The sequence below is a fragment of the Rhipicephalus microplus genome, chromosome X (assembly GCF_043290135.1).
Source record: "Rhipicephalus microplus isolate Deutch F79 chromosome X, USDA_Rmic, whole genome shotgun sequence".
Classification (NCBI taxonomy): domain Eukaryota; kingdom Metazoa; phylum Arthropoda; class Arachnida; order Ixodida; family Ixodidae; genus Rhipicephalus; species Rhipicephalus microplus.
In genome coordinates this window covers 448630506-448774684 of record NC_134710.1, presented here as the reverse complement: position 1 = coordinate 448774684, position 144179 = coordinate 448630506, and the positions used below count along the sequence as shown (strand labels likewise).

Here is a 144179-nt window from a genome sequence, read left to right as displayed (position 1 = left end):
TTGAAAGAGCCTACAAAACAGCCAGAAAAAACAATCGGAAGTCCGGCAGCAGAACTGTGGAGTGTAGGTTTGAAGAGTAAGTTTTCAGTGCTTATTATATCTTCCTTCTGAGTGCGTAATTCTGTCCATAACCAACTTCTATTTCATGCGTAGAAAAAGAAAACAAAAAACGTGCACAGTGGCACGCACTTAAGTGCTTTTTCTTTTCACTCAAACCAGCTCATTGAAGCAGCCTTCTCCCTTACTGAATTTTTTTTTTCTGCAGAACACATATGCCCTACAGTAAACCCCAATGTGCCCCCAAAAAGTTATCATGCAAAACAATCTACATGCTACAAAAAAGCTGTTAGGAGTTTCAAAAATGTTTTTGAAAACCCCAATTTTTTGTTTTTAAAGTGGCAGGGCTTGTGCAAAATAAATTTAGTTAGCAATCATGCATCTCTTTCTCGCATTTCTCTGCACTACATGCAACCAGTCGCCCAAAGTCACATTACGCTAAAGCATTAAGAAAGTCTGAGTCTCTAGCAAGTCTGGAGCTTCAGCTATTTGTCATCCTTGTTATGGGAACTGTAGACAGGCGATTGCACCACTGTAGGGTGCACTTATGGCTCCTACAAGTCGTGTGGTCCGGCCATAATTTGTTTGTATTCCATTATGCACTAGTAGCACTACTTTGTTAGCACACGTCAGCCCAGAGATCCTGTGTTGCACTATTTGCCGGTTATGAATGCAATAATAAACCAAACTGGCTGATTTCCCATTGTCTTTCTCCTGCCTTAACATGAAAGATAATTGAAAGAGAATGATGTTGAAGCTAAAGTTTAAGAGGGCTTGTCTTTCCTCTTGTGATAACTTTGGCTCAAGCGACATTTCCTGTTTAACAGATCACATCATTGCAAGCCTCTATCTTCTCTAAACTTCTTTATAGTGCGAGTGAAAGTGGTGATGGAAGGCACGTTGCCATGTACATACTAATGCTTTGATGCCAATTGCATTCAATTTTCAGAGAGATGGCAGACATGGATAAGCAACACCATGTCAGCCCAATCGTGACTTATACACAGGGGTGCAAAATGGTCCGAGAGGACAAGGAAACGCAAGTTTGGTCATCAAAGAGAGGTAAAAGCACCACTACTATACAATATATTTTTTCACAGAGAACCAGAGGCTCGAGTGCAAGCTGCAGCCCCAGTCAACCAGGAGTCTAGTGCTGAGGAAACATCATCATCATCATCATCATCAGCCTGACTACGTCCACTGCAGGACAAAGGCCTCTCCCATGTTCCGCCAGTTAACCCGGTCCTGTGCTTGCTGCTGCCAATTTATACCTGCAAACTTCTTAATCTCATCTGCCCACCTAACCTTCTGTCTCCCCCTAACCCGCTTCCCTTCTCTGGGAATCCAGTCAGTTACCCTTAATGACCAGCGGTTATCCTGTCTACGCGATACATGCCCTGCCCATGTCCATTTCTTCATCTTGATTTCAGCTATGATATCCTTAACCCCCGTTTGTTCCCTAATCCACTCTGCTCTCTTCTTGTCTCTTAAGGTTACACCTACCATTTTTCTTTCCATTGCTCGCTGCGTCGTCCTCAATTTAAGCTGAACCCTCTTTGTAAGTCTCCAGGTTTCTGCTCCGTAACTAAGTACCTGCAAGATACAGCTGTTATATACCTTCCTCTTGAGGGATAGTGGCAATCTACCTGTCATAATTTGAGAGTGCTTGCCGAATGTGCTCCACCCCATTCTTATTCTTCTAGTTACTTCAATCTCGTGGTTCGGCTCTGCGGTTATTACCTGCCCTAAGTAGACATAGTCTTTTACAACTTCAAGTGCACTATTACCCATCTCGAAGTGCAGCTCCTTGCCGAGGTTGTTGTACATTACTTTCGTTTTCTGCAGATTAATTTTAAGACCCACCTTTCTGCTCTCCTTGTCTAACTCCGTAATCATGAGTTGCAATTCGTCCCCCGAGTTACTCAGCAATGCAATGTCATCGGCGAAGCGCAGGTTACTAAGGTATTCTCCATTGACTCTTATCCCTAACTGCTCCCATTCTAGGAAACAGCAGAAGTGCAAAAGCGTAAGGCGAAAGATCCGCCTCTGGTGAAGCTGCTGCAGGAGCTTGAAGAGATTGAAAAAAACAGGGCTGCTCGACACACAGAAAAATTGGCCCTGCTGGAACGTTTTGTGATAGCGTATGAAGCAAAAGAATAAACTTCTTGTTCTCATGAAGTCGTTTTATGGCATTGGTACAAATCACATAGGAAGGTGAAAATCGGAGGAGCAAAGCGTGTGAAACACACGATTTCAAGTCTTGATGGCAATGTTCTTGCGTAGCAATTCACACAAGTATGCAAAACATTTAAAAGTCTCCTCATCACTGTGTGTCGGCAATGTTCTTGCAAAGTAGTTCACACAAGCATGTAAAACACTGAACCTGAAGTCTCAGCACTGCGTTTCGGCAATGTTTTTGCGTCGGCGTTTACACATCTCTCTAACAGCTGCAGTGCTTGTGATGGCTCCATCGTTGTCATTTCCAATGTCATCTTCCCTCGGTAAATCCTCGAAGTTGCTCAATGTGTCGCGACTTCTGCTACATAGGTTGTGTAGCACACATGCTGCTGTGACAATGAGGCAACACTGATCAATGGTGTCTGCATCCACAAGATATAACCGCCTGAAGCGCTGCTTCAAAATGCCAAAGGCATGTTGTATAGCTACGCGTTCAAACGGGGCCCTGTTGTTCTTGTATGGAGGCATTAGCCATGAAAGGAGCAGGTACGCTGCGTCCCCTAGTAAATAATCGCCGGCGCACTTAGATTCTGCAGTGCCGTAGAAGGGGCTCTCAGCACACGTGCGTCGTGTACGCTGCCAGGGTAACCAACAAAAATGTCAGTGAAACGGCTGTTTGCATCGCAGATTCCTTGAAGAATGATTTAAGGAAATTTTTTTCTATCGTAGTAGGATGCTGGTGATTCCTTCTGGTGCGGAATCTCTATGTGGCAACCATCAATACACCCAATAGTGTTCCTCGTACCTTTACGTTGCTCCTAGCAGCAAAGCCTGCTTTGATATTCGCCCGCTCTTGATCGCTGGGCCAAGCAATCACTTCATCACTGATGCTAAAGAGAAAGTCAAGAACCCGTTTCAAGCACAAAGACACGGATGACTCGGAGACATCAAAGGTATCGGCGATTCTATACATACTATTCTGCGTGCCCAAGTAGCTGAGAGAAATCAGGCAAGTTTTCTCCGCTGGGATTTGGGGGCGTCCTCCCCGCGGCCTAGGAAAAAAGGGCGACGACTTGAAGCGCCCCACGAGTATTTCGAACGACTCTCTTGACAGCCGAAACAGGCGCTTGAATTCGTAGTCAAAATAACGGGCCACAACTTCCTCGTGGTATCTAGGTGTGCGGTTACGATCGCTGCGGACCAATTGGGCACCAATTTGACACAACACTGCGCCGAGTTCCTCATCTTCACTGTCAGATTCAACCAATTCCATGGCGATGTGGAGTTCCTCCATGTTAACAAATCACGTGCGAATCCTCGGACACACAACTGACAACCGCTTGCCGGTGCGTGCTAAGCCTCACTAGCCCCGTACTGCCCGTACCGTAGCAGACGAAAGGCTTGCACTGCACCTCAACATTCGATTGACATTTTAGGGGTGGCGCTGCTGATGCATTGCATTTGCCCCCCGAAACGGGTGCCGAGAAACCTGCGACACTGCTGCACCAGGTGTCGGCACCGGCTGCACCTTTTTGTATACGGTTCTGTGCACTTTTCCTGAATCGAATAGACATGTAACATGCATCCGTAATACAACCACGGCCGACGTAAGGCTAGAGTAGCCGCCCTTCTCAAAACGGCTGCAGCAATGCCCGATTCAGTAGCTTTCGTGGACGCCGCTCAATACGTTAATTTCAAGCACTTCGTAGCAGCCATTACATCGCTACAAGGTGAACACCTCACTTCTATAACACTCCCCAACACGGATGCAAACCACGCGGAACAGGTAGCTATGGCATTAGCTTTGGCGACCACGGATCGCACAACAGTCTACACAGACTCCAAAGCCGCAGCTAAAGCCTTTTGCGCCGGCACGGTTTGTAAAGAGGCAGCCCGCGTGCTCTCGCGTGCAACGTTACCTGATACTAAAGACTTGATCTGGTTCTCCAGTTACAGGGGCCATGATGCTCACCCTCTCATTCCTGACGCCAATGAGCTAGCTCACTCCCGGACGCGAGACCTTACTCGCCACGCCAGGAGTGAGGGCGGCGCATGGCCCAAGGGTGAGCCATTGCAGCGGGACGTACAAGGAAATTTGTCAGCACTCCCGCCTTGAGCGCAGAAAGTTTCCTCTACCCCATCCTTATCTAACGAGACCGCAAACTCACTTTACGTCTGTTACAAACAGGTGCTTACCCTTCACCTATCTCTTATCCACGTTTTATTAGTGACATTACACCGGGCTGCCTTCGATGTGGGTTCCCCAGATGCAATTTGCAACATATCCTGTGGCAATGCCCCATGCTGCATGCGGCTGCAGGGTCTCCAGCCACAGAGGAACAGTGGACCGCTCTCCTCACGAGTCCGAAAGAGGAAGATCAACTTCGGGCTGTCCAGAGAGCCCACGACGTGGCCGTCGAGTTCCACCTCCCGGTCCCATCGTGGCCGCGGCCCGCAGACGAGTCCCCTTAGGGGGACTTTTCTTCTCAGGACAAAATAAAGTTCACTTCAGTCAGTCAGTCATCCTCTATTGTACATGTATGTAAGCGCAGAAGAAATCAGTAATAAAGGTAAAAACCACTCTCACGTGTAAATTCACATATAAACCCAATAAATTGGCTGGGGGTAGCCATCGTAGTAGCTCAGTTGTAGAGCATCGAACGCGGTATACGAAGGTCACCGGTTCGGTTCCTGCTCACAGTAAGTTATCTTGTCACCCACTTTTCTTTCTTCCCATTTACAATACAATTGGGTTTAATAACTTCCTCTATACATTCCTTGGCATCATTGCCTTTTATATCTCTCTCTCTCGCTATATATATATATCAAAGGGTATGACCCGTGGAACGAGAACATGTGAGCTTGTGCATTTACCGACGGGATCAGTACCCAATCATCAACCACCTTTGTAAATAACCATGCTTAAAACTTACCATAACAGTATTGTGGTGAATGTTCTGGGTAATGTGACCAAGACGACGAAGCCACTACCGCTAGGTCCACGCCGAAGCCAACGCAACATTCAGCTGCCTTCAACCCTACTGGAGATCCTGATGTCCAGCAACCGCGACCGACACTCATCCTCTACTCTTCTGTCGTGGACAAGCAGCGGCTCGTGGCGCCACAAGTAGTTGTTTTTTTTTAAAGAAAACCAGGTGAGTACCCCGGAGAACGTTCTTCACTGTTCAAACGGCAAGCTATTTATATCTACCACTTACCGCTGCTGTCTTTTCGGCATTACCAGTAATATGGCACAATGAGTGCTTGTCGCCACATGGCGCAGCGGCGTCCCCTCTAATCTTCCTACGCGTACTTTGCCCGGCTTAGAGAAAGGAAGCGACGCTCCCTCGCACACCCTTATCTCAGGGAGGCGAGGAGGGGACAATCGTACGCATTGGCTGGCTTCGGGATTTACATGGAACGATTCTGTTGTAGTTACCGGGCGCAGAAAGGTCACTGCAATCATTGCAGTCTCCGTTCGCGAAAAGCGCGCGCTTTTCAAACTCAGCGAAGTAACAACTGAGACGCTTATTCACGTGCAACCGTGCCTGTGAGTACGGTTTATGCGTAACTTCTGTGCGAGAAACGCGGGGCACATTTCGATCTGCTTCCTATTCTGCGCGTGACCTTTAAAATTGTTGCTATCGTGTTCATTGCTTTGCCTTTGTGGCAAAGCTGTGAATTTTATGTGAAGGCCCACTACGATTCCTGCGCAATGACAGTCTTTGAATTTCTTTTCGAGTACGACAAGTCTTTCTTTTTAATTGTTTCCGGGGAACCTAGTTTTCAACGAAGCCTTTTTTTAAATAAATCACATGTTAGTTACGAGGACTAAATAGGTCACATGGTATGTGAAAAAGTAGTACAGTTCATACTTGGTGATAATCTGTTCAAAAACTACCTTAAAAACTGTTCCAGTGTTTGGTGTATCTTTAGCCACTTAAAATATGCACTGGTACTCCACGCTGATGAAAAATTGTATTTTCAAAATGCCAGGACGACATTAAATGCCGCTAACTGCTTCAAAGCAAGGTTCTTCTGCTCCAAATTTGAAATTTTGCTGTTCCAAAAATTACTCTCAATTTAGGCTTGGCCGTCTCACCCATCATTTCACTAGCTTTCATTTATAGCACAGCACTCGTGCAAGCATGCTAAACTGTACATACACTAATCAAAAACAACCCGATCCGGCTTGAAGCAGACAAGCTGTTAATATATCAAGACATCCAGTTAAGGGCTTCCCATCGTAAAATCAGAAGATGCCTTACTTCTTCATTCACCCATCCCTTCCCTCAGTGACTCGCAGCTGGTTTTTTCGTGAACTACTGTGGATGGTGAGCAGAGTCGCACACCCGCACACAGCCTTTTCCTCGTGTCGTCGCGCATCGCATCTGTTCCCGATTGTATGTACCAGTCATTCAGGGAGAAAAGCACTTTCGCTGGGCTCGCTTCAAACTGTCTTGCCCTGGGATACGACCACGCACGAGGTAAGCGGTTGGTTGCATGTGCAAACGGAATAACTTCGAGTGCAAGACCACCTAGGACCTCTCGTTCTTCCTTTATTTATTATCGACCGAACTCTCGGATCATGGCTTATGTGCAGGGCACGCTATGCGCAGCGTTTGTCCGCAACAACGGCGGCACACGAATCGTACCTCGTCACCTACGCAAGCAGTGCACAAAAACAGGAGACCGAGATCCCTTAAATGCACAGAAAATTCGAGGTATTGTGTGAGCACCTCAATTGTTAAACGATGCAAATGCACATCGTTTTGACTTTCCAATGCAGGTCACAAGTCTGAAAAAGGCAATACAATCTAAGACATTTAGTTCTTCATTTGTTACCGACCAGACATTCAGATCAAGGTTTATGAGCGGTGCGTTCTTCACAGCGTGTGTCCGCGACAGCGGCGGCGCAGGACTCATCCGTTGTCACCTACGGAAGCCGTGCACCAAAAGAGGAGACCTGGATTTCAAAAGTGAAAATAAATGCGAGGTATTTTATGCAGCACTTCAGAATCTTCAACAAAGGTAATGCTTTGTTTTGACTTTTTGATACAGGTGATAATTCCGAACAAGACAATACCACCTAAGACCTGTAGTACTTCAATTATTCCCGGCCTCACTCATATCATGGCTTGTCAGCAGTGCACGCTATGCGCAGCGTATGTCCGCGACAGCGGTGGCGCAAACTTATCTCTCGAGGCCTGTGCAAGCCATGCATCATGTCAGGAGACCGGGACTCGTAAAGTGAATTCAAATGAGAACTGTTGTGTGCAGATCTCACAATATTCAACGAAGCTAATGCTTATCATTTGGACTTTCTAAAGCAGGTCACAAGCCCAAACATGATAAGACAGTCACTATTTGTGGCGTTTTACTTTGAAATAATGGTGCGTATGTGTGTGTATATATATATATATATATATATATATATATATATAATATTGTAACAGGGTTTATTTGCAGAGTAGAACGCAAAGCAGTCAGCAGCATACGGCCAAGCGCAGCAAGCACGAGCTTATGCTGATGGCAATGCCCCTGAGGCGCCGAGAAATGCCGCTGAAGCCCCTCTTCTTCACTACAATCACCTTCCCCAGAAAAAGGCGCCATGCTGGCGGATTAGGGAGAAAAAACGACTAATGGGTCATAGTATGGCTTGAGGCGGGCGTCGTGGACAGTGTCGCGGCCGCAGTAGCGTATGTATGTGGATGGGATAATGGGCTCCACGATATATGGCGCAATTATGTAAAAGTTCCAAATCCGGACAAAGGCGGTCTCTTCCATTGAGTCGCACGCGATTGGCCCATACAAGCTGTGACGAATGCTGTGACGTTATGAGTGACGTGGACTGGAATGTCAAGTGACTTTTGTTTTTCGGTTTTCGGAGAAAGGCGAAGGAATGGTCGGAGAGACCGTCCAAAAGCAACCGGATGGATTGAAACGGCTGCAAGGTGGCCTGGATTGGATTGAAATGGAAAAATTGCGCGACTTTTCGGCACCGGGGCACTTAAACAACATGGCGTTTCCCACTGACATGGTACTTCGCCTTGCCTGTGCGGTAGCTTCAACCGAGCAGAGGCGACAACGCGAGGTAAAAGATGCATTTGAAGAGTTCAGCGAAGAAGAGTTCCGGCAATGTTTTCGTCTGTCCAAACGAACAGTGCGTAGCTTGTGCGACGAACTTGACCCTATCATCGGATGCCAGCGAGCCAGTGGCCTTTCCACAGAGAGAAAGGTGTTGTGCGCGCTGCGATTTTTCGCCACCGGTAGCTTCCAGCTGAGCATTGGTCGCGAGGAACACATCGGCATGTCTCAGCCGGCGGTGAGCAACACCATCCACGAGGTGACGGAGGCGATCATTACCGTGGCTGCTAGAAAAAGGGTGATGGACTTCCCACTGACCACAGCTGCCAAGGATGAGGCGAAGGCGGAGTTTGCACGACGTGGTTGCATCCCAGGCGTGCTGGCGTGTGTCGACGGCACGTTGGTCGCCATTCGCAAGCCAGAAGGATACAGCCTGGCCGACACGGCGAGTTTCATGTCCAGAAAGGGCTATTATGCCCTGAACGTCATGATCGTAAGTACCGTTCGGATCCTTTCTTACTCGCCCATCGGAGTAGCTGTTCAGTTTTGACGTCGGAGCTGGGAAAAGTACCAATTCAAAGAATAAGGGAGAACATGCGGATAAACGAGTGCGTGCTAGTTGGTGGCTCTCATGGCCTCGGTTATCATAAGTGGCAAGTGTTTGTGTAAGTGAGCCAGTTGTCGTATTTTTTGTCCTCGTTTTGGCATGCATGCGCAATGAAGTTGAGCATTTTGAAGGTAATCAGAATATGGGCTGTAGTCGTAGCAGAATTATACACACGATAGAGAAGTATTTCAAACACGAAAGTACTTATAACCACAATTGCATAGGCTAGCTGTGGTATGTACGAGTGTTCTTTCCCAGTAGCATGGCGTAGGTTTTCATTTATCGATCATTCAGTGGAAGTCCTAGCCATGTGTACTGGGGAATGGTCATTGCCCCCTTCCCTCCTCAGTTGCTACACCCTGTCCCTGTGTTCCCCTCTAGGTGAAACTGCATGTACCAATGACTGTACTAGTATGCATTGTTTCCGGCTTATGTGTAGAAAGAAGGGGTTTGTTTGGAGCATAGATGCAGTACTATTTTGTATCACTCATTACAGGTGTGCAACGCACGGCTGCGCATCCTTGTCGTGGACCCACGATTCCCAGGTTCGTGCCACGACTCCTGGGTTTGGGAACACAACCCTTTGCGTTCACGCCTAGCTGCACAGCTGCAGCCTGGCGAATATCTGCTTGGTAAGTATTAATGTGAACTAACTGGGGTAGAGCACTCAGCCGCCATTTTTCTATTGCAGGAGACGCAGGGTATCCCCTCGAGCCATGGCTCCTCGTTCCAGTTCCTGGCAGTCACCCCGGCAACACCTCCGAAGGCCGATTCAACAAGGAGCACGCATCCATGCGCAATGTTGTGGAAAGATGTATCGGAGTGTTGAAGAGCAAGTTCCGCTGCTTGCAGCACTTTCGAACGATGCTCTACAACCCCGATCGAGCAGGGCGAATTATTTATGCCTGCGCTGCTCTCCACAACATTGCATTGGACGCGGGGGACTGGACCTTGGATGAGTATGTTGGGGACATGCCACCAGTTGAGGATGACGATGGGGAGCCAGGAGAGAGCTATGTGCTCACACCCCGCAACGTGCTGCTCAGAGGACAGCAGCAGCGCAGCGCTGTCGTGGGCCTTTTTTGAAGTGCACAGGAATGCGGTAAGCTGTCATATCACACACATAACTTATTCATACTAATTCCAGTGCACCCAGGCAAGACAGGGCCGTGTTTGCCACAACACAAAGTACTTACTCGTGCTTCAACATTATGCATGGTGGCAATAGAAAAATGCTGCATTTTTTTTTAAATGTCACAAGAATTAGGCAACGGAAACACCCTTTTCTATATCAGTGATCACAGTCACAACAGACTAGATTGGATCAAGCGCATATGAGGGGCACCCTGTGCTGACTGTTGCCATCAAAAGATTGTGGGAACAATGCAGCAACGTCACACAACTTCTTTCACGAAAACGCATAAAAATTGCAGTTACATTAGAAACATGTTGCAAGAACGCATGATACGTATGTCCGTCTCTTCTCATAGTCATTGACTGCAAGCATTCAATTGTACACATTTAGGCTTGCCGAGCACAATGCCGTGCCGGCTTTTTGTTCATTGTCCTCAACATTGTATAAATATTTAAATAATATTTCATTTGATTTAAATTCCCGACTACAGTTATACTGCAATGCTACAAAATACGTAAATCAAAGCAGCAAATAACATGTGGGTTCTTTTGATGACACACGGCATGAATATTTGGCTCAGCAATCTTGCTGCTCCCAAAGTATACCACGTTAAAATTAATTCCTGCAATGAGTAATTTACAATGAAAACAGTCGCTGGCATGTTACTGTGATGATGACCCTTTTCATTAGTGAAACTGTGCGACATACCCACTTGCTAGTTTAGTGATCTCAAAAAAGACTTGGTTGTAGTTGTACCTTAGCCTCATTGCGCTGAAATGACAATATCACAGTGTAAGCAATTTTCGGCAGGTAAACATGCTTCATAAAGAATGCAGCGAGCTGCGAAACAGTGTGAGGCTAAAAAATATCACAGTCCAACACTATGTGGTGATGCTGCATAAAAAGCGCAGTGAGCTAGAAAACAGTGAGGCAACACAAATATCACAGTGCTAAAAACATTCACAAAAAATGTCAACTATACGCTCTTGGTCTTTGTGTGGATGACTAGACACCTTTAAGATGGTGGGGGGAGGGGGGAGACGCTGCCTCACGAGTAGGTCGAACATAAATTGAGAAACGCATATATCGAACATCAAAATAGATGAAAGACACGTGAAGAAAAAAACGCTGTACTCCTTGTACAAAGTAAATGCTAACTTAAAGGTAGTATAAACCAATAATGCATGATAAACATTTAAAACATTAAAAACATGATGTAAAACTTAAAATAAACGCATATATCGAATATCAAAATAGATGAAAGACATGTGAAGAAAAAAATGCTGTACTCCTTGTACAAAGTAAATGCTAACTTAAAGGTAGTAATATGTATTAAATGTAAAAAAAACAACGTATGAAATGGTACGCTGACTGCAACACATAAACATATAAAAACTAATAAACCAATAATGCATGATAAACATTTAAAACATTAAAAACATGATGCAAAACTTAAAATAAACGCATATATCGAACATCAAAATAGATAACTATGTATCTCTTTCCCGCAGAGGGCCCTCAGCTATGGCCCGCTCCAAGGATAGGACCGCCTGCAGGATGCTCTCCTGTGCTACGGCCGCCCGCTCCTGTGCTGCTGCCATACGCCGCGCCAGAGAAGTTATGTGCAAGGCTGACTTTCTGATCCCCCGCACCTCCTGCAGTGAATCATCATGGTGGAAATGTTTGCATGAGCTGCTGAAGAACTCTCGACCATCTCGTGGCTCGAAGCTGCTGCTGTGGAGAATTGCAACGTGAACAACAATTTCCCCTCAGTTGAAAATTCATTGGCCTGGTGACATCCTTTGAAAGTGTGAAGCTTCGTGTACAAGCTATGCCCTCTTCGTTTGGATCAACAAACAATTGCTGGAACTACTCTTCATTCATCTCCTCAAATGCATCTCTTACCATCAAACAGCCCTTTTCAGGGCTAACCAACCTTTTGCCCGGCAGTTTATCATTGCAGATGTCAGATACCGTGCCCTCAATACAATGCATGTTTCTTATTTACAGCCCAAGTTGGTTTCAGTCATCATAACAGAGCATCAAAAATGTTCACACCCTTTACGTAAAATTTAAACAAACGGTCTACTCACATCAAGCAACTTCTCAGTCAGCTCGAGGCTCTGGTCGCACTGGGAAGACACCCGCAACAAGGTGTCGGTGCGCCGTGGCCTCTGTCGACGGCGAGGCCGCACAGGAGGCTGAGGCACTGCAAACATGCAGCATTATCGTCACCGCATGCTGTGGTAGGCTTTAAGTCTATGGCCATGTTGTGGATAATTGGGCAATTCGAATAACATACTAGAGGTTATTTTCTCAAAACACTTTGATAATCAATAACTTACCCGGTGCAGCGGGGCCGCTTTCCAGGTAACTTGGGGGGGCTTCTGTGGAGTAAAGAATAAAAGTTCACGAACTGGGCGCACATACGTCCTATAATCAATAAAACACTAAGTTCTCAGATGCTTACGTGTGGCTGTGTCACTGTCACCTGCTGCAGCCGCTTCAGTGGCTTCCACCTCGACCTCCATTGCAGGAGCGGGAACATCCGCCTGCTGGAAAGTGTCGTGGGCATAATCTTTCAGAAAAAGGGCATTCGTTACCCTGGCTATTTTACAACCTTACCTACTAAACATCTGCGGAAACGTTCTGCAGCTATTCAGTGGTCATTGATATCACGTATTACCATTTTAGTGCATGCACTTGCCCGCAGGCATTTCGTGTCTGTTTGATAAATAAATACGCCTTTTACTGCAAGGGCTGCAAAGCGAGATTTCAGTTGACAAACCTACCTGCTTTTGAATTCTTTTTCCTGCACTATCTTACTGTTCAACAAGGTTCCCCTAAAGGCACCCCTTACAAAATGGACAAACTCTGTCATGGCACCGCTCAGGAACCCGTGATACTGCGGCGGCAGAGTGCTTACCTGTTGATATTCGAGGGAACCGAAGACGCCACCGAAGCGTGCCAACCCAGTGAGTTGCAACACGCGACCACGGAAGCCTGGCAGACGACCCCCTCCAGTGCCCCTGGAAATATACACCAATGTCAAAGAACAAATCGCCCGCACATTCAACGGTCACTCACGTTTGTGCCTCTTTGATGGCGGCGGCGTCACGGCGGGCCTCGTGCACCTGCCTGCGCCACCAAGCCAGCCAGTCATCCACGCTTTTCTGCGCAGGGCCTTCAAGGTTCAGCGCGTCGCTGAGCTCTTGCCACAGCCGCCGCCGGTCGGCGACCGTGACGCCATGCTGCAGCTCAATGGCTTTCGCCGCGAGCTGCGGATGTTCGCTCATAAAGGCGAGCACCAGCGCGCGCTGACCCTCGGAAACGCGGATGAGCCGCTGCTGCTGGTGGCTAACGATGCCGTTGCCCTCCGCCATGACTGCGCTCGACTGAGCCAACGGCTTCGAAAGTTGCGCCGTTTAGTAGTGGAGTTTTGAAAACAGTAACTGCTTGAAACAAAGTTGTTCCTAGCGCCACCACAAATCGTCCCGCTAAATTTAGCGTTGTTTAGAACAATAACAGAAAAAATACGTTTGGATTGTATCGTATTCCTTATTAAACAATTGAAAACTAGTGCCAACACATTTTAATAGTGTGCAATAATAGTCAAACACTTCTGAACATGTTACAAACACTTTTCACTTTGCTATACGGCCCCCAAGTCAACGTCAAAATGATGACGCAAGCCTCCATTTCCCTCATTGGCTGTTCACTTCCTCTCGTCCTCGCGACCGCTGCGGACCGCCCATTTTTTGACGTCACCGACAGACCGCCTCCGTCCGGATTTGGAATTTTTACATAATTGCGCCACTAGTTGACTAGTGACGTTTGCTTCACAACGTGGTATGGCCCGAGGTATTTGGGAAGAAGTTTTGCGGAGCGGCCAGGTGCGGTAACAGGTGCCCGAAGCCATACCAATGAATCCGGTGGAAAGTTTCGAGCCAAACGGTCCCCAGGCTGGCGGGATTGCAACTGCCACTGGTCCTCGGTAGAAATAGAGCGGGCAAGCTGGCGGCATTCTTCAGCATGTGGGGAAGCTTAGGACAGAGTCGTACTTTCGGACTCATCGGGTTTATATGGAAGAATAGTGTCTACTCTATTGGAAGGTTCTTGTCCGTATAGAAGAAAGTACGGCGAAAACCCAGTAGTAGCTTGTACGGCAGTATTATACGCGTAGGTGACGAACGGGAAAACTTGGTCCCAATTCGAATAATCAGAGGTAACGTACACCGATAGCATATTGCCAAGAGTACGGTTCAAGCGCTCCGCCATGCCATTCGTTTGAGGGTGGTACGCTGTACTTGTGTGGTGCACGATTCGGCATTCGTTGAGTAATGCCTTCAAGGCGTCAGAAAAGGCACGGTCTCTGTCCTTTAAGAGCTCGTGAGGGGCACCATAACGCAGAACGAAACGTTGCAAAAGAAACGTTCCAACGTCACGGGCTGTGGCAGTCGGTAGCGCCGCTGTTTCGGCATAGTGTTCAGATGGTCTATCGCAACAATAATCCAGCGATTACCAGCTAGATTTGATGGTAGGGGGAACATGTTGAGAACCTGTCGTCTTACTGAAACTTCGTAGAAAAATAGCTATATGTATTAAATAGTGCCCCGTGAATGAACATTCAATTAGCACAACTGACTGGTAGTGTGTGTTAAGGGTCCCGTGCCACGTCTAATTTTAAAAAGCAGTCTGTTACGTTCAATACGTTGCAATAAGTTTGATAAGCATTGAGTGAGAAAATGTCTCTTTTGGAGAAACACACGAACAAGCCGGTAATTTCAATTGAAGAATAAGCGTGCATCGAAGGCAGAATATACCGGTTTGTTTGCCTTTGTTGCAAAGTGTCCCGATGAAGGACATTTCGTGTTGTCTAGCAGACCGAAGAAGACATGGAGGAGAAAATCAGGCACAAAAGGGTCAAAATCCCCCAATAAGCCTATCTGACGTTGATGAGTCTCATGACATCTCACACAAAAAGAAAGTTTTGAGGCAGGTAGGTAGTTGTGGTTTCTGTAAGCAACTCACATACAATTTTATTTTGCCATATGCTGCGAAATATGTGCATGCATGCATATTACTTTTTGCTGGAGTAAAAAAAATGCAGGAGCCAGATGGCGTCAAAAAAAAAAAAACGACAGCTCGATGATGTTCTGCGCCAGCACGCACTCCATGCCCTGCAATGCAGTTCTGCCGTGTCAAGTAGAACATCACATTTAAAGGTGAGTCGTAATACTGTGTTTTTAGGTTAAAGGGACTGACAACCTATTTTTCTATTGACCCCCCTTTTTTTTCGGAGGAACAGAAAGCTCACCCCTCATAATGCTTTTAGCTGCAGCAGTTGATCCGAAGAGTGCGCTTCTTTTTTGCGAACAACTTTCGACCTGAAAAGCCACCATAAATGTAGGAAGGCATTCTACAGCAACACTGTGAAGTGATAGGGATACCAGCAGCCCCCTCGGCAAACTCTTTATTTAAGCTCAAGCTTCTGCTTTCACAGGAGTGGGTAAAACTGTGGTTAACCGCTTTCCTATTGACATTTTCAAGTGTCGATATAGGAAGCAGGTAGCATAACTTTTCTAAACGCTCGTTATTACGGGAGGTCCCTGGTGGTGGTGCTTCATTTGGCCAAGGGATTTAGGCACGTACGTCCCGGGGTCCCGGCACGACCCCCACTGCGCAATGCGTTCACGAGTCCACATAGTTTGAGGTCCCTGAACCACATTGCGAGCCATGCACTTATAACCTCAGCGATGGATCCTTGTTTAATGAGAAAAACCAGGTTCCTTTCAGAGTACACAGGCCTGTCTTCTCAATAACGACATTATTTCGGTTCGTGTTTGAACTGGTTGTCTGCACGTGACAGTTCTGACAGTAACAAAACCTTCTAGGATCGTGTAACAGATAGCTGCAAGAGGCAGCCGCAGACTAGCCAAAAGGTCTCACTCACCGTTTCCTAGTCTTCTAAGGCAATAATATCAATATATTCTTTTCTTACTTCTTGTTCTTTCAGATTTTTACATCTAGTATAGATCCTCTGTTTCACAAGCTTATTTTTCATAGCTACTGGCATTGCACTGCTTTCCCCCCCCCCCCCACCCAAAAGGAAGACATTCGACACGCCAACCACATCCGACTCGGAGGACAATTTAGTTCCAGAAAGCAAAGTTATTGAGGCAAGGAAAGAAGCTAAATTTTGGAAAGTGCAGTATCACCTTCAATTCGAGCACAATGCTACACTGAAAAAAGAAATAGCATATTTGCAAGATGCCGTGAAAGCCCAATTAGCTTCATGTGAAATATGTTTTTACTGGATTTTCTTTCTGCATGCTGTGTGTCACCTGTTTGAACTTAAGGGGGGAGGCTACCCTGGAGACCGAACTTTTTTAATTTTTAAGATATCTGGATGAAACTTTTAGAGGTTGTTCACTACAATAAAACTAGCACAACTGCTAAGTTTCACGAAGCTGTGTTTCTTAGTTCCAGAGTTATTGAGGTTTAACTGGGTGTTTCACATGGGTGCCTGAGGAAGAGTCGTGAGAAATCCCAGGACATAGCAAAAGGCTGAAATTCATTGTGGTCGTTCCTTGATAGCTATCCCAGGGCGCTACAAAGCCGTTTTTTTTTAATTCCCCACCCCCCCAAAAAAATTTTCACGCATCTTTGAATTTGATGTAACCAGTAATGACCAGATTCATCAAAAATTGTTTGTTTATTATAAATTAACAGCACCAATTTTCAAAAAAAGGAGCTTGTTACGCCCTTGCAAAGTCATTCAGGAACAGAATAAAAAAAACGGCACACAAATCTGATGAACGGTTTTCGAGTTCTTGCTTTCCTCAGCACCACAACTAGCAAAAAAATCCGTTCTGAGAAAACAGGCCGAGAAAGTTCAAAACACGTGTTTTCTTCAAAAAGCTCCAGCACAGTAGCTAGAAGTGTCCTGGCGCACTCTTTTCTTCTTTTGCCTGGCCTCCATCTTCTCTTGGTGTCTTTTAGAATTCTTTTTTAGGCGTAAAGCGTCTTTTTCACGAGCTCGCTGGATGGCCAGATGACCTGGTTGAAGTCCAATGGAGTCCGATATCACTTGGGTTGCTTTGCAGCAGCCGGCATTATAGCGCAGCACTGCTTCATGCAGTGCTGTTTCTACCGCGATCAAGGATGAGTGTTGTTCCTTCGGCATCAGCGACCACAGAATGAAGTGGAATGATTCTGATGCATTTTGCGTCTTCGCTCTCAGGCAGCGCTGAAGAAGCGACTTTTGTGACAGTCTTTCGTAGATGGGCAGCATAGCTGCAGCGACATAGTCCGGTAGGCTGTGTTTATGTTTTGGCTGTGGCTCACGCTTTGCCTCTGCAGCTCTATGGCGGCACCACGATTGAGCCCCCTCTGGGAAAAGTTCATGGTGAGGGTCCTGGTCAGTCGATGTGATGTGGTGATATGTTGCCATCACTGCACGCTGCATGGCTGTTAGGTCAGTTGAATTGTTTCTCAGGGCCCAACCATAATATCCTGTCAGCTTTTTCAATGAGGGCTTTAGTCAGCTTCCCCTTCCCACTCAGTGGCTTATCACTTTTCTGCACAATGTTTCGAAGAGCACTTCCAATCCTTTTCTAAACATGGTTCAGACATTCCTCTTTTACAATTGGCACTAGCCCGTACACATTCTCTTCTGTGAGGGCAGCGAAGGTACGGCTGTCTCCGTCGAACACAAGAGTGGTGTATCGCAGGCCATGCTTGGATAGAGACCGCCCAAAGAGAGTCAAGCCTGGCTCCACTTCCATGCTTCCCGATTTTGCGTCTGTGTTTTTCTGGCAAATGTGGTGCTTCTGCCAGCTTTCGTATGCTGCATCTCCAGGTTTGGGCCCTGTTTGGCATCCAAGGCAGTGGTTTGAAAGAACTACAGCATCCAAGATGAGACCTGTAAAGAAGTCAATTACCGATCCCACTCCGATGTGTGATGTGTGACCCCGCTTATGCCATGTGCCATCGTACACTACGGTGATGTCCTTGCAGAAGCTGGGGTCTATTTCTTTATGTTTTGATCACTGCTGTGGCAGAATCAGCATCAAACTTCTCCAAAGCGGTGGCCTCTGGCTTCCTGAACGTCTCTTTCAAGTGCTTTTGAAACGTCTTGTGGTGAAGACCTCTGTAAGAGACGTTCATGGCAGCCCAAAAGTCATTAGGAGCTGTTTGCCCCTTGCCTATTTGCTTTATAGCCATTATGGCGCGGACATTTACATCGAAGGCCTGCGTGTCCTTTTTGCGGGGTGATGTCCATAATTTATCGACGGTGCCACAAGAGGCGCACACGACTTCAAGTTTTGTTGCAAGTCCAAGCTTGGTGCTCTCTCAGACAGTCATAGCACCTTTCAAACATTCTTTGCACACTGTGCGGCTGAGCACGACGTTAAAGATGTTCATTTGAACGAGCGAAAAATATTCGCCCTCACTTGTCACTGCAAGTGCAAGAGCCGGCTGCATCAGTTGAAATTTCTTCTGCGTCGCCGGCGTAGACTCGAGTTCAGCGCGAACGGCGTCACGACGTTTCGCATTCGCATCGATTTCTTCCTTTGTTAGGAAACGCGTCCGCAGATGAAGCGACGGTCCACTCACGCTCGATGGCGGCGCCGATTCAGACGAAGTGCTGGGTCCGGCGATATCAGAAGCACTCGGTGTCACGCTTGATGGCGCCGATTTAGACGAAGTGCTGGGTCCGGCGATATCAGAAGCACTCGGTGTTACACTGGATGGCATCGAATCGGAGCACGTGTCGAGCCCGGCGATCTCGGAAACACTCGGTGCATTTGCGGCTCCAACCACACTCGATGTGTCGGATTCTCGACTGGCGACAGCCGACAACACAGTTGCGTCGCTGCAAGGGTCTACGCAGTCGGCACCTGCAGCAGAATAGCGGAATTTCGATGATCGTACAAGCCGAATAGCACGCCTCCGCGCACCGGACTTCCGCACTGACTTCGGCTTCGTTGCGGGCATCGCCCGCAACAACAAAGACGAAAGGCACAGAACTAGTGCAAAAAGAAAAAAACCGAGAGAAAATGATCGAAAAGATAGCACAAGGCAAAGAGCGGCTCATAAGCTGATGTCTGTCGAGGCGGACGGAGCAGACAGCAACAACGAAGCGAGCGCGCTGGACGCGCCATCGAGAGGAGCGACCGCCCCCGCTGCTGCACAGCAGCCAATAGCGGGCACACTTTCTCCCGCGAGATATGAATGCGCTGCTCTAGCCAATCAGCGCTCCGCATCGCGGAAAAACGCCAATAGCGTCTCAACTGTGCTGCCGACGCCATTTTGCAAGGCGGCGAACGAGAGAAAGAATTCACGGTCAAAACAACACCAAGATGGCGCGGGACAACCGCATGGTCCGGGAAAGGCACGCGCGCAAAGTTTGGTTTCATTTCGGGATTTGTGCCTGTTTTGGATGCCGCGGCGGCCTCGAAAATAGAATTTTTTTTGCACTTTGCGGTTGAATTAGGTGCTGATAAATACAGAATAGGTAGTTTATGAGACATACAACCAAAAATGTGGTTTTTCAAAAACCGACTTTGTCGCGATTTTTCGGTTTTCAAGGGCCGCGTCCCCCTTAAGCAATAATATATGCACTTGTCTTTACTCAGTTAAGGACATTCTAGTAGAGATGCCAAGGATCAGAGGTAATCATTAGGCATTTTAACAAACGAATATGATGAAACATATTATGTATTTCTTTTGTGAGCCCTATACATAGTACAAGTGCTAGCATCTAGAAAAGGCTGATGTTTTTTATTTATATCATCAACAAAATTTTTGTCAGAATCATTAAACATGTCATATTCATGTGGCACCCTTACAATGCCTTTCAGGGCACTGTTGGAAATCATTTGGAGTTCATTGCAGGAACACCTTGAACTTACTGAACTGGTGCACATTAGCATAACATCTCAATGGCATATTTTGGCTGGGGGAGAACTCTTTGCCACTAATTGTGGTTTGCAGCTGTTTGGTGTGCTGTGAAGTATAGCTTTATGTTTTGCTTTTAGATGGACACTGGCGTGACAGGGGATTCAAGGGAGCTGCAGAGAGGCATGACCACAAATGTCAGTAGCATTGGGGGTGTGTGTGGTAAAAATATGGCATCTTATATTACACCTCGCAGTTGAGAGTAAAGGTTCTACAGCACATTATTTTGCAAACATGCTCAAGCAAACTATGTGTTAATGTAGGTTGGTTCATTGTTTACAACTTCTATTGCAATAAATTGGTGTTTGTAATGTTTAGGAGACATTTGTTGTTCCATAATAGATACCTTGTGCTTACTATTTGCACACAGACATCAAAGCACTTCATCATCAATGTCAGTTCATTTCATGACTGCTGCTGGTTGGGCCCCGCCGTGGTGGTCTAGTGGCTAAGGTACTCACTCGGCTGCTGACCCGCAATTCAGGGGATTAAATCCTGGCTGCGGCGGCTGCAATTCCCATGGAGCCAGAAATGTTGTGGGCCTGTGTGCTCAGATTTGGATGCATGTTAAAGAACCCCCGGTGGCGAAATTTCCAGAACCCTCCACTACAGCGTCTCTCATAATCATATGGTGGTTTCGGGGCGTTGAACCCCACATATCAATCAATTACTACTGGTTGAGACCGTCTAATTGAGTCCCAATTTACTAATTTTGCAAGTTAAGTTCACTTTGTGCTTGCAAAGTGCTTAGTTTTTAACATCTAGGATGCCACTATACTTGATTGCCTTTGCCAATATTTATATTTTCTGGTATTTTGCCAGCCCCACTCAATTTGTTATGCTTAATGGCAGCAAAACTATAATTTTCTCTTGTTTTCTGGCCCTTTCTAGTCTTCTGAACTCAATTTTACAGTTATAATTTGCTGCTCTATGACAGCCTGCATAACCATTTGGTTCTTTGTTTCAGTTCTCAACCTTTTTCATGATCCTCCAGGCTTTAGCTCAATGTTTTATTAGTTGTAACATGCAGTGTTGTACACATTTTGCTGCAGAGAGAGTAGCTCCGGTTTCCGAAGCCACAACTTCCTCTAGGCTAAACCTGGATGCAGCTGAAATGCAAAGAAATTGTTCACAAGGTATGAACCTGTGCTTTGAACTAATTATCACGAGATATTAACCCAGGAACCCCATGAATTGTGGTATAGAGGGGGTGTCTGAAGCGCCTGCAGAGAACCACTCATTGGTAGAAGCTATTGCTAGCGAAATGCCTCAAGACCACGGTAGTTTTCATTTGCAGTTTATTTATGGATATTTTTTAAATCAAGCCTTTTCTCAGCAGCGGATGGCATGCATGACAGCACGCACAACAATATGACAGCATTCGCCGCAACTCCAGAGGGCCGTGTAAGTAGCATACTTATATGTATATTGAGCCGAGAAAGGGCTAGTTGGTGAAACATTAAAACTGTCTTTACACAAAACTGCAAAGAGTACTGACAAAGCTAAAAGACACACGAAACACCATCAGAAACTAGCAACAGTTTAATGCAGTGATAAATAAGAAATATATATTCCATATTTGTGTTGGTGCTAGTTTTTGTCCAGCACTTGTAGTTTTGCACAAGGAAAGTTATCATCTCAATATAACTATTCAAAAGTGCTTTGTCTTTTGTTTAGTTTCACCTCTGCAAGGAGATAATGATTATTGCTGAGCAGGCCACCGAGATATTCAACAAGAAGGCGACAATTGTGCGAGACTGTGCGCAAGCCATTTGGAAACAGGACGCTCCAGCCTGCAGGACTGTCAGTGGTCGTTCTGTGCCCAAGAAAGAGACAAGCAGCTTACCCCAGAAAACGTGCAAGTTGTGAACAGTGAGCATATTTGTTTTGTTAAAAAACTGTGCATCTTTTTTTTTATCTATAGCCTTCTCTTTTTTGAAGAATGCTTGGCCTATTGGGGCAATTCCAAAAAAGATGATGTCACAGCGGCTACACATAGGCTCCAGCGCATACTAAGCAAAAAGATTCAAGATGTCAAAAAGAAGCTGAAGCAGGGGAAAGCATAATGTCAAAGACGTATAATAAGGTGTACTTCCAGAGCCTCGCCTCCTTTTTGCATTAGGAAAGGCACTTTTTCCATGGTTTATTTGTGGGGTTTAACGTCCCAAAACCACCATATGATTATGAGAGACGCCGTAGTCGAAGGCTCCGGAAATTTCGACCACCTGGGGTTCTTTAACGTGCGCCCAAATCTGAGCACACGGGCCTACAACATTTCCGCCTCCATCGGAAATGCAGCCGCCGCAGCCAGGAATCGAACCCGCGACCTGCGGACTTTTTCCATGGAAACATCACGCTTCTTACTATATGAAAATGCTCCCAATGTCTTACCCAAAACAGCTCCCATTTCCTGCTGGTATGTCCTTTGTTTCTGGCTGGAATAACTTGTTTCTAGCTAGAACAACTTTCATTACTGGAAAGAATTATTTCAATTTCCGGCTAGAATCATTTCCATTTTCAGCTAGAACGACGTTCATTTCTGGCTAGAATAATTTCCAGTTCCGGCTAGGATTGTTTCTATTTTTTGCTCGAATGAGTTTCATTTCCAGACAGAACGGCTTACATTTCAGCCAGGTAAATTCTGGCCGGAATCGATTTCTTGTCTCATAAATCAGCCGGGACTGGAAATTTTTCCAGCAGGGGGGCATGTCGCCTGATGGTGACACGTCCTTGCAATGGAGCACACCTTGGAATCATTGTAGTTTCTGTTGCTGTTAATCCTCCTGATATATATATGTAGCATGCCACTAGAGAGCTCGTGCAATTATTGCACGTCTGTTGAATTTAGCTCCCTGACGCTATCACATGATTGCTGAGAGATGGTAAGGCGGGAGGCGACCGCCTCTTGCATAGCCGACTGCACACTGCGGTATGTGATAGCGCATTTTGAAAGTACTAGGGCTAGCTGCTGCGCATACAGAGCATGTTGACATACAACCACGGGGCACCCCACTGGATTCAACTCTGCCATAAGCTGGTTCATTTCTAAAGATATTTTGTTCAGTATTAGCGCAACAGCTAGTCGACCAGCTTGTCGCACCGACGCTGATACAGCCGATTAGCAGCTGTGAAAACAGCCGGTGCGGTAGCCGGCCCTTGCCCTCGCACTCGGGTTCAAGGACATTTAGTTGTCACCAGAGGCACTGCCATCACTGACGGTAAGTGGGATAGGCGACATGGTTTATTCCCCTCTTTCGCTTCCTCGCCTCACCCGAAGGGAACTGCAGGACATTTATAAATTCATTCATTAAGAATTAGCTCTGCATGCTTGAGTACAAATGGCCCCTAATTGAGTACTAGGGACATAAGATGATCTGAAGCTCTGATACCACATTACGCACCAGTGTGGTAACCTTCATACTGACCGCAGTCTAGACCACTGTGGGTTCGGACTTATTAAGACACACCACGGCGTCCATCATGGCATGCTCATATATAGCGCAGTACAGAGGAGTCAAATGCCAAGTGGGAATAATATACACAGTGTCCAATGTAACGCACAAACAGTCCATTTGCCTTTGACGGCACCCCAAGAAGAAAGCCCAACATCTGTGTGTCCGCACGTGCGCGATACCCAAATGGGAAGTTGCCAGCCCTTACAAGCTGCTAATGGCGAGCTGCGAAATTCCGCTTGAGAAAAGGGTCACTTGGCCTTCTATTCTACAAACTCTCGTAATGACCCAACAGTTTGTTGTGAGAACTAGGGCAAGTCTCTATCCGTGTGGGACTTCACCAGGTGCACTTAGTGTGGCCCGGCCACACAGGAGAATCATGTACCGCTTTCAGGCCTGAGGGAGCTAACACAAAAGTAAACACTATCGCTGAGGTTTCCAAGCCCTCCAGGCAGGCTATGTTCCAGTGACTACACCTGCTCACCATGTGGCACCCGGGGAAAATCAGAGACAGCCGTCTCAACACAAGGCTGTTTTGGTCAGGCCTAATATGCCGCCTCCGTGGAAGACTTCCTGAAGAACTTTATCAAAGTCTAGAAGGTCCTCGCATGACCTGTCATCAGTGGGCCGACGCTTCACTGGCACGAGCTCAATAGTCAATGAGCTTTTGTTGATTACCACACTTGTTATACTACTCTTCATATGTTTGAAATGCAGATGCTTCAAAATATAGACATACCTGTCAAGTTTAAGGTTTCTGAATCTGGGAGATTTCCGCAACGGGGGTGGATGGGTGCTCCTTTGTGGCCGATTTACCCAGTTTTCAGGGAGCTTTTTTGAGTGCATGTCTGTCCACAGTAGCGCTTATGCACATGCAACCCAATGTGTTTTTTCGCCCGAAGCACTGTGAACTTCACGCAGCCTTTCATCCCGACTTGCTGCCCCCGATGAATTCCACAGTTGCCAGTTTCTAGCTCTCGTAGCCGTTCTCCTGGCCAACGTGGAGGGCGACATTTTGCACCAAGCCGCTAAGCTCAACAAAGAGGAGTGCCGTTGAAGGCGAGCCCAATGAACCCGGCAATCCGCTCCTTTTCACCCACCATATTGGTGGTCCCAAATTACAGGTACCTTCTGTCTGTGAGGAGGAAAAATTCCAGCAACTAATGTCTCATGTTCGGACAAGTATCGCGAAGTACAAGAATGTCACGAACCGAACCATCACGTACTGGCATAGACGAGGCTCCAAAAGATGCTCCAGTATTCACCTTTTCATAAACGCCTCTCTGGGTGCCGCCATAGCTCTCCTTGGGCTGTGCGAATTGGCGCGTCCCCTCGAAAATGCACTGACAAGTCTGCGTCTTTAGCCTTTGTGCTCCTGCGCACAGCCCATCATTGTGGTGTTTTTTTCCTTCCTGTGAAAAGGTGTATATGATATTGTCGCTAGTTGAAAATAACAGGATACAGGACGACAGTGCGATCAGGAAAAACGAGGTCTGTATAAAGAAAACAAAAGTGCAGCCGCTTCAAGGTCGTCTTCCTCGCAGGAACCGTGGGTGCTGTATACACTCATCACTTCGTCGTCCTCTGTCTTCTTGCCCGGCCTTTAGCCATGACAATATCAAGGAAACATTGCCACATGCAATATTCTCATTGAGAGCACATAGGCTCTTTCGAAGTTGTACAACACGCATATCACGATCCACTGTCGGTACTGTGGCTGTCAATCACTTTCAAGAGACAACAGCCATATGTCTGTGGACGCTATTCCTTCAAGTGCCCTAGAGAAGACATTGCAACAGAAGGTGACAAAGGCACTGTTGAAGTTCCTACGTGAAACGGACTTGAACAAACACTGTAACAGCCATGTCACACACCACTAAAGACAAGACTGTACTATGACTCAGTGTGCACGCGTGTGCTGCCTAATAAGCTGTGTTTATTTCTCATCCCTCCGTCCTCTCTATCTCATCTCCCCCATCCCCCTCCAATGCACAGGGTTGCAAACCGGCTGCCTATAGGCTGGTTAACCTCCCTGCCGTTCTTTTCCTCCTATTTTCCTTCCTTCAAGAAACAACATTGCCTTCACTGGAACCGAAATAAAGTGTCCAAGGTGTGTTTCAATCGTGATCCGATTGCAATTCTCATGTATCCAGCAAATAGACCTTTTGGCGAAGACCACACGGTCGACAAATATGATGCAGGCTACTTTGCTGTCTTAATTAACAAGATGGGAGCTCATCTAATTTCTTGGATAGCTCGGATATTGCTAGAAGAGTGATCTAAGACTTCTCCAGACACTTCGTTTTTTTAGACTTTAACGCCTTACAATTGTTCATTTTAGCTTGCTTTTGTGGACGTGATGTGGCACCTCGTCGCGTAGAAGCCTTCTAGACCTGCACCATTTCTCTAACATCAGCTCAATGCAGTCTTCTAAGGTGTCTGCGTAGACTAGTCCATCATGCTGTCTTAAATTGAAACAAAGCCAAATCACGATCTCGGTGTGTCAGCCCGTTCTCTGAACCTACACACCTGCGAGTCCTCTGAGGCTCTATACGCCTTACAGCTAACCTGGCTTCTACAATCTTGCCGAAAATTAAAACAGATTTCGCCTAAAAGTTGATTACAATTTTACTGAAGACGCTTGGTAGTGTATACACACACTGTGCAACAGGAAACCACAATAACCTCAAGAAAAAGCGAATTGCTACGCACAAGAGCAAAGATGTTGACGTCTACTGCAAAATGCCAATTCAAAAACCCCCATGCGTCAACAATGCACGACACCTAGAGCCATGTATTTGAGCTTAACTCCTGCTTTCCATGTGAGAAATTCAAGATGAAGGTAAAAAACACCTCCTTCCAGTAAAGGGAACTATGAGTGGCATGAGAAGCAGTGCATGGATAGACTTAAATCACGTTCATGCTGGGCATGTCGCCTGATGGTGACGTGTCCTTACAAGTGGAGCACACCATGGAATCAATGTAGTTTTTGTTACTGTTAATCCCACTGACATCTAACTGTAGCATTCAACGCGAGAGCACGAGTGTTTATCGGACGTCTGCATTATCTAGCTCTCGAACGCTATCACATCACGTGATTGCTGAGAGAGTGTAAGGGGGAGAGGCGACAGCCTCTTGCATAGCCAACTGCGCACTGCGAAATGTGCTAATACTAGTTGCTGCGCATGCACAGTAAGGTAGCATACGATCACGGGGCAACCCACCGGACTGAACATCACCATAAGCTGCTTTGTTTCTAAAAATATTTTGTTTAGAATTAGCCCAAAGCTAGTTGACCAGTTCGTCACACCGATGCGGATACTGCCGTTCAACAGCAGTAAAAGCAGCTGTCACAGCAGCCCGCCTTCGCCCTCGCACTCGGGTTCAAGGACGTCTAGCTGTCACCAGAGGCACCGCCATCATCGACAATAGGTGGGAGCGGACACATGATTTAATCCCCTCTTCCCCTCGCCTCGCCTGAAAAAAACTGCCGGACTTTTATAAATGCATTCATTAGGAGTTAGCTCTGCATGCTTGAGTACAAATGGCCCCAAATTGGGTCCCAGGGACATAGGAAGCTGTTGAACCCCTGATACCACAATACGTATGCACCAGTGTGGTAACCTTCATATTGATCGCAGTCTAGGCCACTGTGGGTTCAGACTTAGCAAGACACTGCGCGGCATCCACCATGGAATGCTTACATATAGCGCAACGCTGAGGAGTCGAACGCCATGCGGGAATATACACAGTGTCCAATTTAATAACACACAAACACTCCCTTTGCCTTTGACGGCACCCCAAGAAGAAAGCACAACAAAAGTTTCTTGCTTGTGCGCACGTGCACAATACACAAATTGGGATGTTGCAAGCCCTTCAAAGCTGCTAATGGCGAGCTGCGATATGCCGTTTAAGAAAGGGGTCACTCGCACTGCTATTCTACGCACTCTCACAATGACCATAAAAGTTTGTTGTGAGAATGTAGACCATGTACTGCGACCATGTAGAAAAATAAACTTGGCCAAGGGTGACGTTGCCACACACAAAACGCGAAAAGGAAGCGATATTTCAAACAATAAACCACCTCACTGTGTCAGGCATGTCTCATTCATAATTCAGCAAGTACCGATGAGAACAGTGGGCCACGTACTGCTTTTTGGTAGTTGTTACTGCCGTACACGAAAACGACGCACCGCCACCTCTCGCATCAAGAGCCGTAGACGCTGCTGTTCTCGTCTAGGGTTTCTAGACTGCCTTCACTGAGGCACAACCGCACAGTGCCAAATGAAAACAACAAAGGTGCAGTGCCAACCATTGTCGGACAAGTGGTCGCGAGCTTCGAGAACGAACCCTTCAAAATACATGAATTTCTTCAGTACTTTGTGATGAGTGGTGGCCATGACAAAACTTGGCGTAAGGACGCTTGTGGAGGACCAGAAAGGATAGGAATGAACTCCCTGTCGATGTGGACCCTTGCTGTCCCTACTGGCCTCCTCAAGGATGTGAAGTGTATCGTACTATCCTGAAAAAAGTTATTGGGTTTCAAGTTGTTTACTTGTCTTCTATGCTATGGCCACTGGTAAAAATGTAGCAACACTTGAGGAGCGCAAAATAAGATATAGTTACTCGCGACCATGGCTACCAATGCTCATTGTAGGCTTCTCACAAACTTCGTGCAACAGCTGCACATACATGCACATTCGGAAGTACAGCCGGCTTCCAACAACGCAATCATACGAGTGGTGATGCAAATGACAGGAGACACTGGCATTCCCATCTATTCCCACAACCACCTTGGAAAAGCACGTAATTTCTGCCAAACTTTTTCCTCTGCAGCTCGCATTGCAAAGGCCTCTCGTAGCTTAATTTCCTCCATGATAATGCACTGCGGCGTCAGAATTGTTTTCTGCGATCGAATGTACGTTTTCAAGGCACATCTTGTCTATTGTTCCGTAAACGCTTTGATGACATCGCAACACTGAGTGAATCTTCAAAAAATAAAGACAGCAAGCCTATCATGCAGTCTTTGGGTGAGAACTTCACAGTATCTGTCTTTTTCAAAGCGAATGCCGTCTTACTGGGCGAGCAAAACGTACGAGTTTCGTCGTTCTGTTTCACGAGGCTTTCATCACCGCAGGCCTGTCTGCTTGATTGTCATGTCGTGCGACAGTAAACACAGCACGACCAATATTTGTGATTATCATTTCATTTCATTTCATTTCATTTATTTACTCTCAAGGCCGAAGCATTACAGAGAGGAGCGGGTATACATCGTACAGAAAATCAGGAAATACAGCAAATCAAAATTATATGCGCACAATGGCGATCTGAAAACCATAAAAGAAAAGAAAGACTGCGTGATGTGAAGAAGAGGCAGGGTGGTTGTAACAACAATGTTCAACATGGTTGCGTCTTTGAATGACACGCGCACACAAAAAACTAACAACAGAAAACACAGCGTGACTTAAGTGGCGAATTTACGCGAAATGGTTAGAGAGGGCATTTTTAAACAGAGTGAGGTCAGTGATAGCAGCGATAGGGGCGGGAAGGTGGTTCCACTCATTTGCAGTTTTCGGGATGAATGATTGAAAATATAAATTCGTGGTAAGTGAAGCCAATCTTCACTTACCCACTCTCTCACTGCGGCGTAAAATATCTCGCCTCTGCCTGTTCCATAACATCTTTCATTGTATTCCGTCTTTTAGCAACACTCTTTTCCAGCCCCCATCGTACGTTTCCTCACGCAACGATCATCAGTTTAAAGTGGGCGTTCCTAGCGCCCGCACGAATTTATATTTTCAATCATTCATCCCGAAAACTGCAAATGAGTGGAACCACCTTCTCGCCCCTATCGCTGCTATCAGTGCCGTGTACTTCTTATCAGCTGAGAAGTGATGCACACGCTGGGCCTAGTCGCTTCGCTAACTCGTGGTCAGCCATCTACATTTTGAAGAGGAAAAACTGTTTTTCCAAGGCAAAAGAGGGGAAAGTACCTTCGTTCAATGATGAACATTTGGGACATCACTTTCTCCTTTAAAGGAGCGAGGGTCATTCCATTTAAGAGTGTGGGGAGTCTTTTCTAACTATATACCCGCTCACTCTGCGTAGATCAGCCTGGAACTGTCGGTTCGGCGAGGACAAGTTTGCACTTGATGAAATGATCTATGCATAATTGATTTTCGGTGTCGCTAATGGGTTGTTTGACGTCTCTTCGAAGAAACGTTGCTGACATTCAAAGCCACATGCAAGCTCACAGTCACAGCCAAAACTACGACTGAAAAGGAGGAAGGTATACAGGCAACCCATCATTCGATGAATGAGCAGAAATAATCTTTACAAAGACGGCACGCAAGGTATTAGGGAAGACTCTGAACAAAGTTAAGGTGAACGCGCCGCAAGTAAATTTCGGTGGTTTGAACGACGCTACTTTCAAATGCTTGGAAATAACCGGGTGCAGTGTTGCCGTTTCAACACCACTATGATTTAGCTGCTCACAGGAAGGGAACAAATGTGAAAGCCTGTGGAGGCACTCAGGCCCAAGAACGAGGTCTGTTGGATCAGACTCCTGTCGATGCGACAGTGGAAAAGAATCAATTCTTTTGTATTAGCCGAGCAACCAAAAGCATCCGAAAATCGTCGATGTCGAGATTGCCGGTGAGCAGGTCCCTAAAGAAGTAGATTCGGGTGCAGTGCCGTTAAATCATCAGCCAGAAAGAGTTTGAAGAACAACCAATAGCAAAGAAGGTACAAGAATGAAACAATCAGCATGTCACTTAGACTAAGTAGTGTTTCTAAGTTTAAGGAAAACTATGGTTCAATTAGAACTAGAGGGCTGTAAAGGGCTCGAGGTCGATGGCAGGAACGGCGGGCTTCATTAAGGTAGCTCGCTTCCCGCCATCGTCCGCATAGCCCATTGTCGCCAGTGAGGGGACGCGTTGAGAGAGGTGGAACGAAGATGTATTTACATTGTTGAAGAAAGATAGCAACTATATATTTATTTATTGATACCCTCAGGGCTTACAAGAAGCATTATAGAGGGGAGGGGCTAAGGTACATCGATACATGCAAAAACAAATATCTACAGTACAATAAAATATAAAGGAAAAAATGATTTTATAACGGAAGAAAAATATAAGAGTGCAGATAAACAAGCAAAAATAGTTACAAATAAAAGTATATTTATACATCTGATATGACGCAACATAATAAAGCAGTGATAAACAGAGGATGGCAGTTGACAATATAACACAGAAATTTGAGTTATGTACTTATGTTCATAAATAAACACAAAAGTAGTGATGCAGGAAGAGGAACGAAAACATACCGGATTATTAGAATGACAAGAAAATGCATACAAAGTAACAAAGGAAAAGACAATTAAATATTAACTAAGAACAAAACAATAAAAAATACATGTAAAAAGTAAGTGGCAATCAAACAATAAATCGCAACTGCAGTGGGGGAGCAGCTTGGTAAAGGCCTTATAACGCATTCGTTAGTGCTTCACGGAAACGACCTGTTTCTCAGATAGTGACAAGTGACGCAGGCAGGCGATTCCACTTGTGACATGTTTTCGGCAAGAATGAATATGAGTAGGAGGCTGTGCGCTGTGAAGGTACATGAACTTTGTAAGAATGATCGACAGGTGAGGAGATATAAGATGCTGGTGTAATGTATCGTGACTTGAGCTCATGGTTATGATAGTAGATCTTGTGAAAGAGGTAAAGACGAGCTAACTTCCTACCAGAAGAAAGGAAAGGAAGGCCAAGTGTTAGTTTCATATTAGTGACCCTAGCAGATTTATGGCAATTGTGAAAGATGAAATGGGCTGCTCGATTTTTCCCATTTTCAATTAGGTTTTTCAGACTAGGATGGCCAGAGTTCCATATTGAGCATGCATATTCAAGGTTACATCTAACATAGGTGATGTAAAGTTGCTGTTTTAGTTTCGGTGGAATTAAAGAAAAATTTCATTGAAGATAACCAAGCATGCAATTAGCTTTCGACATTATGTGTTCAATGTGTTTTTTCCAACAAAGATTGTTAGTCTTATGCACACCAAGGTATTTGTAGCACAGTACTTCATCAAGGGGACTTTTGTTAAGTGAGTAAGTAAGGCAGGCCAACTGATTTCGTGAAATTCTCATTGTTTTGCATTTAGACGTGTTAAGTTCCATTAGCCAGAGCTTACACCGTGTTGAAGTGTTATTTAGATCATGTTGGAGTGTTAACGTATCGTTAGAGCTTTGGCCACTAGTCGAGTATTCACACATTGCTGCCCTGTGTACAGCTGATTTTGCAGGGTTTGCTCCACCACAACTAATACGACTTCCTCATTTGAACGCTGTTGTAACTGCCACTGTTAGCTCTGAAACAAGTTATACTCTACTGCTACTAATCGCCTGCCAAATAGGGGGCACACCAATCTAAGATTGGTTTTATTTATGTCATTTTTTTATTTTATGATTCATGGTGAAAACAGTGATGAACGAGCGGAAAAGGGTTCACAATGTATACACAAATCAAAATTACTCGCAGACACTAAATGCAACTATGAATCATGCAACCTGTTTATCAAAGTAACCTACAAGACCAAGTATGAGAGAGAAACTAACATACCTCGTGACATCCATGGATCAGTTCACCTACCTGCACGGGCTCACTGTTCAATGAACACGATCAAAGCTGTGATTGAAGATAGCATTGCATAGATTTGACCGACGAAGAAGTCTTCAAATGCTGGAAGGAGGAAAAGGTCACACATATTATGTGTCAAAAGTCAACAACACAACAAGAAAGATTTATCTGCGTCGAATGAAATGCGAATAGCAGAGCACGTGGCCGAAGACACAGCTTAAACTCTAAGCCACTAAAAGAGTGACGAAAATGCGGCTGATCTCTGTTTCTAGCAATTGATAAAACATGAAAGTAAAACCTGTCTTCACAGATGTAGTTGAGTGTTTACTGTACATTTTTAGGGGCGAAGCTCCTTAGGGCGTGGGCTGTGCGTCCCCTGTAGCCTGTATGTAGCCACCTCTAGTTTAGTTCTTGCAGTGTTCACTAGATGGCGGTACCGTCCCCTGTATGTAGCCACCTCTAGTTTAGTTCTTGCAGTGTTCACTAGATGGCGGTACCGTCTCCTGTATGTAGTTCAGTTCAGGCTGTCAAGGTGGATGGACGTGTTTTTTGAGCGCTCCGGATCGACTGCACAGATAAGTGTTTTTGCATGTTTCCAGCTTGCCTCTGTATGTAGCGTTATGAGAACGTAAGGCGCTAGCGTAAAGCTTGATTAGGTCTAGTACGGTGTACGTTTTTTTTTTAGTATTCTGTACTGTGTCTTTTTTTGCTCCAGCCACCACGTGGCTGAGGCCTGCGCGTAGACCGACCACGTGCATGCGCAGGTGCTGTGAAGTGTAGCGTATTTATGTATTATTGTGGTTGTTTTTGGCGTAGACCAGTGTATTTTAGTACAGTTTTCTAACACGTGGGCATCGGTAAACTGAGCTAGCCATGGTCAAAAAGACCGTAAAGTGTTCAGAGTGCGGGGTAGGGTGGAAGATGGAAATTAGTGCGGAAGAGAAAGCAGAAGATGACGCCAAGTGTAGACAGTGCGAGTTCGAGGAGAAAATGAAAAATATGATGGCGGTCCAGAGTGGGCTCATGGAGAAAATCGCAGAGCTGGAGAAAGCATTGGCGAAGGAGCGAGAGAAAACGTCAGCCATGGAGGAAAGGCTCCGGGCAGCCGAGAAGGGCCTATCGAAGGTCGTGAAGGGGAACGAAGACGCAGGGGACGGCGGAAGCATTATGGCGACGACCCCCCGTGCGGGAGAGATGAGGGAAACAGGCATGACAAAGGCAGATACATTGGCCACAGGGCCCAGCTACCGGGAAGTAGTTTTGAGGGAGGGAGGGAGCAAACCAGCAGCCGTGACTCACGCTAGTCACCTAGTCAGCAGCCAGGTGCAGGTTTCAGAAGGAATGTCTGAACAGGTCATCATCGCCGGTGACTCAAATTTAGTCCGATGCGCAGCGGCAATCAAAGAAAGGGTGAAAGGCAACAAGAGAGTTGCGATAGGGACGTTCCCAGGACAAACGCTGGGGACAGTAATGAGTCAAACGGGTGAACAACTCGCAGCTAAAGCTAACAATCGTAACCTCGTTGTAATTGCGGGAGGGTTAAATGACGTCCTGAAAAAAGAATCGTCAGGACTAGCGACGACCTTGGCGAAAGGGGTGGATGACATGCGCACCGTGTCCCCCCAGGTGCAAATTGTAGTATGCACAGTACCGGAAGTACCAGTACGCAACGTCAACCTGCAAAGAGCGGTTGTCGACGCAAACAAAGAGATATGGCGAATTAGTCGAGAGAAGGGTTTCGGGGTAGTGGATTTAAACAGGGAAGTGCACAGGTGGGGTGGATTCCAAAGAGACAAGATTCATTTCGATAAGAGGCTTGGACACGAGGTGGGCTGGCGACTGGCAGGACGCGCAGTAGCTTTTTTGGGGGGTTCACGGGCCCTTCGGAGTCCGGGGTAGCTCGTAACAGGGAAAACAACCAGGAGGATGCTTTGACAGGTAGAATTGCGAAAAACCAGAAAAAAGGTAAAAGAAAAAGGAAAAAGGCGCGTGTTGCAATTAGTTACATAAACATGCAGGGTGGCAGAAAGAAGGCAAAATGGTTAGAGATTGAGGAGCAGTTAAACAAAGAACAGATAGGCGTGTATGCGGTTACAGAAACACACCTTAGAGACTTGGAAGAGCCACCACATATTAAAAATTATGTTTGGGAAGGGTGTAACAGGACCATATCGGAAAGGAAAGGTGGGGGTGTAGGAATGCTAATTCACCGCGGAGCCAAATGGGTTAGAGTGAAACAGACGTAATCAGAGCACCTCTGGGTTCTGGGCACAGTAGGTGGAAAGGAAACGTGGCTAGGGGTAGCCTACTTGTGGACGGGGAATAACTGCAGAGAAAAGAATCAGGAGATAGTGGATTGCATGAGTGCGGATATTAAGGAATTTGGTAATGGGGCCGAAATCATCCTTCTAGGGGACATGAATGCCCACATACATGACCTTGACGGATATTCAGACACCAATGGGAAGTTATTACTAGATCTTTGCGAGCAACATAGTCTGGAGATAGTTAACACGGGGCCTAAATGTGACGGCCAGATCACATGGGAAGTCGGAAACAAGCAATCAAGTATTGATTATTGTCTCATGACTGAAGGAATTTACCACAAACTGACAGAAATGAGGATAGACGAGGAAGGCATTAACAGCTTGGGTAGTGATCATAAACGAATAACATTACAAATGGGATACGAAACTAAAAATATGAGCATGGAATCAAAGTCTGGCAGCTCGTATTTAAATGACAAACAAATAATAAATATAGCCGCAAGAGTCGAGGAAGAAGTAGGCGAAATACCAGGCAAGGACTGGGAGTATAGTGAGCTGTTACATCTAATGACGAAGGAGATAGGGAAAGAGAAGAAAACTGTTTGCTGGAAAGGAAAAAGGAAGCCAAAAAGTTGGTGGAACAAGGAAATCCGGGAGGCAATCGAGAAGCGACGCGAAGCATCACGGGAGCATAGAAAGGCAAAAAAAGAGAAGCGGCCGCAGGACGAAGTCAAAAAAATATGGGAAATATATTTGGAGAAAAAATCCCTTGTACAGAAATTGGTAGAGGCAAAAATTAAAGGTGAAAGTGAACGCTGGATGACAGAGATACACGAAAAAAAGGAGGCCGCGCCTAGGATTTTTTGGAGCCACATAAAGGCGCTAGGTAGGAAGTCTGTCACAACGCAACAACATATTCTAGATGAAGGAGGAAATCAATTGGAAGGCTACGAAGCGCTAGGTTACATCCAAAAGGTAACAGCCGATTCGTTTCAAAAGAGCGTCCAGGGGATCTCCCCGGTGAGTAAAAGTGTGGCAAAGAAAGCAACAGAGGAAGAGCTAGTACTTGATAATTTCAACTGGAAAAAGGCCGAAGGAAAAATTCCAAAGCGCGCTGCCGCGGGTTTAGATGGGATTCCCGTTAGCCTCATTAACGAACTAGGACATAACACTAAAGAAGCATTGTTAAAAGCAGTAGAAAAAAGCTTAAAGGACGGACAAATACCGGACAGTTGGCGACAAAGTAGAATAAACTTAATCTATAAAGGCAAGGGAGAAAAGGACAAGATTCGCTCGTATAGACCACTAACCATTACATCGGTACTATACAGGTTGGCGATGCAAGCAGTAAAAATGAAAATAGAAACATGGGCTGAACATAACGATATTTTGGGAGAACTTCAGAACGGATTTCGAGTCGACAGGCGGTTAGACGATAACCTGTTTGTTCTCACTCAGTGTATAGAAATATCTAAAATAGAGAATAGGCCCTTGTACGTGGCTTTTCTAGACATCACTGGGGCATACGACAACGTTATTCAGGAAATTTTGTGGGATATATTGAAAGGAATGGGCATGGGCGACGACTGTATACAGCTTTTGAGGGAGATATACCGAGAAAATACAGTTTACATAGAGTGGGAAGGAATGCGTAGCAAAGAGAACGTTGAGGTTAGCAGGGGTCTGAGACAGGGATGTCCTTTGTCCCCACTGTTATTCATGCTGTACATGGTGAGTATGGAAAAAGCGCTAGAAGGTAGCAACATTGGTTTTAATCTGTCACACAAACAGGGCGGCATGATGATTGAGCAGAAGCTTCCAGGTTTATTTCATGCGGACGATATCGTCTTATTTGCGGACAGTCGAGATGATATACAGCAGCTGGCGAATATATGCGGAAGGGAAGGTGAAGCTCTTGGACTAGGATTCAGTGTAACGAAGTGTGGATTGATGGTATTCAATGATCCCTGTGATCAGACGGTGTCCATACAAGGCCAAGAAATACCGAGGGTAAGTGAATACAAGTACCTTGGAGTATGGGTAAATGAGAGTGATAGATACATGGAGGTACAGGAAAAAGCCTCGGCAGCAAAAGGAAAGAGGAATGCGGCAATAATGAAGCACAGAGCGTTGTGGGGATACAATAGGTATGAGGTGCTTCGAGGTCTGTGGAAGGGTGTAATGGTTCCAGGGCTTACTTTTGGGAACTCAGTGGTGTGCATGAGGGCAGAGGTGCAATCGGGAATGGATGTAAATCAAAGGACTGTGGGACGCCTCGCGTTGGGTGCTCACGGTAAGACGACAAACGAGGCTGTAAAGGGCGATATGGGGTGGGCAGGTTTTGAGGCGAGGGAAGCGCAGAGCAAAATAAGGTTCGAAGAAAGGCTAAGAAATATGAAGGAGAGTAGATGGGCAGAGAAGGTGTTCCGTTATTTGTATAGGAAGAGCGTGGACACACAGTGGAGAAAAAGAACTAGAAGACTCACTAGTAAATATACGGCTGGTATTGTGAGCCATGTGTCAACAAAGAGCGTTAAGGGAAAAGTCAGGAAGGCGGAGAGGATTTACTGGATGGCAGCTATGGAGAAAAAACCGGCTCTGAGTAACTACCGAAAGGGCAAAAATGAAATAAGGAGGGAGGCATTTTACGATAATTCAAGGGGAAGCGCTTTACTGTTTGAAGCGAGATCGGGTTGCCTTAGAACGCGTAGTTATAAAGCAAGATTCAGTAAAGAAGAAGAACAATGCACATGCTGCGGGAAAGATAAAGAAACGGCGGAGCATGTTCTGATTGAATGTGGAGATATCCTCCCAGGTGTACGTTTGGGCACGAGCCTACAGGAAGCCTTGGGTTTTAGGGACAACAATGGAAAGCTGAACACACCCGCGATTGAAATAAGTAAGAGAAGGTTAGAGTATTGGTGGCAGAAAATTAGAGAGAAAGGACAAAAATAAATATTGGAAAAATAAAATATGGACAGTGTGCCGTAAATGGCAGAGAACTTAAGCTGAAAATTGACCTTTTTTTCCATCAAGATAGAATTTATCGAAGTAGAGGCATTAGGCCAACATAAAAAAAAAGAAAAAAAGGTGTGTTCTTTTTTTTTTCTTTTGTCGAGCCTGGTGGCATACTTGTCACCACCCCGTTATAAAGGGGACGCTCATAGCATCCATCCATCCATGTAGCCACCTCTAGTTTAGTTCTTGCAGTGTTCACTAGATGGCGGTACCGTCTCCTGTATGTAGCCACCTCTCGTTTAGTTCTTGTAGTGTTTACTAGATGGTGGTACTTGTAGCTGATGATGAAAGGATGCAAGATGTTATAAACTAGAAAGCGGTACTAGAAAGACGCGAGATCTTATAAAATAGGAATGATGTCACATATGGCGCGTGTCATTAGTTGAAGGCAATCGTTCGATTTAGTGCGGCGACGTACGCTAGGGGGAGCGATGTAATAAAATCGAGTGGGCAAAATGTACAGAGGATTCATGGTTTACCAGGTTTACCTCCGGAGCTTCGCCCACTCATCATCATTCACTTCGTGGATATGGCGGAATTTTTTTTCACCACAAGGTCAAATAAATTAATGCTACAGCAACAAATTGGATGACGAAGGTATGTGACTGGTGCAAACATGATAATCATGACATGCGTGTCATGTGAGAGCATGACTACATGTCTAAGTCAAGGCGGCAATACATTTTGACGTGACGCGGTGCGCGTGCTCGCCTCATTCATTTCGTCGCGTCACGCTTGCGTTGTTACGCCAGGCGCTGGTCCTGCCATATACTCGCAGGCGCACTGCGTTGCTTTGACGCATGCACGTTTCAGCGCGCCCGCTTCCCCTCCATAATGAAAAGAGGGAGACGCAGTGTTGTCTTGGTAACACATCGGCACTAAATGCCGCATGTCGCATTTCATACCAGTTACCATCAGGCGGCGCCGAGGCACGCTGGTCGCGCCTGGCGTCAGACTATACAGTACTCGCTTTTTGCTAACGTAGCGTCGCTGAGCCCAGTGTGCTCGAGCGTCAACGCTACATAAGAGTATATTGGGCCCTTCATGATGCGCTTGCCAGCGTTTTGCTAGCTCCACATATTCCAAATTCTGTGTTACGTGACGTCAATGGTTGACGAAGATATATGACTGGCGGAAACATGATAATCCTGACACGCGTGTCATGCAGGGACATGTCAACATACTATGCTCATAGCGTGCTCATGGCATAGCTCATACCATGCTCATAGCATAGTGTGCCGGTTTGCTAGCTCCACATATAATAAATTTGGTACAAAGCGACATGAACAGATGACGAAGGTAAACGACACATTCAAACATGATAATCATGACACGGAAGTCATGTACGACATCATTTACTTGCACCTCGTAAGGTTGTGCTGATTTTAAAGACATATCAACATTTCTCATTAGTGCATGCTTCGCATATCATCGATTCCCACTGTACGTGGGATCTGCCAATTTTTATTGTAATGAAATGAATCATGTAGCATAACCTCTCCCGTGTGCCCATTTTATCGGTAAGAACCCGAGTGAATAAACATCCAGGCACACCTTAGAAAGGGAATACAAAAAAAAAAGAATGTTCAATAGCAAATGCCCAGTAAAACCAGAACCGAAATATGATGAGACGGAGAGCAGCCAGCATAAGGCCTTATATGTAGTGAGCGAGTCCAGAATGGAAGCACCGGGTCACTGCTGCATGCTGTGGTTATCTCTGCAGAAAGCAGTGTCGGAATCCTGCCACGTATCCGACTCGGACACGATTTTTACTCCTTCGCACTTGTCCACACACCGGCACTTCGGCAAGAAAAACCTGCTTCCGCCGTAATGGTTATCTCTCTGTCAAGCCGACTACTGAGAGAAAAAAAAGGGGGGGGGGTTGACTTTGCAAACAAAAAAATGTCCATTCTCTTTTGTTGGGAGCTCGGCTGAACCTCTGACCACGGTTGCCGTGCATCCTACCCCCCTTTCACCAGCGTGTCGTTTGTGTCTGTGGGAATGTGGTTTGAGGAAGGCGTTCGCCGAATCTTCATTGTGCGGACGACAACGGCAGAAGAACATGCTGTCTCCGCAGTCCGCCTACCTTGAGACGAACCCTTGCTCGCGTTCAACGAGATCACAAAAAACGTCTGTCTATCAAATGGGTATTCTCCTCCTACATCCTGGCTTGAGTAGGGCGCCGAGTAGTCACCATTGCACTATTACAAGCCCATGCGTATAGTAAGATTGGATGTGATATGAATCCCTAAGTATTGTATGAGGCTACTTGATCTCAAGAGAAAATATTTAAGTAGTATAACCGAGAAGAGTTGGGTGACCTAAATATATGCTTAACTTTAAATAAGTTAATATTTAGTTCCATTAGCCACAAGCTGCACCACTTAGATATTTTATTTAAATCGGAGTGTAGGCAATTACAATAGTCGATTGAAGTAACTGCTGTAAAAGTATCACAATCATCAGCAAAAAGGTGGATATTAGAAGCTACTTGAGAGGGTAGGTCAACAATATTAGAAACAACAGAAGACCAATTACCAACTTTTGGGGCACTCCTGAGATAATATGGCACATTTATGAACTGTAGCCGTAAGCAGTAACGTAATGTAAGTGATTAGCAAGACAGTATACGACCTATTTTAATAAGTTATAGTCAAGATTTAAGTTCAGTAACTTGTGGATGAGAAGTTTATGACACATTTTATCAAATGCTTTTGCAAGATCCAAAACAAATGCAGTCAGGGGATGATGAACGATCAAGAATTAGATCAGTGAAAGGTACAGGTTGAGTCTCACATGATTATGATTTCCTAAAGCCATGTTGTGAAGGCAAAAAGAAGATGTTATTTTCAAGAAAATTGAGGGTGCTTTTGATTACGAAGTATTACATAATAGTTAGAAGCACGTGCTGGTAAAAGAATCGGGCCGATGGTTGGTCATTAAGCTTTTGTTACCTGATTTGAGAATTAGAACTGCCTCCCTTATACCTTCCACTGATAAGGTAAAGTACCTGTGTGAAGTGATAGTCTCAATAAAAGTAGCTGTCTTCTGTAGTAAAAAATGCACATGCAAAATACAACGCAGCTCGTTTCACAAAAAATTCTTTTGTAAAACTGTATTATTATATATTTACACAATGTGCCTAACAAATAAAAAGATTGTTAGACATTCATTGTGCACACATTTGAAATAAATGAGGGAAAAATCAAACATGAAAGCCGCCAAAAAAATGTGCGCAACCTGTATACATATCTCGAAACAAACATAAAAGAAATATGGCATGCACAAATTTACAAATTATACCTAAAAACAGATGCAAATGCCAAGATCATAACAGAAGTAAGGAACATATGCTCAAGCACAGTAATCAGTAATAAATTCACTTTGTATACATTCAAACAAAGGATAAAAAACAAAGTATTCACATGTACTTTCATTTCTTGTCCTTATCGACCCTCGACAACAATTTTCTCTTTATGAGATGGAGCCCATCACCGACCAAACGTTACCATTGCAGTAACTTCTTCCAGTTCTTTCAAGCATAAAACCATAGGAATGCTCAATTTGGGTGTCTTATTGGTGTCAGAACTCACTTCAGCTGCAAAAATCGTACAAACCCTGGCATAGGCAGTGCTGGGGTGAGGAGTTGCTTGTGTACACACACACATGCAAAGAGATGCACCAGCATGCATAAGGAACGGCAAAGCCTCCACTCAAAAAAAGTTTCTGGCTACACTGCTGGCACAGCGAACAGATAAAAAAGAAACCAATAAATAAATATGAACCATTTTGAACTAAATGCTTAAGGCAGCTACAATATGATGAAAGCTCCATGAACATTACTTGTGTTTACAGAAGCCTAGGCTATGTTACAGAAATATATTATAAAAGCTTTCAAGAACTTGAGAAAACAATTGGACACCACGTACATTCGTTAGAAAACCGGACTACTTTTTTTTCAAAAGAAGACACTAAGCTATGATCCCCCATGTGTAGTCACTGGTCAAGTGATTATCCCAGGAGATAGCAGCATTCCTAGTCACTGGTTCGTTCGCAAGTTTTGCGCTGCTGTCCTATTCTTGTGCCTACAGTAAATGGGTTGAAAGTCGCCATGTGAACAGAACAACATCGACAGCTGCCATCGATTTCCTATGCTTGTTGTTCGAAACTTTTGGATTACCCCACAAAGTTGTTTCAAATAACGGAATCGCATTCCTGTCAGCCAAAATACAGAAATCCTACGAGTGACAACTGCATCACAGTGGTTAAATCTGCACCGAACCACCCAGCCACAAACGGACAGGCTAAACGCTACGTGGTAGAGCTAAAACGTGCTCTTGCAAGATACTCTGCGGGTTCATTACAACGGCGCATTGCACTTTTTTTTTTTGTCAACCAACTCACAATGGGCCAGACAGGCTAGGTATCGGCGAATCTCATGTTTCCTTGCGAGCCGCGAACACATATCTCAGCCATTCTGCGAGAACCACCTTGAAAGATTACACCAGAATAGGAAGGTGCCTCACGTTGCCGGTAGCTCCACAAAAAACCAGTGGTCGCCCCGGCAAGTTTCCCAGAACGCCCGAATGAACGGCGGCCATCGTAAAAAAAAAGTTTCAGCCGGAGTTTTGGTTTGTTGAAGTTAAAGCCCCTCCATCCCGTCTTCTACCGGAAAACGCATGGAGAGGTTTTAGACCGGGCATTGCCGCTTCCAGGGATGCAGGGATGCACACCCTGTCCTCCACATTTACCCCCCCCCCCCCCCGATACTGGACGCCAAGCGCCTGGAGACTCACGGACTATCAAGGCAATCAGTGCGCCAGCGCACTGGTTGCCTGTCCTTTGTGCTCCTCGCCCCTTTTATGGCCCACAGTGGACTCGAAAGCCAGCGCTTGGACCATTTTGACCGTGCTGCGCGCAAATGCCTTTCTTGAAAGTATTAAACTCAGTTTCCTGTTACGTACGCTTGGTATTATGGCTACCGTGGACATAACACAATGCAATTAGGGTTCTTTGTTCCTAACAAATTCAACCTCCCCGCCTTTCAGCATTATATCTCTCTCTTGTAACTTACTTTCGTTAATATTTTTTATTTCTATCATTGAATTGGAGAGTTGCGCAATAAAAAAAAGGAAGTAGATTTATTTATTTACAGATTTGTTATTTATTTTAGAGAAAAAGTGCCAGTCTAGTGCCGGACATTAGGCAGCGGTGTGTGGCGCAGTGGACGCAACATTGTGTAGGAGGTACAGCAGTAGAGATAGTGTTGAACGAAAGCGCAATGATTCAAAACGCAAAACAAAAAATAGAAGCGACATAAAACATGGTCCACAATCCCAAGAATGGCCATAATACACTAAACAAAACAAAAAACTATAAGAACAATGTCCACTAGGTAATTTCGTTTGGGTAAAAAGTAAAAAGAAGTCAAATATTAACCGTAGCATAAAAAAAGTCGGCAATATTAAGAAGCGAGACATTGGAGAATCGAAGCATTTAAGAATCGTGCAGAAGCCAGGCATTGAACCTCAAGCGAGGCATTAAACCTCAAGCAATCAGTCTGATCAAGATGGGTATTAAAATGAAGCGCACTGTAACATATATGAAGGTGTAGTTATGAGCCATGTGAAACAGCTAAAGCTCGAAGAAACTAGTTGAGATCGACTCTCAAGGATCTCTGGTGGCATATTGTTCCGCTCTCTGCTTGTTCGAAAAAAAAAAGGTACCTGTATATAGGGGCTCAGTCACGGCGTATTGTTCCGCTCTCTGCTTGTTCGAAGAAAAAAAGGTACCTGTATATAGGGGCTCAGTCACTCTTTCAAGATTGGAGGCACGCGTTTCGTGGTGCAAAACTGGTTCAATATAAATAATTTTTTTGTATTGCCAGCTTATTATTATATATGCAATAGAACAGCGTCGTTATTTCGCGATAACGTCTCCATTGCAACGTTTCTAGTTTAGCACCTTCAAGAAGAACTGACGGAGATGTGTTACTTTTAGGTATTGAATATGAATTTTATAGCTTTGCGCTGTATTGATTTAAGTTTATCTGTGTTAGCTTACGTGTGCGGGTCCCAGACAGCCACAGCCGATGAATATCCTAGTATTGGCATTATGTACGTTTCACATGCAGTCATTTAGGTTTGCCGAATGCCATAGCGAGTGCCCGTCTTAAAAAGAGACGCGAGTCGAAAAATCGCGTTTTTAGCGAAATTTCTTGTATTTCTGATTTTTACTGCATTGTAATCTTCAAACATTCTTCTTTCATCTGTGAAAATTTCAGAATTAAATTCGAACCGCAAAATGCAAAAAAATGTGTATGAAGGCATCGCAGTGGCTCAAAATTTCGTGAATTTGCGCCGTTATTAGCCATCTTTGACTGCGCGCTGCTCCCCGTCGCAGTGCCGCCCGCCATCTCGATCGGTTGGGAAAGTTGCGTCCGGCCTTCTTACAGCTCCGACGACCGCCAGTTTCGTACGTGGGCAAAAAAAATAAAAAACGAGGCCTTTTTATCACGTGGTTTAAGCAGTTTGAAACGCGCGGCACCCTAAGCCGCATCGCCATTGGCTACCGAGTCATTGTCAGCTGTGTTGGTGGCGGCCATCGGCATTTGGTCCGTCTGCTTTTCTGCGCGTCTACGCATATTTCCGCGATGACAAGCCCGAAAAAGTGCAACGTGAGACCGCAGAAGTTTCGAACGAAGCACAAGTTCAAGGGAAGGCGGCGTAAAGCGCCCCGAACGACGAACGAGAACGTTCGTCACTGTCGTTCGGGCGGCATGAACGAGAACGGCGGCATGGACGAGTGCGCGAGCGAAGTGGCTGCGATGAAGGGATTGACGCTGCGCTTTCTTTCGTCAGTGCTTCGCAAAAGAAGCCCGGCTTCTTCGAAAAAGACGAAAGACAGCGCGATGAGGTTTGTGCGACACACTCTTGCTGACGGCACTTGTGGCAGGTGCGGCATGTTCTGCTTGCGGTATTCAAAAACTTGCCGTTTGGGAGCCGGCAGAAAAGCGCAAGGAACTTTCGTCGCTCCTCGAACTTCATTGCGAAAACAGCGAATGCTCAGCGACTGTTCTTTCGTGCTCCTATACGTCACTGCGTGTTACGGCGGACGGCAGCAGCCGAGTGAGCCAACGGTACGACAGTGGGAGCTTCCGAGATAGTTTCGCTGTAAATGTGAAGGCGGTGGTGGCTGCACGCGCTGTCGGCATTGGGCATGAACAATTGTCGAGATTTTGCTCCATTATTGGACTCCCAAAGCCAATGCACCACCGAGGATTTTTTTTCGATAGCAAAGAAGGTGCACACCACTGCCATGGCAGCTGCGAGTGAAAACTTGCACCCATCCAGAGAGTTGACGAAAGAAGTAGCAGGCGAAACTGATGTGGCTGTTAGGTTCGACGGCACTTGGCAGAAGAGGGGCCACAAAAGCCACAACGGGATTGGCGCAGTTATCTCCTTAGATACTGGCCTCTGCTTGACTTCGAGGTCATATCAAATTACTGCCTGACATGCAGTAGGCACAAGGATATGGGCCCAGACGAGGAAGTGTGGCAGGCATTCCATGGCCCAGTCTGTGAAAAAAATGCAGACTGTTCCTCCCATGCCATGAAAATGGAGGCTGCAATGCGCATTTGGCAGAGAACATTGACTTATGACACCCCACTGCATTTCATGACATTCTTGAGTGACGGTGACAGCAAAGCATATAGTGCAGTTGCAGAGTCAAAAGTCTATGGTGCTGTCAATATAGAAAAAGAAGACTGCACTAATCATGTGGCCAAGAGACTTGGCACTGCGCTACGGAAGCTGCATGTGCCATTACCACGAGGGCAGAAAATGAAAGAGCCAGCCATTCAGAAGCTCCAAACGTACTATCAGATTGCCGTAACAAGCAACAGGGGGAGTGTACGGGATATGTACACTCCAGTATGGGCTTCATACTTCCACTCATGCTCTATTGACAATGCTGGCAGCGACAAGTTTTGCCCTGCAGGAACAGAGTCGTGGTGCAAACATCAACGCGCTGAAGCACTTGGTGAACCTGCACCACGCCACACACCTCTCCTGACAAAAGCACAGGGATTGGCTGTTTTGCCCATTTATAAGCGGCTAACGGATGAGAATCTCCTTGCTCGATGCATCAAAAGAAAAACCCAGAACGCATCGAAATCCCTGAACAGCAAAATTTGGCTCTTTGCCCCAAGACTAAGTTTGTCTCCCGAACGGTTGTCGAGACTGCCGCAGCTATGGCAATCCTGTGGTTCAACAAGGGTCATGCTACTTTCGAGCACATCCTGGAAGAGCTCAACATACTGCCATCTAGAGATCTAGTTACTTTCAGTGATTCCCGCGATGCGAGGCGCATCAAGAAAATGTCCGAGCGTCTGACAGCAGAAGCAAGGGCCCACCGTCGTCGTGGAGTGAAAAGGGCACGGCTAGAAGAGAGTGCTCGCAAGGACCGTGAGGGCACAACTTATGCTGCAGGACAGTTCTAGTAACTTGCAGTGCTTTTCAAAGTTCTGTTGAACATTATGGCCAAAGATTATGCATTTCTAACAACTCTGTGATAAAAAAAAAGTTTCAAACTTTCAAATGAGTTTTTCTTCTTTTGCAGTTTTGTGTGATCTGTGCTTCTTATACAAGCTAGTTCGTATACTTATAATTGTCATACTTCTATGAAATTTTGCACATAGCATGATGAAGGCCCATAGAGTGCAAGTATCTATTCAGATTGTCAGTGCTGCTTGATTATGTTTTTCAAAAATTACATAACACTGAAAGCCCTTGGCAACTAGAGCCATAGTAAATTCTCTATTTTATTATTGTATTTCACCTTTTTACACACAAAATTTATATAGTTTTTCGCACTCTACAGTTCCAAAGGATCATAGTCAGCTATATCTGCATGCTTTATCTCAAATTTTTATAGGTCAGAATTGTTGCATTACAATGGCCATAATTTTGCAGTATCTGATCTGCAGAAAAAAAACCAAGCAATCTACATGAAAATAAATGACATATTTGAAAAAAGGAGAAAAAACTCTATTAGCATGCCAATTTGTATTAAATTCAGACTCTTATTAAAGAAAATCGTTTTTCGAGTAGCATCTCCCCTTAAAGTAGCTTTGTATATTCAAAGCCATTTTCTCAGTATAACAAACACGTTGGTTTCATCATAATTTAGATGTGATAACAAGACCAAGGTGCGTATACTGCGAGACAAAGAACAAGAATTGATTGCCTAGGTTGTATTGGAATTTTAGTGGATCTTTTTTGCAGGTCATGGTTATCGCCAGAGTTTTTCTCACTTTAAATGTCATCTGTCATTTTGTGCACCAATCTTGAATCTTCAAACAGTTATTTAAAAGAACCTGGTCGCTAGATGCGTTAACTACTATAAAGCGTGCAGGCATTTGCAAAAAACTTTAGATTTGCTGCAATATCACGGGTGGCACTATTCATATAAACCGAAAAGAGGCCCAAGGACGGATCCCTGAGGTCTGCCGGATTTAAGCGGCGCAGACGCCGAGTTGATACCACCATTCGTAATACCGCGCCCAGTGAATATTACTCGCGCTTTCAAAGCCTAAACTAAGATGCATTCGTTAATTAGCACTAATTAACTAATTATAGATAGCTAAAACTACTATGCAACCTGTAAAACTCGAGAATGTGCTGTAAATTGAGGGGTCTATGTCGTACATACACTGGATGTTCAGCAACGTGCATTTCATCCTTTTTAACAATACCCTATTGATGTGCTATACTACAGATATTTACCTCAACAAACCCTAAATATCGTTTCGCGGGGTCATAAGTGCCTTCCACAGGAATCCTCTCTTTTCACGCGCACTCTATTTCAATTTTTACGTGGCACCACACAGTAGACCATCCCAACGCTAGATGGACCTACGAGGGCTGGATGGCTGTCGCACCCTGAACAAAACTGGCCCGGGAACTTTTTTTTAGCATGTGAATCAAAGACGCTCTATACCATCATGAACTAGACATATGTCAGCACCTAAATCCCAGAAAGCAATTGGATATCTTCAAGCACGTCTTCAGGGCAGCGATTCAAATGCGGTAAAACAGCCGATATTTCTGAGAGCGCCCATAGGCACTGTGCATTATCGTTTAATAAGCTAGGGAACTCGCACTATTGCAACTACGATACTGTAACTCCAGCAAAAAAAAGTTTCATGCAGTAGCTACTTGAAACCGTGAGAGCAATGAGGAAATCAGAAAGAGAGAGGAGTTATTATCGTTTTCTTCTCCGGTCCAATACAGTGAGGCGGAGCCCCGCCCCCACCGTGCGGGAAAGCGTGCCTCCTGCTCGTGAGCCAGAATCCTGGGGACAACGAAGGGCCAATACAATGTGTAGCACATTTCCTTGCATAATGCAGCTAAGTCACCAACACTATACTTATTGGAAAACAGAGATCAAGTCTTCCTGCAGTCGTAGCAGCAGCTGTTTTTTGTGAGTGCAGCAAGCTGGACAGGAGATCCAAAAGTCTTTCATTACTCACTGATGAACACTGTGAACATTGCTTAGAGAGCTGATTTAGGTAGGTTCTTGCATGACTTTAGAGCTTTATGTGAAAAGCACCTCTACTTTTTGATAACTTGCATTGAAAGGCTCTACAGTGACAGATGCCCACCACAGATTTAGTTTAGATGGTTGTCATTTGCATAGCTGCATAGAAACAACTTTTGGCAGAGATAGTGTCGAAAGTCACATCTTTAAATAAGTAGTCAATTGGACATGTGGTTTGCTGCAGATGGGTGCCACACAGTATTTAAGTGCACACAAATTCAATACGGTTTGGTAATGGAAATTGCTCCACCTTCTCCTCATGATGACAACTTGCAGCGGACGATGTGCTACGTTGTCATTTCAACCAATCTTCTCACTTAAGCTAGCCAAGGGGACGCAATGAATGTGCAGGCTGCTTGTGGTTATCACTGACAGGATTTTCCACCATCAGAACACATCAAAAGCTGTACTCACAAGTTAATATAGATAAAAACAAAGAGTACCTATTCAATACGCAAGACAGAAACACTTGTATCCTTTATATTCCTTAAGCACAGCCAGCAGAAACCCTAACCAAAGGAAAGAAACTCTTGTACATGGTCAGAAAAAGGAGCACATTATAATCTTTCCTGGCATCACAATCATTCCTGCCCTCCCTACTATAAAGGCAGCAGATGTGGTGATAACATGCGAGGCAAATTCGATGCAAGTTAGGCTACATAATTATTCGGACATATATAGCAATTCAATGAAAGCTCATGTTTGAACTTACCAAGTGCAATGATAGTAGGGGTGCATGGCAGTTCAGGGAGTTTTTCTGTGATGCTAGTTCCTGGAAAATAAACAGGAATACACTTGACCAATGTTAGGAGCATGTTTCCTCAAAAACGCATATCAACATTTTGGACATTCTACTTGAGCAGATATAAAAGTGAAGCTGCTTATGCCCGTCTTATATATTTGATCCTGCTGTGAAACTACTGGCATTATGAACAGGTAAATGTACCACAAAATCAGCGCAAATCCCACTACTCGCTGCTACGTCTCATGTCATAGATCTGAGGTGTAGTCGTGCGCTGATGTACCTGTGGGCTCATACCGTAGCATTGAGCCTGTAGTAGCCCTGATGGGTGAGAGGATGAGTACAGAAAAAGAGAAAGAAATATACATATATAGAACAAAAAAATTCTACTAAGAAAAATCTTTGCAGGGCGGGATGTTAACCTGTGTACTCTTAATCCAAAGCAAGCACGCTAGCAGAGCACAGCATAGCTTTGTATCATATTGCGTAGCAAAAGTATGGAAGGATACCGAGCTTGAGGAGCAAAATGAGGGAAGGAGAGAGTAAAAGTGAGCGTATAAAAAAATGACAGAGAAATAATGATAAATGCAAAAAAAGACAGGAAATATCAAGAAAACAGTGAAAATAGAGTGAGAACAAAAACTGAGCATGCAAGCTATGCCTAGGACTAGGCATCGCATGCAACCTCTGCTCTATGGTGCACAGCCTGGCTGCACCACCATCGAGGCCAGAGAGTGAAGAGGCATCCTAAAAAAGTGCGTACTCTTGAGAGAAGTCGCAGATCTTGACGCTTGGCATCAGACAACAGAGAGTACAAGTATGGCCTGCTTATGCTTCCATGTGCCAAGCTTCGCACGACTGAGCGCGAAAATTGAAATATTATTTTCCTTTATGACGTTTTTGAATCATATCTGTACTAAATGTGTAATTTTGCATGCAAATCTCGAAGTCGTAATTGATTTTTTTTGTGTGTGTGTAACAAGTAGCTTTCATACGCTTAAAAATTCATACATTCTGTGCGGACTGCATGAAAAGTTACCTCCTGCTAAAAAAATGGATATTAAAAAAGACAACAGCACATTAAAATAATATGTATCATCAGATTACAATGTTGCAAGAATCAATGTTCTAGGCCAACCTGAGCTAAAGTATATGTACAGAAGGCATTATTGTTTATTATTGTTTAAATAAGTAATAAAACAACGTGCGTAAAGATTTTGTGGGCTTTCTGACCTTAAAGAAAGCTCTTTTAGTTCCGAAGTAATATGACACCATCAGAAAATAGGAATTCACGAACTGATACAGCAACATAAAAAAAAAATTTCTTGAACATAAACTTTTCTTAACGCTTCTTTTTGTCTAGCAGCAGCCATAACACTTGTAAACAGGATGTGCTCTATGCCTTATGAAAGTTCAAGACAGCACTTAAAACCTCTAAGTGAAATGCAACTCATTTCAAAGACTTGAAACAAATGGCTTTCATCTTCTTTGAAATGTGCGCAGAGAACGGGCAGCAAAGTTTCTTCCACTGCATTCGTGTTGCCTTTTTGTATCTTCTTGCATGATCACCAGCTAATACACAATATTTTTTTGGGACCGTCTTCAAGTACTGAATAAGCGGTGGTGTGTACGCTGACACTTTTTCATCAAATATTGTCTGAAACATCACATGTACTGATGAATGATAGTGCATCTTTGAATCACAGAGTCCTGAATTAACTTCACTGGGTAACAAATGTTTCGGCGGTAATGAATGCACAGAACACTTCTAATATATGGTGAAACTAAGGAAGTGCGGAAACTCGCATTGAGAAGACAATTACCAAATATACCTAAAATATAAAGAAATATCTATTACTGGCAGGTAGAAATAAGGGAAAGTGCTAATGTTCGTAAAATTCTTTCTTGCTAGCAGTTGTTCATAACCTTGAGGAATGTCTCACTTTTATTTCCTAGTGTTCCATAAGAATCACTTGGCTTATGCTTAAAAAATGCTAGATTAAACATTGGAGTTTGCTGTTTGTTGCTAGTCCATTCAGATTTGTGCTACTGTCTCCAAGTAAAGTCCTTAGCTATGATGGCAGACAGGACACCCTTAGTATCTGACCAGCATAAACTTAACTCAACTGTGATATGTTACTCCGGAAAACCTTTAGAAATTATTTTTCTATAGAATGATTCTGTAGAAATTAATGTCCAATTTTAATTAACTGTGTATAGTTTCGCACACGAAAAAAGTAATAGGAACATTTTGCACCTTCCTCTAATATAATAAATAGCTCATGCAGTATCAAGCATTTAAACAAGCCTTAAAGAGATTAGAAAACTAGGAAAGAGTGCAAAGAAACAAAGAAAGTACAAGGATGATAAAGAATAAAGGGCACATGCTCTGCAACAATGGTTTAAACAGGGCTAAGTTTTCAAGTCATATAGTTGGATATATCTTTAGAAATCTGGCATTTACGACTCAAAAGGAGATGCGCAAAAGCCTGCACCAATGGGCGCATGTTCCAGACTGAAGTCAAGAGCCAGATGGCATGTGACCAATCTTTTGAAAGCGTGGCTGATTGCAGTAGCGGGACTGTTTCTTTAGCAGAAAAGGCAATCAGCTGCCACGCTTTGATCATTTGGGAGAGCCCTCCCTGGACTCCCAGACTTCTTAAGTCGTATCTTACTATAGTCAAAAAGGTTCATACCAGGTTACATAGATGATTTCTGAAGCCTAGATTGGAGGGTTGTAGAAGTGATATAGACCTTAAAGAGTACAAGCTTAAGATGGTGCAGGCCTTCACTGATTTGTCATTTCAAGAGAAAGCAAGAGGTAGAAAAATCGTACAAAAACATTGAACAAGAAGTTTAAAACGCATAAATTAGTGGTCATTGACAGAGAAAAGATGTCAGTGAATGGGAGAAAACTTTAGTGACCAACACTGGGATGAGTCATGGCGGCCTGTTAATATGACTTGCAGGTGAAAAAAGTGTAGTTTTTTATATTACTGTAAGAACTGAAAGTTGAAAAGTAAGACCAAGTCAGCTGGCAAGAAATTAATTTGATGGCAATTCATGAGGCAACCACAACAGAATAATAGCGCGAGGCTCATTAGAATGTTAGCAATTAGGCCTATATTCCGTGACGGTCGGAAGTCAAAGAGGGAAAGCAAAGATAAATAACTTTTGGACATAAGAGCAATATTATAAGTAATGAAACACTTTGCACCTTGACGTCCTTGGCGAGGAGCTTATTCCCATGCTTATAAAAGAATGGCTTGTGAATGAGCATTGGCCATTCTTCCTTCACAGGGGAAACATGGAAAGGAGGATCGGCATTTATGAAACTCCTCTGTTCGGGATAAGTTTCTTCCATGTACATTGTACGAAGTTCCGTGTTCACATCTTTAAGGCTTTTCTGCCCCTCTCGTTTTACAAAAATTATTCTTTTCATCAATGCCCTCTGGTGGTTCCATGTTCCTCACAGGCTACCAATTAACGCATCCATACGACCACTTAACCAGCTTCTTCGACCTCCGCTCATCTAATGAGGTAGTTGCTTTTCTCCGAGTCATGTTTTCAACTCCCATTTCTAACTGCTGAAACAATCAGTCATACCCTCTTCCTAGCAGATCCCCACTATGCCCTCTCGTTTTACAAAAATTATTCTTTTCATCAATGCCCTCTGGTGGTTCCATGTTCCTCACAGGCTACCAATTAACGCATCCATACGACCACTTAACCAGCTTCTTCGACCTCCGCTCATCTAATGAGGTAGTTGCTTTTCTCTGAGTCATGTTTTCAACTCCCATTTCTAACTGCTGAAACAATCAGTCATACCCTCTTCCTAGCAGATCCCCACTATGGCCACGATCTTCAAGGGCATAAGGAAAAGCCTGCACTACTATCATGGCTGCCTCTCGAATGAAGTCTCGTGTGGGCCTGGAGCATATTCTGGTCATTTTCTCAACTACACACCACACCAATTCTTTTCTTTCTCTTCAGGAAAGTGGCCTCTGGGCTTTAAGAGCATTTCGAACATGCTCTGGCAAGCTTTCAAAGTGAAATGAAAATCCCGTAATTTGTTACCTTTCACTGAAACCCGTTGAACTAATGCCCCCCTGTGAAGTGCCTGAAAAATAGAAAGAAAAAGCAGCCTATCAGGGATAAAATTAGACACAATGACTGATTTCATGTTAAAGGGGTAGTGACACTACAATTATAAATTAGTTTTTATAGGTCAACTGATACCCAAGACCAAAAAACACTAAAAAAAACAATAGTAAGCATAGGTGCACCTTGGAAAGTTAATTACTGTGCATTTTTAAAGGCTAGTATCAGCTCCCACTGTACCCTGACATCATGCCACAGTATGAGCTCTTTGCCGCGTACTTGCACAAAATATTGGTAACATTTCCTCTTATTTACATTGGTGATGTACAAGGATTCATTTTGAATGTTTTAGTGACAGCCAAGTGACCATTTTGAATGCTTTGGTGCTTGACGTCATCAAAACTAGCCAATCTGGCGAATGACATCACCAGAATTGATGCCATAGCCTGACGTCATGATAGCGTCAATGCCAGTAAGTGGGCCATGTGAAATAGTCGTTAGTGTCAACATAAATTTGTCATCGACATTTACCAAGTTACAAAATTGCTCAGAGCTGACTCGGCATTTAGGAGATTTGTATGATAGTGTAAACTCGGCTTCGAAAATTCGTGTAAATACCCTTTCAATTGGGAACATGAGAGAACATAATGGCAGCTACTTATGCTCAAAAGAGAAATGACATTCAGAAGTTCTTATACAGATAAACATATCTCTCAGGAGTCAGGCTGACCCTTGAGGACTTTTTTGTACAATAAAGTAGAGGCATGTGATAGTCAATGAAGAGAGCACACGCTAGGCTCCTTTTTTTTGTTTGAATGTTACCACACATATGGTGTGCTATTTTATGTAGCATGCTAATAAAAGGCTGTGACTCAAAGTGTGACATGGATATGCAAAATTTAGCCTGCACATTAAGACTTGACTTAGCCAGTGACATTTTTTAAAGTATGGCAGGAAATGAACCGGTCATAAAAATGAGAAGACATTTCGACCTCGCAGCGCTAGAGGGCTTGTTCTGTATGAAAGATATGTTCTAAGTGTCATTAGTTATACGGGCTCAATGAGGTGGCTGAAAATCATGTGCATATTGGGTGACGATTGCCTGGGTAGCAGTTCAGTGTTTTTTTTTTCCAGAACATGCAGAAGCTTGAGATTAAGGCCGTTTTCTTGTCTTGGCGCAATCCCAGACAATGCCATGGACTGTCGATACTGCATGTTCGAACAGCGTGCTTTTTACAACAAGTTTGATGCCCAAGCACAATTTTGACGTAAAAAAAAAACAAGCACATCACAACAAAGGCAATGCAGAACACACAGCCATTATGTACCATGGCATTGACTAGAAAAGCACAAAAATATTTCAAAAAAGAATGTCAAGGCCTAATCTGAAAGTACTGCCATATTCACGCATTGGTAAACACAATCGCAACTCACGCAACCAATCAATGGTGTAAACTCGTTGCTTATGTCACATCATCAAAACCACTATAGCCAATGCTACTTGACACATTTCATTAAGTGAAGGAGGCCCCTATAGCAGGGTCTCAAACGTTTATATTTCTGCTGTTGGTCGCTCCTTGCTATTTCCTGCCATGAATTTTCCCAACTCAATGGATGCCTGCCAGACCTTGGACAAAATTAACTAAAGAGGAAATTTGAAATTTGTCCCTTAAAGAAAAAAAAAAGCTCCAGAATAAGGGTAACAACACTGGCTTCTTTTGAGTGCAAAAGCAATGAACTAAAAATTCAGAGCATTCTTTTTTGAAATCTTGTAAAAAAATCAATATATTCCAAGTCTCAAAAACCTCTGATAAAACAAACAACAATGGAGGGCATCAAGCTTTTGGAGCCCCTTCAGCCACAATCACCACCCTGTCATTAAGGGGGAGCTCATTCATGATTTCTTGAAAGGTTTCGTCCTCAAGCTCCGTCCAATCCTTCAGAAAAACCCGTGTTTCAAATAATATAAAACAAGGACGTAACAAATGTCCTTACATATGTGACTTGAGGTGGTGTCATCATGTGCATGGTAGTCAAGCTCTTAGAGTTTTGTGTCAGAGAGATAAAATGCTCTTAGAGTTTTGTGTCAGAGAGATAAAATACTAGTAATGTTTTCCGAACCTCTGGTAGTTCCATTTTCACAACAGTTAAGGGCTATACAAGTTCAGTTAAGGGCTTCACAAGTTAATTCTTTATTGCAGTCTAAGACATTAGGAATACATAAAACCACATGACATTTCATAGCAAGAAGTCTACCCAGAAACTAGTAAGACAAGTGGCAGATTTCATACTTCAATTCTTTGAATATAGAAAGATCCTTTTCACCTGAAGCATTCCTCCAAATTACACAACTTCGCTTATGAGTTAAAAGAAGGCATTCAAATACAACGTTAACAAATTTCTTCTATTATCATCATCAGCCTGACTACACCCACTGCAGGACAAAGGCCTCTCCTATGTTCCGCCTGTCAACTTGCTCTTGTGCTTTCTGCTGCCACTTTATACTCGCCATCTTCCCATCACCTGCCCTCCTAACTTTCTGTCACCCACTTGCCTTCTCTTGAAGTCCAGTCAGTTACCCTTAACAAACAGCAGATATCTTGCCTATGCACTACATGCCCGGCCCATGTCCATTTCTTCTCCTCGATTTCAACTATAATATCCTTGACTCCTGTTTGTTCCCTGACCCACTCTGCTCTCTTCATGTCTCTTAAGGTTACACCTATCATTTTCCTTTCCATCACTTGCTGCGTCGTCCTCAATTTAAGCTGAGCCCTTTTTGTAATCCTCCAGCTTTCTGCTCCATAGATAAATACCGGCAAGATGCAGTCGTTACATAACTTCTTTTTGAGGTATATACCAGTCACAAGTTAAGAGCGCTTGCCCAATTTGCTCTACATCCTTCTTATTCTTGTATATTTCTGGCCAAAAGTAACCTCTCCTCATCACCACTAATTTTTTGGTAAGTGAAAACAAGACATTTAGAATTGGCAATAATGGTGCATAGAAGAGCAAAATTTACAATGAATTTCATGCAAATTAAGATCACATCAAGTAAATGGCCATAAGGTAACTCATGACCTTCCAAAGAAAGCCTGACCTGGAATTAAACACTAATTTATCAGTGTAAAAGTTGGGTAATTTATATAGCTCAAAGTCATGCTTGCGTAGCACGTTTGCAAAAAAAGTCTGAGGTCTGCTCATAAATACATGAGCTGAACCAATTTTTGTGTGACAGTGTTTAACATCACAGGAGATCAAAACAGCACAAGAGTGCAAATAATTCTTAAACCAGCCTTTGCCAGTGGGTTCATTTCTTTTGTGGTTCAATTATACTGAACAAAACGTTAACTTTGTTAAATTAATTTAGAATAACTACAGGTTTAAAATGATAGCAAATCAAGTACACATGGTAAACATGTAAGGAATGTACCACAAAATGCAACAAAATGCTCTAGGTAGCCTAATCAAATTAGACTTGTTTCAATTTGGCTTAGTGAACATTTCATTCTATACCTTAGCATCAGCAGAGCCACAGACACCCTTCCCCTTTGCCAGCGCAAGCACCTCTGGCAGTGTTGCCACGGAGGCTGTTTTTTCCACTCTGGTCTCCACTCCATATTTTTATTGGCATTGTTGTGGCAAGCCTGCAGTTTTAGGAGAGAAGCTTCTTTAGAAACCCTAAATATCTTTGTCCAATATATGTTACGTGAAAAACAACGTAAAATCACTTCTGTCATGCCCCATCAAGCCATAAGGAGAGGCAACTTTTAATAATAAGTATGCATCAAGCGAACAGGCAACTCGCACTCGCAGTATGTAGTCTTTATTGCAGAAGTTGTACCATAAAAATGAATAATGCCAGATATTTCAAGAGCACAATTCAGACAATAATGAATCATTTAGGGGCATACACCTAGCATACACTTTATATCTACACAAAGAAAGTAAAGCAAGCAAGACACAGCTGCCACGAAAGCTAGTGACCCAGTATAGCAGCAAATCAAATTTACTATTCAGAGAGACATTAAATTAAAGCATTCACTTCACCCAGAACATTGCACTTCAAATATCAAACAAACCACGTGTACACTGTTCAAATACAAAGCTGCAATATTTACAGTTCCTCTGGAAATGAAGAGTTCAGGCATATTACTGAGGCACTAAAAACAGTGTACGGCCTGTATGGTGTTCTGTCAAGTAGCTGACAGGGGCGCAAGAGTATTGTGCCACTAATGCCACTTTCCAACACATAGAAAGAGAAAGCAGATGCAAAAGTCGCATGGACACAGTTCACCAGCAAAAACATGTCTCCACAGCTACCTTTCACTATAGCCACAATTTCTCCGAAGACAGTCTCATACCGCGTACCTGATACAAGCACATGATCGTGGATGGAGTAAATGATACCTTCCACAGTTGCTTTCTTGAGCAGGGAGGGTAAAGTCAGTAGGAATTACACCATATCTCACGCCACTGAATATTCTTACCTTATCAAGCTCTCCCACCTCTGTGAACTCAACAGGAGTTCAAAATAAGCCCCTTGCATCCAGCAGTGCCTGGAAAAGCTGATGCTGCTCACTTAATGTCTTTGTGACATTTTTAAAGTTCTTTGTGCACCTTATGCACTGCTTAAAGGTGCTTCCCTTCAAATCTCATAGTCCAGACATGGCGGAGAGGGCCAAACACCTCAATACACTCACTATAATGCAGCATGTAGTGATGCTACGGGCGCGACTTGGTCTTCGGAAACAGGGAGCATCGAGTTCTGATGCATTCTTCAATGATCACCTTTAATAATGCCACCTGGGCAGACGTTATTAGAGGGGCCATTACAAGATCAGATATATGCATCAGCTTCAGCAAAAGCTGCCAAGTGGGGTCATTATAATCAGCTACTTTTGAGCCAACATACATAGGCAACAATCTTAACAAAGTCAAGTTTTGCAACGCATGGCCACCGAGCTTGTTGCCCTTCCTGGGGACTTTGGCTGGTTTATTGCGCAGATCATGCACACTGTACTGCATTGTAGAAATCCTGTTATTTAGGTAATCGTAGCTGAACCAGGCTTTTTTAGAGACAAAATATTTGATATACAATAGCACATCATGTTGTACCACACCTTCAAAAACATCATGCCCAATGCATGGGGGTAACCCAGGATGGCATACATGAAAGTGCTCCAACACGTGAAACGGGGAATTCCTGATGATACCACAATCACCTTGCACACTTTCATAACTTGCAATCCGTTCATATGAATGAGCATAGTTTTCTGGGGTGCACTATTTCCCAATCACATGGAAATTTTCATAAAACTCTGAGCGTGTCAGCAGGCAAAAACGGCAAAGGTACATAGACGTACTGAAATGCTGAGTAAGACCGCCAACTGTGTGGCTTTCCAGGTTGTCACCAGTAATGAAGTCTAGTCTAACTAGATGGTTTCCTCCATTAATCGTCAAGCCTTTCTTTTCAAGAGTGACTAGATCTTGCGTTAATGGGCCCAGAACTCTGTCCAACCCAAACTCTTTCACAAATCTCTGCCGGCACAGCATCACTAACTGCATGCCTTGGACGAGCGACCTGCAATGCAATGGCAAATTCTCAAGTGTCATACAGACACAAAGCAGCTTGAAATTTCCTTTTGACGAGCCTTTTGAATTAGCTATTTCAAATTCATCCAAATAAAGAATGAGGCGAACAACATTTTTCTCTGGACGTTTAAAGGACTTGCAAATAACATAATCGTAGTAGCAGTCATCTAATGCATTTTGTTGAGAAATTTGGCTGAGTCCTGGTGCGCAACAAGCCAAAAAATGGATGAGATCCTCAATTGAAACATAATGATAAACAGAAGCAATGTTCTGCTTATTTATGCCTAGTGTTATCTCTGCGGATGGCACAAAACAAAAGCTGTTTCTGTAATACTTGTGTCGCCGATAGGAAGATGAAATAAAAACCTGTAGTTAAAAAAAGCATTCTGAGCAAACGCACAACTAACGGCGGCAAGAGAATCAGCTGGAACAGCTTTCACAAGCCAGCACAAAGCTATATCTATGTTGAGGTTGTGAATGTTCTGCATTTCCTTGACAATGTATTGTACTGTTGCTGCAGACACATGATGCTCAAACTCGAGCTTCAACAGAAACAGCGCAAGTTTTCACTGAAAAGCTTAGGATCTCTTGTGCAATCAGGCAATGAATCATGCCTGTCGACCACACTTTCACTTGGCGAACGAGTGGAGACTCTGCTAGGGCCCGGTTCTTGATCTATTTCAATGGTCTCACTCACATCTGGCATTTCTGAATGCTGCAGAGTGTCCTGTATGCCATACATCATTGTTAGATGGTACCTAGACATATGAGTCCTTAGTTATCCAGCTGTTCTCAACACACTGGAACATCCAGTGAAAGGGCATGCGACAAAACTTGTCCCCCTTTTAAAATGTGCAACCATGTGTGACATGAACCTAGCACGGGTTGATTCGCTTGTCTCACAAGATGGCACGGGGCACGTGAACACGGCACGGGGCACTCCTTCGTTCATCACTTGGATCGTCATGCTGTCGGTGGTGCCTAAAAATGTGGCTTTTCAGGCCTTCATAACTTTTCAACACAACCTGGCACGGCACACAAGGATAAACACAACCAGCTGAAACACTGCTGTGATACATCTTGTGCTCGCAGTAGGCTGCCACTGTTGGAAAAGTTTGAGTGCAAAATTGGCAGGCCAGCATTCTTTGTTGGCACTTATGCTGCAATGCAAGACAGCAAGTTCTACTGATATGGCTTTCACTTCATAGTGGTTATTCTGTTACTTATTAGAACAGTTGTTTCTACAGTTATTTCTATTTATTTATTTCTCTCTACATGCTTTATTGTCTATCATTCTTCCTCTTTCATACCTTGCTTCATCTCTCAGCATTTCACTTGCTTCTTACTTCGTTCTATTTTTTTTCTCTACATCCCACTCTGTTCGTCTAGCTGCCTTTTTGGTTATCTCTACTTTTCTCTTTCTCTATATCTATCCATATCTCTCTCATTCATTTTGCAACAATTTATTCTCTCCCATTACCCTCAACATTTCATCTCCACTCACGCTCACTCCCCCCCCCCCCTGTTGCTTGCTACACTCTACAATACAAGGCTATGTGACACTTTCCTAGCATGGCTGGACAGTGAAAAAAAATTTCTGCTAAATTTCTGTCTGTTTCATAATATATATATCTTTTTCAGTTATCTCCAAGCACTCCTTCTCTCACCCAACGCCTCCGAGGCGCTGCCTCAACCATCGTGGTTATTACAGGCCAAGGGCGCTATGCAGAATCGGCCGAGTTTCGCGAAATTCTGGATCTTCCCGAGCTCTGGCGACCCCCCCCCCCCCTGAACGAGCCAACAGTACAAAAACGTCAAATCCACCCCTCATCGCGCTGCAATTTATTGGCTATGACGCACCAGTCATTGCGTCAAGGACGGTCGGCTAAGTTGGGTGGTGTTTTCAAACCAGAGGCATCTTAATTCTTTCATTTATTTGTCGTTCCACTGAGTGCAGAAGTGCACCTTATCATGACTGGGGACTGGCAGTGCAACCATCGGCTGAGCTCTTTCAAGCGGTGCTCGTCGACGAAGACGTTGTGTGCATCCCACAAGCGCGCGGGAACACTCCCACGTGCACTGCAAGGAATGCGCACGAGTGTGCCAGTGACACGCGGTCCGCGTCGCACACAAACGCTGTGACACCCAGTCGGCATATCAGAAGCGCGTGCATGGACAGAGGGGGATAAAAAGCGCGTCGCATGTTTTATATGCAAGGAAGCTGCCATGTAGCGTTCACCGCATCAAACGCATGACAGTCGCAGCGGCACCATCACAGTCACGAGTTGAACTCGGGCCTTCTCAGAATCAACGAGCTTGTATCCGAGTTCACTCATCCATCAGTTTGATTGACAAAAGCCCACGGCGAGTATCGAATCCGCCCACCACTTTTGCTTTTGCCGAGAAGCAGTGCTTACGCCGCAACGCCAGCGAGCGCATGGTTCATCTACCAGGTTTACTGCACAGACTATGCACACACGCACGTAGAAGTAAAGGAAGCCATGTCGCTACTATAAGCGAGGTATATAATAGCACGTCGCGAGCCCTTGAGGTGCGGTAGCTGCCACTGCACATGCATTGTAACGCGAGTCGCTGTTCGCGTTCGCGGCCCGCCTGCAGAAAATCCGAAATAGTGCGCGGCGACCGTGGCCCGTGAGGCCGCGAATTGCTGTGTGTAGCTTCCGTACGGTTTGCGGTCGGGGTGAAAGTTTTCCCAGGAAAAGCACATATGGCGCCCGCAACTAAAGCAACGCCCGTAGCACCTGCAAACGTTATTTTAAACCTCCCTAAGATCTCATACTCCATTTAACCGCGCTCACGACATCACAGCCACGTTGTCGACAAGATGCGAGCACCCCTGTTGACCACCTGTCCTTACATTTATCCCTAATACTTGATGGAACCGATAGAATCAGCACGAGAGCGTAGTGTGAGCAGCCTTACTGCTTTTGAGAGTGAAAATTTCCATGCTGAAGGTGGAGCGAAATAACCTGTGCGAAAGAGGACATACGCCCACGAACACGCCTGTGGGAGGCCTGTGTTGAGTTGGCAAAAATCATCATCATCATCAGCCTGACTACGTCCACTGCAGGACAAAGGCCTCTCCCATGTTCTGCCAGTTAAGGTATAAATTGGCTGCTGCCAATTTATACCCGCAAACTTCTTAATCTCATCTGCCCACCTAACCTTCTGTCTCCCCCTAACCCGCTTCCCTTCTCTGGGAATCCAGTTAGTTACCCTTAATGACCAGCGGTTATCCTGTCTACGTGCTACATGCCCAGCCCATGTCCATTTCCTCTTCTTTACTTCAACTATGATACCCTTAACCCCCGTTAGTCCCCTAATCCACTCTGCTCTCTTCTTGTCTCTTAAGATTACACCTACCATTTTTCTTTCCATCGCTCACTGCGTCGTCCTCAATTTAAGCTGACCCTCTTTGCAAGTCTCCAGGTTTCTGCTCCGTAGCTAAGTACCAGCAAGATACAGCTGTTATATACCTTCCTCTTGAGGGATAGTGGCAATCTACCTGTTATAATTTGAGAGTGCTTGCCGAATGTGCTCCACCCCATTCTTATTCTTCTAGCTACTTCAATCTCGTGGTTCAGCTCTGCGGCTCTGGCAAAAATACAGCACGACAATGACGCTAACGTCGCTGCACTGCTAAAATGTTAAGTGAGTAGTAGCGCTGACGTGCTCGCAAGCTTTTTTTTTGATAACCACCGCAAATGACCCACATGTGTTTCTAACGCCTCGCGCATTCGTGCAGCCATTTTTGTCAACACGGCTATCACGCGCTCCGCACTGTCATCGTGCCACAGCTATCACAAGGGAGCTCGGAGTAAACTCGGCTGCCCGAGAAGCTCGGGCCATGCTGCATTGCACCCCAGGCCAGAAAAATCGGCGAACGCGTTCTGGGACGCGAAGTAGATCCATGGTGATCCTTTCCGTTCCCCGATTCACTAATCACGACGACTTTCAACAGCTATGCTGTTCAATATATTCAATAAAGAAAGGAGGGGGAGGGGGCACGCAGGCAGGTGAGCATTAACATCATTTTATGCACCAGTATTCACCTGTGAACAGATGTGATTCTGCAATCGAAGAGAATTGAAGGGTGAGGAGGGATTGTCTATCTTGTTGAAAAACAGGATGGAAAGTTTAAGGGCAAACAAATATCGTCGACACCACACTAACCACCGCGCGCGGCCACACATTGCAATACGTGGATGCTATAGCCAAAACTTGCTGATAAAGGAAACAAACAGCATGCTAGGTAAAGTAAAAAAGAAAATACATTTTATCCCCGAAAAGTGCCAGCACTTACTCGCTCTGCATGGACGAATACGGATGATGATTGATATGTGGGATTTAACGTCCCAAAACCACCATATGATTATGAGAAACGCCGTAGTGGTGGGCTCCGGAAATTTCAACCACCTGGGGTTCTTTAACGTGCACCCAAATCTGAGCACACAGGCCTACAACATTTCCGCCTCCATCGGAAATGCAGCCGCCGCCGCAGCCGGGATTCGAACCCGCGACCTGCGGGACAGCAGCCGAGTACCTTAGCCACTAAACCACTGCGGCGGGGCTGGACGAATACGGAGTTTTTCAAAAAGAAATATAGTGCTGTAAACAAATAGCAACGACCACTTGCTATCAGCCTATTGGTCCTCTAAGGACTGAACCTCTTCTGAACGTCTCAGTGTGGTTCCATGGTGCACACCACAATAGTAGTCGCAAGTGCAGACGAGGAGCTTCACACACACACACAAAAAAGGCTCAATACAATCAGATAACATTTTAGTACAAGGCAGTGGTCGGATCAGAACGGGTTGTCAGGTCGGAGATGACGCCACCCACTACGTAATATTGCACTTTTAATTATCTACCTGAAAGCATCACACACAGAAACTCGAGGAAATAAGAGACAACACTTAGAAGACAAAAAAAACACAAGACGTTTACACCAGAAATTTTCACACGGGGTTGTGTGAAACCCATTATTGATACAAACAAACGTCTTTTGTTTAATACAAACAAACAAGCAAACAAAGACTATCTCCCGTAACAACTGCTCTTTCCTATTTTTGGTATGCATCACCACATGACAATTTTTTTATTGCAGCGGAGTTGACTTGTGTTGCTCTTTCCTCACGAAATGGCTAAAAAAAAAACTGTTGTGGATTTCTATGGCATATGCCTGCAGAAATATTTTTTCTATGTTCGCACATTTCAAGGCCAAACGTAGCTAGAAACAGGTGGAATTTGGCAGAAGACCCCACAACACATTGGCAAGCTGCTAAGATCGAATTGGCAACCTGAATTAATCCATACCAGAAAGAAAGAGAAGGCACCTGTTTGACGCAGCATGTTGTGTTAGTTTATGAGTCATTTATGACATTTCAATCACTGCAAGGGGTCCTCATCAATTCCACTGGTTCACCAGGGCTCCAGGAAATATTCCGTGATACGTGATGTGTCAGCGAAGCATACACGTGTAACACGCAAAAATATAGGTCGAGGCATTTAGCCACATGTAACAGCGGACAGTATAATAAACGTGCGCACGAGGCACTCAAAGTCAGCCCCATACATAGACGTATAATGGGAAGGGGGGGCACTGCGACAAACCTCCCTCCCCCCCAGGGTGCATAGCGACCACGAAGAAAAAAATTCAAGGGTTTTTAAGGACTTTCAAGGCCCCAACTAAGGATCTTCAAGGACTTGAGAAATAACATTTTTCTAAGACCGTAGAAAAACAACAATTTTTTACAGTATGAAAGCACATATTTTACTGTAAGGAAGAAAACGCAAGCACAATTTTCATATATGCTGGTTTCATTGCACTGTTTTCTGCTGATTTTAACATCCATTTTGCCGATTCACCTCACAATCGTACTGCATACACATACACACAAAAGGGGACTAGGTTTCATTGTACTGTTTTCGGCTGATTCACCTCACAGTTTAGACGCATTGCACACACGCACAAAAGGGGACTAGGTTTCATACCACTGTTTCCTGCTGATGTCAACATCCCTTTTGCTGATTCGACTCAGTATCTAGGGTGTATTGCACACATACACACAAAAGGGGCTTATTTTTCAAACAGTGGACTCGAGATATTAAGTACCCGAAGCTTCCCTTCAGGTTTTAAGTTCCAGAAGCTTCCCCTTCAGGCTCTCATCCATTTCTGCAAGTTCCAGGGACTTCTCGTTTGCAGTTTTTCTTAAACTGTTGGACTTCACAATCAAAGTGATGTCGCTTATGGCTTCCGCCCGCAGAGCGTACTTGTCGGCACAGGCTGTTAAGTCAGCGATTGTTGCTTCCAGCCTCCTCTTCTTTGTCTTGATGCTCTCTATCTCTTCTTCAATGTGGCTTCTCTTTGATGCCTTTGCCTGCTCCATCACTTGTTTTTTCGTATCCTCCAAGTAGGCCCGATAACGGTCGTGTGCGGCTGCGACAGACTTTCGCAACGCCTTCGTTATGGCAATGTTCAGAATGCCACCAGCCTTGCTTACAGCATCACAAACGATTCGCTGTGACACATACGAGATGTCCTTAAGGTTTTCGACAGAGACCTGGCGGTTGACGCTGAAGCCTCTTTCAACAGTTGCCTGCCCGTGGCTCAAGATGAGAAGAAGCCGGATAACCTTCCACAAGTGTATGTAGGAGGAGTCACCCTTCAACAACTCAAGGTAGAGCTCGTCCAGGCCAAGAGTGTGTTTGTCAAACTGCCGCAGGTTGTTTCTTTTCTTGCAGAAGTTCTGTGTATTCCCCAAGGACAGAATCGCGCTCATGCTCAACCAATCGACCAACTGCAATAAGTGCGTCTAGGACCTTTTTGAAGCCTGCAAGGCAGTCATCTGGCTTTGAGGCCATTTGACGGGGATCAAGAGATGACAGGTTCCTAACCAGATGGTATGTCAGTGGGCTTTTCTCCAGAATCTTCTTGGTTGTGCTTACAAGGAACTGTTTGCATTCCATCCTAAAGGCAAATACATCTTTGGCGCTCACCTTAGCGGCTTTGAGTACTTGTTTAGCAGCGTGCCCGATATCAACTTTCTCTGATGATACATGGTTATTTGAGTCTGCGACGTCCATCTTCAGCATGCCGACAACTCCTGTGGAAGCGGACAGCATCGAGCACTTCATGAATCTCGCAAGAAGCTTCTTCACGAGGCACTCGAGATCTCTTTTCAAAAAGAACACCAGTGGTTTGTCCAGCTGATATTCCGTGAGGAACGGTTTTACAATCATCGCGATGCCCAGAGCAAACTTCAGTTTGGCCAACAGCAGTGGGTCCTGGCAAAAGTCGCTGAGCTGGATGAACGATGCACACTTTGGCAAGTTCACCTCTTTCTTTTTTGCACGTCACCCCAGAGGGTTATGGCACGTTCAATGACGGGAACATTTTCTACCCAGCGATGAGAAGCGAAGTTGAGAGGAAATGTTACTTGGCCTGTCGCAGTAGAGAAGTCTTCCCTTCGCGCTGGCGCATCATGAAAAATGGCACTGAGGCTTGAAAGGAGATTCTCTAGGCCCCACTTGCTGGCAACAATGCCCACCCTGTACGCGTTATGTATGGTATAAAGTCCGCAAGTGCCCAGGTCCAAACACTGAACTTGATGGTTCTGCTGCAGGTATTCCTGCATTCCTCTAAAACACTTCAGGTTTACATTGGGGCCATCCATTGACAGCTGAACAGCTCTCGCCAGCGGCAAACCTTCCAGGGCACCCAGAAGCTTCTCTTGAAGGTCTTCGGCAGTTGAATGTCCCATGAACACCGACGTATAAAACCTCGTGGTCACCCGCTCGGGCATTGTGCTCCAGTAGCGCACATGAATGTCCACTTGTTTCCTCTGCAGGTAGTCGTTCAAAGACTCGTCGAACAGAACGGTGTAACCGTCCGACTGCTCCAATTCGCGTTGCAGGCACGAGAGAAAAAACGGTCTCGGACCATGGCACACCACGTATGCAGATTTCCTCTCACTGCAGGAAAATGCCTTAGCGATTTCACTGTCCGGGAACATTTTCTTGAAAAGGTCCCCCGTATGTGCGGACGATTTGTAGGAGTAGTGCGTCGTGACCATTTCCAGGGTCCACAGTATCTCCGCGTCGACCACACTCTCATGAGCTTTGCACAGGCTGCTCACATCCGACGACGTTGAACTTGAAGGAGTTGGCTCGACGCGTTGCTTCTCAACAGCTGTGGAGTGGCTCGGCACAGTACTATGAGCTGTGGTTGCTGTCATGTTCTCCACATGCTTTGCGCTTTTCATGTGACTTTTGAGGGCAGACTCCCCCACTGACGACACATCGAATGTTTTTGCACGTACCTTGCACTTAGCTCGATGCGAGTTCGATGTGTCCGGAGAAATCCACTCTTTATAAGCAGCACCGGTTAACCACGCGTGCTGGAAGTTGCATTTTCCCGGCATATTGCAGCTGCAGAAGACGACTTGGACTATCCACAGACCATGTTTCCCACTACACCGGTAGGGTAAGCTTAGCTTTGGTCGTCGCCACCGCTGCAACTGTCGTACTGCGCAGTAGCTACAGGAGTGGATTGGATTGGATGCCTTGCTGGCTCCAGTACATAGTTGCCAGGCGTTCCAGCGGAATTTGCTAAAACTGGCTGAACCGAAGCCTATTGACGAGATTTAAGGAAATTTAAGGACCTCAAAAAATGCAAGGGTTTTCAAGAAAATGCAAGGGTTTTCAAGGCCTTGAAAATGCTATTATCAAATTCCAGGGTTTTCAAGGGTTTCAAGGACCGCTACGAACCCTGCCCCCGGAGGAGAAGCCTGCGCACACTTATATAGCAACACGTACTTTTCTCTCGAGAAACACGTGTTTACATCACTCAACGCTTAGCGCCAGCTTAAACTAATAAACCCTGACCATTATCAGCACAACACAAATACACAACGATGAGCCCACGCGACACGCTCAGCTCAAACGTTAACAACCACCCACATGAAAGGTTAAGCACTCAACGGGTGACAATGTATGATTTCGAATTGTTGCCCAAAAGATAAACCTCCTAGTGCCGCTCTGGTCAGAGCAGTAAACGGTTTGGCAACAGGAACCTTATTTCACGTCATTACACCACGGCCATTGTGCTTTTAATAAAGATTATACGGTTTGCTGATCCGTTGCTAACGGATCGGGAGTGCTGCGTCTTAAGCCTTACTTAGATCGCATATACGTTTCGCATGCCTGTTATGTGGAATATCAATAGCAAAAGCCACAGTGAAGCACACGTACCTGCGGTAAAATTCCCAGCGAGTCCTGTCCTGAAGATCGTCAAACGTCGTTGCAGTCTCTTGCCTGAACAATATGTCGACGAAAACCAACACTCGAACGGATCCGACTATGCGCCGAGACACGACTGAGACGAAAGGCGGGAAACGTTGATCACGTGACTTGGAGTCTACCACGACTAGGCCGCGGAGGGGAGTCCGCGCATAGAGGTGTGCGCCGCCGCTGAGAGTTTTCGCTGCGCCGCCGCCGCCAACGTTTTTCATCGGCGCACCATTTATGCGCCAGTACTGACTTTTCACAGATTTGTCTTTTCTTTTTCATCTTGATTAATAGCTTCGTCTCACATTTTATGTAGCTAGGAAAAACCAGGCTTCTTAGTTATCTTCACCCAGCTTCAGAGACCGAGAATACTACTATGAACAGCGGCACAAGTTCGGCTGCTGCTGCATGAAATGACATATTGGAGAATTGACAAAAATTAAATGTAACAATTACAGTAAAGCATACACGCTGCCATAATGCAACCGCTGTTTAATTGATATTCAATGACATGACTGCAATCAACAATGCGTCGTCGCTATAAAAACTGGAGCGTTATTGGCAGGTACGAGTGGGCGAATGCAGCGGAGAACGAATATGCCACGTAATAAAGCGATGTGATGTCGCACATTTTCGCCTGTTCAACTCCGTGCCCTTTTGCTTGCTCGTGATGTATTCGAAGCAGCTAGCCAACTCTCGGGTAGAATTCGAGCAGAGTAACCGGGGCTGATAAGAGGAACGTTTATATACACAATTTACGCACTAAAGGTAGCGTTACGCTATATGTTAATGGTAGCATCACGGAAGCTTGATGGGAGCCTCTGAGACCTCGTTCAGAGCGTCTAGGTGCTCGCGTTTTAAGCTCTGGTCTTCCTAAAATTCTCTGCAGGAGAAAACAATGGACCGTTTGCAATAATCTGCAAGGCAGATTTTCTGTAAGGTTAGTTTTTCAACCAAACTTTGAGGGATCAGCAGTCCAACATGGAAAAAATGATTTCAGACCTTAACAAGCGTTTTCTCGAATTTGGAATGCATATCGATCGAATAGACGGCCTAGAACAGGCGGTCAAATCGCTACAAGCGAAAGTAGCTGACATTGATGATAGGAGCAGGCGTTCAAACCTGGTTTTGTTTGGCATTCAGGAGGGCAGCACTGAAACTGAGACAACTCTTCGCGCTGAGGTGATTGAAAACCTTTTTTGGGACAAGCTAAACGTAAGATGCAGCTCTGTTGTAAGAATCCACCGCATTGGAAAGCCGGGTAAAATGAGGCCAGTAATTGTATCCTTTCAAAATTATAACGAAAAGCAGGATGTTCTTAAAAATGCACGAAAGTTAAAGGGAACAAAAATTTACATTCAGAATGACTATTCGGTGGATACTCTAAGGAAACGCAAGCTTTTATGGCAAAGTGCAAAAGAGGAAAAAAAACAGGGCAAGAAAGTGATTCTTCTGCATGATAAACTGCGAATAGATAACGAACTTTACGTATGGGATGATGTCACACATTCGAGGGTTGAACTGGTTACTCGGCGAAAAGTTTCCTCCAGGGATTGACAGATACCTTCTCGCCTTGAGGAACTGCGCCTCTTAAATATCAATGCGCGTAGCATTGTGAACAAAAGTGATATTCTTGAAGCTTTGATCTTGGGATACAGCCCTCATGTTGTTGTGATCACTGAAACTTGGCTCCGAAGTGAAGTTCACGACAACAGTATATTTCCGCCTTCGTACCAAGTATTTCGTCGAGATAGAAGTTCAAAAGGAGGTGGCGTTGCCGTCCTGATTAAACAAAACATTTCAGCAGCACTTTCAAAACAAATCAATAACCATGAAACTATTACCTTGAAATTGTCATGCTGGGGCTTTTCCTTAGTTCTAGTAGCCATTTATCGCCGTCCCGATGCTCCACCGGAGTTTTTGCAGGATTTATGTGATCACGTCTTGGGTTTTAGACAACAAAAAATAATTATTGCTGGTGACTTGAACCTTCCTGGTGTAAATTGGGAGAACCCGTTTGCTTCTAATGAACCCAGTGCTCATGTTCACAGTGTACTGGACTTATTGATGTGCTGTAATTTGGAACAGGTGGTTAGACAACCTACTCGTGTTCAGGGTAGTTCCTCTTCTATATTAGATCTTGTTTTTTTGAGCCGATGCATGACCGACTTTTCTGTGACAATTGAACCTGGTCTTTCAGACCACTATATGGTGAAGTGCGTATGCCACTTCTTGACAAAGAAAAGTGCTCCTTCTAAAACTGTCGCAGTCAAAGATTACCTTCATGCAGCGGATGAAAGCGTCTTAGACTTTCTTGACATAAACTTGAGCAATTTTGGTGGGTCTGATGTTTCTGAGCTATGGGAGACATTTAAAAGGTTATGTCTATACTGCATAGATCATTTTGTGCCAAATAAAATGAAAAGGATCGCGAAAAAAAATCCGTGGATCACCCGTGACATCTTGCATCAAAAAAGGAAACTAAAACGATTACGACGTCACCGCGCATCTCAGACAACTATTCACACAAACCAGACACTTTTAAACCAGTCTATCCGATGTGCTAAGCAATTTTATTTTCAACACACTCTTCCAGACTTCATACGGACGGCTCCTGATAAATTCTGGTCGCAATTATCTCGCAAGAAAGAAGGTACTCTTCAAATAATTCACAATGATACAATCGTTGTAGATGAAACAAGCATAGCGACACATTTCAATGAGTACTTTCAAAGCGTTTTCCAAAAAGATTGCGACAGCGCACGGGCTTCTGCTACCTCTCCTTATCTCGACGCAGACATCGTGTCCTTATCTGGAGTTGTATCTATGCTTCTGAATTTAAAGACTAAAGCTTCGCCTGGTCCCGATAACATTCACAACGCATTTCTGCGTCGATACGCTGAGATGGTTGCTAAATTCCTTGTGATCATTTTCCGCGCCTCCCTGTCTTCTTCTTCTGTTCCGATAGATTGGAAAATAGCGCGAATTGTACCAATACTCAAATCAGGAGATAAATTATTGATTACAAATTATCGCCCTATATCTATTACCTGTTCTTGTTGTAAGCTTCTCGAGCACGTCATAGCTAACTACATCACTAATTTTCTTAATGAGAACAATATATTAACCCCATTTCAACATGGGTTCAGAAAAGGTTTGTCCACTGTTACTCAACTGGTCACAGTCATACATACTTTCGCATCTATTCTTGATAAATCCGGGCAAATTGATGTTATTTTCTTAGACTTTAGGAAGGCTTTTGATCTAGTTCCCCACAATAAATTGATTTTCAAACTTAAAAATATTGGCCTTCCAGAGTTTATTGTAAATTGGGTATCCGCGTACTTGTCAAATCGAACACAATTTGTTGATATAAATGGTCACTGCTCATCTAAACTTCAGGTTACATCAGGAGTTCCTCAGGGAAGTGTTTTAGGGCCCCTACTTTTTTTAATCTATATAAATGATATTGTTGAAGTTGTCCCTGAATATGTCGGAATAAGGCTATTTGCCGATGATTGCGTGCTGTACAAGGAAATTGTTACCATGAATGATCAACAGCTTTTAAATACCTGCCTTGATAACGTTTACCAGTGGTGTAAGCAATGGGATATGAAGCTAAACTCAGACAAAACAGTGTACATGAACATCACTAGAAAGAAAAACTTCTTTTCTTTTCCATATGCGCTACAAACTCACGTACTCAGGGAGGTCAGTGTGTATAAGTACCTTGGCGTAACGATAACCAAAAATCTAAGTTGGAATATGCATGTATCGAACATTTGCGCATCCGCCTTCCGTAAGCTATGCTTTCTCAAGTACAAACTTCGTTTTGCCCCGTCATCAGTGAAGCTGTTAGCCTATAATACCATCATTAGACCTTCTCTCGAGTATGCGTGCGTCATTTGGGACCCATACACTAGGAAAAACATCCATGCCATAGAAATGATTCAACGTAAATGCATCAGGTTTATATTTTCTAAGTACCGCATGACAGACTCCCCTACAGCTATCATGAAAGAAAATAATATACAAGAACTTCAACTTCGTCGCAAAATTCTGAGATTAAAATTTCTTTTTCAGTTAAAACACAAACATTTCGCACTAGATGCCTCTACGTTTATACAACCACTGACGTCACGAGAAACTAGAAATCGCCATGCAGCGTCAATAACACCATTCCAGACACGTACCAATACATTTAAGTTCTCTTTTTTTCCCAGGACCATTGTAGACTGGAACGCCCTGCCGTTTGAGTCGTTACAGAACATTGAACACTTTGATTTTATCACTTCATAACGTTAAGCCCCATAATGCTCCTATCGCTGCGCCATATGTTATTGCGAATATGTATTGGTGTGTATAGTTTTGTGTAAATATACTTAATTTGGTCACGAATTGTTACTAATTTATGTGGTGAAAATTGCTGTTGAATATTAATTGTCATGCGTACATTTATTAATTTTGTGTGCCTTGACTGCTGATTGCTTGTGATTTTTTTCTTTTTTTTTCCACTCCTGCATGGGCTCTGAAGAGAGCCTGCAGTATTCTGTAAATAAATAAATAATAAATAAATAAAATCACTCGTTCACGCACTACTTTTCTCGCTCATTTTGTTTCCGCCATTCCCTTTTTTGAGATCTTGCTGTGCTCGCTTGCCTTCGCTGGAATTTGGACAGGTGACATTTTGTTGTACTCGCGTGCTTGCGTGCATTCACTGGAATTCGGAGAAGTAAAGGCACAATGAGGGAGAAAAGTAGTCTGTGAACGAGAGTTTTTTTGATCGAAAACAAGTCTTACATGAAAGCCGCCTTGCAGATTACTGTAAACTGACAGACTGCATGTCCATTCAGTCCAGGACAGTGGTGGGGGTGGGGGTGGTTGGAAGAGGAAAAAGGTACCTAATTTCTGCATTATGGTCGGGAGCAAGGCGAAGTGCCGAGGGCAGTCCAAAGAAATTGTCGTCTTCATCTCCGTCCCACAAAGGGGGGGGGGGGGGGAAGTGGTTAGAAGAAGGCGCCTAATTTCTGCAGCCCAGCAGGGAGCACCGCGCAGCCTATAAGGATAAAAAAACGAGAGACGGAGAAAAAGAGAGAAATTCGAACACTGTCTTCTTTTCAACCAAGGAAAGGGAGAGTGTGCACGTTCAGTGCGTCACATGGCAGGGAGAAGCAAAACATAGGTCACAGCAGAGTGCAATAACGTGGCATCGCACCTGCAGAATAGGGTCTGCAGCGTGAGGCTACGAGCTCTGGAAATGGAAGACTTGAACGCACCATACAGTGTGGGAAACATAACTGATGATGGATCTCAAGCTCTCGGCTAATTGTTCAGCGCGTCTCTTGGCACGTCAAACAAATCAAGCAGCCTCGATTTCAAACAGCTCTTCCTAGGCCGTCAGTCAGTATGTCGTGTCCAAAGAGTTTTTGACGAGGGGAGCCAACAGCCCTAAAGAATTCGAAGTATGACTGTCATTTTGTGTTGAAGAATTTGAAGTATGACCGTCTTGGCGCACCTCGAGAGCGTTGACCAGGAACAAATTATGGTAGGCTTAGCTGCAATCGTCTCCCGCGTCCAAGTGGCGCGGAGCCAGAGAGGCCAATCTTAACATGATCTACAGACACACGCACACAAGGACGCACAGTTTCACTTCTAGAGGGAAATGGAAGTGGTCACAACGACCTACATAACGTGCATCTACTAAAAAAGGCGTGCAGTGTATGCAATAGCTTGTTTTCATTGAAAGTCTTGTAATTCTAGTATATTTTCAATATATAGCTGAGGTATGAGGCGGTTGTTAGTCGCATATGTTTGGGTTAAAATACTACAAATATTTATTCGCTGTGCATGACTTCTGGAATTGATACTCCTGAATGATGTGCCAAGGAAAAGTAAATCGCTTTAACATTTTTCTAACTAAGTTCGCACTTGGGAGTACATGTTTTCTGTCTGCACTTGTCCATGGTTCATGAATCTTAAGCCCCGCTGCCGCTTCTATAGAATGATGTACAATAAGCCATATCAACGCAGTGACAGGATTTCCTACAGACTACCAAGCATTCGATCACCAGACATTTTTCCTCCGGCATATTTTGATTAAAAGATGCAACATATTTTTGCTGAAACCCCGGTCTATGCACTGGGGCCCGGTCTACAGATGTTGCATATAACTCTTGACCATCGCGAGCGCGAAGACGGCACGCAAAAGCCTCTATGCTATTGTCTGTACGGCAGGTGTTGGCTGCACCTATAGTAACACTAGCCACGTGAAAGTGAGTCAAACGAAACCTTGTAGTCTTGAGGGTGTTGGGTTAAACCACTTTGCCCATTGGTATTTCTTATCATGGCGTCTGTCTATTCACTGAGTGGTGCTATGTGGAACACGCGGAAGTAGTGCTAATCTGCTATTCGGTGCTAGTACAAAAATAAAACCTTCTTGTATCTCTTCTTCAATGAGTCCATCAATTAAACCTATTCTAGGGGGCTGCATATCTCTACACTTGACACACTTGGAAAAGTAAAGTACATTGTAAGAGACCACTTAGCGCTAATTGAAGGACGTGCAGACCATCCCCATCTAGACTGTGGTGTTCTGCAGAAAGGTGTTCAGCCAATGACGTGCCACATCAGGTTCTAAATTTAACATAGATGTGTCTAGACAGAAATATTGTAACAGCGCATTAGCCTGCCCTGTGTACCGACTGTAAGTTTTTCAAAAAAAACTTTTTTTGTTTTAGTCAGAAAAATAATTTTGAATTGGCGTTCTACTAATCTCAGTCCTCGCATGTGTTTACATAAAGGGGGTTAGTTTATACTTTAAGCAATGCATCCTAGCATTAGGTGCAAGCTGAGTGGACGCGAGAATCATCTAGACAGCATATCTAGCTCTCTAAGTACTTATTCCAATTATTTCCGTGCAAGTATTAGTTTTAGTCAATGAGGAATCCGAATACATTTAGAGTGCGCCACGTGGACCTCTCGTGACACTGTGAAAGGATACCGACGTGTCAAGCACCTCGTTAATTACACCCGAAGATTTATAAATTGATAGAGCACAACGATCAATCAACGAATCCACAAAAATAAAAAAGATATGCTTCGCGACGGATAAGTTGCAATTATAAAACAGCACATGATTACTGGGTAATTAAACATGGTCACTCAAATACTATTGAGTTAGCTCATAACTGTGGCTTCTCTGCCATGCAACACTTGTTTTTTATTTTCATGAATTTTTTGCTTTTGTCGCACAGGTTGGTATCACTTCCGAGTAAGCGGAGAGCTGCACGTGGTTTAAATACACCCGCGTAGGGTTCGTATTTTTATGACTAAAGCTACAATAACGTGGCGCTAGAAACGCCGAAAATCAAAAGGACGAAGTATTGAAATGCCGAAATTTAGAATATCAAAAAATCAAAAAGCCGATTATACAAGACACCGAAAGTGTAAAATGTCATAAAATCAAAACACCAAACCTTCCAAAAGCCGAAATATCAAAATGTCTGCGTCACCTAGCTACACTGGAAGATGAACTATCTAGCTAAATTAGAGGTTACGCCAACCCACTCTTTCGCCCTCATTTCCAGTTGTCCCTTTACATTTATCTCAAGCCTTCATACAAATAGCAAACTATATACTTTTTCACCTCCACTCGCACATCATAGTGATTTCTTGCTTATCGCAAACAGCTTGTGTGCAATTCGTTGTCGAAAACTTGAAACGTCATTGTCCGGGTTGCCCAGAGCAGCATCAAGCGATTTTGCGTAACCCTTGATTTTTGCTCTGTAAACGGCGGGGTTGTCACTCCCTTGACGATGTCTTCGAGACTGGCTTGCTTCCTCTTCATGGTAGCAATAAGCCGAAAGTGCATGGCTGTCGTAGATCACTTTCTTCGAGATTGCCATGCGAGTACCTTCTACAGGAAGGTCGGTAGCCACTCTGGAGTTGCAGTCTCCTCACTTTTCGCACCTCCAATAGTGCCTAGAATACACCATCTTGTCAAACACATAAACATAACCACAACTGAAACAAAGTATTGGTTTTTTTTTTGGGGGGGGGGGAACACATCCCGCTACATCTTCGTCCATTTCCTTTCAAATCAGGGGTATTCGCGTGCATGGTTCAAGAAATTTTCGGCGATATGTCTTTCGAGCACTTTTATTTTCCAGCAATCGTTGTTTTGGGTGTTTCAAGTTTATGGCATTTAAATTTTTCAGCTTTATGACATTCAACCTTTTAATAAATCGGCGTCTTGATTTTCGGCATTTTGATAGAGATCCAAGCTAATACTGTTTAATAAATCACTTTATTCAGCCCGAACGAAGCTCAATCCTCTAAATGCTCCTCGTTTCCACGCAGCGTGTACTTCATGCTAGGATCCATTGTTACAAGGCATGGACACGTGCAAGCACACAGATAACTTAGATAACCCGAAGATAAGTAGTGTATAATTTTCTCACCTAAAGCAAAACGTAAACAAAAGCTTTCAGTCATTACGCAATGAAAATCACTACTAAGTGAACTGTTCAGTATATTTTTACTTGGACCACGTCAATGTTACTTATGAGCAAAAAAAGATTTTTTAGCAAATTTTGTCGACAGTTGTACTCACTATTTTGCACTACGTACGTTTAAAATTATTTTTCGCCTACAGGAAAACTACTCGACAATTTTTTAATACAATCTATTTCTTTTCACTATTATCTGTCTATTGAAAAATTCTGCAATATGGGCCATATTTCTCTTCCTTAAGGCAGCAAGAAACACCCATGAAAGGGTTCGTGAAAATTATTTCAAGTTAAAAGGACACCCCTGTGCAATGAGACAAACTTTTCTCTATTTTAATATAGGAGTGAGTCAGTAAAAATTTTATTGAGAATGTAGAACGGATTTTTTGGCAATACACTTTACGAGTCAAGCTTCAAGCTTTGCGAAAACAGTTCGCATGCCCCTTACGGTACTGAAAAATGTATGTCAAGAAACATTTCACGGGAAAACCCCTTGCTCTATAAATAGATGATCCTCTGTTTTTTAAAGCTAATCTCTAATGGTCGAGCGCCAAGGTTTGGAGAGATGGCATGAAATAGCCCAGTGATAACACTTGCCACATAAAGCTGTTTGTTTGCTCCAGATTGAGGTATAAAGTTAATTTTCACTTGGAGCCCCAAGTGGTGTAAATAGCATCTCATTGTGGACCCAAATTACGATGTTCTTAAGCCCGTGTTTTTTCTCACAAAAGTAAAAAAAACTTTAGTCCTCTAAAAATATAGGCATAATATACCCTCCCCAGAGCAAGCATTTTCTTACTCAGGTATTTATGCATAGCGCAATAACACAAAGAAATAAATCAGGGGCAGCGTCAAGATTATTTTACCGATGGGGCACCCATGGTAAGTGAGTTTCTTAAGGGTGGGCAGGGAGGCAGGGAACTTAGCCATTGTGTTGTGTCCCTCTTGAGGGGAGCAATGGGGGCGAGTGAAAATTGAGGGGGGGGAGAGCTCCAGCTCCACCGTGCTCACCCCTTGCGCCGCTACCTGGAAGAAATGCAAACAGAACATTTTGGCAAGATTTCTGGATGCTTGTATCACAGAAAAATAGCAGCAATATAGTTCAGCTTTTAACACCAGGCACAGACAATTTTGCTTAACATGAAAACCGAATTTGCCAAACAAACGAGCAAGGTTATAATAAATTTCGCAAATAAAATTCACACTACACTCTGCAAAAACGGAAAGATCCCACGTACGGCATGCGTTGGCAAAATAAATGGAACTCACTCAGACTAACTCAATAACCATATATAAAAATATTTTGCTTTGGACCCACTCGAACTGAGACTATCGAAATTTCACTCTAAATAAACTCACTCGGACTCAGACTCACCGATGTTTTTGTCAGCCGGATCCACTAATACTTTTCTGAAGTATACCCACTCATACTCAGACTCATCAAAACGTTCCTCCAGCGGACCCACTCGGACTTAAACTCACCAAAATAAAACAAATATATAACTCTGGCAGACTCATACTCACCAAAACTTCCCTGAAAAGGTCTCGCTCGGACTCATAGACTCTCCAAATGTTTCTAAAACAGACGCACTCAGACGAAAAATGAGCGATATTCGACTTGTTCTGGCTCGTACAATAAACGTCGAAGAAGCACCATTAAAAAACACATGTGAAAGAATTGCAATTGCAGAGCAACCTAGAAAAAAATATACATAATAGCTTTCAACATAAAAAAACAAGTTATTTCCCGTGCCTCTAAATATTATATAAAGAGAAACTTAACATTACACGCAATTTCCGCAACAGGCACATGCGCGCTGACAGCACTAAATACAATGAGTACCACATCAATTGGCTGCTCTAAATACCTGTGCTATTTTGAAATTTGGTGATACTATGCTGGTCAATACATTCGCCCACGCTTGTAATTTGGTCATTGTGCGGAATGCTGTACTATAAAATTTTTGTCAGCAGAAAATCTGAGAACCATGACTTGACAGGGTTGCATTCTGTAATAGGTTTGTTACCTGTCCCGAGTTTTGAATCAGGTAAAGTACATTCATAGTTCATCATTCATCAAGTCTTCCTGCAAAACACTGCAAGAAAATCTATCTTCATTGTATGCACTGGTGTTAGTGCACATGTACGCGTTATCCTACATAAGCTTAGTCTTGCGACAATAACACGTCAATTGCAATACAGCACCTGTGTTTGCACCTTTTTAGGTGGGCATGATTGTGTTATACTGTGTGCTGCTTTCTCAAAAAGAAAATAATGACTAGAATATTAGTTACCTGCTGAGACGAAAAAACAAGAAGCAAAATTTTTTTTCCCGTCAGTACTCCTCTTTCTAGCCCCCCCCCCCCCGCACACACACGCACACCAGAGCTATAAGCGTCCAAGAAGGAATAGGGGCTGTTTATGGTTGTGCACCTGTCATTCTTTCTCTAAATGTTTCAGCGTGAGGGGGTTTGTCGGAGCAGCGAGGATATAACGTACAACTGGAATCAAAGGTGAACGTTCGACATAAGTCTGCCTGTTTTGGATAGAGACTGAAAAAATGAGAACTCCAACTAAAATCTATATTGGGAAAAAAAACCCCGATGTTTCGAAGCTGGTTCGGCTTCTTCCTCAGGGGTGAGAGATTGGCTTCAAAACGTCGGTTTTTTTTTAATATATTATAGCTGGAGTTTTTTCATTACTTCAATGTACGACTAGAAGTGGGGATGGTGGTAAAGGAAAGGGTTGCCGTAGTGGATTTCGCAATACTTCATTACGCAAAATATCATCACTTTTTGTCTTGCTGTGGAATCTCCTTGTCTTCTCATGACTCTCGGCTAAGCTTTGTTTTGTGCTCGGCAGCTCAGGGTGAGGTGAGTTTCTGCGAACCTTACCTGCCTTACAAACCAGTTAAGGCAAGCAAGCTTCCCCTGAATGGATGAATCTGTGGTCGAAGAAAAGGAAAGAGACCCTATCTTTCCTTGCGAAAGCACTGCTCAGCGCCTTGAGGAGAGGGGGGGAGGAGAAAAGAGTTTAGAAGTAGCTAGGAGGAGAAGATTTGGAAAAACGTGACAGCCATGGCTGCTAGAGCAGAAAGAGAACAGGAGCCGTAGGCAGGGCAGTCCGAATCGAATCGCACGACTTGGAAATGTGGAGCTGCAACCACATACGCACATACCTATGGTCATTCCCACGAAAAAAAAATGTTCTAGATCACCTTTTTTGGGCAAAAATACAAAAAACTAGCCAAACGAGAAAACTAAATTAAATAAAGAAATAACCGTAAATCCAACCACCAATTGTCACCACAGCTGGGGAAGGAAGGAAAAATGTAATCCGTGACCTCGGCACCAGCGGCTACACAGAGGCATTTATTCGCAGAACACTGTGTATAAGGAAAGACGTGGGAAACATGACACCAATGGCACCGCAACGACGGCGCGTGTCGATCCAACTTGAGCGCAAAGAACAGCGAACGGAGCGCAATGGCAGAACACTGCGAGACCACTCGCAACATGTTTGCGCCATGCATACCAGCTCGTCGGGTTGTATTGTAGTCTTTCTGAATTCCTTGAAGTGCACAAAGGGCGCGAAAGGTTGGGTACGAGGAACTTGAACATAGAAAACGACTTTGCCATCAAGCCTTTTGCAGTGTGTACTGGACCAACGTGCAGCGACGGGTGACGAACGACAGGAATTCAGTTCTTATGCGCTTTAGAAATGGCTATGAATAGAAACGTTTTTGAATGAGAATGAAAAAAAAATCTTCAAAAACATGGGTGTTGCTATGTTGGTACAACAGAACTGCAGGCCTGTTGGAAAAATATGGCAGCAATATCTCATAAAGAGACTGGAGAAGTAAAAGCATTCTTCAATCACGTTACAGCTTGAATAAATTTATTTCCATGAGTGATGAAGGATCACGTATGGCATGAACGGTGCGTTTCTGCCTCCTTTCTTCTTGAAATATGGCCGCGACAATTTTCATGGTAACCTAAATTACGCAGCCACTGTTCAATTGGTAGCAATTGACATGACAAAAACCCATGATCTGTGTCATCGCTACATTTTAACAAAACTTGAAATTTTGCCAGATGGCGCATTGCTATCGGGAAATTTCGAGCGCTAACTAATGCCTCCACACGACGTTCACAAGCACCCGTCCTGTCTCTCTCATTCTTGTTAGCGCCTTGTTTGGTGCTCACAACTTTCCAGGTCGCCACATTTATTCAAAAAGAAATTGAAGTGGCATCTCAGGGCACAAGCAGTTCAACGAAATAGAGAGAGAGAACAGGTGCTCGATTGCTCGCGAATCGCGCTGTTTTCTCGTCTTTGAAGCCACATTAATAATGAATCCGGAGCTTAGCTCTTATTTTCTATTGATTAGGTACATAATCATAGATCAAGCTCAGTGTGGATCCCGATGACATGTAATAAAGGTGACCTCGAGTGGCACAAGTGTCACAACATGCTGCAGAACCCAATTCCATGCCTTCGCACCGTCATGCTCCTTTAATACGAACGTTTGTAGATTGGACTAAATGAACAACATGAAAACAACATGAAAAGACAGAGAAATATTTATATCTTCCGTTCATTAGTAACGTACTTCGTTATGCATTTTTCTGTTCTCTGGGAGCATATCACGAGAGTTGTGTAGCATGAATTAACATAAATTGCGGTTTCTATTTCATCACAGTCGTTGAACGGTATACTCTATAAACACATCATCTACAATACACTTTGTGCCAGCACAATGCATAAAATCCTCAATTACATCGCCAAAAAAACACGCATTTCACCGAAAGAAACTCCTAATGCCTCGTGAGATATTCAAACGTCAAATTTAGAAATAGCACCGCCATGAACGGGATTAACTCCATCGCCAATTTCACTGCAAAAAGCGCTCGAATAACTGCACCTTGCAGGTATGCAATATACAGTGCATGAGGTTTTAGAAGTGTGGTGACATTATTAGTTCAGGTTACATTGTTTTAGCGTTGAATTAGCTTTTTAGTCACGTTTACTGTGCTTTTAAAGTTAATATTTCCCCTCATCGGTAATTTAGTGACGTCATTTCATTTCCGCATCCTTAAATGAGAGTTATGAATAGTTGATATCCAAGCATTTTTTAAAAATATGTGACTTGTGTTTATTGAAGGACCAACCCTAGAACGAGTGCCGGGGAGGGGAGGGAGATATCAACAGTTTATAATTTGAAAAATAAAATTTTTGGCTTTACAAGCCAGAACGTCAATACGACACCAAGGTACGCCATAGTGGGAGGTTTTAAATGTTCGAAACCATAGGTCGGCAAAATAAATCGAGCCTATACATAGACTCTCTCAGTAAATATGCTTTTATCTTAGGACTCAATATAGGGCCCAGCCTATAGCTGAAATTTCAGTCACATATAGGTCACCAAAAATATTTTTTCTCTAGAAAGAATTTTCGCGATAGACTGATTTCAATGGAGTAAATCAGCCCGACTTTTTTTTTTCGAATACACCTAAGATAGTCGACAAAACGTTTTGGACGTTTGGCGGAGAACGACCGATCAAACTTTACGTCGATACCTATCACTTTTCGTCTCCACTGTCTCTTTATAAGTTCATGTTCTTCCTTTCTTGACATTCAACTTCACAGTATTTTAACAAATCCGAATCATATTGGTTCTATAGAAGAAAATAGCTTGTGGTATATGCATCTTAAACAAAACTTGGGCGTGCACTTACGCCCCATCTCACTGTTTTGTATCAATCATTTTACCGTTCTCATTTCACTTACGGTATTGCCACGTGGTTGCGACGGCAAAAAAGATGGTACTTTGGTTGCCCAAGACGACACTTTTTATTGAGTGAACATGTGCCTAGGAAAGTACAAAGTACTAGAAATTCACGCTTTACGCAGATAGCGGTAATCAGAGCATTGGTCGTCGGTAATAGGATCTGCGCGAAGGTACGTCGCCATTTATACACGTGGCATCGAACATCATCCATATCGTAGGTGTCTCAAGCTTATATGAAGATTATAAAATAATCTAGAATTTTCGCAGACAGCCGAGCGTGCTTTGCGCAAGGCAATTGTTAATATGTAGTGTTTAACGTCCCAACACCACCATATGATTATGAGAGATATACCGTAGTGGAGGACTCCAGAAATTTTGACCACCTGGAGTACTTAGTTACGGAGCAGAACCCTGGAGACTTACAAAGAGGATTCAGCTTAAATTGAGGACAACGCAGGGAACAATAGAAAGAAAAATGGTAGGTGTAATCTTAAGAGACAAGAAGAGAGCAGAGTGGATTAGGGAACAAACGGGGGTTAAGGATATCATAGTTGAAATCCAGAAGAGAAAATGGACATGGGCTGGGCGTGTTGCGCGTAGACAAAATAACTGCTGGTCATAAAGGGTAACTACCTGGATTCCCAGAGAAGGCAAGCGAGTTAGGGGGAGACAGAACGTTAGGTGGGCAGATGAGATTAAAAAGTTTGCGGGTATAAATTGGCAGCAACAAACACAGGACTGAGTTGACTGGTGGGGGAACATGGGAGAGGCCTTTGTCCTGCAGTGGACGTAGTCAGGCTGATAATGATGATGCCCAGAATATTTAGTAGTTAGGAATATCACGGCTTCAGAGTAATGCTCATATATATATTTTTTCAATTAAAGCAAATTTAGTAAGTGAAAAATTGTTATATCAGCACTGTAGAGTTCATATTCATTACATTCATATAAAAAATGTTTTTTCCCAGCACCTATTTTCTATCACAATAGAAAATGTATTGCACTTCTACAAAAAAGAAAAAGACTCTGGACTAGCTAGTCAAAATTGAAAGTGCCATCTACAATGACAATGAAACAGCTTATCAAAGCAAGAAAATATTTTGAAAATCTACATAAAGCTGAAATAGTCGAGCAATACAGCATAGTGTAAGAAAGCATCATTATAGCCATGAACACATTTAATAACTACTTGCCGTAATCCGATTTGCTAGGCAGCATTTAGAAAACCAGAAGTAACAAACAACGTTAAATCTCACAGTTGTCTGTAATGAAATGGTATTTTCACAGCATAACACCTCCACGTAAAATATTGCAACAAAACAGCACAAAAGCCTAACATGAAGTAAGTGGACAGACTTGAAATATCACAGCTCAATAATGGCTTCATAAAACACTACATATTTCCTTTCTTTGACGATACAAACACTAAATGGCGAAATAGATGTCCTGAGAAATGTCATTGAAAACTTTTTAGATGACATTTACCTGAATTAAACACCCATGATCTGCAAGTGTCAAGTGCAAAACATTTAATTGATATGTGGGTTTTAACTTCCGAAAACTACCGTGTGATTATGAGAGATGCCGTGGAGGGCTCCGGAAATTTTTACCACCTGGGGTTCTTTAACATGCACCCAGATCTGAGCCCACCTGTTTACAGAAGTTTCGCCTCGATGGAAAATACAGCCGCCGCAGCCGAGATTTGATCCCGCGACCTGTAGGTCAGCAGCTGGGTACTTTAGCCACTATAGACCACAGCAGCAAGGCGTACAAAAAAAAAAAAGGAAATGTACCAGTTGCAGTACTCCAGTGGTTATAGTGATCAAGTGCTGACCCGGAGGTCACGGGATTCAAACCTAGTCACCACGGCTGCATTTTCGATAAAAGCAAAAATGCTTGAGACCAGTGTACTTAGTTTAGATGGCATCGACACGCCATCTAGCAATGAGACGCCTGCTGCGGTGCGCATGCATGTAATGGCGTATCAGTTGCCCTCTTATTTCAGTCTTTCTGATGCGATTGCGGCATTCGTAGCAAAAACAACTGGGTGTCGCTTTTTATGCTCCATCGAATTTGTGCTGTTGTTTAATGTAGCGGCTGTAACGGGGCCGGTTCAAGCACTGGGCTTGCGTTATTTACAACAGTTGATTAGCATAACTAAACATAGCTACCATCACACAACCTAATAAACCAAGAAAATAAATTAAGTTTTCTCAGCCGAGCTTGCCTTGTCAGGTTAAGCCAAGTTAGACACTAATGAGCTTAGTTATATAATGTCACTGTAGAAAAAACTAATCAAATTTATATGAGCAAGGTGTCACCCAATACACTCGTGTGTAAGTAGGCTTAATTAGTACAGTCCAGCTTCCTTTCATGCTAATTTAAGCTTCATTACACCCATATGGGTCGAGATAAGTACAGCCAAATCCAAATAAGCACAGTTGATCATGCTATCCCTTAATTTAGATCAGCAAAATTAGCTTAAAAAGGCTAACCTTAGCGCGGTTCTTGAACCGGCTCCAGCACAGCTGCTACGTAAAAGAACGGCACGAATTTAATAGAGCAAAGAAAGAGGCACCCAGTTGTCATTTCGTCTGCAAGCGGCGTAACAGCGTCAGACAGAGTGGCATGATAGGCCAACTGATACAACTCGACGTGCTTACTTACTGCAGATGGTGTCACGTTGCTAGATAGCGCGTGTATGCCTTCTGCCACACGATTCTGTGGTCTGCACATTAGAGAAGCCTAGGTGGTCAAAATTTCCAGAGGTCTACACTACAGTGTCTCTCAATCAAATCATCGTTTCACGATAATAAATCCCAGCAATTACTACATTACAATAAAAACAACACAGACATAAACAGACATTAGCATCATCCTGAAATTTTCTTTTATGATAAAACATACACAGTTAAACCCCTTTATATTAGGAGACAGTGGAGTGTCCCGATAGAAATATGGATAGATTAGAAAAAGTGAACAGGTACATTGCTTATAAGAGACACTTCGTAAAATGTACAACAGCTTCCAGTGACGTCTCCTTCAAAGGGTTACAACTGCGTGTTCTATAAACAAACCCATAATAAATGAATTTCGCCACAAAGGTGGAAAGTACAAAAGCATGGATGCATTTAATGGGCATGTATATCGAGTATGTATCTTGAAAAGGCCAGTACTTTCATAGTCAGAAAAGAGAATGTTATACTGACACATTAGACTACTCTCATGCTTCCATTAGGATGCCTCAGCAATATGCCGTGCATGCTTATAACTATTCCGAAACGAAACAGTGTATTTCTCAAACAACAGCTTGCACTTGCACACATTCCAATGAATAGCCTGATTAGCAAAGCTCACAATAGTGGTCCCCTTTCCACTTTATTAGCATGTTCATGCAGGCGATGTTTAAGGCACTGAAACAGTCTGGCCAGAATATCAGCTGCATGATCATGTTCATGTAGTGGAACAAGGGCACTGATGACAAGTTGGCTATCCAGGCTGTTCATTGCAATGTGCGCAAGTGCAAGCTGTTGTTTGATAAATACACTATTTGGTTTTGGGATGGCTATAATCACAGATGGGAGAATGCCGAAATATCCAGCTGCAGCTTGAGGACTGTAAATGTCCTCTTTTTTGATCACGAAAGAGCTGGCCTTCATGAAGGACATATTTGATCTATGTGCTCAATGAGTGTATGAATGCTTGTATAGCACGTGCTTGTGTGGTGAAATTAATCTGTTATTATTTGTTTTGTTTGTAGGGTATACATGCCTTGTGCAATTTTTTAATTTCATTCTGCAGCTAACGCCTGCTCCCATCTGTATTATCCTTTAGTCTGAAAATATTTGCACTTGACACTGTTGGACTATACAGTAACAGTTGGCTTAAATTATCGCGCTATTAAAAATTATTTAAGCCTACAGGTTACTGTGCAAACAGTGCTACAGCAAGCCAAGTGAGGGGTGTAGGGCTCACTCCGCTGTCAACTTGAGCAGCGCGGCAGAACAAGTCCAGGGATTTTCTCGCTTTCAGATCAAAGAAAATGTCAAAAACCCAATACAAAGCTATTTGTGTTGCAACTGCTGCCAGTAAATTTTGTTCAATTATAGAGATGTCCTCTAGCCGCACAGTAAATAACGTGGCATCCAAAATGCTGCTTCCTCTGTATGTAACTTTTGGAAACAGGTAGGTGACCTCTGGGTCCTGAAAGAGAATGCGTTGAGCAGTAGGTTATTATCTTTCGAACTGCACAACATCAAGAAAAGTTTTTTTTTCTAAGAGCAGAAGACGAAGTGAAGATCCACTAAGTACAGAAAGCTCCGCTTACTATGTTCACAATTCAATAAATTGGTAGAGAAAAAGTGTTTTTTGATAATCCTCCGCAGTTTATCAGTATCACGATATAGATTATCCAATATGCTTTGTCCTAAACCAAGTGGACCGAAGAAGCCTAAAAGCTTTAATGGAAATTAAAAGATCCTCCCCGATTGTTCAACTCTAAGTCCACAGGCTGCCTGCCACAATGGGCAAAAATTGCACTTGTTATTGAAATTAGTCAATTAGCAAAAGACATTATAAGAGAAGTACAGTGCAGGCTAGAAAGAAAAGTAAATAAAAGCAGGAAAATTTCTTTGTGAGGGTTTCCTGTAAAAATTTATTGTCAAAACATACTAAAGCCGATAGAAAGTCTATTCGGCATGAGGACATATTGTGGCGCCACCATACAGAGGCGGCCCTGTGACGTACGTGATTGAATTGCTCCGCCGCCCTCTCGCGCACAGCCCGCAGCCGCTCTCGCATCTCCTCTTTTTATTATTCTTTATATTGTACTTCACTCAACAAAATCAGTAAAATACACCAGCAGCTTCTTCCCTGAGTGTACAAAGAGCTAAATAACTGCCGCGGAAATATTTTACACTTCTCATAATGCCTGACTACTGACATCGTCTGCTATGGTCACCTCGATGAAAAACTTGAGGTTCAAGCGCGCCACCTCTTGAAAAGTCGGAACTCCTTCTGTGTCGAATTGAAGTATCAAATAGGTATTAACGGTAAAGAAACTTATCTTTGCTGCACGAAATACGTGCAACCAAACTACTTCATTCATTGTGGGTTTGCGTCAAAGAGGGTCTGCGGTTGACATGACGAGCATGTGCAAATTGCATCTTTGTTTAGCACACATAGCCCTACGAAGCACAGCACAAGCGAATTCTGCACTTTGTGGGTAGCGACACAGTATTATTACAGCCGCAAGCCACCGCAACCTTTCTGTTATCATTGCAGGCAAATGTGAGAATCATGCACACGCCTGCCCCATTCAGTGTTGTAACTTTTCTTTGTGGCACAATCCTAATATTTATTGTGCAAAAATTTCTATGGTGGTCACACGTTGCACATTAAATAGCCATCGAGCCACACATGGATGAAAATTCTGTATGATTGGTTCAGTTCCAGAGCTTCTATACAGGGATAAATCATGATAAAGTTACGATCAGCCAGCCGTATCATTTTGCACCCTTGAAAGTGGATGCTGCGAGGTCTTGCGTACTGTGATCTAAATGGCAATATCATGTTTCAGTAATATAGCCAATGTCCATTTTTTTTTCTTTCTTCTTACAGCTTTAATCATAAGCTGTGCAATGTTCACGACAGCTCTTTTCTCCTGTAGATCAAAACAACATTGAGAGGTAGTGATAGTGGCTATGGCCCATTCCACACGTAATCTATAAGCAAGGAACTAAACCTGTGAGCTGAAGTTATGGACAACACCGGCGTTGGCAAAATTTTTTTTTTCACCAAGCACCACCTATATTCCAGATTAGAATTGGGCCCAGGCAGGCAGCGGTAGTAAACCATCACTTTGTGCGCATATACCATGGAATTTGGTGGGGGGGGGGGGGGGGGAGGGAGGGCAGGGGCTGGGTGTGCCAACCCCGGCCTACGGCAGCACTGGTGGATGGAAACCCGTGTGGTCGGGTACACACACAAGGACGGACGACCAAGGAGGATAGTGGTGGCGCAGACTGCGGTAAAGGTTACCTTGGCGAGAGAAGTAAGCTTTTGCGAAGACTGGATCAGCACATGTATAATGCAAGAAAGAAGGTTTCGTCAAACGTGCTCCTCGAACACACAGGAGCAACTGGCCACGAAATGGACCGAAATAGGATGAAAATAACGAAAATAAAGGGCAAAAATTGGACTTGCGGGCTATCTTGACTCTGACAATTCAGACAACAGCGCACATTTTTTTAATGCAATAACGGCGACTTCCCGCAGATGTACGCTTCTACATCCTATTTTTTAAAATAAACATAATCGGACCGTTTGCATATTCATTTTTCGTGGTGAATGAGGCTCCTATGCAGAATCTGAAACGATCTGCTTTTATGTGAACAGTCATGGTCTGTGCTCATTTCAACCCCATGGACTCGAAAACAACAGCAAAGAAAGAGAGAATTAACAGTGGCAGTGACAGTGGCATCGCATACACAGCAAACTGTGGCACGCAGCCGGTAACTTTTACTACAACTTTTCGCATTGTGTAGTCTGCAGAAGTCCGTGCACCATAAGTCAGAGCAATACAATGCTTTTAAAAAATGAAAACACCGCGAAGTCGCGGCTAAAAACAATGCATCCAACTGCCAGTTTTCATCCGCCAGAGCAAGGCGAGATCACGTGATCCAACCCTGCACATCACAGCGATTTCAGCAAAGAAACCTGTTTGCCTGGTGTCACTCTATCAATAAACAAGGGCCATATTTTGAACTTAGTGCCCCACTGGTATCACAACAGCTCTACCTCCCTCTAACTTTTTTTATTTTTTATATTCATATCGCATTCGAACCTGGTTATGAGTGGGTTAAGCTTCAAACAGTCAGCTGAAGTTATTAAACTGCTCAGCATAAAAGTTAGAAAACGAACACAAGAGACGATGACTGCGCTGGTCCTCATCTTTTGGGTTTGTTGTCTAAAAATGTTTGCGCTGAGCAGTTTAATAATAGAATAACAACTAACCTAATCTCACACTTCACTTTATTTGAAAACTTTTCTAATGCTCCAGCTTAGTAGATTAGCACTGTTCCCCCCAAAATAACTTCATTGTCAAAGGTCACTTGCCTCAGGACAAATGAAGGCTTCCATACGCTCTTTCACGAGACTTGGCAAAACACACACTGCTGCCGTTAGCAGGACATCTGATTAGGAAACAAATAGGTCAGTAGCTTTATCACATCATGTTGCAAGAAATTCATCGAGAAAATACCATACACAGTTATCTACAAGCCCTTTTTAATACAGTTAAACCCCTTTAGAAGAGGCATGCTCCAAGCAGGAATTCTTGTCTTTTATATAAGAGGTCTCTTATAAGCAGGGTATCTCGTATTAATTTGCTTATCAAGCTGTATTTTACTGTAGGCACACTGCTGCCTCTTATAACCATTTGTGTCATATGGGTGTGCCTCTTATAAATGAGCTCGAGTGTACCAAATATGTCAATGAGCACTACAGTCTATTTATCACCCACATAATGGTGGTGCACAATCTCAGTCGGTTTTTTTCTGTCAAAACAGAAAATTCATTTGGTATTATCGCGATTTATTTATTTGTTTATAAATGCATGTACACGGCACATCTAGTACCCGTCTCATGCTCTGTTGCATTTTGCACAACTGAGCACAAAATAAATTTCCCCATAGCATGGGTGACTACTTCATTATAGTATTAATAACCGATGACTACCTGGACAGCATGTTTGCATTGGCTGCATTGGTTACTCTTGGCCACAGACGTAAATTGCACACAGTGCCACTTTCAGCTCACAGCACTTTTCTGTGATCATAAGGCCAGCTGTGTTGACAAAAACCAACAACTTGGTTCTGCCTCTGACTGTGCTTTCTGAAACCAAAACTGCAGCTGATTGCTACAAAATCTTCACCAAAATTTAACCATCATGCACTCAAGTAATGAGGAGTCCCACCTATGATCAGTGAGTTGCTGGCTACTTACTGTAACAGGAAAAGCTAAAGACATTATTTTTGTAACAGTACTTCGTAAAAAATAAACTGCTCCTTTCACTTTTGCCTAGTGCTGACAATTCTGCATATTGAGCCACACCTACCAATTGAAAGCTACTTTGCATAACTTCAGCTTGCACCGTGGCTGTTTACTGAATATCATTAACATGTGCAAGACCGTTTTCTTCCAAGTGCAGTGCCTTAAAATATAGATAAAAGATGCTGCTGAAGAATAACCATAATTTTCTTGCTTGTCCATACCAAATGTTATTGGACAACTATTATGCTTGTGGCATTTATCTCCTTAAAAAAGCCTTTTGAACCAAAGATTTTGTACCGTGAAAGTATTTAGATCATTACCATTCTTTTTGGGGGCCTCGAGAGCATAGTCGGCACAGTCCACAAGCTCTTCATAAACCCGTCCAAGTGCCGCTTCTTCCGAGCGGCATCAACAATTTTAGCAGCTGCAGCTGCAAAAGAGTGCTCCAAGGCATCCACTAGCTGCACCTTTGTAAACAGCTGGAACTCCAAGTGGGCCTAAAAAAATAAGGTTACAGTGAAAAGTTACCATAATTTTTTTGGTGACTGTCATAGCAAGATATAAAAAGTGTGATATAGGAGAAATTATGCACTCTCCTTTGCAAACTCAAGAGCCACAGAATGCCATTTATTGCTGCTTCCTTAGAAGTTCCTTTTCTATTTTTATTCCTTAGGCGATATTGCTGATTTATGCATGATTTATTGAAAACAGGTAATAGAACCCTTGTGAAAGCCCAATGCCCATTTCTTTTTATTAGTATCTCAAAAGCTTATTTATTTGAGTTAACCATGATAACGTTTATGAAATTTCTGCAAGATAAGATTTATTCACAAAGTCAAAACATTTTGATGTTGCTATGAAGCACTTTGTTCCTTTCACTACAATGACTATTTAGCTGCATACATGATAAATTTGTTGCCGTAATTTGAAACTTTCTAAAGGAGTACCAAAGACCTTTTAAAAATATCATTTTTTTGTTTTTAAGCGGAAATTATGAATCTTGAAGTCAAAAAAGAAATGCTGGCACTTATTAAACTATTTTTTTGGTTTACTACTTTTTAGTTTGATTTACCGAGAGGTACTTGAGTCTGAATACAATTATACAGAGAGAGTTACATAAAACTAGAACCATGTTTTGCCACTCACAAATCCTGGTTGATAATCGTTTGCTGTACTGCTACACAACTGACACAATCACCTACTCACAAACTAAATCAATAAAAAAATTAGGTGTGGAGTAAAAACAACAAGCAACTTATTCAAAGCCCTTTCAGACACACGAACATATTTTAAGTGTTGCGAGCATTTCCTAACTTCTGCCTTTATTTCAGCAAAATAAAAGTAAAAACTAAGTTCTTCAAACTTATACAACAAATCTCAGATAATAGCATTCTAAGCAAAACTTTCACAAATTTAAGACTTATTTTTAATGTCCTGCAGGGTGATGGTAAATGCAGTTGTGAATAATATAACTGTTCTACAGCTACATATAAAGGTGTGGCCAGGAACTGACCAAAGGGTGCAGGTAAGCCACGCGATTGTGCCCTTTGAAGGAATGAGTCCTGCAACACAGACCCAAATCACTATACCATGAGGAAATAAGTGAATGTGAAGGCTTACAATGGTGCTTGTTGTAAGTTCTGGATATTTTTCCACAACATCAGCCACACTTCGAATTTCTTTGGAAATTCATAATCTTCGCTCCGAATACGTTCCGGATATGGAGTCAATGAGATATTCATAGTTCGGACTGGCTTTTAACATTTCTTTTTGCATGCCAGCAATGTGAGCTGCAATGCTGTCCTCGTCCTCAGCATTATTGAGGTTTAAAGCCTAGAGAAAGGACAAACTTATTACCTTTGTAAAAGCAATGCTGTCATGTAGAGATGCGCAGTGAATGTTTGCATGCACTAGTGGGAACAAGTTATCCTTTACTTGATTTGGCATTAGTAGAGGGGTTTAGTTGTGAGGAATAACAGAAATACCAAGGGCCAAGAAGCACACTTAGCCTTGATGTTAATTGACTGATTTGTGGGGTTTAACGTCCCAAAACCACTATTTGATTATGAGAGACGCCGTAGTGGAGGGCTCCGGAAATTTTGACCACCTGGGTTCTTTCACGTGCACCCAAATCTGAGTACACGGGCCTACAACATTTCCGCCTCCATCGGAAATGCAGCCGCCACAGCCGGGATTTGATCCCGCGACCTTTGGGTCAGCAGCCGAGTATCTTAGCCACTAGACCACCGTGGCGGGGCTACCCTTGATGTTAGCTTCTGCCTTGACACCTGGTTACACACCCACTAGCTGGAAATAGCAGTTTTCTCTTGCCGAGACCACTCAAGAGGTCCAGATTGAACGTTTCTTTTACACTGTGGCTGTTAATGAGGTATATATGTGCATTTTAAACGTGGAATTATCAGTCAGTGTCGCCAGTAGCTGTGGCGGCAATTGTGGAACATTCTTCTTCCTGCCTGGCCACTTTTCTTTCTTAACAATCCCATAACATTCACTATTAATAACATCCCCTACATTTCTCTTGGCATTATTGTCTGTTAGTTCTCACTAATATTGCTGCTGTTACAAGGTATTTCGAAGTGTGTGCAATTGCAATCATGCTGTGGCATTCATACTTTAACAAAAAAAACCTCAATAGATAACAAAAATATCAATAGATAACAAAAAACCTCAATAGATAACGATGACAGTTATCCCTTGGTTCCTACAGCCTGCCCTCCTGAAGATTTTATATGTCAAAACGGCGTGTTATCACTGTTGGTCAGTGTGCGAGACAAGTCATCTAGTGGACCAGATGGCATACCCAACGCATTCTTGCGCAGATACGCCGAACCAATATCTCACATTTTAACTGAAATTTTTCGTTTGTCCTTAGCGTCTGCCATTTTGCCTTATGACTGGCTGGTTGCTCGCATATTGGCCACGCACAAGAAGGGCGATCGATTACGGATAGAAAACTACCGCCCGATCTCTTTAACGTCTACATGCTGTAAATTGATGGAGCACATTGTTGCTCACTACATAACAGACTTTCTTGAACGTAACGGCTTACTTTCCGAATTTAAGCACGGTTTCCGTAAAGGGCTATCGACGCACACACAGCTGATAGCTATGGTGCACGAAATTGCCTCTGCCCTTGATTCGGCCAGCCAGATTGACTTAGTATTCCTCGACTTCAGCAAAGCATTCGATCGTGTTCCTCATGGTAAGCTTATAGGCAAACTGCTAAACATTGGTATACCCGATTTTCTTGTTAACTGGATTAAATCTTACCTTTCTAACAGGACTCAATATGTGGAGATCTCTGGGTGCTCGTCAGGCGCATTACCTGTCTTATCGGGTGTTCCACAGGGGAGCGTCTTGGGCCCAATTCTCTCTTTAATTTATGTAAATGATATAACTTCAATTGTCTCGTCTGATGTTCAAATACGATTATTGCTTAATTTTTAGAAAAATTACATGTACTGAGGATCAAATATTCTTAAATGATAGCTTGACACGTGTTGGCCAATGGTGCACGTCGTGGTCCATGAAGTTAAACTCGGACAAGACTGTTATACTGCGAATCACAAATAAAAGAGAGCCACTTAAGTTTTCTTACTGTATCGATGGAGTGACTGTTAAAGAAAACTCAGAATACAAATATCTAGGGGTGACAATTACCAATACGTTATCGTGGTCTAAGCACATCGAAAATACCTGCGCAGCTGCCATGCGCAGGCTTGGGTTCATAAGGCACAAACTTAAAGCTGCCCCTACAGAAGCAAAATTGTTGGCTTATAAGACCTTAGTGTTACCTAAGCTTGAATACGCCAACATTGTTTGGGACCCCTTTTCTAAGAAAGACAAGCAAAAGCTAGAAATGGTGCAGCGCCAGGCAGTGCGTTTTATTTTCAACAAGTACAGATCCACTGATTCCCCATCTTCGTTGATGGTGCAAAATGGAATTTCAACCTTAGAGCAGCGACGTAAGCTAGCCCGCCTAAAATTTTTGTTTTCACTTTTTCATGGCCACCTGAAGCTTAACGCAAACCCTTATGTCAAGCTGTTCTAACCTCGAGCATCGAGACATCGCCACTCACACAATCTTCTTCCTTACAAGGCCTGCACAAATCTATTCAAATACTCTTTCTTCCTGCGGACAATTGCGGATTGGAATGCATTACCGAGTTCGGTTTTCTCTGCGCGAACTGCGGCTGCTTTTTCAGCGAAGGTGTTTGCTGCCCTAGAATAATTATCTTCTTTGTTTCAGAGGTTTGCTGACCGATTACTGGTGCTTTTCTAGTTTTTGTGTAGCTCTCGAACGGTTGAGGATGTTTTAGTCGTGGGTTTTTATTGTTTGTTGGGAAAAGTGCGTATTTGTCTTTTACGAGCTCTACTGCATAATACGAGCTCTACTGTATAATGGTTTTGTTTTGCTTGACCTAGAGACAGTGTGATCGTTGCAACTTTCTAGTTTACAATGAGTTTTGCACTGTGCAACGTTTTTTCTTTACCTGAAAATGTGTGTATAAATGTCTGTATGGGTGTATTTGTTTATATATCTATACTGCACGTGTGTATGAACAAAGCATGGTTATTGATATGTATTCACCGCTACCATGCGATACATGTAACTTTCCCATCTGCCCTCCTGCTTGGTCCTTATAGGACTGCAGTATGTAATAAATAAAAAATAAATAAAAAATAAATAAAAAATAAATTGTACCAACAGTACGACTTGTTTTGGCATTTTGACTTAGCTTTAAAATCTAGCAGTTGCTATGCCTCCGCCCATCAGATAGACAACTTATTTGTGGCAAGATAAGCTTTAAGGGGGTATGGTAAGAAAAAAGAAGAGACTCTAGCAGGAGACTAGTTCTCACTCAATGTAGCCCATGCTCCATAGGATTCTTTTTTTACAACAAGCCAGTTTTAATAAAGCTTTATTGAAGAGTGCTCTAAGATAGTATGAAATGCCACCTGTGCCATTCATCTTTTTTTTTTTTTTTTTTTTACCTAAGGCAGCGCATAGCTCCCATACTTCCCACTCCCATAATTTGCGTGCCATAGACAATTTCATGTAGCAGCAACCAATTAAAAAAAAGGTAGCTGTTTTCAGGACTAGCAAGTGTAAGATTCTATAGCAGGAGCTGCTTCCGTGATGACACCTGACATCATGCTTTTGCACCACCACGCATGCTCAGAAGTTTATTTCGTTAGCAGCCTTGACAGTCAATGAACAGTTGGTAGTTAGCCCTCCTCTGTCTTTTCAGTGCTTTCATGTTTCAAGCATTGTGCCAGGATTAAGATGTTCAGTAAGCATAGGCACCAACTAGACAAGCAGCAAGTTCTTCTAACCAGAAGCACATCATGGCTACCATGCGATGACACTGTCTGTAGACAATGATCCAAGAAATAAAAAAGTTTGATCACCCTTGCAGTTTAGTACTACTGATTTTACTGAAGCGTTATGCTTGCTGGCTTTACTTGTTATAGATTCAAAAGAGAGGAAATTGCATGTCTATCGATGTTGTCAGCTCACTTCATAGATGCGATTTTGAATTTTAGGCTCATTTTGAGCAAGAGTCTGTAGTACTCCTTGCAGGACAAAAAAAGGGTGGTGGTGGCATAGGTGGCATCACTCTACTGGTTTGGTGTTGGGCAATTAAGATAGTGCTGTGTGGGAATACCCCCCAATCATCAATTTCTCTTGATTTAAATAGACATGAAACCAGTTCTGAGAGGTTTCTGTAATGATACTTTAACAATATACACTGACTTATTTGTCTTTTGTCCCTTTAAGATGATACCCACTGAACAATAAACACATTTGTACATACAGCACTGGGCCTTGTGATTCTAAAAGGCAGCTTATTTTGAGGGCTGCTTCTTGATCTTTTCGGTGGTGCAGCACTGTTTTCTCCTTCATTGGCCTTCCTAAGCTTATATCTTTCATATTTTCCTTTGAATCGGAGGCCCTCACACCATGAATCCTACAATGTTGTACAGCCACCAGTCAAAACAAGCAAAAACATTTCTCCACACAGACCCTAGTTATCAGGTATAAAGTTTGGTTGTGTTGTCTGACAGTATGTACATTAAGATTGGCAACATAAACTCAACTCACTCAGGTTCATTAAAAATACTTATATGTATGCCACTCAATCGCACTCAGATTCACCAATGTTTTCAACAAGGTCTACTCATACCGACCAGACTCTGTAAATTGGCTCATTCGTGCTCATTTGTATATACTCACCTAAACTTTAGAGTGAGTACTCGGATTGCACCAAGCCAAATCTGCCAGTGAAACACAAAAATGCCCCGTTGGAGGTCGCTGAAGAAGTTGTTTATGTTTACGTCACTAAACCGGTTCCAGAAACGATTTTCTTTTTTCCTCTCTTCGCTTCCTTGGCAAATTAGTCGCCACTGCAAAGCGTGCATTTCGACTACGTTGTCGCACAAAGCATGGGTACAGTTTTCTAGTGTTGCGTGACAAATATGAACCAGCACATGAAAATCTATCCGGCTGCGCGTCGGCTGCTGCTGAACGTGCTCGTCGCTAAACACCAGTTCTTCCACTGCAGAGAACGCAGCCATTTTGCAAAGCGCAGCCCATGCACAATGACGGAAGTGGCGTATGCTGCTCCTCATACTGCTGCAAGAATATGCGACTTGGCGGCAGTGTGGTAGGAGCAATATGCCTCGGAGCTAGTTGCTCTGAAACTACCAGTGAAAAGCGCACATTCGCTCTAAATGTACAAGTGAAATTCGAATTTGTCACCACAGGGCAAAAAAACTTTCCCTGAATCTACCAGTGAAAAACGCCATAAAGAGTTTGTCTATAGTTAAAGTTGGGAGTGTAGGCAGAAATATTTTCAGGGAGTGTTATACGCCACCGGTTAAAAAGTTAAAACTATGAGAGCCTGTTCCTAAACAATATCTAGTCATTTTTAGGCTGTAATAATAAAGAAAAAGGGTTGATTATTTTGCTAAATTTTATATTTACTATTTACATAGACTGAAAGGCAGGGGAGACCGGGGGTATGCAACACCCAAAAACTTTGGGGTGGCACTGAAACACCCTTCATTTGCTTGAAATACATTAACAAAAAACACAATGAACTTTGTTTGCCCAGTAATATGTCATGAATGCCAAATGCCAACTGAATTAATATACAAGAAACAAAAACAGTGCCTTCTTACATATCCAGTTCCTGTGGAGTCTTCCAAATTGGGAAACTTGGCAATGAGGGCTCTTGCAGCTTCTTCATAAAGCTTCCCAGGGTACCTAATATATGTTTGTAAATAGGGAATAAGATACATTTCGTCATGTCTTCTGACTACAGAAAAATAATGGCACCAACTTGCTGATTCAAGATTTGTCACAGTCATCACTGAATATTTACAATACAGTAATGATTGTAAAATTGAGCAGATAACAACTTCAAGTTATTTAAATTACCAGACCCGAGCTACTATTCCGTATTCACTGGCATTTTTAGGTGCATTGGCTAATTTACAAAAGCAAGCTGTGCAGACACTACTACAGGCTGTAAAAGAGTTGCATTTTAGTATCGCACTCTTAAACAGGGGTTCTGGAACTCAAATTTGAGTGAAGCAGAAAAGGGGGCACATTTTGTCATCGCATACTTTTGAAAACCTCTAAACAAGACCTTTATTATTAATTTAGGAAGGGGAGGAGGGGGAGGCTTTCAGCAGCAACACCACCACAATGGGGCATGTACCCCCAAGTGCACTGTTCCTATTTTCACAAGGCTGGCTTGCAGCAACACTTACATTCTGTAGGAGCACAAGTCATTATACAGCCACTGCAGAACTCTGCGGCGATTTCCAAAATAGTGCCCCTGCTGATGTCTGTCGATGCTCAGTTTGACATCGAGAGGCATGTTCGGCAGAAGATAAACAGTTCGTTCATCCACACAGACTGCAGATGGTATGGCTTCCTCAACATTCAGCACGTCAACAATCCTGCATAAAAATTGAGCATAAAGTGTCACACAGCCTTGACTACTAAAAAGTCGGGGGTTAGCAAGTTTCAGAAGTTGCAGATTGACACTCAGCAGGGCCTAAGTATAGAACCTAGAATACACTGGCTAATGTGTCGTCCGTAGCCTTCTAGGTGGCACCAAATTGGATGAATGCCGGCGACTGCTGCGTGGGGCATTGTGGCCCGGGTGGGTGCCGCGACGCCGCCTGCTTCTCGTAGCCCAGTTTCCCCCCAGCATTGACAAGAGGGCCGTTGCAGATTTTGTTTTTATAAAACGCAGCGATTACACTGTTCTCATAATAAAAAATGACCAGAGGTTTAGGCGTTTGTTTTAATAAAAAAACCGCTTGCTGAGAATGTTGCGCTTCGGCGTACAGCTAAAGCTGTCAGGCTCATCGAGCATCAAACTGTGGCTGCTAGTTCAAAGCAGGCAAAGGAAACATTTTACTTGTATTGTAATAATGCTTGCCACATTTTTTTTTTTTTTTTCGACATACAAACTCGAGCTGTTTTGTTCAAATGAAATACAATAATGAGGGTGTACATATAAGCGCACCGGCAAGATTCTGTCTTAGAGCGGTACGTGGGGCAGTAGCCGTTTACACACAAGCTCTAGAAACTTCTAGTCACCTTACCCCCGCTACTAGGTTCATTCACTCTTCATATTCATACGACATAAGCATATCATCCCTAAAACGTGACATTGATATTGCTAATCTTTCTGTGCGTCGCCGCATCGCCAGCCTCCGTTTGTTTCACAAGTTCTTTCACGGTTCCCTCAATCAAGCACCTTACATCATCCCACCCACACGCATATCTCACCGAACAACCCATCCTTATTCAATTGCACGCGCACGCGCTCGCACTACTACTTTTGCTGCCTCATTTTTTCTTCGCACAGCAGTGGACTGGAATGGCCTTCCCCGTGACATTGCAGCCATCACGTGTTCATCAACGTTTGCGCAAAACATTAATACATATTGTTTGTCAGAAGATCACTCTCTGTAACCTCCAATTGTTAACCCACCCCTTATGTAATACCCCCTCACCGGGGTCTTTAAGGTAATAAAGTGAAGTGAAGTGAAAGTTAGCAATGCTGACCACATGCTTGGCTTGTGCCAGAAATGTCGCACCACTCCTTCCTTTCTTAATGTTAACGTACAATCAAACCAAAACATGTGCACGCATGTGCCTTTAACACATTTTGTAAACAGATTTGTCCAATGCCTATGAAGAAGCCTTACCAATGCCTTTTGGCCTGTTTGACACTTCAGGGCCTTCGAAGCACTGTAAGGGCACAAGAAAACTTGTGGGTCTCCAAAGTGACTCGTTTCAAGACTGCATTATGATGGTTGATTGAAAGTGATAAAATACTGAAGTTGATAAATGAGTTAGTTGTGGTGTCTTGTACAATAATATGCATACTCAGTGAAAAAGAAGCAAGCATGCAAATTAGTAAATTCATAATGAAAACATAATGACATCAGTGCAAGATTGGTTGTTGTGGTAACTCACCTGCAGTTTGATCGTAATTATGGAATATGAATGTTTAAGTATCTTGAGTTTTAATGAACTGGCATTTAGTTTGTGAATAACAGTATGCTAAAGAGCATGTACATACTCTTGTTTGGTTGTACAACAACAGCGTTAGGAAATATTTTTAAACAATGAGTGGTAAAAAATTTGTGGCATAAGCCAAGAACATTATTAGCATTACTCATTTTGTAGTCAGCCTGGACATTCGAGAATAATTTAACAGACATCTGCCCAGCCAAGTATTTAAAATTACCAAGGATGTTTCACGGGACGACTACATAATAATTGCACCTGCATGCATGAGCTCGTGTCTCTCAAGTTTAATGCATGTGCTTCGTCATGGCAGAGCACGGTGCAAATACACCCAATGGTTGTCGGCCACTGTTTGGTACACAAGTAGTGCAGCAAAACAAATTTGAAATAAATTTTAATACAAAATGTTTCATTGTTATTTCCCAGTTGATGTATTATTTCCATTGCAATATAAAAACAAGAACATCAAATACTGGCTGTATCTCCCTTTGCAGCTATGATAAGGACTCCTAGCAATCTTAAAAGTAGGAATCGAGTATCTGGCGAAAACATGAAGCCCTTAATATCTACAGAAGTGTTAAGAAAGGGTAAGTGACAATTGTATAGGTAGCAAAATCACTTTCCTACAGCAAAGCAGCCAGCTGCACTAGATAAGCTGTCATGTTTAATGCGTATAACCTGCCAGAGATGAAATTTATGATACTTTTAAACATTTTCTCTTTATTTCAGTGCACTTAACATTTTAAATTTTATTAAACTAGTTAAAGATATTTAGTTCTACAAATAATGGCAACTGAATCAGATAGAACAATATTCAACTTGGTATGTGAAATCGTAGAATATTTTGCACACTCTTCGAATTTGGCAGTTTCAGAATTTACCTGGGACACATACTTCTCCATATGGGCTTTACATGTTTTCTAGAGAAAGCTTCTGGGCCATCATCGTGAAATAATTTTTTTAATTAAGCCATCATAGCAAGTGTTATACTCGTACTTCATTTTTTTTTTGCAAAGCAGTTGTAGGGTTCACATATCTCTATTTTCAAGAAATATGAAGTGAATGAATGAAAGTATAGTTAGGCAGCTAACTGAATGATATAATGACTTGTATGGACTATGACCACTGGAAAGGTGGAGCAGGTGTTGTTACACGTGGACTTACAGGCTGTTAAGGGTAGATAGACAAATCTGGCTGATTGTGTGTATGTATTAGGGCATGTCAGTTCAGATTAAATACCAGACAAAGATTGCAGGCAGCAGTCCTGATAGATGTGAACTGTTGGAAGCAGTTCAAGCTGGAAAAGAAGTGATGTATTTAATTGTGACACATTTGTTGAAACTTTGAAAACCAGGAAAGTTTCTCGAGCAGGCAATGTTAAGTGATGTTTTTGATGACTGTGACATTGCACACTGTCACTCTGCACATCTGTTTCCCTATATATTTTCTACCAAAGCCACAAACAAAGATAGATGGCAGTTAACTTGCATCCTGTGTTTCCTATCTTATGCAAGTGTCATTCTCCACTTTATTACCTTAGAAGTACTTGTTGCTGGGCAGGTTGGTATAACATTATTAGGGAAAATTCTAAACGACGCAGATGTGTGGTGGAGTGTAAATATTTTCTGTAGTTCAGCTGCGACTGACGCTCTTTTTCTGTGCTTTTTCATTTTTCCAGTGGTGCCTAGGCATCTATAATTTTCCCTCTTAGCTTAATTACCTCCCTGAAGCTATGCATCATCTTGCCCATTAACAACCATTGTTAAACTATTGTATGTGGCATTGTTGATGCAAAATGACCTTAGAGTATATGCTAAAGCTCCTGCAGGATCACCGGTTGAATGTGACAACCAGTTCACCATTTATAGGACCCAAAGTATTGACATTTTCAATATATCTGTTCGCACAGTGCTTCATTGAAGTCATGCAAGCTTAAAATATGGTGCTCCCACAGAGAAATTTTTCTTCCTGTGCTGTGACTAACGGGAAAACTATGTAGACAATAATGAAAAGAGATCGCAACTAGGCTTAGCTGTGTGGTGTCTGCCTCAATAAAAATGTAATAAATAAATGCAAGTGTTCTTATATCACCATGGTGTTGCCAGTTTATTACTACATTTGATATGAACCTCTGCTCGCTCCACCATGGTGTTCCTAAGGGTGTACACAGTCTTACCTCTGAGACAGCATTGCCAGAACTAATTTCACTGTCACAATCTTGAACAGGTGTGCGACAAGCATGCGCCAGTGCAGAGAACACAAGAGAAGTGGTCACTGCTTACATGTTCAAGGTCGTATGCACGCACACCGGACTATGATTTTGCAGTGTCTTACATTTTGAGTGGAGTATACATCGTGCTGGCGGGAGCGATCTCTGTGGTCACCAGCTAGACTGTCACAATGTGCATATTGTTGCTTGAGACAACTGCTTAGGACAACAAAAGGGCACCGGAGAAAAAATATTTTTAAGCTAATGAAAGGGCTTGTGGTGAGGAGACTCTTAAAAGGTATATGGTGCGTCATCTTGCAATAGAGAAGCAACATTTATACCTATTTTATGTTAGTAGGAGTCTGCTAAACATTGGCCATACAAGCTTGTGGCTAGAAAAGGATGATGTCCAGAAGATACCCTCCTGAAATGTTAACCTGCACCGTCCTCCCTTGCCCTTCTTGGTGCACTGGAATTTTTGCCCTATAGGCACTAATTCCTTCAGTGGGTACTCTTGAAGGGCTTCTGAATAAGCTCACTCTTACCACCTGCTTTACCCAAGGGCAAATCCTACTGTTGGAACTTGTCTGCTTGGCAGAAATTTTTAACAGGAAAACAAGCTTCGCTTGTTACACAAATAAAGCTACAGCATTGCAAGATTACTATGATGTTATATACACAGACCTCCCACATATAACTCACTAAAATGTCACCACTTACCTCTATGGTGAGCCTGATTATCCCTTAAGACAGCATGTAAGTTTCTTGATCCTATACTTTTTAATCAGTATATGAACCTTGAAAAAACAAGATCATCACGTGCAGTCCGTAAAACCAGTGCTTATGAACTGCAATGATGCCATCGAAAGCATCAGCAAAAGTAAATTCACCCTGCTGGAAAGCAAATTCTGCATGAAGCCTGTAAATGTACTGTTAACAAAGTCTTCTCGACAACTTCATTATGTCTATTTCTGCAATTTGCATAATCCTATTTCATACATACCTTGCTGTTCACCCTATAATTATTGACCTCTGTTACTCAAGTGACCATGCTCAATTAACATACCTGCAAGCCTCAGTGCTAGCCTAATGAATTTGGAGACTTTAATAAAGTAATGCTCTCTAATGCTCACCCCTTCAAAAAAAGTTTTTAGCATCCCCTGAAAACCCATTCTTTAGAAAGTTGATCATCAGAGATGTGATGTATTTCCACACCTGATGACAGAGATTTGTCCAATTACAGCCACATTATAACAACAAGCAGCCTTTGTAAGATGCTTGAACACGTGCCATCATCTCAGGTCAACATGTTTACTGAAACCACCTTGCTCTTAGTTATGCGACAGAATGGTTTTCATAAATCATTTTCTTGCTAAGCTCAACTTGCCTCATGACAAACTGTGTGTTTAATTTTAGACCATTCTTGGGGAGCTATTTTTCTTAATAACTAAAGAAATCCCGATAAAGTGAAGCATGAGCTTTTAAAAGGAAATTTGCAAAACATGCACAATCATCTCCAATACCTAGCCTGAGTATATCTTTCAATAATAAAGATCATTTTCATTTTAGAGCACATTTCTGATGGCACAAAATCTGGAGTACCAAGGAGTCTGTCACAGGTATTTTTCACTTCTTCATTGGGGGCCATGCAATAATTTTAAATCATTCATGCGACATACTAGAAGCTTACTGCAGTGAGAATCACTTGCCACAATTAAAAAAAATAATTATGGGGGGAACATATGGACTCTTTACAAAGGTTGAAGTTGGTGCTGATGCCGCCTGTCGCATGACCAGTAATGAGACAAAGTACGGCGCATCGCATTAGGCGTAATAGCAGTGCTACGCTTCCATTTTACACACACACGCGTCATGTATGCTTTACTGCATTACACTGCAAGCACTTCACCCCATGACACTGCTGTATTGCGGTAATGTTAACTTTTAAAAAGACCTTTACGGGTCAGCAATTGAAGCTCGACAATGCTCCCAGCAATGAAATTTCTATTTTATTACATTTTTTTCTCATTTTTATACACTTGCCTAAACTAGTGTTACCAGCCGTCCCGAATTTTGCTGGACTGTCCAAGACTTTGCCCGCGCTGTCCCAGTCGGGAAAGATGTCCCCGATTTTTTCCGGACTGTTTAGTAAACGAAAAAAAAAGAAACGTTTTGTGTTATAAAAGGCATGCCAAATAACGTGAGTCCAACAGATCACATTGACAAAGAAATGTTGCTGTGGTTAGCTGCAAGGAACTTTAAACACTTCAGCTGAACTTTAGCGTCAACTTTTACTAGAGCATTCTAGAGCGAGAGGAAGTGTCACGAATAGCACATAGCAAAATGTAGTGCCACATCAAGAGACCGACGCAATGAAGAGAAGAATTAACGGATTTGTTTGGAAGGCACCGCATCAAAGAAAACTAATTTCTTCACCCACACACAACTACCTTCACTGTTGGTTACCCCAATCTAAACACACACTGCTAAGCAAACAAATTGCCATCATCTGCGACTGCTTAATAAAGCCACTCGGACAAGAACGTTCTCTAATTCCAACTTAAGCATTCCGTATCTATCTCGCGCACTTACGCAAGAACAAGCTTCAACGAAAGCGTTGGCACAGTATATACTTCCTCCCAAGTGACATCAGCTGTTTGATCGGTCCTCAAGCAACATGCATGCACCTACCATACATCCGCGTAGTACGTGCGTCAGACCAACATTCACAATTCGCGTTCCAAAGGCCTTGTATTTTATGCTCGTTATCATTGCTTGTAGATTTGGTGGCAAACACTTCGGGCTGGTAGGTGTTCTGTGCTTCGGGTGAATGACGTTAACTACTCGATAAGCACGGATGAGAAGCTCCTGAACACGGCGACATCACAGGAATTAACAAAAGCGGCAGCGACTTGCGTATGAATCACTTTCAAACAACAGAAAGCGACCACGACCCCACGGGCAGAGGCGGTTCTCGCCATTTCAAACAGATTACAGTCCAATCCAACACCAACATCGGAGAAAAAAACATCACGACTAGAATATGATGAACCCGCCACAGACTGTGTCACAAGCTAGTGAGGAACTCTACCTGAACCACAGAATAAAGAACGCCTAAATCGCCTGAAAAATGTTTTCTAACACACCGATTTTATCGTCATCTATTCATACACTTTAAGCTAAGTCAAGCCAGATTTAAGCGGCTATTGGGTGAACCGAACGTTTTCGCCTCGAAAAGGTTCGTGCCACCGGGTGAACCGAAACACTTCCCATCTGAGAAGTCTAATGCGTGCTTGTTTGATTCCACCTCGTTCGAATAAAAGCGATCGCAGGACGCACAAACTGGTATGCGCATGAAAATTAGGCCACTGCCGCGAAGGCAGTGTAAACATATGGCTTATCTAGACTGTGTTGGACATTCGCCATAACTACGTTTTAGCCGGGAGTGCATTGAAAACTGGTACACAATAATGATACACTACCGACTAGGCCGACCTCATCTACATACTACAGTGTTTCGTGACAGTGAACCCTTCCATATCCTAATATGCTTTGTTGCATAGCACATTTGCTTTGCGGAGAAGCTAACTTTTAAAACCCGCTTCGGCAACAAACGAATTAGCACACTACAGCAGTTCTAGCGCCACATGGTGTCGTTTATCTCCTGAAATGAAATAATAGTGTGCAGAAAATGAGGGAAATTGTATGGCAAATGATTTTAATCGTCCAAAATCGCTTCCCATTTTCATCACCGGTCTCGCTGAGTCACTGCACTGTACACCCTGTAATGAAAATTTTCCTGCAATGCCCAAATGCCGTAGAGAGATAGTTCTGGGCAAGCACCAACACACTCTCCTTCTCACTCGCCTACTACTCCCCACTATTTTGTAGACTCCCACACATCCTGCGGGTGGGAATCTACTAGAATCCTGTGTAAACCCCTGCCCATGCTTTTAAAGCATCTTTTCGATTTTTTATTTCATTGCTAATCAAATACATGCAAAAGTGAAGATGAAGCAGTTTCTCTAGTCCCCATTTTCAAACTAGCTATTACTGTTCCAAACAAACTGTTTCTATCCTTCATGTGTGACAGCAGTGTTCAATTCTGTAGACATTTTTTCGCTGTATTGCCAAACATATTCTGTTGCCCTTGAACAATGCAGATAAATGTGCCTCAGTACTGCCCTAATCGTTTTTGCCCAAACTTTCAGCGTTCGACATGCCAGCTGTGTAAATAGCTAATAAAGAGCATTTTACTGGGTTTGAATAAATGCATGCTGACAAAATGCATGCTGACAAAATGCATGCTCAAACACTTCTCGCCATTACAGCGAACAATGCTACACATCATGATCATCACCACTGCAGCAATCAACTCGAGTTATCTTTTGAGGACTCACTTGTTGCTACATGGGTTCACATCTTGTTTTTATGCATTTCTGCCCCAACAGAGACATCAGCTCAAATTCATAATATGGGCGTCTGTTAGAATGTGGCTAACTGCACATAGATATGCCACCATTATTTATACTAATAACACACTCCCTTACAAAGTTCCATTTTGATTACAGCTTTTATCTCACACATTATCATTATAAATCTATGCATGTTATATACTACTAGCATGACATGTCTTTGCATTTGTATCTCAGAAATAGTTTCCGACATGCGCCTGAAATACCATTTCTCAAGCTTACACTATGACTAGGTTGGCTAACTATATGGCTATAGGTTGGCTAACTCACTCAGACTCAGATAGAGCCATGAGTCTGAATGAGTCCAGACCCAAGAATATTTTGGTGAGTCTGAGTCCAAGTGCCTACAGCCTACAGCACAAGACACATTTTTTGAGTGAGTCTGAGTGAGTTCTTTTTTTTATACAGACTTATGGTCCAAAGTGTACACTCTTCAGCATTACTATCAACATTACCTGGACTCATGACTACCCCCACCTATTTCAAAGCAGTGTCATTTATACACCATTTCAATAGTTATTGATCAGAGGCGTGAATTAAGAAAAAGGTATTTTGATTTCTAGCTCATCAGCCGGGAAAGTTCTTGATAAATATATCTTATGTTGTCAGCTCTTTGAAGAAAAATGACCTTACTCATAACTCAAACCTATTTGAAGGTACTATATCAATCGGCACCAAGAGGAGCACTGATTACGTGAGATATTGGCATTAATGAGTGTAGACACCAGGTTTGAAAAAGTTCATTCAAAACTAACGGACTCTTGAGTCCACTCACTCGGTCTCAGTTACACTCAGGCCAAGCCGTGAGCCTGAGTCTGAGTGAGTTCGGGTGAGTAACGTTTTGGTGAGTTTGAGGCTAAGTGAGTTCGGGGGAAGAAAGTTTTTGTGAGTGTGAGTTCGTCTCAGGAAAAGTTTGGTAAGTGTGCATTCAATTTATTCCAAAGTGCAAAGTATGTTTATAGAGTGAGTGTGAGTGAGCTCCACAAGTTGTGCCGACCAGCTGCGTGTACTGTGCAGAAATAGTTCTTTTTTGCCCGACCTCATATAGCGTAAATTAAAATTTAGCATAACAAAAAGTGCCAAACAAGTCTTCTGTAGTTGTGCATGTTGCACTTTAGACAGTGTGGAACATGCAGTTTGACTTCTTTAGGTATATGCAAACAATAAATATCAGCACCAATAAAAATAAATACAGGCAGACTATCATACAGACAGACTATAAGCTTTTAAACTCCAACTGCTTCAACTGGGCATAAACTAGTGAACTAATAAAACATAGTCAGGCTAACACCACTTAGAGTGTGTGAGACTTTTTGTGTGAGACAATATAATGTACCTAAGCCAATCAACAAACAAATGAATTCTAGGAAGCTAGGTTTGATTGGTTTGATTCTACCTGGCAACTTGCACGAATCAATGCTATCTTTCCTAATTACACAATAAAAATTTATGAGCTAGGTATGGGGCGTCCCTGTGACAGTGCAGCATCTTGAAATACCAAGCTGAAAGCCTAAAAGACAAAAATAAAAAAAACTTGCTATTTCATGCAGTTTTATTCTAACAACCACCCGGTTCTGAAAAAAGTATTGTTTTACTACTCCAAAACATCGTTGCACTTATTTTCTGCTTTAGTGGATGAAATAAGCCTTAACAGTATCAGCAGGGGTTAGCCAAGTATAGCATCCCTTCTTGTCCTCTCCCATCTTACAGAAAACGTAATTTACTTTGTAATGTCCGGAAGGTGCAGCATCGATTTCATCATTCCAGAAATTGCTGATTGTACCTTAAATCATTCTGTCTCTCCAAATTTTCTATTTTAGCCACTGGTATATGGCTCTCACCACACACTATTTGTGCTAAGCAAAATATACAGCTGTAATACAGACCAATTATACTGTATTGCATAGAAAGGACATTTCAATACCAGTTTTCTACATCACAACATTGCTTAGTTTAGCATAGATGCACGCTGAAGGCCTGAGCCAATGAATAAACTAGACATCACTGAATTATGCTTCTTCACGTAACTTATAGCTACTTTTGTCGTACTCCTGAATCAGCATTAACATGACAAAGCTCGAGATTTGTGTTCATGTGAACACCGTTATGTGCAAATTTTTAAACACAGTAACTTAGGATAGAGAGGAATGAAGTGCTGGCAGATTGAGGAGATACTCTTTTATCCAATTCATAAGTGGTCCACAAGCTCCATGTAGTAACACAACTTCTTGCTGAAGTCATATATAGAAGCCTGAACACTTTGCTGTTACTGTTGATTTACTCTGAAGATGCTAATAATGAACACCCAAACAGGGAATTAGCTGGACACACAGGAGAGGGCCAGCCTTATGTTTGCAGGTTGATGTTTTATTTTTCTACCTCCAGCAGCACAGTCTCAGTAGCTGCTGAGCTTGCTTTCTCCTAGCACTTGCTTAAATATGCTGTGTGACAAGTCTTTCCAACCAGCTCCTACCTGTGAATGCAAACATAAACTTACACCTCATGTGATGCATCAAGAGCAAAGACGGAAATAAAGAGTTCTTTTTGATGTTTCCAGTTGTCCTACAGACCTCACAATGCTTGTTCTTTTTTTAAATGCGAGCCAAGTGCGTAGCCATGGTGGAGTGTGGAGACTTGATGTGTTCACCCCCCCACCCCCCTCCCTGATGTTTTTTCAATTTTACTTGCATATAATACACATACACATACGAATGCATGCATACACATACATAAAGTATGGTTGAACACTCTCCCCCCTAAAAAATTTCTGGCTATGCCGCTGGTGTGAGTGTGTTATATATCACAGTGCAGTGTTACATTAATTTTCCCACACAGACACATATTCTTGTCACTGTTTTTTTGTCAAAAACATAAAGACTTGGCAAACTTCAATGAAGATTCCAATATCACTTCTTTGACAAGCATTATACTCACAGTAGGCATGATATACCTCAACTTTTCAATGTGTGCAGCACTTTCATTAGCTGCGAAAAAGTACTTATGATTAGAATGAAAGTCACGTACCACGACTGTTGTACAGATTAATAACACAGTTCTTTGGGCTCAGCTTGTATTTGTTCTTAGGTTGTTATTGACTATAACAAGAAACCTGTGAAATCCTAGGAAGAACACACATGCAGAAATTTTGCTTGGCGATTCAAGGTGTGCTGCTTTTGTGGTTGCACAAGTGAACACTTGGATATAAACTTTGAGTGTAACCTCAGCTGACTGAAATTGCTTTACATATAATGGACCTGCAAAATCTACTTGTCGACTTGAAACAGCTTTGCTGCTCAGCTGCGAGCTCATTGGGGCATATTGCCCATTTGCAGTCTTTGCGTATCTTTCTGGGAGACAGCAAATATTAATGATTTAGTTATTATCTTGTCAGGTGCAAATGACCCAGTATGCTGTCAAATCTGCAACATATTTCTTGACTTGGTGTTTTTAGTGTCTATACATATTAATTCTTTTAATTGAGTCATCAAGATGAAGCTGTTCACTTTGGTACTGGTAAGGATGAACGTAAAAAAGCACAATGTAACAGCATCTTTAATCCAACAGTGTTTAAAGTCATCCACACATACTTTGTGCTCGACATAATAAGTCCAGAACATTTCTGTCTTGTGTAACTTGTGTGCCCAAACTGTTTCACTGTGCAGTTTCTGAGTACAATGGCATAAACACACATAGATTAATGTGAAGGTATTTACCACAGAAATTTCTGCAGCACAGTGTAAAGACAGGTATACAGGAAGGAAACACAGACAGTGCTGTGTACGTTCCTTTCCTGTGTCCTTTTGTTACTTTCACTGTTAGTTTCTTAATGTTTCGCCAACAAGCCCAAATTTGCTCCTTAAGTCAAGGGTATCAAGCTTTCTTGTTCTTTCAATAAATAAATCTTGCAAGTAATTCTCTTAGTTTTTGATGATCTGCATGCTCACATGTGGCCCTGTAGACCAGATTAATTTTGGCTGGGGCATCATTAAGTCCACTTCACCAGGTACATGCATGTTCCACCCTTACAAACACATACCTAGTCAATAAACCTGATGAGTTGTCTTCAGCTGTGTTGTAGCACCATAGTACCGGGTCAGCAACTACCATGATTTCAGTCTCTCAACACTTTACATGCTAACCTAACTTGTTGTGGTCACCCCGGATCCGGTTTTAGAACAATTAATCGTAAGTATGTCTACATGATGGGGGGAAAGTGTGTCAAATTTTATGATAAATAAATGGCATGCTGAGGCAGCATTAGTATTGCTAGCTACTCTACTTGTGATTTAATGGCTACTAGCGTAAGTGATGCAGCTGAATTTGCACAATAATCTAACCGCTCTGCACATGCTCCATAAGCCTTCTAGCCTGCTTGGACCGTCGCTCTGTTTTTTTAAATGCTTAATCTATCTTATTTTGCCTTCGGTGCGAATGTTTGGTCCAGCAAAGCAGGATTACGTGTGAGCACCATGATGTTCACGGTCTCCCAATCCTCGTCTGGTAACTTGTCACCCTCAGGAATAGCCCAAAGCCCAGAAGCATTGAAACAAAGGATTTGCCATGACAGAGCCAAAAAGGTTGAAAATTAAGAAAGCAGCCTTAAGCTGTGTTCATTCTGTGTCAGGCTGCAGCTGGGCTTAGTCTAAATATTTGAGTGCAGATGCAGTAGAAAATTCAAAGCAGTCATAGTTTTCTGTTTCAGTGCACCACCAGTGCATCACCAAAACTGCAATTTATTTTCTTGTTGCACATTCTACATGCTTCTTCCAGTCTTCAAAGGTGTTCTGTGGCTACTTTTTTTAAAATCATTCATGCATCTCTCATCAATAATTTATGCTCAGTCCTTCATTGAGTGTTTCACGCCCACCAGTACCTACAAGACTTCTTCGGAATAAATGTAACCACTATATGTCATACCACAAACATTAGGTAAGAGGGAGAAAATATTGTAGTCGCCATGAGCACAAAAGCAGTTGACAGTGATGCAAATTGATGCTACATGTGTAATGCATATCGTGTGTCATTTGACACATGATTTCAGTTTTATTGTTTTGGCTGATATGCATGGCATTGAACCACAGAAAATAGAATGAATTCTGGTCTCTTAGAATGCCTTCTCGATAACTCAGTTTTTGGTAATTGGAAACAAGCAATTCATTGAGGTTCATTGTTTTATTCGGTGTCATTGAGGGATGGGGTGCTTTGCATCTGTGACAATGCATGCTACTTGACCTAGACCTTAGCAGTTATTGACACCTGTCTAACGGCTTCCTGGTGTTCCGAATAGCTAACAACTCGGAGAATAGGGACATTGTCAGGTACGATTTTAGCATGTCCTGCCTCCAGAAAATGTTGTAACACTGTCATTGATCCAAAAATGTTTCATCAGTAGCCCTTTTCACCAGTATTCATAAACTTCTGAGAGCAGTATTATGGCTGTTTATAAGGGCCTGCTTCTCAACTTTTTTTTATGACATTGCTATAATGTAGAGGGGTAGTCTAAAAGTTTCTGGGTTGCACTGCCATACATATATGATAGTCTATGGCTTCAGAACTAATTTTGACCACCCCTGTATCTGTCGTTTTTCTAATTAACCGTTTGGGACTGGTGCGCGCCGTGGTGGAGCAGTGTTTATGGTGCTCGGCTGCTGACCCGAAGGTCATGAGCTTGATTACGGCCGCGGCGGTCTCATTTCGATGGAGAGGAAAAAAATGATTGAGGCAAGTGTACTGTGCGATATCAGTGTCCATTGATGAACACAAGATGGTCGAAATTTCTGGAGCCCTTTGCAGCGTCTATCATGATCTTATCTTGGTATTGGGGCGACGCTTTGCGTTGCCATGCAGACTGACCGTGAATCATTGCTAAATATTTTACTCGCGGGAAGCAGGTCGTAAAAGCAGCAGCGAGAAGTTCTTTTTTTTTTTTTTTGACGACTTGGACTTCGCATACGGTGTGTGTCCATCCAAACGCCATACAATTCAGCAGAATTGCAGCTTGCCGTGATAACGAGTTGCGAGGCTCACGGTCACATACCCAGATAGATACGAGTGAAAGAACCAGCTCTTTCAACTCTTCTGATGTTGCAGCTACCGTTTCTGAATCACGAATGTTCTTATTAGTCCGATGTTGCCATACCGCTGCAACGTCTGGTTGATAGCGACCGGCGCAAAGCAGGTGCTGCTACGCTATATCACTCATAGTTGCGATTACGGGCCGATCTGCTTCATAGATCGCGTTTTGGCAGTCAAACACGATCCGGATTTGTACCGTGCAGCAGCGACGGTTACACGTTGACTGTGATTTAAAGAATTCCTATATGTGGGTGGCATTGCATTGATCGCGCCCAACGTGTTCGCGTGACTATGCTCTCCTCGATTACGTCCCAAAACAATCACCTATATGGCAATGCTTTCTGGAGCAATTAGGAAAGTCAGGAACGTAAAGTACAGTCGGACGGTGGATATTTAACTGCACGGCATCGTAAGCAGCGCTAGGCCTCGTATGCGAAGCGCTAAAAGGTGGTTGTCACTGATCCCTTTACAGTTGCCGAAACGGTTCTCATATAAAGCCTTGAATGTCGATAGGCCGTCAAGTGCTGCTGCGGCTTCTCCGCGTAAATAAATAAAAAAAAAACATCGTCGTTCGTTCGTTCTCTGCACAGTCGGCTGATTGCCCCCAAAAGTTGACAATTTGTGAATGTCGCCCGGCCCTTAATCAAGATTCGGTAAACTAGCCAATTATGGGCTTAGCTTCAGGAACCGACGTAGGAGTTGCATTCTGTGGGTGCAAACTCCAAGATACTGTCCACCATTCCGTATATAGTGGCGTCGCACTTCACAGCGCGCCATATCGTTAGTTATCTTCTTTGCGAGAGGAGGCAGTAGCATTATGCTGATCACAGACCAATACTTTTCTAAATTGTTCATCTCTGAATGATGTACTAAGCTCACACTAGTTGTTATGCGGACGACTGCTCAGGTTGTGCCAACTGGACCACAATATTTTATGCCACAACCGAATGCGCTGCAAACCTGTTTTCCTTCAACCCATTCATGACAAAGATCTCTGTTATGATTCCCCTTCCCCCACGCTCCGTGGTCCTCCAAGTCACAATACAGATTATCGACATGGGGTCACTCCAATGGTCCCAGACCTCACTGTCCAAATCTATTCAAAGACATGAAAGATATGTTACCCACTCTGTCTCAGCAAGTATGCAGGCAGCGTGATCGTCACACTAGTTCTACTATGGGCACATTAAATCAGCAGTTCGATACAGTGCATCGTTGAACTTCCAGAACTTATTCTGTTTGTGCATAGTCAAAACTACCAAACAGCTTAAGCCTGTCACAGTAAGATCGGTAAGTAGCAAATAGATTTCCTGCAGAATGTGTGTGTTCCACATGCTCATTAGGCTGACCGCCGGAGATTTTGAGGCAATCAATTCAAATAGTTCTCCAGCTAAAGGTCTGCTATCACCACCAAATGATATGTAGAGAGCGTTCACTCTCCACTAAATTGCAAGAGCATGCAGTTCATTAAGTATATAAGGCACGTTGGAATGCGAGATGACTGAAATCTGTCCAGGCAAAGGATGTCAATGCAAATGTAGAAAACTAATGATAACTGAAGAAACAAGACAAGCTTATCTGCCTGGATGTCCACATTTATTTGCCTTATTTTACAGTCCAAGTGGACGCTGCACCATCGTGTGCTTTGTGACCACAAGCATTATTGCAATCTTTATTTGCACTGAATTTTCTATTATTTGTAGTCATCTCTTTTGCGCTAGTCATAAAATTTTAGTCAATGCTTCACAGGCCTCGTTAAGTCTCACTTTCTCCTACCTTTCTTTCCTCTATTCCATGAAAAAGTGAAAGCAAAGTAATAATAGCACCAGTGAATCAAGCCTATTGGCCATTAGTGACCTCTTGTGCCATCATCATTCGAACTTCATTACCAATACAGCAAATTGAAATTGCTTCCGAATATTGCACAACTAAAGGCAAGCATTGTGCCCCTAATAATAATATGTGGAGTTTTAAATACCAAAATCACATGTTTATGCGAAACACCACAGTGGAGGGCTTCGAAATTTTGACCATTTAGTGTTCTTTGGCGTGCACTGACATTGCATAGTGCCCGGGCCTCTACCATTTCCCCTCCATTGAAATGTGAGCGCAGTGGCTAGTATCGAACCCGCGATCTTTGAGTTAGCAGCCGAGCACCCAAGCCACTGATCCAACAAGGCGAACCCGCATTGTGCCCCATTAGGTGGTGGTTGTGAGCCTGTTTCATCCTTATTTGCTTGTGTTTTCGTGTTTCTTATGTATCAAAATTAATAATAATAATGCCATGAAAAAGTGAAAGCAAAGTAATAGCACCAGTAAATGTAGTTAATTGGCCATAAGTGACTTCTTGTTCCATCGCGATTTGAATTTTATTACTGATACAGCAAATACAAATTGCTTGCAAATATTTTATTGCCCATCACCCAAAGGCAAGTAGTAGGGCTAATAACAGGTATATGTTGGTAGCAAGCTAATCAATGATGCTTAACACAAAAAAAATATCAACATTGTGGAAAACAATACAAATGGAGTGGGCAGTGAATAGTAAGGTCAGTACCAACAAAATTGTACAATTACTTATAGCAAGTGAAAATATCTGACAGGTTCAGCTGACATTTGCTAAAAATAGCATACTGTAACCTAATATGGTACGCTTTTATTTTATTCAAATTGTATGGCACCAAAGAACCTGATCTTGAGTAGTCAATAACACTTTTTAATAACTAGAAGAGTGTAAATTGCAGATGACAAAGTTACAGATGCTTCAGTGGTGCTCGATCCTCTAAATTTTGAAAAAGGCCTCTAGGGAAACGTGTTTCACTTTTCTTGCACTTGTGCCAAAAGCTTTCATGTCATGAACGGTGGCTCACAGCCACTAGATGCATCATGCACAATCAAGTCCACATACTTCCTCTACTTCTTGTGCAAAAGCTCTCGCATTTGACTGTTCAAATGTCACTCAGTTTGCCTAATAGACTTTTTACTGCAAGGAAGAGTAACAACTCCTGTGGAACACTGCATGAAAGTAGTAGCAGGCTTTTTTGCACTGCCAGGTTGCTTGGCATTGCACACGCAAGGGCATAGCCTCCCAAGTTTCTGGGGTGTTGAAAGGACCTTCGGCACTGTGTACCTACCCTAAACTTTGCTGAGACTATGGGAGGATTTGTGGATATCGGGCACAACTTGAGGTCTGATCTTTTAGCATGGTAGCCATCCCTCACCTGCACCACATTTTCACTTCTGCAATAGCATCTCAGCAATTACGGAAATGATGGAAGTCGAGAAGCTTGAAGCAAAAAACTGGCTCACCTAGTTTTTTAAGTTTCACTGCATCTTATGTAGGCATGATTTGATCAGTGCAGACTTGAAGCAAAATGAGCTGACACATCTAACAATCTTACAATGTGCTGTATCAAACAGCCACAGCTGTCTGTTTACTCTGAATTGATAGCACCAACAAAGCTTATTGTCATTACACGAGTCGCAGATATAAAACTTTCAAGCAAGGTTTGTGAAGTTTCTCTACAGTAAAATTAAGGCCCTACTTTGCTCTCTACAGTTAACGAGAATACATGATTATCAAGTTTATCTCAAGACATCTAAATTAGTCCACATATCACAAAATTATTACATACCGCCCACCTTTAAAAATGTCATGAAATCCCCTATGTATACATCTGCAAAAAGTCATACAGAACTAGTACGACTGAGAAACCAATACTACTCATCGCAGATGGTACGGCTCATCCTCAAAGATAATGTCACATTCACATAAAACTATTATTTTGACATGTGGTGACTACATCTCCGCCATAGTCTTATTATCATGACCTTTTGACATTCAATCTCACTGCAAATATTTCATGCCACTGTCATGATTTTAATACTTAAGTTTTTACCCGAATTAGCGCGAGGAATTTTAAGGCCCCTTTACAGCCCCTCATCATTTACAATATATATCATTGTTCATATCTCTAGTCTATCGAAATGGCGCTCTTTGGCCATCAATTGGCCCTTCCGCCATAAAGCGCCACACATCATCATCATTATCTATTATTTTGACAATTGCACCTGCTATATAATGAATGACACTACACAAGGGAAAACTAACTTTCTATGCAAAACTGAACGAAACAAATCCTAGCATTTATGAAGACATTGTCTATGAAGAGATTAATGCCAAAGGGATTTACTTCGAAAATCTTCAGCTCATTCTGCAGGAACGTTACTTTGCAGGAACATTAAACTTCCAACACCTACCATTAACTTTGACTGACCACGGCCCCGAATACTTCTGTGTTTCAGTGATGTAAAATGTATGCCACCCCATACAAAACAAGCCCCGGTGCACAATTGGAACATTCCTATCTTCTAATGTAAGTCGGTCTCCACTACAGTGTTGTGACGAGCTATGACCAGTAGGTACATAAAGACATAATACATAAAAAACTTTATTTCATGAAGATCCCAGGCCTCACGGTACACATCAAGATTTGTGCTTTAAGGGCTAGTCTTTCTCACATAAAAGTAATAAAAGTAATGGCAAAAACAGTGCTTCAAACATAGTACACAACACTTTACACTTCACAATACTTTACAGTACACATATCATACACTTACGCATCTAGACTTACACAAAGAAAAAAAGACATGGAAAGAGTACCAGGCTTGTGAATCTTTCTGAAGGAGAACACACTACTGCATTTGTAAATTTCTACTGCCCTAGGAAGTACCGTCTGGCCAACCTCCCTGCTGAAGTTCTTAGAGTAAACCTTTCACCACTCTTTGTTATTATGCCACCAAAGTTCTTCCTAATGACTGGCAAACTTGAAAGATCTTTTCACAGTCAAAGAGGCAAATCTGATGCCATAATTTAAACCCAAAAATCTTTCAAGAATGTCTTCAAGAAGTTTAACGATAGTCTGACATAGTGAAGCTGGTCATTTACTTCTCGTGGAGTACGCCACAGTGGTGTAGTGGTTACAATTCTCTACTGAAGACTCGAAGGTCGCGAGTTAGTTCCCAATTGCAGTAGTCGCATTTTGATGGCAGTAAAATGCTAGAGGGCTGTGTACTGTGCAATGCCAATGTACATTAAGGAACACCCCAGGTAATCAAAAATTCTGAAGCCCTTCACTATGGCATCCCTCAATTATATTGCGGTATTTAGATGTAAAACCTCAAATCTTATTATGATTATTACTTCTTATGGGGTAGCCTTGTGGGTAAGAGCACACATCTTCTTGCTTCACATGTGGCTTCAATAATGTTGAGCACCGGTACAGCAGCTGAGGCAAAGGCTTGAAATATAAAACGACTGGCCCACAGTCGTAGAAATATGCTCTTAAGACGGTTTGTAATACACCTAACAATTTAAAAGATCAGAAAAACAAACAAATATGCTGTTTCGTACCTCTATGCTGACAAATTTCAGCAACCATTGGCAACATAGGTTTTACATTCATGGTTTATAGTAACAGTGCCAGAAGTTTCATTCCACATTAGACAAGCTGAACAAATCAAAGCCTAGCTATAGCAAGCTACATATGTGTCTTGCCAAACAAAAAAGGTCAGCGCGCAGACTGCTGCAGTGACACTGCAGGCGACGTGGCGGCGACTGATCCGACGTGGTGGGGAACGGAGATGGTTGTGGTGGCTCTGGACGATAGGAGTCATAAGTCGCCTCACCAGCAGTTGGGTTGTAGTCCCGACGACGGCAGTAGCGTGCTACGTGACCGGGAAGACGGCAGAAGTAGCAAATTGGCCTGTTGTCCGAAGTGCTCCAAAGATTAGTTGGTGGTGGTGCGAGGTGGCGAACAGGAGGTGGGTGGGGACGGATAGGTGGACTTGCTGCGTAAAGAAGACGGGGCTGTCGAGCAAGATTTGTGACTGTTGGTAGCGACAGCGGCGGTCTGGCAACCTCAGCGTAAGTGAGAGGGGCAGAGATAGGCGAAAGATGGTATGTGGGAGACAGGGCGTCAAAAACTTGCTCTTTGATTGCCTTGTGAAGCGTTGGGGTCAGCATGTGCGCACTGGTCGGGACGACGTACGGCACAAGAGACAATTGGCGTGACACTTCTTCTCGGACGAACTGCTGAATTTGCTGCATTAACGTGGTTTGTTCGGAGGAAACAGCGCCAATGGTCAACGCAGATGTAGAGGTCGTGTCGAGGTTAGGACGTTGAGTAGAAATGCGCTCTCTCTGCAGCTCGTCGAAACTTTGACAGTGCTAAATAAGCTGGGCGACGGATTGCGGGTTTTTTGCAACGAGCATGTGAAAAGCGTCATCCTCGATACCTGTCATGATGTGCCGTATTTTGTCAGTGTCAGACATCTCGGAATCGATACGACGGCAGAGGTCCAGAACATCTTCAATATACGAGGTAAAGGTCTCGCCAGAGCGCTGTGCTCGGCAGCGCAAGCGCTGTTCTGCGGGGAGCTTGCAAACAGCGGGTCGGCCAAAGACTTCTGCAAAGCTTGTCTTGAAGGTTGACCAAGAGGGTATTTTTACTTTGTGGTTGTTAAACCACAGTTCTGCTACAACCGCGAGATATAAATTAAGGTAAGTGAGCTTGTTTGTGTAATTCCACTTATTGTGAGCGCTTACGGCTTCATACTGGGCCAGCCAGTCTTGGTCGTCGGCCGCGTTGAAAATCACTGGATCTCGCTGTCGTGGCATTCCGGAACAGGTGACAGATGGGATTATGACTGCAGGTGGCTGGGTCATGTCGTCAGGAATTGGCGAGGCAAGGGGTTGAGGTAGAGTTCGGGAACGGAGTTCCAGTTTGAGTGAGACAACCAGCACTCTCCACCAAATATAACAATACTGTTAGACGCCACGCCGGGGTGAAGCAACCGTTTAATGGGCCTAACAGCAGCGAAACAGCAGCCAGTGGTTTCAGCAGCAGCTGCAGTAGCACGAGCCTCCGCCACAACAAACGTCTTTTTCGTTGCTTCTATAGCAGAGCCCGTATTTGTCACTACTTACAAAATAAATTGAATACACAGAATCCCAACTATTAGTTACCACAACTCCCATTTTGGGACAATTTCTCCATTTTTGTACAGATCCAAAAGGCAAGGAGCAAAGGTATCAGCAGTTTCATGAATTTGCTGCTGATCCGACCTTGAAACAACATAACAAAACCGGTGCCGGTCAAAGCGCTCAATTACCAGAGTCCTCGTAACGATGTGCAGCCTGCCACTGGCGACGAAAAGTGACTCGATTTGAAGAAAGTCAAAGGAACCAGAGTTTTGTGAAACTAAGACACTTCCACACCTGAACTTGCACTTGTCAATCGCTGCAAATTTGACTTCATGGGTGGTAGGAGGTAGGAGCCCTTTGGCACACTCTGGCAGTTTACTGACATCAACGGGCTTGCTTTGCGATGTTGAAAGTCCTTCATACAGTTCGTAGAAGTTCATCTGAAAGCTCTGCTTTAGCTGATGCTGTTTTGAAAGTGTGAATGTAATGTTCTTTAAATTCTTCACACACAGGGCTTGCTTCTTCAACTCCTGGTGCTTGCTCTCAAAGCGCATGGACCAAAGATGTTTTAATGGCCTCACTTCACGCACGTACCTTGCATAGTGCACCATATAGTGCATTTTTGGTGACATACCTTGGCGGCTATACTTGTTGGCAAACTCTGTTAGAAAAGTTTGTACAAGTATATCAAGGTACGCGAAGCGCTTTGGTTCGATTTCTGGAGCAAAAACAATGTCCATGATCTCGCGAAACTGTAATAGAAGTTCCCAGCCCGCATTTCCCTCAGAAAGTTTCCCTCCAAGCATAAGCGGTAGGAATCGCAGCAGACACCATTTGCCTGATGCTGTCCCTCTCAGGTTTGCTTTCTTCAAGACGAAGGTCATGTTGATTTGAGCAGGCTTGTTCTTTGTGTCATTGGGACCAAACTCAAATGAAGAGATGCCCTCCACATCTTTTTTTGAAATGACAGCAGAGGAAAGCAGGCCTTCAAGTACTTCACGCAGGACACACTCAGCTGTCCCTTCTAAGATGTCGTACATAATATCTGGGGGCAGCTGGCGGGTGACGTCAAAGTAAGGCAGTTCAAGAAGTGGCGACTCTTCGTTCACACCATATACCGTATTTACTCGATTCTACCGCGCCCTCGATTGTAACGCGCACCCGATTTCCACCGCAAAAAAAAAAAAAAAAAAAAAAAACGTAAGACATCGATTGCAACGCGCACCCATTTTTTTTTCGCTGGCCCGCACGATCACACCACTCGAAAAAACGATTCCTTTCGGGATTGTCTTCCATCTAAATATGAGGGGGGGGAGGAGGTTGTGCCCATCTGACGTGTAACAGAGCATTGCCGTCACTGTAGTTTTACCGTAGACCGACGTCAGCACGCGAACTTGCTTCGCCCCCTTCTTCTCAAAAGTAGTGGTGCCAGGCATGTCGAAGTAAACAGGCGTCTAATCGGCATTCCCGATTTGCCCAAGCAGGTAGCCGTTGTTGTGTCACAAGTTTAGGATGAACTTCTGAAAACTGTGCAGCTTTTCATCGTACTCCTCCGCAAAAGTTTTCGCATATGCATGTTCCCCTTCGGAGGGAAACGCCTTTCCTCTTCATATAGTTAATTAGCCAGCACCTGCTCGCTTTAAACTGGCTCCGCATTAAACTTTTTTCTAAGACTAATTGCATAGCCCGCACTTGGAGCAGTTCTGTCGTCACGGGCCGCTGTGCCGCTCGCTCCTCAAGCATATACTCGCGGAGCAGCTCTTTAATTTGCGGAAACCGACCCTGCTGTGGTTCACTGAAGCCTTTGCGTGAAGCTTTGCTGTCGACAATCTTCTGCTTTTGTTTCCGCCGGTCCCGCACGCACGTTTCGGGAACGACCGCGATGCGGCCCGACTTCCGTCCGTTTCTGCACACGCGATGACTTTTCTTTTAAAAGCGGCATCGTGGTGCACTTGAGTTTTTGGAGTCGGCCCTTTCACGTCGTCGATGCTAATGCACTACTAGATGACGAACTCCTCAGCACACGTACGAAGTGCCGCACATGGTAAACACATAGGCAGAAATAGCCAACGCACCATGCCGACGCACGTAGGGGGCGGCCATTTTGGATTTGCGATGGCAATAGATTGACCGTAATTTTTTGTTCGTACTCGATTCTAACGCGCATGCGATTTTTGAACTCGCTTAACCGGAAAAAAGGTGCGCGTTAGATTCGAGTAATTACGGTAGATGCTTGTTATAAAGGCTGCTTACAGCAAGTGCTTGTAGATGGAGCTGATGCCTGTTTGCCGTACTTGCTTGACACACATCATCACTAGTTTTGTCTGCAAGCTGTTTTGAAGACATCATGCAAAATCTGCACACTCGACCGCTGCTAAAACAACATGAAAAACCTCCCAAGTGGTTCAGTGATAGGTTGTCACCGCAAAAGCCGAAAACAAGCACCTCAGCACGCTGCTCTATGCTATCCAAATTAAAGCTCATGCCATGCTCATACAGGTGCTTAAGATCATGACCTACTACACTCCTGACCTGTTCAGATAGCGGGGTTCCTATGGGAGCGCGTGTCCCCGCTCTCGTTCAATCGCTCGCCGTAGGTGGCGCTACCTATAACCTGTTCGTCTGCTACTGTGCGGCCGGCAGGAGGGCGACGGACTGATACCATGCGTCTGCTTCTGTGACAAACTGCCTATACGTGTGATTGTTTTTTGCTGAAAAGGCTAACGTGTGCTATGTGTTACATTTTAGTAGTTAGGCTATACTGGTTGATTGACTTCTAAAGCTGTATATTTGCGTAGAAATGTCTTGCTGCATGGTTGTTTTTGCCATTCCAGCCTAAAAAAACTTCAATTTAGTATTCATAAAGCTTTTGACTAATAATGTACTCATTGGTAATAGAATATCAAACTGATTTTAGGTTGTTTAGGACGCGTCAGGTGAAACGCAGTGCCCCTGTTGAGCACTTACCTTGGACACTCGCCCTGGACAGGTGTTACACTTGTAGTCAATTGATAGAAGAGAATAATGCACATACGCCCACGGACGCATATCAAGGAGAGACACAGGAATTGAAGCTTTAACTCTTACTGTGACCTACACAACAAAAATTGTGCGTCAAATTTCGCTACGGGAGTTTGTCTGCTGGAACGGGGAGCGCTGGCCGATGCGCGTTTCTATGATTTTATATGTCCGTGCGATGAGACGATATGGTAAAGGCAGTGATGTGCCTATCGAGGGCAACACATTGCGACCCCAATAAAGTTTTTATCGTCATCATTATCATCATCTTGTCGAGCATAGTTAATAATAATAATAATAATAATAATAATAATAATAATAATAATAATAATAATAATAATAATAATAATAATAATAATAATGTTTTATTTTTCATCAATAGTTTGATGAAGGACAGCGGCAGGTAAAAGCTGCTCTTCGAAAGAGGCAGCTTGACATAGGCCCACAGACGCCTTTAGCACGACAGCACTGGCAAACAGTTAGCAATGTTATCTAAGCAACAATTACAAAAATATCAAGTTCAAATTCTAAAAATAAAAATAGCAACCATGATAACAATGTAGCAACTGCAAAGAAATCTTGAAAACTATACATGTGTATATCGTGCAATTGAGTTCGGGTACAGAGTAAGAAATCTATGCCAGCTTTCACATATTTATCAATTAACGTAGAAACTGTGTAGAACAACCTATCTGTGGAGTAGTTTGTTCTCGAAGTTTTTATTTTCCATGTTTCTTTATGTCATGTTTCGAACAAATTATTTGGCTGCAGTTTCGAGAGGTCGTACAAATAATGTCGACTTTCTTGAAATTGACGCCTGACCACCAATGCTAACTTAAAATCGTAGAGACGATGTAGGGGTGGTATTCCAGCCTGTTGAAACAATTCACTTCTGCGAGCATCATACGACCAGTAAAAAATTATTCTAATATACGTCTTTTGCATCAGGTACAGTTTTTGTAAGCGCGTGTTAGTCGTAGTCCTTCATACCAAGAAACAATAAGCAAGATGCCAACAGAACAGTCATTTATAAAGTAAGAATTTTACCTTGTATAGTAGAACAGTTTTGCCACTGTACACCGTGCCCTCTACGCGAGATAACTGACCCAGCACACTGTAAATGCGATCGTTTCAAAGCATATTGCTCGAAAATGTAACTCCAAGAATTTTTATACAATTTACTAACTCAATAATAGTATCGCCATACTTGAAATGTATGTTTTCATTAACAGACTTATTTTTAGGGCGGAATAGTACCGCCTTTGTTGTACTAGTGGTTATGTTTGATTGATAGCGCCCAAGGGCGACACCCGCAGTTGGGGCGCGTACACATGCTGAAAATGTGCCATTATACTCGTTTGTCAATGAAAAGCAGATCCCTCAAAGTGATATCAAGGTTTCTGCTAAAAGAATTTGGCGAGTGTATGCGTGTGATTCGAGCAATGTTACAGCACTTCAAAATGAAACAAAACACATTTGTCGCTTTACTTATGCGTGCCACAATATGCCAGTTAAAGCTGATGTTTCAAACAAAGTTTCTGCACTTTCGAAGAATATCCTACTTGCTGGCACACAGTGACGGCTTGTGTCTGCAATAAAGAAAAACATATGTACGCGTACAGAGCTGCGTGCATTTGGGTCATAGTTCAATAAAATGTGCTAGCAAGGTTCTGGGCGCGTACATGATACAATGGAGGCATGCAACTAAACTTTTAAAATCTTGCGAGATTTTGGCTTTTCGGCTATTCTCTTTCTCTTTCCTTCTTTGGCTGTTTTGTCCCGCACGTAGTTTGAGAAGAAAGGACGGCTAAATTTTTGCAACACTAGCCGCGCCATGGCTTCTCGGTGCTCGCTAGTAGCGCCTTTATGGCTGAAAAGAGGGTTCAAGGCCACTGCAGGTAGCACAGTTTGCACAAAAAGTGCCATCGGCCTCTTTTTGGAAATGGCCAATGGCGCAAATGCTTCCGCGGCCCTTTCTAGAGTGCTCACAAAGGAAAGAAATGAGATCGTTGGGTATGAAAGCCCTCCCCTGTCTAAATTAAATATCACAGCAGTAGCTGGTCCAGATGAGCTGGGAGCCTTGATTTTGCCGATGCAGTCGTCGCAAGTAATGCAATCCTCAGCTGCTTTCACCAGGAAGCCCGCTATAAGGCCAAGCGTGCTGGCCCTTATGCCTGGCTGTGGGGCACCTGTGGGAAGGTAGAAATGAAAAGTGTGCAAGAATTTTATCAGTATATAGATAAGCATGCATGATTAAACCGACACGTGTCCGTATACAAAATATGAGAAATATATATATATATATATATATATATATATATATATATATATATATATATGTATATATATATATATATATATATATATATATATATATATATATATATATATATATATATATATATATATATATATATATATATATATATGGATGTTAATGCGCTTTCAGATAACAACTGTTGCCCCACCGCGGTGGTCTAGTGGCTAAGGTACTCGGCTGCTGACCCGCAGGTCGCGGGACCGAATCCCGGCTTCGGCGGCTGCACTTTCGATGGAGGTGAAAATGCCGTAGGCCCGCGTTCTCAGATTTGGGCGCACGTTAAAGAACCCCAGGTGGTCGAAATTTCTGGAGCCCTTCACTACGGTGTCTCTCATAATAATATGGTGGTTTTGGAACGTTAAACCCCACATATCATCAAGATAACTGTTCATTCAGCCGACGTTTGCGTCGGGAGAGCCCCGTCTTTTTCAAGGTATAATAATATTTACACATTTTCCGCGTCGATTTATAGCTTGTCACGACAGGAGGGAAGAAGTCCGGAGAATAGTATAAACAACAACATAAAAAAAACTGAGGGAGAAACGTTTAAAAATAAAAAAAAATCTAGGAGAAGAAGCAAGAGAAAGACGACGGGATTAGGAAGGGACAGCATCTCAAGAGAGTAAGGCGAACGCAAACGAGCCATGCCATCATCTGTGTGCCAGTTATGACAGCGATTCAAAACCGCCGAAAATTTCTTCCCCGATTGCGGGAAAGGGACGTCGGTTAGTCGAGTTGTGTGGGCGCCTGGTGAAAGCATGTTATATTTTTAAATGTAAGCCATAGTACCTGCTTGTACCATGGACTTATCGTTACATACATACACAGTATAACTGATTGAGAAGCATGTTTTCATCTACATCGTGCACTGACGCAAACGCTGCCTCACGCGGCTTGCATGTAACACAGTAAGCAGCGCAGAGTTTATAATATATGCATAATATCGTATAGTGGGGAATTGTTGGACGGTGTGTAATAATTTTTAAATAATGTAAATCATTCCATTACACGGAATCAACGAGATATGAAAAGCGCACCACGGCAAGTCTGCAGGGCTTCTAGATGTGGCCGCATCGTCTGGGTTATAGTAGCAGATGTCGATGCCGCGCACTCGCCTGACGACCCTTGATTCTGGTTTACTAGCGAGTGCATTTCCAGAGGTTGTCCGGCTTGCTTTACTGCTGTGGAGCACGACGCCTGCCTTGCACTGGGCGATCCAAGAGGAGACGTTGTTTGCTCTGTACTGCCGCTTGGTGATGAGTGCATCATTCCCATCACGAGGACTTTCTGCAGTGATGAAAGCGCAGCACGGGCGTCTGTCTGATCGTTGCTTCCTTGAAGCTGTCTGATGGTGGAAAAAAGTGCTTCGACAGGGTCACTGGAGAATTTGGCAGTCAACACGTATAGGAAACCTGAACGGATGAGAAATTGTGTGCACTGTACTGTGGACATTGTGGTCAGTTGGAGAGCTTCGTATGTTTCAAGAGATATGAATGCCCTCTTATGTGGTGCCGCGGCTTTCCATGCTGCGAAAAAGGGCAGAAATTCCTGCTCCAGCCATATCAACCTGAAAATAAAGCAGTTTATTGTAGAAAATATGAAACCTAGCGGGATAAATGGAATGTACCTGTCATCATCTGGGGAACTGAACGGCATCCTGTTTTGGTCCCGGCTTACTACGTGGAAGGTTGTATTTCTTATGTTGTGTATGGTGAACCATTTAAATATCATTTCCATCAGCTCGATGGTTGGCAGGCAGTCTTCAAACCCGAAAATGCCAAATCTGCGGCCGTATTGTAAGAGGTATCGTAAGGCCGATGTCACCTAGAAACCAAGGAGACGCGACATATTAAAAATGATCGGAATTATTTAGAGAGAGGTTTCTAAGCTTGGACGTTCGTATACAGCAAGTGAGACGAGTTACAAGTGGCACTGCAGTCATCAATAACGTGCACTTTTAAGTGAGTTTGTGTTAGTGAACATATATTTATAGAAGCTCTAATGATACGTAATTATTGTGTGGTAAGCAATACGCGCAGGTACATTCGTTAAGAAAGGGAAATTGTATGTTCAGATAACCATGCGCTGTTAGCAGCAGCAGTAGCAGCAGCTCATGTGCATGTTTTTATGTGACCATACTGATAAATATGTTAGCAGTTATATACGTATTGAATTACATTTTCACCATTTGCTTCCGTTTGGGTTCTACAAACAAATAAACCAGAAACTAACATGAATATTCACGTATCGTTTGCGGTGAATTACTATTAAAAGGCAGTTTTTGTACTGCTTCATTTGAACGAAAAGCTGCAAAATTTTTTCTGCTTCTGCATGAACATTCACTTGACGTAATATGATGTAAAATGAGTTGTGGCGTAATATTAGCGCATAAAAGTTTGCCCGAGCGCGCCAAAGAATTTGAGAAGTATAAACGTCACTACTGATAGAAAACTGCGAGCATGATTCTAGCTCAATTAGATGTATTTTTTTGTGTAATACAGGTTGCAGGAAGCATACATAATTTACAGCTAACGAAAAGGCATTTCCTGCATGACCTGTGTGCGTCACGCATTGTGATGTCTACAAGGAATACAGAGAATCTGGGAGTGTGTGACACTAACGCTAAATGGGTTTACACCTTTTCTTATACATGCCTGTGGAGAGAACACTTCAACGGCCCTCTTCACGCTTAATTTCTCGAAGTTCGTCGGGTAAACGTGCTTCTGCGTAAGGTTCCGAACAAGCTTGAACGACGACTGTTTTTCTGTTATGTCCAGCAACTTTCTCAAATACGTGGGGCTGTAGTAATGCCCATTGTTGAACAGAACGCGTTTGGTGGACAACATCTGGTTGCGGAGATTTTTCAGGATGTGGCAGTGGTCAAAAGAAAGGAAGAGCCTCCGATTCATATCCATTGGATGTCTGCAACAACAACAAAAAAAAATGAATAAATAAATTGGAGAAAGGCGGCGTTTGCGGTGTGAATAATTAGTTGCATATACGGTTTTCTGTTTTTTACCAAAGTAATGTAAATGTTAGCCATTCGAAGGACGTGTGCGTTGTTAATTATTACCTTATTATAAAATTTCTCCACTCATGCCATGATCCTGCAGGTCTGTGTGTGTGTTTTATTGAGATTACCTACACCTTAAATCTTCCGAAACTTTAAGTATACTCACCCATTCATACAGTCGCATGCAGGTGCGCATACATTACGCAAACGCGTAACGTCAATTGATTTGTAAAGACGGGCTATTTACAGCGATTGTACTGTTGATAGCAATCTTGTTATGGACACGGCTTTCTTATATGGCAGCGCTGATTAAAAAAAAAGAAGGGGGGGGGGGGGCTCTGATGCTGATACAGGCTTTTTTTTTTGTGCGACCAAGTCTTTTGTTTTTTTTTTCACTCAAACACGGCATGCATGCGCGTGCATACATTGATTGATAGATATGTGGGGTTTAACGTCCCAAAACCACCATATGATTTTGAGAGACGCCGTAGTGGAGGGCTCCGGAAATTTCGACCACCTGGGGTTCTTTAACGTGCACCCAAATCTGAGAACGCGGGCCTACAACATTTCCGCCTCCATCGGAAAAGCAGCAGCCGCAGCTGGGATTCGATCCATGCATACATTGAGGGCACACTGCGAATACATATAAAAAAATATTTACACTAGGCATTGCGCACAGCTTAATGCGAGCTGAGAGCAAAAATATATACTTAGCAACTTACGGCACAACTGGCATCATACGACCATTCCCTAACATGGTGAACATCTTTTTGTTCGAAGCGTGGTTGTCAGCTACAAGTCGGACCACTTGGAATCCTGCTTCTTCGATGGACTTAATTACTTCAAGTGTTAGTTGATGCAGGTGGTCTCCTTTTACTGACTGCGTGAAATAATATCCCACGGGTAGCCTGAAAAAGATAAAAATTAGCAGTATTCTGTAGCGTCGGTGTCAGCTGGGCTTAAAATCTCACTCCGTTGGAGAGAGGAGGAGAGCCAATTGCTCATCTCGAGTGCTTGTCAAATAAGTGCACAATGCTAAAGTTGACTTGCCGGGGGAAAGGGGGGGGGGAGCCCTCCTTAAAAAATAGAAGACGACTCCCCCTGCCCCTCCCCAGACTTTCAGCCCTGGTCGCGGAATAGCACATCATTGGTTAATTAAAGACAACGTTTTCTTTTTATATCTATAGGTGGGGTTAGTCTTTCAGTCACAGCGAAACGTATAGTGATAGACAAAGTGATGATTCACTTACGTGTAGTGCGTTGATAAGCCTACAAATACAAAGGCGAGAAGGTGTGTGGCCAGCTCGTTCTGAATGCCCACTTCTTTTTCTAGGCCTCCCATTTCGACTAGGCCATGGACTTTGTCTCCTTTTTTTTCGTACGTCAGTGCTTGCTTTAAAGACATTTCATCCACAATCAAAGAGCCCATTTTTTCCTAACAAAAAAAATGGGGGGGGGGGGAATTCACTGTTAACAGACATGCGTTATATATCGGCGGAGACAGTTAATTATATAAATAACCTTCTTTGTTGTTCCGTACATGACCCATAATTTAACAGAAATGATTAGGGTTTAGAGCAAACATAGCGCACTGCCGTATACTCTTAAACAATACATCTTACGTTCGAGTAATCCTTGCCACAGGTCTGGTCCCTGTTTATTCACTTTAAATCACTTTTCATTCGGCTATACTAGCATGTATTTTGATCAGTCAAACACTGCCGCGTGCGCTGCTTCCTTCGTTATTCGCGTGCATATTGTAAATAATTCTGATCGAAGTAACGTACCCGTTCGGACAAGTGTGTGCTTTCCGTGTGCAGCCTTTGCTTCATTAGCGACGAAACAACTGCTCCAGTACAGTAGCCAATGTAACGCTTCAGTGTCATGCGACTTGGAAGGGTGAGGCACCCAGACCTCCGCAACATTTCGTACCCGCAGGGTGATTTAGCTTGCCACATTATGGCCTGCCTGATGGTCACCTCTTTCCAACGGTGATTTTTCTCACGCAGGCATTGCAATTGCTCCTTCAAAAATTCAGCCTTCTTGTCGTTCTCGTCCAGCATTTCCTGATGATGAAAGGGCAGTTGAAATGCGTAAATCACGCGCAAGATAACATACTGGAAGAAAGCGGAAGTGCAGGGGAGAATGGAAGCTTGACCCGCTGAAACATCGTAGAGCAGGGAATGCCGGCGCATCCAACAATTCGACATTTACGTACTGGACTTGCCCTTGTCAAGACAAGTTTAGATGTTGTGGGAGAGTGAGCAAACGTTCACACACACGCTACTAAAGGAGGCTGTTGCTGTCCTGACAAAGAATAGTGCACCTGATTGTCGAAACCTTGCATTTGGCATCATTCCTTATTCAACAATTCATAATCGCGAGAAAAGATATGCGTTTACTCTTAAGACAATAATAGATGTTTCATGTCACCACGTGGACATTCAATTGCAGCTATGCTACATTAATGAATTGCGCAACTTCAGACTTGCGTCATGTTCAGTAACCGGCCACCGACTCACACATACGGACTAGCGGAAACTGTTCACTTACACTTTCCAAACCATTCCTTCCTTTTTGAATGCAATGCTGCTCGCTCAAGTTTATAAGGCAGACATCACATGTGCGTCAAGCGTGGCTTCCTGTACGAGCATAAACCGATCGGCCCATAGCACCAACACAACACAGCTTGCAAATTACTGTCTTTCCAGTTGTCAGTCCAATGTCCCTAATTGTTTGCGACGACAGAAATTTGAACTCGTTGTTCGCAGGATAAAGGAATAAACTCGGGGTGCGCCAATCACGCAAGGGGGTACACACCGACCTTCGTATCTTAAACACTTGCTCATGTGCGCGCTTACCCACCAACCTTCTTTTATTCCGTGTCCTTATGTCAGGCCTACACCTTCGTATGACCAGAAAGATTGCCAGCATCGGCGTACACTAAAATGTCACGTAAATTTATATGAAGAAGAAAATCTATAAACAGAGTTTCTCTCGAGCAGACATCATGACAGCGGACTTGTCATCCTTAAGGCTATAATTGTATTTCAGTCTTTCAGAAAACAAGCCTGCTTGTCGAAACGCCGCCTCGAAACAACTTTGCTAAAACTACTGATTAAGCGAGTTGGTTCATGATTATTTTCAGTGTTTGTGTGTGTGTAAACAGCGATTAAAGAATGGGAACAACCCCTGTTCACAGGTTTTTTACTGCAAGCTTCCATCCTCCCCTTTCTGACGTTTCTTACAAAAAAGTATAGGGACACTAAGTTAATAGACTGATAAATGAGTACCTGATAATTCTCTATCGTTCCTGTTCCGATCATACGACTATTAGAACAGAAAAAATTAAGACTAGGTTTAATGTTCTGAGTTTGGCGAACAATCTTCGACACGTGCACGTCGCTTTATGTTGCGTCGCTCCTTGTGTACTTGGCCGCATTGGCTGAGAACATTTCTTTGAAACTTGCTACTTCAGACCTTGCATCTACTAACACAGCAGTCTTAGACATTACCTGAGGCCGTCAAAGTATGACGGCTAGCCGATGCGCGAGAACTTAAGGGTAGCATCGCCACCTTTACAATCTCTTATAGTTTCGAGAATTCCTTCGCTCACCGGACGTCCTCTCGTAGTACGGGTGATGTTGATAGAATTGACTTACTCCTAAATTGTTATTATGTTCAGAGTCATTTAAAATTAAGTGCGAATATAAAAGGATTAATATAACATTCGTCCACTGACGTAACTGCGTACCTGCAGCGTTAGAGCGCCATTCGCCTCGGCGAGGGCTTTCATCTCGAAAAAATCTTTCTTTAGCTTCTCTAGCTGTGAATGCAAATTACTGTTCATTTCTTTCAGCCTGCTGCACTTCCGCCGCAACGTCTTAGTTGCCGCGACCAGGGAGCGCATCTTCTTCAAACCGATCGACGTTTGCGACGTCATGGAGCGCCGCACTGGCCTCTTCTGGTGTTCCCCTTGTATAACTGAACTACAGTCCTCCATGTTGTCCTGACTTGATGGAAAATGCAACCACTCGGCCTCTTGTGCAGTTTCAATTGGGTTTTCAGAACTATATACTTCCCCAGGCTCCGCTGATGCTCGCTCTTCTTGAGAAGAATCTGCGTTGGACGTTCCCCTGTTAAGCCGAAAAAATAGCGAAGCATGACAGATATATTGTCCCGCTAAACGCATAAGGGAATACTGCTAACATTATTCTTATCCGTTGTTGTGTTAGACTTCAAGTTTTACTTACAGTATTTTTACTTGTATGGGTGCCAGCGTTGTTTCCCCCTGCGTTCGTTTTAGCCGCTTTTTCCGCGGCATTGGATCTTGCCCACGTGGATCAGGAGAAGCGGGAAATAAGGAAGGCACGGCTGTGGGCTTCAACATCTTCCTTTTCGTCACTGTTCTGTAATCTTCAGCGGTAAAATGCAGGCTGCATACCTTCGACCGGTCGCTGGGCTCCCAGCGATGCTTTCCTGAACCTTCATCAAAGGTAAAGGCGTATACGCATGGCTAGCAAGATTGCAAAATAACAGTCCATAACACCTTTTTTGTAATTAATTTTTCCAAAATGTAACAAGCCAAATGGGGAGGTTAAGAAAAAGCATAGCCACGATTTTATTCTGGGGAAGTACCTGTATACCCATTTAGTGCATTTTCATATTTTCTCGCAGCCTTTGTAAATGTCTTTTTAGATGACTACATTCGTCGATTGATGTTTAGTGATGGTACGTGGTCGAGTCCAGTGGCATACTTGAAGCCCTTTATTCGAAGAGCTCATTGGCTATACAAGGTTTCATAACAAAGCTGAATTTCCTAATGGCTGCTCAGTAACGAAGCGCGACCCAATACGACAGAGCCGAAACCGAGGCGCACTTGAGCGCCTTGGTCTTGGTTTAGAGCGCAAACCTCTAACCTGTACAATGACTCCGCCGTTGACGACGATGACTTCAGTGGTTTTTGTTCTTTTGCATTCTCCAAAACGAATCTTTGTCATGCATGATGTAATCTCAGATGCAGCACGCACATAAATAGAGTATCTGTCGCTGATTATTCCAGGTTCCTCATTTCGGTTTCACCGGCTGGGTCTCTTAACCCTCACAGAGCCGATGGGCTCATTGCACGAAGGACTTCAATTATGTCATTATACCCGACCGCCTGCCAGCCCTATATAGAGTGAACAGTTAATCGCCACATTTCGTTACCGGCGTAACGTTTCTAATTACCTTAAGTAAGCTTATACAGAAACGAACAAAGCTGTATGGGAAGATAGAGGTTTGAGATGAGAAATACATTTGACCAAATTCGGTCGCTAACTTCAGTGACACCCAGTGTTCAAGAGTTGTCCATCGCTAAACACACACACACACACACACACACACACACACACACACACACACACACACACACACACACACACACACACACACACACACACAGAGAGACAAACTGTGGAGGCAGCACGTAAATATTTCATATCATTAATTTTTTTATGGATTTCGGCGGCATTTGTTGAGGCAGCCTTCGGGAAGGGTGCTCGAACCCCTCGCAACCCACCGCTACGCATTTTTACATAATTTACAGATTTCGTATATTTACTTTTTTCTTGTGTGCTATATTTAAATTTCTTGGCACTATTTGTGGAGCCTGCCATATTAGCCGCGGTACTTTAAAAAAGCTTTCATGTTTTTTAGCTCAGTGAATTAGCATAACACACGGAAATAAAGTTTACTAAAGCACCCTGGTGCTTCTTGCTAGCTTGCAACTCGTTCTGAATTGAAACGACTCTCAAAAACACAAGACTCACCTTTTCTTCCAATTGCCTCGATCCATTCTTCCCGTATGTCTGTGGCAGGAAACTCGTGAAAACTTACTTTACTTTGTTTGCCTTGTTCCGATTTGCAATATGGCACGCAGCAATACACCATACTTACATTTGAGGTGTCAGCTCATCTAAAAAAAAAAAACTGCACGCGGCCACTATTAGAGCTGACTACTGCAGCTATCTGCCGTCTGCAAGTTTCTGCACACGACCTACTGTGTTTCTGCGTATCTTCTGCAATTTGTGTATGCGTATCGTCTGGAACCATCGTGATTCAGTGTGAACAATGAATGCCTAACAATAGTTTTTTTATCTCGTTGGACTACGTTTTCATTCAAGAAATATTTTCATAATAAATTTTCCTTCATTTGTAGAAAAGTTCCCGTCTGCTTGCCACTGTGACCCTTTGTGTGCTTTTTTTACGGTTCTATTTCTGCTTCAAACGTCCACACGAATGCAGCCAACTCTGACGAGGAATCATATCGCTTTATTTGCCATATTTTACACATTCATACACAATTCATGCACAATAAGAACGATTTGCACTGCCACAGCGATGGCTGAAGCAGACGACAGCGAACAGGTGCTGCCTAGCGCCACGCCGCTCGTAGGTGACGGCCCTAGCGGCAGAAGGTATGAACTAGAACGTGGGCGCTGGAAGAGGTGCTCTCTGGGCAGGTCAGGAGTGTAGTAGGTCATGCTTAAGATCATCTACTAGTGACTGTAAAATAGCTTTCAGGCCATACTGATTAACATCAATGTACCGTACAATCATCACCAGATAGATGTTACGCAATTGCGACCTGTATTTGACATGGGGATTTAAAAGAGTACAGTAAACAGCCAGAAGCTTGTGCTTGCCTCGCTTGGCACTCAGCGGATTGACGATTTCTATTTCGTCTGAGTAAAATAAAAGAACAATTGTGTGTGTTGTTGTTGATGAGACAAGAAACCGAAGGTGCTGTCGGTACAGCTGGCCATCTGTAAAATCTCTGTAGACCGTAGGTGTGTGGTTCTCAGCCTCTGGCGTTGTTAGGTGAGCAGCAATGTCTGGTACATTGCAAAAAACAGAAGGGAGCTTAGGCAGTGGCACATAGTGATATTTAGAATTTTGGCCAATGATCTGTTGCTTCGGTGCAACAAGAGGGAAATTCATCTCCGCATATTTATCCCTCTTTCGCCTGCTTTGCAGGCCACTAAAAATTTGTTCAACAAAATTGCATTTCAGCAAATCATTCAGGATAGATGTTGGCTGAGATGTTGACATGGCATTTGATATTTCATTCGCGTACGCGACAAACAACTGCTCAAAAACAAAGTGCATTTCTGAAAATAATTTTTCCACAGCAGTGTGTGGTAAGCTGTGCTGATCAATCACACTAAAAAAAAAAGTTCCACAAGGTGCTCTTCGCTGGCTCTACACAGGTACGTTGACCGTTGCTTTGCGTTGCACTGCTGTTCTGCGGTGGCTGCTTTGCCTGATCCCCGCTATTTATTCCCTCCGCACAGTTCACACCAGAAGGGTACTCAGGGCAGAACTGATCGAACAGCGAACAGCTGACATTGTCAGTTGCCGCAGAATGAGAGCCTGAAAAGCTTCCACTCTCCTCCAGCACATCCTTGTGTTGACGGTAGAGGTGCGAACGGTATGAGGAAAAAATTCTGTATGTGTTTGCACAGACGCCAATACCACAAAAAATCCTGAATCCAGGTTCAGCGCTGTGGGCTAAACATATGTGGCTTACAATCTTCGTAAATTGAGGGGATGAGAACGGACACCTCGGGCAGCGTTTCACATCCATTGCGGCTCACGAACGTGGCTACATTTGTTGCTCCTGAATGAGACAGTCACCGAACCTGGGCTGCGAACGACGGGAACGAACCGAGTCGTCGCAAATAGTTGAATATACAATTACACACACACACACCACTGCGCACAAGAAAATAAAAGCAATCGCTGCGTGTGCACAGTCCGAAAAGATGCCCCCGTAGCGTTACGTCCAGCCTGCACGTCCGGCGGTCGCGTAACGGGCACAGGAATAGTGGTTGGTGGTTATGCCTCTTCCAATCGCTCTCTGACACACCGTTTTTTCTTCGGCTTCAATTGCTTTTCGTGAGCCACTAACACGGTTATGACACGGCTACCTACAGAGAACCGTTCAGTGCGTGCTCTGTTGAGCGTACACAAGTGGATGTCGCAGGGCGCCTGTTGCGACGGAGAGTAAAAGAATGAAAAAAGCTCGCACGCCTTTTCAGTGCGCTGTGTATTTAATGACATATTATTCTTTTAGATTGTGAAGCGTCTATCATTTCATAGGTGTTTTTATCCGCGCACGCGGGAAGTGTGGGGGGGGGGGTGAACAAAGTTGACGTAATTTCTGTGTGATTAATGCCTCATTGTAGGTTCCTTGTGGTTCAGAACCAAAGGGACAAATGACAAAAGCAAAGGCAGGAAAGGGTTAATAAAAAAAAGGCAATGGCTGCTGCGCCGCGCGGCGCTGTAGCCATCCCCACACAGAACTGACTGCTGCGCCGCACGGAAGTGACGTCACAAAAATTGTCATGATATACGTCGTTTCCGATTTAGCGCGTTGTTCGAATTTACCGAATCGGAACGTGGCTCAGCTGGCCAGCAGACGCTCACTTGCTGCTGCTGCTGCTGGAGTACGGCTGGTTGCTGCTTCTGCGAGCTGTCTACAGGCCTTGTTCTGCTACATATTCGCAAGCCTCGAACATCATCTTCATCTAAGCTCAACCGCTTATTTTCACTGCTATTTTATATTTACTAACGTTGTTTATATCCATCCCAATACGTATTTTTGTGATTTTTCGCGTATAGGCTGATTTAGCAGTATCTGTGCGTGGCCCTTTCTTTGGTCATCCGTGTTAACGTGCTTCGTATCTGTGTCGTAGTGCATTTGCGTAGTTGACAGCCGTGTTTTAGATTAAATATTCACTTTCTTGTTTCTTTTTTTTTTCATGGTGTAATTCTGAATTGAAAGTGTGCGCAACATGACGCGTGTGTTAGTAGCGGGCGATTCAATGGTGAAATACGTCGACCAGTATTTCCCATCGCGCCGTGGCTTGTCTGTTAGCGTTGCCGCACACAGAGGAATAAGGATTGAGCACTTGCTCTCAATACATGCTGACAAGCTGGCCAGTTTTGATGTTGTCATTGTACATGTTGGCACGAACAACACTGTTGACAGTGTCAACATGTGCATGGACAAATATCGCCAGCTCGCTCAGGGAATCATCGAAAGCAATCCCACGTTGCATGTAGCTTTTTCTGCCATTCTTCCTCGGGGGCAGAATCGGTACCGCCAAGGGGAAGAACAGTTGTGTGATGTTTGTCATTTGAATGACCACTACAGGAATGTGAATGCCGCACTCGCACAGCTTTGCCTGGAGAGGGGCTTCACTATCCTGGATAGTCTTGTGGACAGCTGGCCTGGATTCCTGAGCAGGGATGGTGTCCACCCCAGCCAGCTTGGCAACAAGGTGCTGGCAGACTTCCTGCACCGTGAGGCCTGTGCCTTGTCCACCCAACTAGAGAGGAGACACATCCAACAGTCCTACAAGGAGTCCAAGGCATCTGCATGGAGTGGGTGGGCTCGGCAGGAACACTTTTCCATCAACTTGGAAGTCGATTTTCCAGCACTTGGTATGCATGCAGTTCAATATTCTCCAGCAGTAGGTGGACCTTCCGCTGCACCAGCTCCTGTCTGGAAAACCAGCAGTGCTCTCATGCAGAGACACGACACTGACCAACTGGCCAGTACCATTCATGGTATTGGCTTTACGCTCGTTGGCGGTGTCCGCGTTCGCTGCAAGGGAAGCAAGGCTTGGTGGACCTGGGACAGCCTGCCTTCCCCCATTTTCCATGACACAAGTGTATCATCGAAGGGAAACACTGGGGAGAGGCCTATTCAGCCAATGATCCCTAGTCGAGGTGCAAGCACCACTTGTGACAGGAAAATAAGGAGAGCCTCACAGGAGCATGAGAGTGCTCTTGTGCGCTCTTCTGTGGGGGAAGAGGAGGCCAGTGCTGGAAAAGCAGCTGTGCCACAGGCTGTCGGCCAGTGTGGCGACAGTGAGTGGAAACTGGTGCAGTCAAAGAAGAGCCGGCGGAAGGCTGCGGCACTGCACAAGCAAGAACAGAGCTCTAAACTGTGTGCAGACAGTGAAGGCAAAGTTCTTGCTGTGACAGCTGCCAAGTCCATCAGGTCCACTTCACCTATGACAGCAGTTGTGAGCCAGAAACAGATTCAGTCTGCTTCTTCCGCTGTCTGTGGTAGAAAGCCTGAAGGACGAGCCAGTGTCTCGCACAACGTCATTCGTGATAGTTTTAAAAAGGTGCAGCGTGTTCCTAGCAAGCAGTTGAAAGACTGCTCAGTTAGTTCCGCGACTCACTGTGAATCTGTCACGAATGACGCTGTGAACGAGGTTTCTGTCTGCAAAAGCCATCTACCAGCACTGACTCGGGATTGCATGCGAATTGAGCGCGATCCTGGCACAGAGGCTGGTGACCCTATGGAAGCTGGGTGCACTGCAGCTGTGCAGTACAAGTATTGTGAGGCTGCTTTGACATCCAGAAGCAGGCCTGTCAGCCCTGGTGCCCAGGCTATTTGTGTAAACACTGGTGCCAACCCAACCGTCCTCAATAACCCAGTAAATACACTATATGGTGGGGGTAGCAAAGTTTATTTAAATGCAACATTTGATAACTTTCATTCTTTTAAGAAAAGCTTTGATGAGTGGTGCAGGGAGGGCAGGCATGTAGTCATGATAAATAAGAGTAATAAAAGTCCATTCACATCAGAAGATAAGGACTTCGAGTATATTAGGATTAAATATAGCTGCATTCACGGTCGCACAATAAAGCCCAGGGGGATAGGAAAGCGACCAAAGCAAGCTTACAATGGTACTGGCTGTGAAATGACAGTATCGGTAAGCCTATGTAAATCGCCTACTCTGCACTACAAGATAACTAAACTACAAGCTAAGCATAACCATCCCACAGAATATTATGATTTGTATCCTCAGAAGAGGCTCCTAAATCATGGAGAAAAAGAAGAATTCTTTGACTTAGCTAAATGTAATATTGGCTCAAAGGATTTTAAAAACTTGGTCGAGCAAAAAACTGGTAAGAAGTTAACTACAAAGGACATTAATAATTACAAGCAACGATTTTCTATTCCTATCCGCAATAAGCAGGCTCATGGTGAAATGGTTTTAGAGAAGGTAGAGACCTTGCTAAAAAAATAATCCAAACTGGGTTATTCACTATGAAATGAATCAAAATAATAACCTGCAATTCATACTTCTTCAAACAACGCATATGCGTGAGATTTTGTAAAAGTATCCAGAGATTCTATTTATTGATGGAACGTATAAAGTGAATATTGAGGGTTATATTCTTTACTCTATATTAGTTCAAGACGGTCGTGGTCGTGGGAGACCTGTGTGTTATGCCTTCTTACGAAATGAGACGACTGAAATTGTTGAGCCCATGTTCACAAAGTTTGTAGATTTCAACCCATTTGTTGTGTCTGCTTGCAAAGTAGTGATGATTGATAAAGATCTCAATGAACTGCGCATTTTAACCAGTATTCTTCCTAATTCTAACATACTTTTGTGTACGTGGCATGTGTTGCATTGTTTCCAGCAAAAGGTTAATGAAAAAGCTAGACAGCAACGTGATCAGTTGCTTCCTCTCTTAAAAAGCTTAGTTTATTCCCCCACTGAGCAAGACTACTTCGATAAGCTTGCTAACCTCCAAGCTATGACTTGCACAGATTTCATTTCTTACTATATGCATAACTGGCACTTGTGTAAGGAAATGTGGGTACATGCATATCGGCAAGCCCTTCCTACATTTGGTAATAATACTAATAATCGCATTGAGTGCCACAATCAAAAGATTAAAAATTATCTCTCTTCAAGCATGCATTTGGTTCAAGCAATAGAAGCATTGGTAGGTTAGATTGATAATAATTCTTTATCTCTACAGTTCTCTAAGCTTAAAGAAATGAAGCTGAACCTAAACATAAATGATTTCAATGACCCATTTCAGCTAGAATTGTCCCGTAATTGCACTTCTGAGGCTACAAGTAAAGTACTAGAGCAGTATGAGAAGTTTAAAAATGTAAGTTATCAAGTCACTTCCACTCCTAATTCTTATGTTGTAGTTTCACCAAGATCACAGTACAGTGTTTCATTGTGCTTGGCTTCTTGCACATGTGCTTTTTATAACCGGTACACTCTGCCTTGTGCACATATTTTAGCAGTGCGTGACTTTACTAAGCAAGATCTTTTCGACAAGGCTTGCATACCAGACAGGTGGTGCAAGGATCATTTCCTGAGTGACAGCTGCACAACCACTAGTGCCACACCAGTGGTAACAAGCAGCATTCAGTCACCACCCTGTGTGAAGCTTGACACTGCACAAGAGAAGTATACTTATGCTTATAGGAGTCTTTGCGAAATGTCAAAAACCGTGGTTAACGTATTATCTAATTGTGGTGAGAAGGAGTTAATGGAAAAACTTTCGTCCTGCGAGGCTTTCTTCAGAAATTTAACCACATTTCCTCGTAACCAAACTTCAGCAGCCATAAAGGCTGCACCAGCTCAATTAGCACAAACTACTGCCACAAGTTATCTTGGGCATTCTAACAGTACAAAGCTTGTGGTACCTTTGGTTAAAGCAAGAAGGGGGCGGCCAAAAAAAGTGAGCGCTGTCAAGCGTAAATTTTTCCCAAATCAAGTAAAAAAGGTAGGCCTTGCAACTGTTAAAGTAGACATGCTAAATGTCTACAAACGGTATTCTCTTTCAGATGCAGATTTAAATGTTCTGGTACAGGGCATCTCCATATCAGATAGCGTAATCAATGTCGCACAGTATTTAATTCAGAAAAAGTATCCTACTTGTGTCTGCTTTCAAGATGTCTTACTGGGCCGATGTTTACAATTAACTCAAATCAAAGGCCCTTTCGTTCAAATCTTGCATGTTCAGAACCCCAATCATTGGCTTACAGTAACAAATGTTGGTGCGGACAAAAACACAGTCTTCATATATGATTCAATTGATCAAGATACTCCTCCTGACGCTGTTAGGCAAATCTGTCATATTCTAAAATTACAATCGCCAACATTAACCATTCAAACAATGAAGGCACAAAACCAGTGCAACACACTTGACTGTGGCTTGTTTGCAATTGCCAACATGTATTATATAGCGTCAGGCAGAAAACCAGAAACTTTGAACCTTAACCAAGTTATGCTACGCAAACATTTGCTGCAATGCATACAGAATGGTATGATCGAAGACTTTTCCCTCATAAACTCCATGGCTGCTCGCGTACAGCCAAGAGATAGTATTTACAAGCTACATTGTGTCTGCCGGCAACCACAATATAGTGGGGTAGTATTGGACATTACTTGTGCAAGTTGTTCATGAGGATTTCATGGAGCTTGTCTCGGCTCTTTAGCAGCTAACTTGGACAAAAAAGTATTCGTGTGTTCTCAGTCATGTTTGCTGGTTGCCAAGGAAAAGATACAATTTTCTAATTAATAATAGCATTCCATTTTGGTGTAGACATATGGCAAAATTTCTAAGCATTCTTCATGTCTCCTCCTCTAATTTTTGCTTTTCTTTAAAGGGCCACTCACCGGGTTTGGCGATTTTGAGCTGACAAGTGCAATGCGTACATCGGGAGTTTATGGTCACGTCTGCCAAACATTATAACTCTATGCGACGCGGAAATGGGTCAAATTTCAAAACGCACGCTTCTCCCCCTTTTTTTTTGGGTCGCGCCCCCAGAGAAGGAGGTTATGATGTGCAAGTATGAATCGCCCTACATACACAGCAGTGCAGTGACGTTGGTCCTATATGTATACGACTGTGCTCTGACGCTGCCAACAGTGGCACGTGACATGACGGAAATTATTTAACGTGACATGCGTAGTTAATGTAATTTGTTGCTTGAAGAGATTAATAAAACTTGGGATACATACTGAGACGCAATAGAAGAATGTGTTTGTCTTTTGCATTTTTTCCCCGTGAATTGCAACGAGATGCCGAGCTAATGTGCTGGCGTTTCGCATGCGTTTGTGTCTCCGCGGTTACTGCATCAAGCAGACTCCTGTCCTGGAAAAGAAATTAATGGTCCTGCGCATTCGAGCACTCATTATGCTCATCTTTTCAACCGCATCAAAGCCAGCGTTTCCAAACAATGTCGCAAAAACAGGCAGTAGACACAATACAATGCTGGTCAACAAAAAAACGCCGCTCGCGCGCTCGAGGGTTGGGCTTGTTTGAGCACGTCATGTGCACGTGACCTCTTGGTTGGATGCTAGAGAGGGTAGGAAAGAGATTTGGCTTGTGAAGGCTACACGGGGGAGTGGCAAGGGTTTTGAGCTTGCCTCCTTTCATCCTTGTTTCCTGCTGTTAAAAAAAGAAGAAACTGTTTTCTCAGCTCGTAATGAACCGATTGAAAAACTTTTTGTGGTATAATGCTCTCCGTTAGATACACAACTTCCACAGTTTGTTATGAGACCTGGTGAGTGGCCCTTTAAGGACTGACTTCAGGGATCGAAAGTATGAAGTTAGGCATGTTGGTAATGCATAACGGATCACATAGCACAAAAATTTGACCCAGGACAAGAGAAGGAACAAACACGAGTGCTCACTTCCAAGAAGATTTACCTTGAAGAGCAAACACATATATACTCCTGAAATGTGAAAATCAGGCAAATCATTCAAGACGCCCACAACTGCCATGCGCAAATATCTTACATTTTCAAAAAAGACAATTTGACAAAGCCCGAGACAGAGTGCTGATGCAGTTCAGCTCTAGTCTACAAATCCTCTTTGCCTCGATAATTTCTCTTGTCATTTTATTTGTTGTTTTTTCTTCCAGCAATAATGATGTCCCGCAAAATCATTTTGCAGCCACACGTGCTGCAATGAACACCCTTGTAACCTCGAGAATGGTCGCAATCATTTCTTGGCCTTGCACTGCAGCAGGTGTGGCTCCAAACCACTTTTGTGTGACACCATTATCATTGGGAAAAAAAAAAACTACAAGAGAAATTGTCGTGGCGAAAAAGATTTGTAGACTAGAGCTGAACTGCATCAGTACTTTCTCTCACTCTGTCTCTAGGGATTTGTCAAAACGAATTGTCTTTCCTGAGGATGTAAGGTTTTCGTGCATGGCAGTTGTGGGCTTTTTGAATGATTTGTCTATTTTTTGCATTTCAAGAGTATATATGTTTGCCCATATCCGAACATACTTCCTGGAACTTCAACACAAATACACACGTCTTGAGTTCTTTACAGATGCCTCCAAGTCCAACTCCTCTGTGTCCTACGCTGCTGTCAGCCCATCCTTTTCGGATGCTGGCCCTCCACATCCAGGCACAAGTATCTTCACAGCAGAAGCTTACGTGATACTTGTGGCAGCTAAACACATCAAACAATTACAAATACAAAAAGCAGTAATTTTTACAGACTCCTTCAGTGTGGTAACGGCTCTGCACAGTCTTAAAAAACAAAAAAACCCTGTCCTCGTTTCACTTTACTCCATTTTATGCACACTCTACACACTCAATCAACATGTTGTTGTGTTCTGGGTGCCAGGGCACCGTGAGATTCAAGACAACATGATGGCGGATCAGCTTGCTGCATCCGTCCACGAAAGCACCGCCATTACACCCATATCAATCGCGGCCCTTGATCTTAAGCCGTCTCTTTAACAAAAGCTCAGGGACTACTGGCAGAGCAAGTGGGATACACAGACACAAAACAAACAACACGTTATCAAGCCACACCTTGGCCATTGGCCACCAGTATCAAAATCGCGTCACACAGAGGTAACATTAACTAGGCTCAGGATGGGACACACATACACGACACACTCATATCTTTTGTCCGGTGGCGATCCACCATTGTGTGACAGATTTGGCTAAGCACTAACAGTTCTTCACATTTTATTTAGTGCAAACAATTGGACACTCTAATAAAACAACACTTTCCATTACCCTACCAACAACATATACCTTTACACCCTGCAATGTTCGTCGGTAGGGAACCGCTTTTTAGTCACAAATCATTGTTAGCGTTTTTAAAAGAAATTCATAGCTTTCATGTCATATACCCGGGCATACCGTAGCATGACCTCTCCAGAGAGGTTTTCGCTGCGGTGGCTACACAATAAAGCACTTGCCTCACGGCCCTTGGACGCAAGGGTATGAACGAGTGAGGCACTTGTGCTAATGCCATACATGTCCAACATCGTTTTTATTATCATTAACTTTTATCATCTCTTCGCACCACACACACCTTTCACGGCATGGTCATGATTTTATTAATATTATGTCTTTACCCGCATTACCGCGAGGAATTTTATGGCCCTTATACAGCCGTTAATCACAATCATTGTCCACATCTCTTGTCCCATGAACTGGCGCTCTTTGGCCATCAAATGGCCCTTGCGCCAAAAAAACACCATATATCATCATCATCATCATCTTCAATTTACTTCTGTTTTTCCTGGCGGCAAGGGTTAACCTTGTGTGGCTATCC

At 43.4% G+C, this 144179-nt stretch overlaps 4 protein-coding genes, 1 long non-coding RNA gene and 1 pseudogene across 7 annotated transcripts; all 6 read right to left on the bottom strand.

The window, feature by feature from the left end:
• Positions 1 to 7041: 7041 nt before the first annotated feature.
• Positions 7042 to 16140, bottom strand: LOC142776633 (uncharacterized). 2 transcript variants are annotated; one of them, XM_075880602.1, is made up of 6 exons: positions 13152 to 16140; positions 12991 to 13093; positions 12535 to 12619; positions 12410 to 12451; positions 12158 to 12273; positions 7042 to 11719 (listed from the first exon to the last, which is right to left on the bottom strand). In XM_075880602.1, the coding sequence occupies exons 1-6, from the start codon at positions 13445 to 13447 to the stop codon at positions 11555 to 11557; spliced, it is 807 nt and encodes a 268-aa protein (XP_075736717.1). In that variant the 5' UTR covers positions 13448 to 16140; the 3' UTR covers positions 7042 to 11554. The 2 variants fall into 2 exon arrangements, with proteins under 2 accessions (XP_075736717.1, XP_075736718.1); XM_075880603.1 differs by having other exon boundaries at positions 7042 to 7201.
• A 16001-nt stretch (positions 16141 to 32141) lies between these two features.
• LOC119182174 (uncharacterized) lies at positions 32142 to 67866 on the bottom strand. The gene is made up of 5 exons (XR_012887691.1): positions 67712 to 67866; positions 56360 to 56490; positions 52820 to 52862; positions 48713 to 48772; positions 32142 to 32218 (listed from the first exon to the last, which is right to left on the bottom strand). It is a non-coding gene; the product is annotated as an uncharacterized LOC119182174 (long non-coding RNA).
• Positions 56653 to 66962, bottom strand: LOC142776630 (uncharacterized; annotated as a pseudogene).
• Positions 67867 to 70301: 2435 nt separating the features above from the next.
• Positions 70302 to 89228, bottom strand: LOC142776629 (uncharacterized). The gene is made up of 2 exons (XM_075880599.1): positions 89159 to 89228; positions 70302 to 86245 (listed from the first exon to the last, which is right to left on the bottom strand). Exons 1-2 carry the CDS (start codon positions 89180 to 89182, stop codon positions 85967 to 85969), a joined length of 303 nt encoding a protein of 100 aa, XP_075736714.1. The 5' UTR covers positions 89183 to 89228; the 3' UTR covers positions 70302 to 85966.
• Positions 70302 to 105001, bottom strand: LOC142776628 (uncharacterized). Of its 2 annotated transcripts, XM_075880597.1 has the most exons (6): positions 102604 to 104997; positions 99350 to 99392; positions 97895 to 98086; positions 97301 to 97385; positions 90415 to 90591; positions 70302 to 89235 (listed from the first exon to the last, which is right to left on the bottom strand). In XM_075880597.1, exons 3-6 carry the CDS (start codon positions 98002 to 98004, stop codon positions 89224 to 89226), a joined length of 384 nt encoding a protein of 127 aa, XP_075736712.1. In that variant the 5' UTR covers positions 98005 to 98086; positions 99350 to 99392; positions 102604 to 104997; the 3' UTR covers positions 70302 to 89223. The 2 variants fall into 2 exon arrangements, with proteins under 2 accessions (XP_075736712.1, XP_075736713.1); XM_075880598.1 differs by lacking the exons at positions 70302 to 89235; positions 90415 to 90591 and adding an exon at positions 90773 to 91927 and having other exon boundaries at positions 102604 to 105001.
• A 14455-nt stretch (positions 105002 to 119456) lies between these two features.
• On the bottom strand, positions 119457 to 120458 carry LOC142775512 (uncharacterized). Its single transcript, XM_075876950.1, has one exon. It carries the CDS (start codon positions 120456 to 120458, stop codon positions 119457 to 119459), a length of 1002 nt encoding a protein of 333 aa, XP_075733065.1.
• Between the last annotated feature and the right edge of the window lie 23721 nt (positions 120459 to 144179).

Coding starts and splice junctions, on each gene's coding strand:
- LOC142776633 (XM_075880602.1), bottom strand. CDS start 13,447: ATGGCGGAGGGCAACGGCATCGTTAGCCACCAGCAGCAGCGGCTCATC. Junction 12,274..12,409: donor AAGCGGCCCCGCTGCACCGG/GTAAGTTATTGA, acceptor GCATGTTTGCAG/TGCCTCAGCCTCCTGTGCGG. Junction 11,720..12,157: donor TGACTGAGAAGTTGCTTGAT/GTGAGTAGACCG, acceptor GATTCACTGCAG/GAGGTGCGGGGGATCAGAAA.
- LOC142776629 (XM_075880599.1), bottom strand. CDS start 89,182: ATGGAAGCCTTCATTTGTCCTGAG. Junction 86,246..89,158: donor AAGCCTTCATTTGTCCTGAG/GCAAGTGACCTT, acceptor ATTCTCTTTCAG/GACCCAGAGGTCACCTACCT.
- LOC142776628 (XM_075880597.1), bottom strand. CDS start 98,004: ATGCCTCTCGATGTCAAACTGAGCATCGACAGACATCAGCAGGGGCAC. Junction 97,386..97,894: donor GACTTGTGCTCCTACAGAAT/GTAAGTGTTGCT, acceptor AACATATATTAG/GTACCCTGGGAAGCTTTATG. Junction 90,592..97,300: donor ACTCCACAGGAACTGGATAT/GTAAGAAGGCAC, acceptor TTATTTTTTTAG/GCCCACTTGGAGTTCCAGCT.
- LOC142775512 (XM_075876950.1), bottom strand. CDS start 120,458: ATGTACGACATCTTAGAAGGGACAGCTGAGTGTGTCCTGCGTGAAGTA.